General features: G+C 45.6%; 1 long non-coding RNA gene across 4 annotated transcripts; it reads left to right on the top strand.

The window, feature by feature from the left end:
- The first annotated feature begins 78,188 nt into the window (after nucleotides 1-78,188).
- LOC140601850 (uncharacterized) lies at nucleotides 78,189-142,413 on the top strand. Of its 4 annotated transcripts, none has more exons than XR_012004974.1 (4): nucleotides 78,189-78,351; nucleotides 113,016-113,151; nucleotides 114,402-116,080; nucleotides 141,026-142,413. It is a non-coding gene; the product is annotated as an uncharacterized lncRNA (long non-coding RNA). The 4 variants fall into 4 exon arrangements; XR_012004972.1 differs by lacking the exon at nucleotides 78,189-78,351 and adding an exon at nucleotides 96,108-96,250 and having other exon boundaries at nucleotides 114,931-116,080; XR_012004971.1 differs by lacking the exon at nucleotides 78,189-78,351 and adding an exon at nucleotides 96,108-96,250.
- The last annotated feature ends 1,766 nt before the right edge of the window (nucleotides 142,414-144,179 follow it).

Raw genomic sequence — 144,179 nt, 5'->3', positions numbered from 1 at the left:
GTCAAAGCCTTTTTTCTCTGCTCCACTGATTGCTCAGATTCCAATCTGAGATGTATTTTCTGTTAATAAGGATAATTTACTATCCGTAGTACTATGCTTAAAATATTCTGACACAAGTATTTCAGAGGGATGAGGGTTTCTCATCTCTTTCTTCACAGCTCAGTCACTCCTCAGGAAATGCATCTTTAAGGATCTGGAAACAACTTAGAGGCATTAATACCAATGGTCCTATTATTATGCAACGGTTACTTCCCTGAGATTCTTATGCTATTTCAACTGACACTGAAACACTTTGAACTCTCTGGAAGACAAATGTCAAGGAAATAAATGTTATGCATTGCTAATTTTAAATGCACTTGCAATATGGTGTCTATTATAATACAAGTATTCTTATCTGATTTTTGCTATTTATTATCCTTTCCTGCTTTTCAGGTTGAGGAGACATTATACGTGTTCATAAGTGTTTTTCTTTCCTTCTGATATAAAATTACTTTGTTCCCATCAAAGGAACTCTTTAAGAATAAGGCAAAAGTTAATTCAACGATTCTTAAAATGTCTTCACACTTGGAGACTGAATCATTTAAGTCAATTTTCAAAATAAATCTTATTTATTAGGAAAAAAAGATTTATAGGGAAATTGAGAAGATAGTACAGTGCATTCACATGCCCTTGCACTCAATTTCTCCAATTATTGATATATTAATACGGTACAAATAATAGCTAATGAATCAAATTAAAATATTTGCAGTAACCAAAGACCATACATTATTCATATTTCCTTAGTTTTTGCTACTTTACCATCCATAATATCACACTCCATTTTTCCTCCTGTTTTCTTAGGCTCCTCTGCATTGTGACAGTCTTTCAGCCTTTGCTTGTTGTTGTTGAACTGGAACACTTTGAGAAGTAGAGTATTTTGTAAAATTTCCCTCAGTTGGTACATGTCTGTGGTTTATCTCATGACTGAACTGTTTTTGTGGATTATATACAGAGATATACTGCCATTTTCATTATATCATATAAAGGATAGATACTATCAACAGGATTTATCAGTCTTGGCATCGATGTGATCATCTTGCTGAGGTAGTGTTTGTCATCTTTCTTCGTAGTAATGTGATTATTATTATTATTATTATTATGAGTTATTATATTAACATTATCATTTTAAGTTTTTCATAATATATTTTGTAGAAGGAAGTTACTATGTGTATTCCACACATAAGATTGGTAAGCTATGCTCATGAACTTGAGGGTGGAATGTCTGCACAAATGTTTGAAATTCTCCTACAAGGGAGATTTCTCTTCCTTGTGGGTTTGTTTGTTTGTTTTTCAAAGATGTTATTTATTTATTTGAGAGAGAGAGGAGAGAAAAAGCATGAGCAAGAGGGGCAGAGGGAGAGGGAGCAGCAGGTTCCCTGCTGAACAGGGAGCCTGCCTTGGGACCTGGATCATGATCTGAGCCTAAGGCAGAGGCTTAACTGACTGAGCCACGCAGGTGCCACTCTTTCTTTCTTTCTTTTTTTTTTAATAATAAATTTACATTTTATTGGTGCTCAATTTGCCAACATACAGAATAACACCCAGTGCTCATCACGTCAAGTGTCCCCCTCAGTGCCACTCACCCATTCACACCCAAACCGGCCTTCCTCCACTTCCCTCAGCCCTAGTTCTTTTCCCAGAGTTTGGTGTCTTTATGTTCTGTCTTCCTTTTCTGTTATTTCCCACACATTTCTTCTCCCATCCCTTATATTCCCTTTTACTATTATTTATATTCCCCAAGTGAATGAGAACATACAATGTTTGTCCTTCTCCGATTGACTTACGTCACTCAGCATAATACCTTCCACTTCCATCCACGTTGAAGCAAATGGTGGGTATTTGTCATTTCTAATGCCTGAGCAAGGCCCACCTTTTCTCTCTCTTCATCTTCTGAGTCTCCTATGATATGAATGTTATTGTTTTAATAAGTGGCTGAGTTCCCTAAGTCTGCCTCTGTGGTCCATAAATTTCCTTGTTTTTAAGGCTTCCCCTTGGGACTGCACCTCAGTTATAGCATTTTTAACATTGGCCTGACTAATTTTTAGTTCTTTTATTTCTACAGTAAGGGATTCTCTAGTTTTCTTCTGTGCTTTTTCTCCAGCCCAGCTGCTATCTTTATAATCATTGTTTTAAACTGTAGTTAGACATCCTATATGTGTATTGATGGACTTCCTGACTGTGAGTACTACCTCATGTTATTTTATGGAGGTGAATTTATCCATCTCATTACTTTTTCCAGAAAAGAAAGAGGGAAGAAACAGAAAAACCAAGAAAATCAATAACAACTGCCCTCCAAAAAAAACACCTGATTATTTTGGCCTGCTTGTTAAAAGATTCTAAATCCCAAGATATGAATCACAATTAAAGAACCATGAAAGTAAAAATGAGAAATAAATAAGGTATATACATAAAAATTAAAATAAGGCAATTAATAAAATAGCATCAAAGAAAATAAACGAAAATAAAGCAAAAAGTACAAAGGAAGCTAGACCCTATATTCCAGGCTGAGCTGAAGCTCTGCAGCCTCTGTGGTCCAAAAACTTGGTGGCAGCGAGTGGTCTGTGCCAGGACTGGGGATGGGCCCTGGTGTACATCTGCCTGGGAGATTCACCTGTGAGGTCAGAGGCGGGGTGGTCGTCAGCCATTCTGGCCTCCATCGGGCAGTGCTGTGCTGCTCCCTGAGACTTGGCGCAGATGGGCAGGATGCGGGTGGGGACGCTGGATCCTCTGGCTCTGGGGCTAAGCATTCCTCCCCCTGTCTGCAGGCCCTCCACAGAAGAGCCCCCAAGCCCCCGGGTCTCTGCCGCTTCTCTCAGAACCCTGCTTTCACTCTACCCGCGTCCGAGCTTCTTTTGGTTTTGTTTTTTTATCTCAGACTGTTGTGCCCAAGATTGCGAATCTGAGAAACCACCGAGAAGCCAATTACGATGCAAACACACGAGGGATTATTTACAAGCTCAATCTTCTCTCCAAGTATATCGGACACAGCGGAGCAGGGAATTGGACCCCGAGGAGGGGTTTAGCTTAGTTTTAAGGGCTGGTCTCGGGGACCTCCAGAACGGCTGGAGCAATTCCTCAAGTTCTGTTTACATTATGATATGGGGACTTCAAGGGCATTGAGCTCTGTTCACATTCTAATAGGGGCTTCCTGTTCTTGGCCTGGGCTCAGTTTTGATCAATTGTGGGGCTTTCTAGGACATTAAGCTGTAAACAACAAAGGTTCCACACCTGGAAGGGGGATGTCACACTGTCCCTATATGCTGAAGACGCGGTACTAGAAACAGGAAACCCGAGAGCCTCCACCAAAACCTGTTAGAAATAAGGATTGAGTTCAGTAAAGTCACGGGACACAAACTGAACCTACAGAGCAGAGTAGCCTTGCTGTGTCCCGACAATGAGCACTCAGGAAGGAAAGGAAGGACGTGACGCCCTTCTCAGGAGCATCAAGGTGAATAAATAATGAGACTGAACCAAAGGAGCACAAGACATGTGCACTGAGCCATACCAGGCTCTGGGAGGCTGTCCTGGGCTTGTAGGGTGGGAGCCTCATCTTGTGAAAATGTCCACAGTTCCTGAAGCAACCCTCAGTTTCAATGTCATTCCTATCAAATCATGGTGGCAGATCTTAGAAATAAGAAAAAAAAAACCATAACATCCATTCCCCCCAACAAATGACCCCGAACAGCAAATGAGTATTTGAGAAGAACGACAAAGTGGGACGCATCACTTTCTGATTTCAAACGATATCACAGAGACACAGGATAAAGTAGTGTGGTTCTCAAGCCCCCGGCTGGCTCCATCGGTTAAGCATCCGACTCCTGACCTCACCTCTGGTCCTGATCTCAAGGTCGTGAGTTCTCTCTGTGGGCTGGGCCATGGACGAGGCGTGGAGCCTACTTAGATAATCCAGACCCACGTGGGGTGGTCCCGGCATAAGCTGAATGAGCAAAACAGAGAGTCCAGAAGGAAATGGGCTCTGATACAACTGATTTTTTAACTTAATTTAATTTAAACCCAATTAATTAACATATATTGTATTATACTTTCAGAGGAAGATCAGGGATTCACCAGTTGGAGATAACAGCAGTACCCGAGACATCACGTGCCCTCCTTCATGCTGGTCCCCTGTTATCCCCCCACCTCCAGCGACCCTCAGTTTATTTACTATCATTAAGAGTCTGTATGTCCTACATCTGTTTTCATCTTATTTGTTTTTCCTTCCCTTCACAGTAGTTCATCTGCTTTGCTTCTTTAATTTCACCTATGAATGACACCACACGGTCATTCTCTTTCCAGACTGACTTATTTCACTTAACATGATCCCTTTAGTTCTATCCACATCATTGCAAATGGCAAGATTTCCTTCTCTTTGATAGCTAAGTACCATTCCTCTCTTTATGACCATCATCTATTTCCCATCCTCTTTATCCATCATCAGCCCGAGTACACCGAGGCTCCTCCCACAGTGTGACTAATGTGGACACGGCTGCTGTGGACATTAGGGTGCAGGTGTCCCAAGTCTCACTGCATCTGTATCTTCTGAGTGAGCTTCAGGCCTTTCAACTGCTGGTCGCAGGGCGGCTTTATTTGTAACTTCCTCAGGGACCTCCACACTGTTTCCAGGGCTGCTGCACCAGCCCGCGGTCCCGCCCACAGTGGATGAGGGTATGTGACATTTCCAGGACGTGGTAAAAGTCTGGTCCACATTTCATTTCATGTCCTGTGGGCTGCAATTCCTTGTCCTTAAGTATTTCTGGGGAAGCCAGTTGTTGGGCTCCTTTTCTTTTCTTTTTTTTTTTTTAAAGATTTTATTTATTTATTCATAGAGACACAGAGAGAGAATGAGAGCCAGAGACACCGGCAGAGGGAGAAGCAGGCTCCATGCAGAAAGCCTGACGTGGGACTCGATCCAGGGTCTCCAGGATCACACCCTGGGCTGCAGGCGGCGCTAAACCGCTGCGCCACCGGGGCTGCCCTGGGCTCCTTTTCAGTGAGAGGTTTCTAAAGCTAACATGCCCCATTTGGAGCCTGAAAGGAGGCAGGTGGGGTCCATGGAGCACCCGCTGCCTCCTGCAAAGCCTCCTGCAGTGCCTGAGCTTCCAGCAGGGGCTTCCCGAGACCAGGCCCCTCCCATGGGGTGTGCATGTGCAGTAGGCCTCCTCTGCCTGCACTAACAGGAGCCAGCCTCTGCTGGGGAGGCCTGAGGAGGACGTGGGGACGCATCTATGCTGATGAGCTGCAGCCTCCTCAGGACGCGCGGGAGTCTTTTGGGGGAAATTGGGCCGCGTTCATGCTGACAGGAGCCCCGGTCTCCTCAGGACCCGCGGTGAGGCTTTAGGAAGATGTGGGCCCGCATCCACCCTGACAGGAGCCCTGAGCCACCTCAGGACCTGCGTGGAGGCTTCAGGAAATTGTGGGCCCGCATCCACACTGACAGGAGCCCCTGAGCAGCCTCAGGACCTGCGGGAAGGCTTCAGGAAGATATGGGTCCTCATCCACGCTGACAGGAGCCCCTGAGCCGCCTCAGGACCTGGGAGGAGGCTTCAGGAAGATGTGGCACCGTGTCCATTCTGGCAGGAGCTCCTGGGCCTCTCAGGACATAAGTTGAGGCTTCTGGAAGCTGGGGGCGGCATTCATGGTTACAGGAGCCCCGGCCACCTCAGAACCCTTGGTGATGCTTCGGGAGGACTTGGGGCCACAGGGACACAACAGGACGATGACTTCCTCAGGACCCCCGGTGTAGACATTGGGAAATATGTGGATGTGTCCATGTGGACAGAAGACCCCAGCCTTGTCAGAGCCTGTGGTGAGGCCTAAGAAAGATGTGGATGCCGAATCCACACTGACAGGAGTCTCCGGCCTCCTCAGGATGCACTGTGAAGGATTGGAATGATTTGGGGCCACGTCCATGCTGACAGGAGCCCCAAGCCTTCTCAGGTCTTATGGTGAGGCTGAGGAAAATGTGGGGCCACGTCAAGACTGAGAGGACCCCCGTCCTCCTCAGGACCTGCACTTTGGCTTCCGGAAACATGGGGCTGCGTCTAGGCTGACAGGAACCCACAGCCTCCTCAGGAAGTGCAGTGAGTTTTCAGGGGAGGTGGGGCCATGTCCAGGCTGACAGGAGCCCCCGGCCTCCTGAGAACCTGCTGTGAGGCTTCCAGAGGATGTGAGGCATACTCCACAGTGACAGGAGACCTGGCGTACTCAGGACCTGCTGACTATGACTCTAGAACACGTGGGGCCACGTGCGCACTCACAGGAGCCCGGCTTCCTCAGGACTCCCTGGAGGAATCTGGACGTGCCTTTGGGGGCCACGTCCATATCAAAGGGACTCCTCAGAACCATAGAATAATGGAATGGGTAGAATGAATGGTAGGGTTAGTGGAGGGGAGGCATTTGGTGGTTAGGCTTAGGTTAGATGTTAGGGGTTAGTGATTATGTTTATGGTTACGGATTAGAGGTTAGGGTGAGGGATAAGGGTAAGGGTCAGTGGTTAGGAGTTAGGATGGGGGTTTGGGTTAGGGACAGGAGTTAGAGTTAGGGTTAGGGTTTAGACTTTAGGGATTAGGGCAGGAGGTTAGGAGTTGGAGTTTGGATTATGGTTAGAGTTAGTGTTGGGCTTAGGTTTGCAGTTAGGGTTAGGGGTTAGAGTGTGAGTTAGGGTTACAGTTAGGGGTTAGAGTGTGAGTTAGGGCTAGGTTGAGGGTTAGGGCGAGGGTTAGGTTTAGTGTTTGGGTAGGGGTTAGGGTTAGGGTCAGGTCAGGGTCAGGGTACGGTTTTGGAAAAGGGTAAGAGAGGGTTAGGCAGTGGGTTAGGGATTAGTTTTAGGGTACGGGTTAGGGTATGAGATAGGATTATGGGGTATGAGATAGGATTAGTATTAGAGGGTCAGGGTTAGGGAACAGATTTGGGGTTAGGAATAGGATTTGAGTACATTAAGTTAAAGTTATTGTTAGAGGTTAGGGTTAGGGTTAGATTTAAGGTAAGGGTCAGGGTTAAGGGTTTAGAATAGGTTTAAGAGTTAGGGTGAGGGTTGGCAGGAACGTTCAGTGAAGGTGTTTTGGTCGTGGGGTTTGTGTTTGGTTTTTGATTAGTGATAGTTCTTGTTTAAGGGTTAGGTTAACATAAGGCTTAAGTGTAGGGTAAGGGTTATGTCTGTGTATGGTTAGAGTTTGTGTCTTGGCATGTGCCTGCACTGGGACTCCTAGCATCTTGGGCAGTTTAGTTTGATGCACTCTATTTAGGTTTTGGGTTCAAAGATAGCCTGACTCCACCAAGTCAGTGGCCTCCCCAGAGAATCAAAATCCAGGCTTCTGCTGGGGTCAGAATAGACATGGCAGGCTTCTCCTGAGCTGAGCTAAGGAGGGGATTTGTGCCTCTAAATACTCTATTTGGATTTTCAGTTGCCTTTCTGATTTTATCTCTTCTGCGCACATGTTTCCTCTATACTACCAATTATTATTTTAAAGTTTTACTTGAATTCCTCTTTGTAAACACAGTATGATATAGTTTCAGGTTTACCACATAGTGATTCAACCCTTGAATACAACGCCTGGTACTGGTCAGAGTTGACCTCCACTATCCCCATCCCCTGATTCCCCATCCCCTCCACCTTCCTCTGGTATTTATTAGTTTATTCTCTGTGTTAAGAGTGTGTTCTTGGTTTGCATCTCTCATCCCCGCCTTCACCCCTTTGCCAGTTTGTTTGGTTTCTTAAAATTCACATGTGAATGCAATTGTATGGTATTTTGTATCTGTCTTTCTCTGACTGAGTTCATTTAGCATAAGTCCCTTTCACTTCTCCCACGTCATTGTAAATGGCTTCATTTCATCCCTTTGATGACCGAGTGATGTCGCAGTGTGTATATTTACCACATTGTCTCTGCCCGTTCATCTGTCGATGGACATCTGGGCTATATACACAGTTTCGCTGTTGTTGATAAAGCTGCTACCAACACTGGGCTGCGTGTTCCTCTTCGAATCTACTAAACTACTTTTGTATCCTCGGGGTAAATACCTAGCTATGCAATTTTGGAATCGTAGGGTAGCTCTATTTTTAACTTTTAATTTTTTTTATGATAGTCACAGAGAGAGAGGTAGAGACACAGGCAGAGGGAGAAGCAGGCTACATGCACGGGGATCCCGACGTGGGATTCGATCCCGGGTCTCCAGGATCACGCCCTGGGCCAAAGGCAGGAGCGAAACCACTGCGCCACCCAGGGATCCCCTATTTTTAACTTTGAGGACCCTCCAGACTGTTTTGCACAGTGGCTGCACCTTTATTTATGTATTCATGAGAGACACCTAGAGGCAGATTTATATCAGAGGGAAAATGAGGCTCCATGCGGGGAGCCTGATGTGGGAAGTGATCCCCCATGACCCCGAGATCATGACTTGAGCCAAAGCAGATGCTCAACCACTGAGGCACACAGGTGCCTTGCTGATTCAATTTCTTTGCTAGTTATGGGTCTGTTCATATTTTCTATTTCTTCCTATTTCAGTTTTGCTCATTTGCACATTTCTAGGGATTTGTCCATTTATTCCAGGTCTCCCAGTTTGTTAGCGTATAATCTTTCATAGATTTCCCTTATAATTGTCTTATTTTCCTGGTGTTGATTGTGATCTCTCTTCTCTCATTTGTGATTTTATTTATTTAGGTTTTCTCTTTTCTCGTTGATAAGGCTGGCTAGGGCTTGATCCATTTTATTAATTATTATGAAGAACAAGCTCTTAGTTTCATTATTCCATTCTACTCTTTGTTTTTTCTGCATTCTTTATTTCTGCTCTCATCTTTATTTTTTCCCTTCTTCTGTAGGCTATAGGCTTTGTTTGCTATTCCTTTTCCAGCTCCTTTAGGTGTAGGGTTAGGTTGTGTATTGGAGACTTCTTCTTTCTTGACGTAGGCCTGTATTGCTATGTACTTCCCTCTTAGGATTGCCTTTGCTACATCCCAGAGGTTTGGAGAAACATGTTTTCATTTTCATTTGTTTTAAATTTCCTCGTTTATTTCCTGGTTGCTCCATTCATTCTCTAGTAGGATGTTCATAATCTCCACGTATTTTTGGTCTGTCCAATTTTTTTTCTTTTTTTTTAAAGATTTTATTTATTTTTTCATGATAGTCACAGAGAGAGAGAGAGAGGCAGAGACACAGGCAGAGGGAGAAGCAGGCTCCATGCACTGGGAGCCCGATGTGGGATTCGATCCTGGGTCTCCAGGATCGCGCCCTGGGCCAAAGGCAGGCGCCAAATCGCTGCGCCACCCAGGGATCCCATCCAATTTTTTTTCTTACTGTCGGCTTCGAGTTTCATAGCGTCGTGGTCCAAAAATGTACAGGGTGTGATATCAACCTTCTTGTACCTGTTGTACCTGTTGAGGGCTGATTTGTGGCACATGATATGATCTGTTCTGGAGAATGTCCCATGTGCACTTGAAAGGAATGTGTATTCTGCTTTAGGTTGAAATGTTCAGACTATATCTGTTGAGTCCCTGTGGTCCAGTGTGTCAAGGCTATTGTTCCCCTGTTGATTTTCTGCATAGACGATTGGTCCATTGCCATAAGTGGGTGATAAAATCCCCTGTCATTATATTATTATCAGTGAGTTCCTGTACGTTTGTTGTTAATTGGTTTCTATATTTAGGTACCCTCATGTTGGCAGCCTAAATATTTAGTTATTTGAACTTTTTTTAAAATAAATTTATTTTTTATCGGTGTTCAATTTACCAACAAACAGAATAACACCCAGTGCTCATCCCAGCACGTGCCCCCTCAGTGCCCGTCACCCATTCACCCGCACCCCCTGCCCTCTTCCCCTTCCAGCTCCCTCGTTCCTTTCTCAGAGTTAGGGGTCTTTATATTCTGTCTCCCTTTCTGATATTTCCCACACATTTCTTCTCCATTCCCTTATATTCCCTTTCACTATTATTTATATTAACCAATTGAATGAGAACACACGTTTGTCTTTCTCCGATTGACTTACTTCACTCAGCATGATACCCTCCAGTTCCATCCACGTTGAAGCAAGTGGTAGGTATTTGTCATTTCTAACGACTGAGTAATATTCCATTGTATACATAAACCACATCTTCTTTATCCATTCATCTTTCAATGGACACCATGGCTCCATCTGCAGTTTTGCTATTGTGGACATTCCTGCTAAAATCATCGGGGTGCAGGTGTCCCAGCATTTCATTGCATCTGAATCTTTGTGGTAAATCCCCAACAGTGCAATTGCTGGGTCGTAGGGCAAGTCTATTTTTAACTCTTTGAGGAGCCTCCACACAGTTTTCCGAGGGGCTGTACCAGTTCATATTCCCACCAACAGTGTAAGAGTGTTCCATTTTCTCCGTATCCTCTCCAACATTTGTGGTTTCCTGCCTTGTTAATTTTCCCCATCCTCACCGGTGTGAGGTGATATCTCATTGTATTTTTGATTTTTTATATCCCTGAGGCACGTGATGCAGAGCATTTTCTCATGTGCATGTTGGCCATGTCTATGTCTTCATCTGTGAGATTTCTGTTCATGTATTTTGCCCATTTCATGATTGGATTGTTTGTTTCTTTGGTGTTGAGTTTAAGAAGTTCTTTATAGATCTTGTAAACTAGCCCTTTATCTGATACGTCTTTTGCAAATATCTTCTCCCATTCTGTAGGTTGTCTTTTAGTTTTGTTGACTGTATTCTTTGCTATGCAAAAGTTTCTTATCTTGATGAAGTGACAATAGTTCATTTTTGCTTTTGTTTCTTTGCCTTCGTGGATGAATCTTGCAAGAATTTACTGTGGCCGAGTTCAAAAAGGGTGTTGCCTGTGTTCTACTCTAGGATTTTGATGGACTCTTGTCTCACATTTAGATCTTTCATCCATTTTGAGTTTCTCTTTATTTATGGTGAAAGAGAGTGGTCTAGTTTCATTCTTCTGAAGGTGGATGTCCCATTTTCCTACCACCAACTATTGAAGAGACTGTCTTTCTTCCAATGGATAGTCTTTCCCCCTTTATCGAATATTAGTTGAACATAAAGTTCTAGGTCTCTATTCTGTTCCATTGATCTATGTGTCTGTTTTTGTGCCAGTACCACACTGTCTTGATGACCACAGCTTTGTAGTACAGCCCGAAATCTGGCATTGTGATGCCTCTAGATATCGTTTTCTTTTTAAAATTCCCCTGGCTATTTGGGATCTTTCCTGATTTCACACAAATCTAAAAAAAATAATTTGTTCTAACTCTCTGAAGAAAGTCCATGGTATTTTGATAGGGATTGCATTAAACGTGTACATTGTCCTTGGTAACATTGACATTTTCATAATATTAATTCTGCCAATCCACGAGCACGGAATATTTTTCCTTCTCTTTGTGTCTTCCTCAATTTCTTTCAGAAGTGTTCTATAGTTTTTAGGGTATATCCTTTACCTCCTTGGTTAGGTTTATTCCTAGGTATCTTAAACTTTTTGGTGCCATTGTAAATGAAATTGACTCCTTAATTTCTCTTTCCTCAGTCTCATTGTCAGTGTATAGATATGTCATTGATTTCTGGGCATTGAGTTTCTTTCTTGAAACGCTACCAAATTGCTGTATAAGTTCTAGCAATCTTGGGGTGGAGGCTTTTGGGTTTTCTAGGTAGAGTATCATGTCATCAGCAAAGAGGGAATGTTTGACTACTGCTTTGCCAATTTGAATGCCTTTAATGTCTTTTTGCTGTCTGACTGCTAAGGCTGGGACTTCCAGACTATGTTGAATAGCAGTGGTCAGTGGACATCCCTGTCTTGTTCCTGATCTTAGGGGAAAGGCCTCCAGTGCTGCCCCACTGAGAATGATACTTGCTGTGGGCTTTTCCTAGATTGCTTTTAAGATGACGAGAAATATTCCGTCTCTCCCTATGCTCTGAAGTGTTTTGATCAGGAATGGATGCTCTATTTTGTCAAATGCTTTCTCTGCATCTAATGAGAGGGTCATATGGTTCTTGGTTTGTCTCTTGCTGATATGATGAATCACATTGATTGTTTGACGAGTGTTGAACCAACCTGTGTTCCGAGGATAAATCCTACTTGGTCATGGTGAATAATTTTCTTAATGTACTTTTGGATCCTATTGTCTAGTATCTTGTTGAGAATTTTTGCATCCATGTTCATCAGGGCTACTGGTCTGTAATTCTCCTTTTTGGTGGGGTCTTTGTCTGGTTTTGGAATTAAGGTGATGCTGGCCTCATAGAACGAATTTGGAAGTACTCCATCTCTTTCTATCTTTCCAAACAGCTTTAGTAGGATAGGTATGGTTTCTTCTTTAAACGTTTGATAAAATTCCCCTGGGAAGCCATCTGGCCCTGGACTTTTGTGTCTTGGGAGGTTTTGGATGACTGCTTCAATTTCCCACTGGTTATTGGCCTGTTAAGGTTGTGTATTTCTTCCTGTCCCAGTTTCGGTAGTTTCTGGCTTTCCAGGAATGCATCCATTTCTTCTAGATTGCCTAATTTATTGGTGTATGGCTGTTCATAATATGTTTTTAAAATCGTTTGTATTTCCTTGGTGTTGGTAGTGACCTATCCTTTCTCATTCATGATTTTATTAATTTGAATATTCTCTCTCTTCTTTTTAATAAGGTTGGCTAATGGTTTATCTATCTTATTAATTCATTCAAAGAACCAACTCCTGGTTCTGTTGATCTCTTCCAGAGTTCTTCTGGTCTCGATTTCCTTGAGTTCTGCTCAAATTTTAATTAACTCTATTCTTCTGTTGGGTGTAGGATCTATCTGCTTTTTTTTCCTCTAGCCTCTTTATGTGTAACGTTAGCTTTTGTATTTGAGTAGTTTCCCGTTTTTGAATAGATGCTTGTATTGTGATGTATTTCCCCTTTAGGACTGCTTTTGCTGCATCCCAAAGTTTTTGAATGGTTGTATGTTCATTCTCATTAGTTTCCATGAATCTTTTAATACTTACTTAATTTCCTGGTTGACCCTTTCGTCTTTTAGCAGGATGATCCTTCACTTCCACGTGTTTGAGCTCCTTCCAAACTTCTTGTTGTGATTTAGTTCTAATTCCAAGGCATTATGGTCTGAGAATATGCAGGGGACGATCCCAGTCGTTTGGTATTGGTTCAGACCCTATTTGTGACCCAGTATGTGGTCTATTCTGGAGAAAGTTCCATGTGCACTTGAGAAGAATGTGCATTCAGTTGAGTTTGGATGTAAAGTTCTGTAGATATCTGTGAAATCCATCTGGTCCAGTGTATCATTTAAAGCTCTCGTTTCTTTGGAGATGTTGTGCTTAGAAGACCTATCGAGGGTAGAAAGAGCTAGATTGAAGTCACCAAGTATAAGATAATTATTATCTAAGTATTTCTTCACTTTGGTTATTAATTGGTTTAAATATTTGGCAGTTCCCGCATTCAGGGCATATATTGAGGATTGTTAAGTCCTCTTGTTGGATAGATCCCTTAAGTACAATTCAGTGTCCCTCTTCATCTCTGACTACAGTCTTTCGGGTAAATTTTAGTTTTTCTGATATAAGGATGGCTACCCCTGCTTTCTTTTGAGGACCATTTGAATGGTAAATGGTTCTCCAACATTTAATTTTCAGATTGTAGGTGTCCTTCTGTCTAAAATGAGTCTCTTGTAGACAGCAAATCGATGGGTCCTGTTTTTTATCCAGTCTGAAACCCTGCCCCTTTTGATGTGGTCATTAAGCCCGTTCACGTTCAGAGTTACTATGGACAGATATGAGTTTAGTGTCATCATGATGTCTATTCATTCCTTGTTTTTGTGGATTGTTCCACTGAACTTCTTAAAGGGGAATTTTAAGAGTCCCCCTTAAAATTTCTTGCAGAGTTGGTTTGGAGGTCACATATTCTTTCAGTTCCTGCCTGTCTTGGAAGCTCTTTATCTCTCCTTCCATTTTGAATGAGAGCCTTGCTGGATAAAGTATTCTTGGTTGCATGTTCTTCTCATTGAGGACCCTGAATATATCCTGCCAGCCATTTCTGGGCTGCCAGGTCGCTGTGGAGACGTCTTCTGTTACCCTAATTCTCCTCCCAATAAAGGTCAGGGATTTCTTGTCTCTTGCTGCTTTAAGGATCTTCTCTTTATCTTTGGAATTTGCAAGCTTTACTATTAAATGTCAGGTGTTGGACGGTTTTTATTGAGTTTAGCGGGGAATCTCTCTATTTCCTGGATCTGAATGCCTGTTTCCCTTCCTATATTTTGAAAGTTTTCAGGTATGATTTGTTCAAATACCTATTCTGGCCCTCTGTCCATTTTGGTGCCCTCGGGAACCCTAATTACATGTAGGTTTTTCTTCCTCAGGCTGTCGTTTATTTCCCTTAATCTGTCTTCCTGGTCTTTTAGTTGTCTGTCTCTTTTTACCTCAGTTTCTCTCTTTGCCATCAACTTGTCTTCTACGTCACTCACTTGTTCTTCCACCTCGTTAACCCTCATCCTTAGGACTGCTAGTTTGAATTGCATCTCATTCAATTGATTTTTAATTTCGGCCTGATTGGATCTAAATTCTGCAGTCATGAAGTCTTTTGAGTACTTTATGCTTTTTTTCTGCAGCCACCAGTAGCTGTATAATCGTGCTTCTGAATTGGCTTTCTGACATTGGATTTTAAATCAGATTTTGTAACTCTGTGGGAGAGAGGACTGTTTCTGATTCTTTCTTCTGAGGTGAGGTTTTCCTTCTAGTCATTTGCTCAGTGCAGTGGCCAAAATCAAATTGTATTGGGAAAAGGAGAAAAAGAGAGGAGAGAAAGAAGGAAAGAAAAGAGAAAAAGAAAAAAGAATAAAGGAAGAAAGAAAAAAAGGGAATAAAAAGAGAAAGAAATAGAAAGAAAGGGGGGAAAATGGGTGGGGGAAGCAATCAGAAATAAAAAAAACATGGGGGAGTATCTTCTGATTTTGTATACTTAAAGTCCCTTGACTTCCTCTGGAACTTGTCCGTCTAGCTGGTCTTCTAGGGGAGGGGCCTGTTGTACTGATTTTCAGGTGTTAGCCCTTGGGGGAGCTGCTCTGTCCCCTGCCTGGTGCAGGGCTCAGTGAGGGTAGTATACCCTGTGAGGCACTAGGAGGAACAACCCCAGTGTCAGCGGCCAGCTCTGGAAACCTGTATTCAGTACCCACAGTAACTCCAGAGCAGTCCATCTCCAGGGCCTGGAGGCTCTGGGGTGGGGCCGCTGATCTGCTCAGCTCTGGGCAGGGACATCCTTGTTGTCCTGGGCCCCCTGGGCCTCTGCCTATCCTGGGGGAGGCCAAATCCTGGGCTGTGTCCTGGCGCCCTGTGCTCTGGAGCCTGCGCTGTTGGATTCGCACTCCTGGCTGTGCAGCCTTCTCTCCCCACAGCTGCCACCCAGCCCCTCTGAGCTGCTCCTGGTCGCGCAGCCCCCTCAGGGAGCCGCCGCCTGAGCACCTCCCAGTTGCTCCCAGAGCCGAGCAGCCCCCTCTGCACGGAGCCCCTTCCTCTGCCAGAGGCACCGCTGCCAAGCTGCTCCTGGGGCATGCAACCCCCTCCACGCAGAGCCCTGCCTGAGACCCTCTGAGCTGCTCCCAAGTCAGTGCATGTGCCCTGCAGCCCTTAGGGAGCTTGGTGCACTCTCCTGGGACTGCAGGTGTCTGTTAGTGTACCAGGGAGCCCGTGGGTATTGCCGCCCTCCTGGGGTCCTGCTCTGAATCCCTGCAACCGCCATTCCACCCAGGAAGTTTGGTGCAGAACTTGCTTCTCTGGGACAGAGCTCACCTGACCGGGGGGCACTTGGCCTGGCCTTAGCCTGGCTCCTCGTGGGGCCCTTCCCCCTTGGATGCCTTTTGTTTCTTTATTTCTTTTTCCCCGTCTTCCTACCTTGATAGAAGCCTGAACTTTTCTCACTGTAGCATTCGATCTGTTCTCTGTTTAAATCTCAGGCTGAATTCCTAGATTTTCAGGATGATGTGACGGTTTTCTAGGTAATTTGGTGGGGACAGGTGACTTGGGACCCTACTCTTCCGCCATCTTGCCCCTCCTCCTGTATGTTGCCTTTTAGCTTTGGTAATTTCATTCACTTTGCAGAAACTTTTCAATTTGATGAAGTCCCAATAGGATTTTTGCTTTTGTTTCCCTCACCTCAGAGGCATATCTACAAAGAAGATCCAATAGCCAATGTCAAAGACGTTGCTGCCTATCTTTTCTTCTTTTTATACTTTCAGGTCTCACATTTAGGTCTTTCATTCATTTTGAATTTATTTTTGATATATATGGTGTAAGAAAGTGGTCCAGTTTCATTCTGCATTTGGCTGCCTGGTTTTCCCAACACCATTTGTTCTTATCCTGGGGTCAGGGTTAGGGTTTGTTGAAGAGACTGTCTTTGTGCCATTGGATATTCCTTCCTGCTTTTTTGTCCATTATGGGTCATAGATACATGTTTGTATCTTGTTTTGGCTTTCTATTCTGTTCTATTGATCTAAGTGTCTCCTGCTGGGAGAACCCTGATTGCTGATTCAATTTCTTTGCTGGTTAACTGTCTGTTCAAATTTCTTATTTCTTCATTTTTCATTTTTGCTAGGTTATATATTTCTAGGAATTGATCTATTTCTTCCAGGTTCTAGGTTGCTGGCATATAATTTTTCATCATATTCTCTTATAATTGTTTGTATTTCTCTAGTGCTGGTTGTTATTTCTCTTTTCTCATTTGTGATTTTATTTGGGTCCTTTCTCTTTTTATCTTTTTTCTTTTTTAAAGATCTTATTTATGTATTCATGAGAGACACAGAGAGGCAGAGGTATAGGCATAGGGAAAATGAGGCTCCATGCGGGGATCCTTATGTGGGACTTGATTCCCCAGGACCCCGGGATCATGACCTGAGCCAAAGCACATGTTCAACCTCTGAGGCACCCAGGTGCCTTTCTGATTCAATTCCTTTGCTAGTTATGGGTCTGTTCACATTTTCTATTTTTTCCTGTATCAGTTTTTCTTGTTTGCACATTTCTAGGGATTTGTCCATTTCTTCCAGGTCTCCCAGTTTGTTAGCATATAGTCTTTCATAGTATGCCCTTATAATTTTCTTATTTTTCTGGTGTTGATTGTGAACACTTTTCTCTCATTTGTGATTTTATTTATTTAGGTCTTTTCTCTTTTCTCATTCATAAGGCTGGCTAGGGCTTGATCCATTCTATTAATTATTTTGAAGAACCAGCTCTTAGTTTCGTTATTCCATTGTACTGTTTTTTTTTTAAATTTCTGTATTGTTTATTTCTGCTCTCATCTTTATTTTTCCCTTTCTTCTGTAGGCTTTAGGCTTTGTTTCCAATTCCTTTTCCAGCTCATTAAGGTGTAAGGTTAGGTTGTGTATTAGACAATTCTTGTGTCCTGAGATAGGCCTATATTGCTATGTACTTCCCTCTTTGGGCTGCCTTTGCTACATCCCAGAGGTTTGGAGAAACATGTTTTCATTTTCATTTGTTTTAAATTTCCTCGTTTATTTCCTGGTTGCTCCATTCATTCTCTAGTAGGATGTTCATAATCTCCATGTATTATTGGTCTGTCCAATTTTTTTTCTTACTGTCGACCACGAGTTTCATAGCGTCCTGGTCCAAAAATGTACAAGGGGTGATATCAACCTTCTTGTACCTGTTGTACCTCTTGACGGCTGATTTGTGGCCCATGATATGACCTGTTCTGGAGAATGTCCCATGTGCACTTGAAAGGAATGTGTATTTTGCTTTAGGAAGAAATGTTCAGACTATATCTGTTGAGTCCCTGTGGTCCAGTGTGTCAAGGCTATTGTTCCCCTGTTGATTTTCTGCATAGACGATCGGTCCATTGCCATAAGTCGGTAGGTGTTAAAATCCCCTGTCAGTGTATTATTATCAGTGAGTTCCTGTACGTTTGTTGGTAATTGGTTTCCATATTTAGGTACTCCCATGTTGGCAGCATAAATGTTTAGTTGTTTGATCCTGATAGAGAGTCTTTTTAACTATGAAATAATGCCCTTCTTCATCACTTCTTACAGTATTTGTTCTTTCTTTTTTGAGATTAAATATTTTATTTATTTATGCATGAGAGATACACAGAGAAGCAGAGACAGAAACTTAGGCTGAGGGAGAGAGGCTCCCCAAAGGGATGCCGATGTGGGACTCAATCCTGGGATCATAGGAACACACCTTGAACCAAAGGCAGATGCTCAACCACTGAGCCTCCAGGGGAACCCCAGGGTTTGGTTTCAAATCTAGTTTGTCTAATATAAGTATTGGTCCTCCAGCTTTCTTTTCATAACCATTAGCGTGATAGATGATTTTCCATCCCCTGACTTTCAATCTGCTGTTGTCTATAGGTCTAAGGTGATCATCTCGTAGGCAGCATACCGACAGACCTTGTTTTTTTAATAACAATTTTATTTTTGAGAGCATGAGAGAGAGAGAGAGAGAGGCAGAAAATTAGGCCAAGAGTGAAGCAGGCTACCCACCAGCAGCCCAATATGGGACTCGATCCCAGACTCTGGGATCACACCCTGAGTCAAAGGCAGAGGCTCAACCCCTGAGCCACCCAGGCATCCCGGATCCTGTTTTTTAAGGCACTCTGATACCCTATATCTTTTGATTGGAGCATTTAGTATCAGCATTCAGAGTGCTTATTCAAAGATATGAACTTTGTGCCTTTGTGTTACCGGTACAGTTGGTGTTTCTGGTGACGTTCTCTGGTCCTTTCTAGTCTTTGTTGCTTTTGGTCTCTTTTTTCCCCCACTAGAATACTCCCTCTTAAAATTCCTTACTGGAATTTTTTAGCGGTCATGAACTCCTTTATACTTTGCCTTTCTGGGAAAATCTTTCTCTCTATCCTGAATGACAGCCTTGCTGAAGAAAGAATTCATACAAATTGGACTCCTATAAAAAGAAATTTAAAAACATAAATTTTGTTATTATGATTGAGGAAATCGGCATTTAGGAGGAAAAGCAGAAGATGAAAGAGAGGAGGAAAGATTTCACCATCCATAGCCTTCACAGGGACCTGGTGTCCTTTCCTAGGAGCCCCCCCGCCTCCGTAGGATGCTTCCTGCCCCTCTGTGCTCCTTTTAGGAACACAGCAGGCACATCTCCATGCCTCCAGCACCTCTGCAGTCATGGTTTATAGCGTCTTTCAGGTATCCTATTGGGAACCACGGTGTCATGTATTTAACCATCCAGCTGCTGTTTGACAGCATTGGGGGGATTCTGACTTTTGTTGGTTGTAGGATGTGTGTGTGTCTATCACATGAAGCTATCACGTGCAGCTATCAAAACCTCTGGCTGGGTAACCCAAACGCTGAAATGGTTGGTACAACATCATTTCTGGTGCTGATGCTGGGTGGCTAGCTGGGCTCTCCTGGCTGACCCAGGGCTCGCTCCTGTAGTGAATTTCAGCTGGAGGGTCAGCTGAGTTGGAAGGTCTGGCTCGGCCACATTCCCATGTCAGGCAGTGGGTCTTGCCGAGCGCCAGCTGTTTCTCTTCTCCCCGATGTCTCTCCAGAAGGGTGTCAGACCTCGGGGCCGCCCTGGGGGGAGCTCCTGAGGAGCCGGGTGGCCATGGCAGGGAGCCCTGAGGCTGCCAGTGTGTGGAAGTCGGGGTGGTAATGGGGCTGGGGTTCCTCAGTCCTCTGTGCTACCTGGCTTTCAGGCTGAGCCCCATGCTCACCCAGCCCCTACTCACTAGGGCGAGGAGTGTGTCCTCCACACGCTGGTGTGATAGATCCAGCACCTCAAGGTGTGCACGCTGAGTCCACCTGGTGAGCGTTGCCCAGGTGTGCGAGCTGCAAGTTGGGACACAGGAAATTTAACAAAAATCCCCTACCCCTGGACAAGCAGAGCAGGACTGATTCCATTTTGTGCTACACCTGCCACCTCCCCTATGACGCCCACATGACCAGCTTATGGCTTAAGGCGCTGCCCCACCCAAGTCAAGCTGCTGGGCAGACCCTAATCGGAAATCAGCTCATAACAATGTAACCCTACTTTGTGTCCCCCAAAACTGCGCACCGATTCTGACCAAAGTAATAGGCCAGCTCAAGTGGATACTATAGGGTAAGGTGTAATTCAATCAGCCACCTGCGTGTAGACCGACATGACTGTGCAAATTTCTGCATATCCCACGGTCCACTGACCCTATAAATCTGCTATGCCTCTTAGTCTCAGGGTCCAAGTCCCTGCTCCGCTGTGTCCGGTGTACTTGTACCCAAGCTCCAGCTTGTAGAGAAATCCTCGGGAGTTTCCACCGGTGTCAGCTCTTTGGTGGTTTCTCAGATTCGCAGTCTTGGGCACAACACAAGGGCCTGCTGTCCTGACATCCCTTCCAGGGCCACGCTGAGCACCCCACAGGCCCTCTGTGCCCCAGGCACACTGGCATGGAGATGCGGGGAGGGTAGTACGTGCCCCAGAACCGGGCAAGCCCCGGCCTTCTGGACAGAGGGAGCACAGACCTCCCAGGTCGCTTTGCACAGACCCTGGTGACCTGAGGTTCCCTGGCTGTCACTCTGTCCTAGCCCATTCTGGCTCATGGGGCACAGGCTGAGTCCCAGTATAGTCTGTGGGTTCCTGACCCTGGCGTCTGGCCGCCCCTGGAAGGCACGTGGGGACGTCAGCTGTGTGTGCCTTGCTGTGCCCCCTGCAGGGGCTGTTTGGGGCCTGGGTGATGCCCCCTCCTCCTCTCTGTGGGTCTCTCCACGCCCCGTGCACAGAGTTCTGGGAGACACAGAAAAGGGCTGGCTGTGCATTTTCACACCACAACACTTTATTGACTTTCTACAGTAAATGGGCTCAGAGCCGTAGGTGCGTGCCTTCACCTGGGGAGGGAGACCTTTCTGTCCTTTACAGGAGGACAAGAATCACATGGGTTGGGGGTCGAGTGCTGGAGTCTCCCACCTGGGAGCATGTGTGGACTCCGGGTGAGGGCGTGTGTCCTGAGATTTCAGCCTGAGAGACTGTTCTGAGGACAGCAGAGCTGAACTGGACCTGTAGCTCATGGGCTCCTGTGCTGGGTTCCCGCAGGGCAGCTGGAGCCCGGCCTCGGGCCCCCTGGGGCCCCAGTATCTGGAGGAGCTTGCCTCCTGGTGTGGGTGCGGGTGGTGCCCACCGGCTTACCCTTGCTCTCCCCACCCTGGGGTGTACCGGGATCATCAGGGCTGCCCTAGGTCAGCGACCTGGATCTGTGGGTCACGCCCAGGGCCCAGGAGGCCATATCCAGCTGTGAGAGGGCTCGCTCAGCGTGGGGCCAGAATCCAGGGCTGCCCAGGGCCATGGGGGGCTGGAACCCATTAGTCTTTGTGTTGGGCCTGGGGGGGGGCCCAAATCAACCCAGGCCCACAGATCCTGGTGCCAGGGCAGCCCAGGTCCCACTGGGTTAGGGGCTGTTGTCCTGTGCAGGGTGTTTCGCCCTCCAGGAGGGAGAGTGGGCAGAGGCAGGGCACAGTGGGTCCTTTGCACCACCCACCTGCACCCACTCTGTTGGGGACTCCATGCCTTCCCTCCTCCCTGCAACCCCTGTGTGCTCTATTGGACACCCGGTCTTCTGATGGGAGCAGGGTATCCAGAGAACCCCAGGGAGGCTAAGCATGTCCCACAGGGGCACCTGCACCGGGCTTGCTGGGATTCTGGTGCTGATGCTGGGTGGCTAGCTGGGCTCTCCTGGCTGACCCGGGGTTCGCTCCTGTAGTGAATTTTAGCTTGAGGTTCAGCTGAGTTGGAAGGTCTGGCTCGGCCACATTCCCACATCTGGCAGTGGGTCTTGCCGAGCGCCGGCTGCTTCTCTTCTCCCTGATGCCTCTCCAGAAGGGTGTCAGACCTTGTGGCCGCCCTGGGGGGAGCTCCTGAGGAGCGGGGTGGCCATGGCAGGGAGCCCTGAGGCTGCCTGTGTGTGGAGGTCGGGGTGGGGACGGGGATGGGGTTCCTCAGTCCCCTGTGCTGAGGCCCCATCTGTGGGGGCCGATGGTGTGGGACCAGGGGCATGATGGTGGTGGAATGTGGGGGATGGTGTATGGGGATGGTGTTGGGGTGTAGTGTGGGTTAGGATTGTGTGGGGCTGTGTGGCTGTGAGGGGGTTGGTGTTATGTGGAATGCCATTGGGGATGATGATGTAGGGGGATGATGTGAGGGTGGGGAATGAGCAGGATGGCGTGGGGGGGCCTGCGGACACAGGGCATCCCCTTCCTCTAAGATGCACAAGGAGACGTATACACTTAAAGGAGACCCCAATCTGGGGTTTCCTGTGACACCTGCCCCTGTGGCACCGTGTGGTCAGTGCAGGGCCCTGGCTGGACCAGGGGCATTATCTGGGGGTCATCATACTATGTATGTTTTCAAATTGTCTCAAATGAAATGCATAGAATTTAGAAATATATAAAGCACCGAGAGTGGGTGTCACTCTGACCCGTCCGACCCTCATGGGATTGATGTGTGTCCTGCTCCAGCCGCGGCCATGCCGCCTGGCCCCCAGGTCTGGTTCCTGCCCCCCATGTCCCCCACCCCATCCCCTGCTTCTCAGGGTGCCATCCCTCCCCCTTTGGGGTTCAGCTCCCATGGCAACCACTGGAGGCCCTATCCAATTGGCCTCCTCATCCCAGAGGCCCCGGGGTTGGGGGCATGTGGGTCATCCCCATCACCCTACCATGGAGCGGTGTGTTGTTGGCTGCTGTTGCTCCCCCCGGCTTCAGAAGCCCCGTTTTCCCTACCCAGAAGCCCCCAGGCCTCCCCTGGGGCCCCTAAGGCCCCTGGCCCAGCAGCCTCACCTGACCCCCTAGCAGGCCCAAAACATAGTGTGGCTGCCGAACGTCCTGTTGACGTCCAGGTCTACCTGCGTGATGTCCCTGGAGGAGACCAGGGCCTCCTCCTTCATTTCCTGTGGGAAAACTGGGAAGCAGGAGCCCGAGTCAGGGATACAGACCCCGACCTGTCACGAGCTGCCATGCTGGGCAGGGAGACCTGGGGCCACCATGGGAGTGTGTCCGGCCGAAAACTCTTTCCTTCCTCTGGGAGGCCAGGCATGGCGAAAGTGACCGTGACACCTGTGTCCACAGAAGAGCTCCCAAGCCCCCGGGTCTCCGCCGCTTCTCTCAGAACCCTGCGTTCACTCTACCTGCGTCCAAGCTTCTTTTGGTTTTGGTTTTTTATCTCAGACTGTTGTGCCCAAGATTGCGAATCTGAGAAACCACTAAGGAGCCGACACCGATGCAAACACACGATGGTTGATTCCCACACTCGAGCTTGCGTCCAAGTACACCCGACACAGGGAGCATGGACTTGACCCCGAAGTGGGTTTTAGCTTAGTTTTAAGGGCTGGTCTCGGGGACCTCCACAGGGCTGGGGCAATTCCTCAAGTTCTGTTTACATTTTGATATGGGGCCTTCAAGGGCATTGAGCTCTGTTCTCATTCTAATATGGGGCTTCTGGGACCTTAAGCTGTAAGGTGTTTTTTTCTTTTTTTCCTGTAACTGAAGTAATGTAAATTTTAGCTCTTATTCACAGGGGCATGGGATGGCAGTACTTGTGCTAACAGTGAACTTAAAGTGGAGCCGCCTCAATTTTATCAGCCTCCACACAGACAAGTTACTGAAGTTTAAAACTCCAAATTTTAGGGGCTGCTCTGGTGGAGACCTGTTCTCTTCCTGCCCGGGAGGGTGTCCTCGCACTCCTGGCCTTTGCTGGCCTGTCACAGGAACTGGGCCCTGTGACTGCACAGGGGTTTGCAGCTTATGGCCACACAGGGCAGACAGCTGGCCCGAGCCCCGCTGCTCTCAGCCGGGTTCCTGCTCCTGTGCCTGGGAACAGTTGACGCCACCATCCTTGGGACCCCTGGGATCCTGAGCCCACCCTGTCGCTCCAGGGACTGCCCCCCAATTCTCCACCTGAACACCTTAAGGCTGGTGTGTACCCCACTCTAGGAGACTTCTGAAAGTTCACATTTTGTGCTCTGCTGCATATAATATTGTGCGTAGAACCATCAGCTGGCTCCCTGCCCTTGTGGGATCCGGGGCTATGTCTCCCCAAGATAAACTGATTGATTTTTTTTAAGATTTTATTTTTCTGTAATCTCTACAGCCAACATTGGGCTTGAACATGCTACCCCAAGAACAAGAGTCCCATGTTCTTACAAACCACACTAAGCCAGTTAGTCTCCCTTTGATTGATTGATACATGTTAATTGAAGCAGGGGTGTTGCATGTGTCAGGGCAGAAACTGAGCCCACGCTTTGAGGTATGGTGGAGTCATTTGGACCTTGATCAATGTTAAAGAAACCATAGCTTCCCTGGGAGCCCAAGGAGCAGGGACCACATACGTGAAAATTTGATAATTTCCTTTTCTGTAGTAGTTATCTTACTGACTATTTATTTAAAGTGCTATTCAATGGTAAATGTCAATCTAGGATTGGGATACAGTGAGAACGTTCTAGGATTCAGAGGTTACTAAAGCTCCCCGTCAAGGACTCAATGTTCCAGTTCAATGCAGAGATAGGCAAGGAAGCAAGGAGTTATGAAACATGGCACTGGGGTGCCTGGCTGGCCTGGTTGGGGTATCTTGAACTCAGGGTTATGAGTTTGAACACCGTGTTGGGTATAGACAGGACATAAAATTAAAATATTAACAAATAATAAATGGATGAACAAATAAAGCATGATATCAAAGGTAAGTGCTTGCTTATGTCTCACCTGCGACCTATTCTTGATCACCCCACTTGCACTACTTGGCCCAGATAATGTCCTCCACAAGGGCAGTCCCGCCCAAGTGGAAGTGGGCATCTTTCATTGTAAGACCTGTGGTTCCCCTCGTTATGCAGGGAGAGAAGAGCCATGAAGGCACGAGTTCTGGGGATCAGCATATACCTAGAAAATGATCGTTTCTGAACCCGGTAGCCAGAGCTCAGCCTCCTTTTAGGACCAGATATCATAAAGAACCCTCTTTGGTCATTGGTTTGGATGCAGGGTGGAGGGTAAACTAGAATTAGGAAGAACAAAGGAGGAGGAAATCCAGAAGCTGAAAGGAGGAAAGATTTCTCAATCCGTAGCCTTCACAGGGACCTGGTGTCCTTTCCTAAGAGGGGCCCCCCCATTGAAGTATGCTTCCTGCCCCTCTGCTCTCCTTGTTGGAACCCAGCAGGCACATCTCCGTGCCTCCAGCACCTCTGCAGTTGTGATTTATAGCGTCTTCCATGTATCCTACTGGGGACCATAGCGTCATGTATCTAACCATTCGACTGCTGTTTGACAACATTGGGGGATTCCGACTTTTGTTGGTTTCGATGTGTGTGTGTGTGTCTATCACATGCAGCTATCACGTGCAGCTATCGGATCCTCTGGCTGGGTCTCCCAAACACCGAAATGGTTGGCAGAACATCATTTCTGGTGCTGGTGCTGGGCAGCTAGCTGGACTCTCCTGGCCGACCCAGGGCTGGCTCGTGCAGTGACTTTCCGCTGGAAGCTCAGCTGAGCTGGAAGGTCTGGCTCAGCCACATTCCCATGTCCGGCAGTGGGTCCCGCTGAGCGCCAGCTGCTTCTCTTCTCCCCGATGCCTCTCCAGCAGGGAGCCAGACCTCGGGGCCGCCCTGGGGGGATCTCCAGAGGCGCCAGGTGCCCATTACAGGGAGCCATGGGGCAGCCTGTGTGTGGGAGTAGGGGTGGTGATGGGGCTGGTGTTCCTCGGTCCCCTGTGCTGCCTGGCCTTCATGCAGAGCCCTATGCTCACCCAGCCCCTACTCACTAGGGCGAAGAGGGTGCCCTGTACACAATGGTGTGAGAGATCCAGCACCACAAGGTGTGCACACTGAGTCCACCTGGTGAGGGTGGCCCAGGTGCATGAGCTGCAAGTGTGGGACCCAGGAAATTTAACAAAAATCCCCTACACCTGGACAAGCAGAGCAGGACTGATTCCATTTTGTGCTACAACTGCCACCTCCCCTATGACCCCCACATAACCTGCTTATGTCTTAAGGTGCTGCCTCAACACAGTCAAGCCGCTGGGCACACCCTAATCGGAAATCGGCTCATAACAATGTAACCCTGCTTTGTGCCCGCCAAAACTGCACGCCGATTCTGACCAAAGTAATAGGCCAGGTCAAGTGGAACTATAGGGTAAGGTGTAATTCAATCGGCCACCTGTGTGTGGACCAACACGACTGTGCAACTTTCTGTGTATCCCATGGGCCACTGGCCCCTTTAAAGCTGCTACGCCTCTTAGTCTCAGGATCCAAATCCCTGCTCCGCTGTGTTGGGTGCACTTGGACTCAAGCTCCAGCTTGTAAAGAAATCCTCGGGAGTTGGGATCCCTGGGTGGCGCAGCGGTTTGGCGCCTGCCTTTGGCCCAGGGCGCGATCCTGGAGACCCGGGATCGAATCCCACATCGGGCTCCCGGTGCATGGAGCCTGCTTCTCCCTCTGCCTGTGTCTCTGCCTCTCTCTCTCTCACTGTGTGCCTATCATAAATAAATTTAAAAAAAAGTTATTAAAAAAAAAAAAGAAATCCTCGGGAGTTTGCATCGGTGACAGCTCATCGGTGGTTTCTTGGATTTGCAATCTTGGGCACAACACAAGGGCCTGCTGTCCTAACATCCCTTCTAGGGTCACGCTGTCAGCCCCACAGGCCCGCTGTTCCCCAGGCACACAGGCACAGAGATGCGGGGAGGGGAGGAAGTACCCCAGAAACCAGCCAGCCCCGGCCCCCTTGACAGAGGGAGCAGAGACCTCCCAGGTCACTTTACAGAGACCCTGCTGACATGAGGCTCCGTGGCTGTCACTCTGTCCCAGGACCTCCTGGCCTTTGGGGCACAGGCTGAGTCCCAGTATAGTTTGTGGGGTCCTGACCCTGGCATCTGGCCGCCCCTGGAAGGCACGTGGGGATGTCAGCTGTGTGTGCCTTACGGTGCCCCTGCAGGGGCTGTTTGGGGACTGGGTGGTGCCCCCTCTTCCACGCGGTGTCTCTGTGGGTCTCTCCATGCCCTGTGCACAGAGTTCTGGGAGACACAGAAATGGTCTGGCTGTGCATTTTCACACCACAACACTTTATTGACATTCTACAGCAAACGGGCTCAGAGTGGAGGGTGTGCGCCTTCCCCTGTGGAGGGAATGTCTGTCCTTTAGGGGAGGGCAAGAATCACATGGGTGGGGTGCGAGTCCTGGAGTCTCCCACCAGGGAGCACGTGTGGACCTCGGGTGGGGGTGTGTGTCCTAAGGTTTCAGCCTGAGAGATGGCTCTGAGGACAGCAGAGCTGACCTTGACCTGCAGCTCATGGGTTCCTAGTTGGGTCCCCACAGGGCAGCTGGACCCCAGCCACAGGCCCCCTGGGGCCCCAGCACCTGGAGGAGCCAGCCTCCTGGTGTGGGTGCGGGTGGGGCCCACCGGCCCACCTCTGCTCTCCCCAACCTTGGGTGTCTCGGGATCCCCAGGGCTGCCCTAGGTCAGCGACCTGGATCCGTGGGGCATGCCCAGGGCCCAGGAGGCCACATCCAGCTATGAGAGGGCTCGCTCAGAATGGGGCCAGAATCCAGCACTGGACAGGGCCATGGGGGGCTGGATCCCATTAGTCTTTCTGTTGGGACTGGGGCGGGGGCTCAAATCACCCCCGCCCTCACAGAGCCCGGGGCCAGGCCAGCCCAGATCCCCCTGGGTTAGGGGCTGGCATCCTGTGCAGTGTAAGCCGCCCTCCAGGAGGGACAGTGGCGGAGACAGGGCACAGTGCGTCCTCTGCACCACTCACCTGCACACACCCTGTCGGGGGCTCCCTGTCTTCCCTCCTCCCTGCAACCCCTGGGTACTCTATGGGACACCCGAGCTTCTGATGGGAGCAGGGTATCCAGAGAACCCCGGGGAGGCTGAGCATGTCCCACAGGGGGCACCTGTACCGGGTCCTTGCTGGGGGCCGAAAGTGTGGGGGTTGAAGGTGTAGGGGCAGGGGTATGATGGTGGTGGATGGTGTAGGGCAGATGGTGTTGGGGTATAATGTGGGTGGGGATTGTGTGGGGCTGTGTGGGTTTGAGGGGGATGGTGTAGGTGGGATGCCATTGGGGATGATGATGTAGGGGGATGGAGTGGGAGTGGGGAATGAGGGAGATATCGTGGAGGGTCTGCGGACACAGGGCATCTCCTCCACGAAGATGCACAAGGAGACATCTACACTTAAAGGCGACTCCAGTCTGGGGTTTGCTGTGACCCCTGCCCCTGGGGCCGGGTGTGGACAGTGCAGGGCCCTGGCTGGACCGGGGGCATTATCTGGAGTTCATCATACTATGTGTGTTTTCAAATTTCTAATTGTCTCAAATCAAATGCATAGAATTTAGAAATATAGAAATCACCGAGAGTGGGTGTCACTCTGACCCGTCCGACCCTCATGGGATCGAAGTGTGTCCTGCTCCAGCTGTGGTCATGCCGCCTGGCCCCCAGGTCCAGTTCATGCCCCTCACGTACCCGACCCCATCCCCTACTTCTCAGGGGGCAGCCCCTCTCCCCTTTGAGGTTCAGCTCTCATGGCAAGCCCTGGAGGCCCCATCCCAGTTGCCTCCTCATCCCCGAGGCCCCGGGGGTGGGGGCATAGAGGTCATCCCCAACACCCTACCATGGAGCGGTGTGTTGTTGGCTGCTGTTTTGCCCCCTGCCTCAGAAGCCCCGTTTTTCCTACCCAGAATCCCCCGGTCCTCCACTGGGTCGTGATCCCCCTTGGCCCCTCAACCTCACCCTACCCCTTAGTAGTCCCAAAATATGATGTGACTGCTGAGCGTCCTGTTGACGTCCAGGTCCACCTGCGTGATGTCCCTGGAGGAGACCAGGGCCTCCTCCTTCATTTCCTGCAGGAAAACTGGGGAGAAGGAACTGGCATCAGGGACACAGACCCTGACCTGTCACCAGGTGCTCTCCTGGGCAGGGAGCCCTGGGGCCACCATGGGAGTGTGTCCTGCCAAAACCTCCTTCCTTCCCCTGGGAGGCTGGGGACGGCGGGAGTGCCCACCGTGCCTGTGGAACTTTGTGAGGGCCTGTGCCCAGCTGTTGTGGGCGGGGAGGTGACTGAGGGTCAGCATGGGTGGGAGGGGACAGGAGGTCAGTCCAGGTGGGGAGGGGTCAGGGGGGGTGTTGTGCCCAAGATGGCGAATCCAAGAAACCACTAAGGAGCCGACACTGATGCAAACACACGAGGGTTGTTTTACAAACTCGAGCATGGGTTCAAGTATATGCCACACAGTGGAACAGGGACTTGGACCCCCAGGAGGGTTTTAGCTTAGTTTTAAGGGCTGGTCTCAGGGACCTCCAGAAGGGCTGGAGCAATTCCTCAAGTTCTGTTTACATTTTGATGTGGGGGCTTCAAGGGCATTGAGCTCTCTTCTCATTCTAATTGGGGTTTCCAGCCCTTTGCTTAGGCTCAGTTTTTATTCTATTGTGGGGCTTTCTAAGACAAGCTGTAAACTTTGTTTTTTTACAGTAACTGAAATAATGCAAATTTCAGCTCTTCTTCACAGGGGCCTGGGATTGCTGGATGTGTGCTAATACTGAACTTAAAGTAGAATGGCTGTAATGTTCTCGGCCTCCATGCATCCCATCCCGTCCTATCTAGCTCATGCCCCCCTCCCTGGAGCTCCTAAGAGAGAAATTGCAAATGACCTCAGCGTGGCTACCTGTGTGGTGGGACAGGCCCAGGGATTTGAGATCAGGAAGAACTGGGGCACGGGCATCCTGGCTGTGCAGCAGGATTCGATGCTGCAGACTCTTATTCCCTAAGGCTATCTTGACAACTGACTTTGTACATAGAAAACCTCTCCTTTGTCTTTAAAAGTGCAGGAGCGAGTTAAAGCATTTTTTATCTGCCCATCTGATTGCTCAGATTCCACTCTGAGACATATTTCCTGTTAATAAGGATAATTTACTATCCATAATACTATGGTTAAAATATTCAGACACAAGTAATTCAAAGGGATGAGTGTTTCTCATCTCTTTCTTCACAGCTCAGTCACTCATCAGGAAATGCATCTTTATGGATGTGGAAATAATTGAGAGACATTAGTACCAATGGTCCTATTATTATGTGAAGGATTCTTCCCTGAGATTCTTCCCCTGTTTCTACTGACACTGAAACACTGTGAACTCTTTGGAAGTCAAATGTCAAGGAAATAAATGTTATACATTGCTAATTTTAAATGCACTTGCAATATGGTATCTATTATAATAGAAGTATTTTTATCTGATTTTTGCTATTTATTATCCTTTACTGCTCAGGTTGAGGAGGCATTATACGTGTTCATAAGTGTTTTTCTTTCCTTCTGATATAAAATTCTTACTTTGTTCCCATCGAAGGAACTTTTTAAGAATAAGGCAAAAGATAATTCACCGATTCTTAAAATCTCTTCACATTGGAGCCTGATTCATTTAAGTCAATTTTCAAATTAAATCTTATTTCTTAGAAGGAAAACAAAGATTTATAGGGAAATTGAGAAGATAGTACAGAGAATTCTCATGTACTTGCACGCAATTTCTCCAATTATTGATATCTTATATCAGTATGGTACAAATATTAGCTAATGAATCAATATTAAAATTTTCACAATAACCAAAGAGCATACTTTATTCAGATTTCCTTAGTTTTTGCTAAATCACCATCCCTCATACCACACTCCATTTGTCCTCATGTTTTCTTAGGCTCCTCTGGATTGTGACAGTCTTTCAGCCTTTCCTTGTTGAACTGGAACACTTTGACAAGTAGAGTATTTTGTAAAATTTCCCTCAATTGGGACATGTCTGTTGTTTTTCTCATGATTGAGCTGTTTTTGTGGATTATATACAGAGATATACTGCCATTTTTATTATATCATATAAAGGTTAGATACTATCAACAAGAGTTATCAGTCTTGGTATCGATCTGATCATCTTGCTGAGGTAGTGTTTGTTGGTTTCTCCGTAGTAAAGTGATCCTTTTATTATTATTATTATTATTATTATTATTATTATATTATTATTATTATTATTATTATATTATTATTATTATTTTAAGTTTTTCATAATATATTTTGTAGAAGGAAGTTACTATGTGTATTCCACACATAAGATTGGGAAGCTATGCTCAGGAACTTGAGGGTGGAATGTCTGCACAAATTGTTGGAAAATCTTCTACATGGGAGATTTCTCTTCCCTCTGGGTTTGTTTGTGTCTTTTTCAAAGATGCTATTTATTTATTTGAGAGAGAGAGGAGTGCTAGAGGGGCAGAGGGCGAGGGAGAAGCAGGTTCCCTGCTGAACAGGGAGCCTTCCTTGGGACCTGGATCATGATCTGACCCTAAGGCAGAAGCTTAACTAACTGAGCCACACAGCTGCTACTCTTTCTTTCTTTCCTTCTTTCTTTCTTTCTTTCTTTCTTTCTTTCTTTCTTTCTTTCTTTCATTCATTCTTTTCTTTCTTTCTTTCTTTCTTTCTTTTACTTAATAATAAATTTACTTTTTATTGGTGTTCTATTTGCCAACATACAGAATAACAACCAGTGCCCATCGCGTCATTCACCCCCACCCCAGCCCTCCTCCCCTTAAATCACCCCTAGTTCATTTCCCAGAGTTAGGAGTCTTTACGTTCTGTCTCCCTTTCTGATATTTCCCACACATTTCTTCTCCCTTCCCTTATATTCCCTTTCACTATTATCTATATTCCCCAAGTGAATGAGAACATACAATATTTGTCTTTCTCTGATTGACTTACTTCACTCAGCATAACACCTTCCAGTTCCATCCACGTTGAAGGAAATGGTGGTTATTTGTCATTTCTAATGGCTGAGCAAGCCCACCTTTCCTCTGTCTTCATCTTGGGAGTCTCCCATGATATAAATGTTATTGTTTTAATAAGTGGCTGAGTTCCGAAATCTGCCTTTGTGGTCCATAACCTTCCTTGTTTTTAATGCTTCTACTTGGTACTGCATCTCAGTTATAGCATTTTTAAATCATTTTTTTTAATTTTTATTTATTTATGATAGTCACAGAGAGAGAGAGAGAGATAGAGAGAGAGAGGCAGAGACATAGGCAGAGGGAGAAGCAGGCTCCATGCACCGGGAGCCCGACGTGGGATTCGATCCCGGGTCTCCAGGATCGTCCCCTGGGCCAAAGGCAGGCACCAAACCACTGCGCCACCCAGGGATCCCCAGTTATAGCATTTTTAACATTGGCCTGACTAGATTTTACTTCTTTTATTTCTATAGTAAGGGATTCTCTAGTTTTCTTCTGTGCTCTTTTTCCAGCGCAGATGCTATCTTTATAATCATTGTTTTAAACTGTAGTTAGACATCATATATTTGTATTGATGGACTTCCTGGCTGTGAGTACTACCTCATATTATTTTTTTTTAATTTTTATTTATTTATGATAGTCACAGAGAGAGAGAGAGAGAGAGGCAGAGACACAGGCAGAGGGAGAAGCAGGCTCCATGCACTGTGAGTCCGACGTGGGATTCGATCCCGGGTCTCCAGGATCACGCCCTGGGCCAAAGGCAGGCGCTAAACCACTGCGCCACCCAGGGATCCCTCATATTATTTTATGGAGGTGAATTTCTCCATCTCATTATTTTTTTCCAGAAAAGAAAGAAGAAAAAGAAAAACCAAGAAAAACAATAACAACTGCCCTCCCCAAAAAAACTACCAGATTATTTTTGCCTGATTGTTAAAAGATTCTAAATCCCAAAATAAGAAACACAAAGTACCATGAAACTAAAACTAAGAAATATAAAAGGTACATACATAAAAATTAAAATAAGGCAATTTATAAAATAGAATCAAAGAAAATACATGAAAATAAAGCACAAAGTACAAAGGAAGCTAGACCCTACTTTCCAAGCAGAGCTGAAGCTCTGCAGCCTCTGTGGTCCAACACCTTGGTGGCAGCAAAGGGACTGTGCGGGATCTGGGGATTGGCCATGGCTCTGATTGTCAGGTGCACATCTGCCTGTGAGATGCATCTGCGGGGTCTGAGGCAGGGTGGGCGTCAGCGCGTCTGGCCTCCAGCGGGTGGCGCTGTGCTCCTCCCAGAGACCCGGTCCAGATGGGCGGGATGCGGGTGGGGTCTCTGGGTCCTCTGGCTCTGGGGCTGAGCATCCTGCCCCCCAGTCTGCAGAGGCCTCCACAGCAGAGCCCCCAAGCCCCCGGGTCTCTGCCGCTTCTCTCAAAATCCTGCGTTCACTCTACTTGCCTCGGAGCTTCTTTTGGTTTTCTTTTTTTATCTCAGACTGTTGTGCCCAAGATTGCGAATCCGAGAAACCTCCGAGAAGCCAACACTGATGCAAACACATGAGGGTTTATTTACCACCTCGAGCTTGTGTCCAAGTATACCCGACAGAGCGGAGCAGGGACTTGGACCCCGAGGTGGGTTTTAGCTTAGTTTTAAGGGCTGGTCTCGGGGAACTCCAGAAGGGCTGGAGTAATTCCTCAAGTTCTGTTTACATTTTGATATGGGGCCTTCAAGGGCATTGAGCTCTGTTCTCATTCTAATAGGGGCTTCCTGCCCTTGGCCTGGGCTCAGTTTTGATTCAATAATGGTGCTTTCAAGGTCATTAAGCTGTAAAAATCAAAGGTTCCACACCTGGAAGGGGGACTTCACACTGTCCCTATATGCTGAAGGTGCGGAACTAGAAATAGGAAACCCGAGAGCCTCCACCAAAACCAGTTAGAACTAAGGATTGAGTTCAGTAAAGTCACGGGACACAAACTGACCCTACAGAGCAGAGTAGCCTTGCTGTGTCCCGACAATGAACACTCAGGAAGGAAAGGAAGGATGTGAAGGCCTTCTCAGGAGCGTCAAGAAGAATAAATAATGAGACTGAACCAAAGGAGCACAAGACTTGTGCACTGAACCATACCAGGCTCTGGGAGGCCGTCCTGGGCTCGTGGGGTGGGAGCCTCATCTTGTGAAAATGTCCGCAGTTCCTGAAGCCACCCTCAGTTTCAATGTCATTTCTATCAAAATCATGGTGGCAGAACTTAGAAATAGGAAAAAAAACCCATGACATCCATCCTCCTCAACAAATAACCCCGGACAGCAAATCAGTATTGGAGAAACAGGACAGAGTGAGACGCAGCACTTTCCTATTTCCCCTGTTATGCCCCCACCCCTCCAGCGACCCTCAGTTTGTTTCCTATAGTTAAGAGTCTGTATTTCCTGCATCTGTTTTGATCTTGTCTCTCCTTCCCTTCACAGTAGTTCATCTGCTTTGCTTCTTTAATTCCACCTATGAATGACACCACACGGTCATTCTCTTTCCCGAGTGACTTACTTCACTTAACATGATCCCTTTAGTTCTATCCACATCATTGCAAATGGCAAGATTTCCTTCTCTTTGATAGCTGAGTACCATTCCTCTCTGTATGACCATCATCTATCTCCCATCCTCTTTATCCATCATCTGGCAGAGGGCACCGAGGCTCCTCCCACAGTGTGGCTACTGTGGACCCGGCTGCTGTGGACATTGGGGTGCAGGTGTCCCAAGACTCACTGCATCTGTATCTTCGGAGTGAGCTCCAGGCCGTTCACCTGCTGGTCGCAGGGTGGCTCTATTTGTAACTTCCTGAGGAGCCTCCACACTGTTTCCAGGGCGGCTGTACCAACCCACGGTCCCGCCCACAGTGGAAGAGGGTTGAGTGAGATTTGCAGGACATGGTAAAATTCTGGTCCACATTTCATTTCGTGTCCTGTGGGCTCCAATTCCTTGTCCTTAAGTATTTCTGGGGAAGTCGGGTGTTGGGCTCCTTTTCAGTGAGATGTTTCTGAAGCTAACAGGCCCCAGCTGGAGCCTGAAAGGAGGCATGTGGGGCCCATGGAGCACCTGCGGCCTCCTGCACAGCCTCCTGCAGTGCCCGAGTGTCCCGCAGGGGGCGCCCGAGCCCAGGCCCCTCCCATGGGGCAGGTGTGTGCAGTAGGCCTCCTCTGCCTGCACTAACAGGAGCCAGCCTGTGCTGGGGAGGCCTGAGGGGGATGTGGGGACGCATCTACGCTGATGAGCTGAAGCATTCACAGGACCCGCGGGGAGTCTTCAGGGGGAAATTGGGTCGCGTTCATGCTGACAGGAACCCCGGTCTCCTCAGGACCCGCGGTGAGGCTTTAGGAAGATGTGGGCCCGCATCCACCCTGACAGGAGCCCTGGGCTGCCTCAGGACCCGCGGGGAGTCTTCAGGAAGATGTGGGTCCACATCCACACTGACAGGAGTCCTGAGCCACCTCAGGACCCGCAGGGAGGCTTCAGGAAGATGTGGGTCCATATCCACACTGACAGTAGCCCCTGAGCCGCTTCAGGACCTGCAGGGAGGCTTCAGGAAGATGTGGTGCCACGTCCACTCTTCCAGGAGCTCCCGGGCCCCTCAGGACATAAGTTGAGGCTTCTGGAAGCTGGGGGCCGCATTCATGGTTACAGGAGCCCCGGCCTCCTCAGAACCCTCGGTGATGCTTCGGGAGGACTTGGGGCCACATGGACAGAACAGGACGCTGACTTCCTCATGACCCCCAGTGTAGACTTGGGGAAAAATGTGGATGCATCCATGCGGACAGAAGACCCCAGCCTTGTCAGGGCCTGTGGTGAGGCCTAAGAAAAATGTGGGTGCCGCATCCACACTGACATGTCTCCGGCCTCCTCAGAACCCACTGTGAAGGTTTGGGAAGATTATGGGCCACATCCATGCTGACAGGAGCCCCCAGCCTCCTCAGGTCTTATTGTGAGGTTTGAGGAAAATGAGGGGTCATGTCAACCCTGACAGGAACCCCGTCCTCCTCAGGACCAGCACTTTGGCTTCAGGACATATGGGGCTGCATCTCTGCTGACAGGAGCCCACAGCCCTCTCAGGACCCACGGTGAGTTTTCTGGGGGCCATGGGGCCATGTCCAGGCTGAAAGGAGCCCCCAGCTTCCTGAGGACCTGCTGTGAGGCTTTAGAGGATGTGAGACATAGTCCACAGTGACAGGAGACCTGGCGTCCTCAGGACCCGCTGACTATGACTCAGGAACACGTTGGGCCATGTCCACACTCACAGGAGCCCGGCTTGCTTGGACCCCCTGGAGGACTCTGGAGGAGCCGTTGGGGGCCATGTCTACATCAGAAGGGACTCCTCAGAACCACATGTTAAGTGAAAGGGTAGAATGAATGGTAAGGTTAGGGGAGGAGAGGCAATTGGTGGTTAGCCTTAGGTTATATGTTAGATGTTAGTGATTATGCTTATGGTTACGGATTAGAGGTTAGGTGAGGCATAAGGGTAATGGTCAGTAGTTAAGAGTTAGGATGGGGTTAGGGTAAGGGACAGGATTTAATGTTAGGGTTAGGGTTTAGGCTCTAGGGATTAGGGCAGGAGGTTAGGAGTTGAGGTTAGGGTTATGGTTAGAGTTAGGGTTGGGCTTAGGTTTGCAGTTAGGGTTAGGGGTTAGGGTGTGAGTTAGGGTTTAGGGTGAGGGGTTAGGGTTATAGTTAGGGCTAGGTTTAGAATTAGGGCGAGGGTTAGGGTTAGGATAGGGGTTAGGACTAGGGTTAGGGTTATTGTTTGGTTAGGGGTTAGGGTTAGGGACAGGTCAGGGTCAGGGTATGGTTTTGGAAGAGGGTAAGAGATACATTTAGGGAGTGGGTTACGGGTTAGTTTTAGGGTACGGGTTAGGGTACAGTTTGGGGTATGAGATAGGATTAGTATTAGAGGGTAAGGGTTAGGGTACAGGTTAAGGTCAGGAATAGGATTTGAGTACATTAAGTTAAGTTTAGGTTTAGAGGTTAGGGTTAGGGTTAGATTTCAGGTAGCGGTCAGGGTTAAGGGTTTAGAATAAGTTTAGGACTTAGGGTGAGGTTTGGCAGGAAGGTTCAGTGAATGTGTTTCGGTCTTGCGGTTTGTGTTTGGTTTTCGATTAGTGATAGGTCTTGTTAAGGTTTAGGCTAACATTAGGCTTAAGTGTAGTGTTAGGGTTATATCTGTGTATGGTTAGAGTTTGGGTCTTGGCATGTGCCTGCACTGGGACTCCTAATATCTTGGGCAGTTTAGTTTTATGCACTCTATTTAGGTTTTGGTTTCAAAGATAGCCTGACTCCACCAAGTCAGTGGCCTCCCCAGAGAATCAAAATCCAGGCTTCTGCTGGGGTCAGAATATACATGGCAGGCTTCTCCCAAGCTGAGCTAAGGAGGGGATTTGTGACTCTAAAGACTCTTTATTTGGATTTTAAGTTGCCTTTCTGATTTTATCTCTTGTGCGCACATGTTTCATCAATACTACCAATTATTATTTTAAAGTTTTACTTGAATTCCTGTTTGTAAACACAGTATGATATAGTTTCTGGTTTACCACATAGTAATTCAACCCTTGGATACAACGCCTGGTACTGGTCACAGGTGTCATCCACTATCCCCATCCCCTGATTCCCCATCCCCTCACCTTCCTCTGGTATTTATTAGTTTATTCTCTGGGGTTAATAGTGTGTTTTTTTATTTGCTTCTCTCATCCCCCCTCTGACCCTTTGCCAGTTTGTTTGGTTTCTTAAAATTCACATGTGAATGCAATTGTGTGGTATTTGGTATATGTCTTCCTCTGACTGAGTTCATTGAGCATAAGTCCTTTCCACTTCTCCCACGTCATTGTAAATGGCTTCACTTCATCCCTTCTGATGAACGAGTGATGTCGCAGTGGGTATATTTACCACATCGTCTCTGCCCATTCATCTGTCAATGGACATCTGGGCTGTATCCACAGTTTGGCTCTTGGTGATAATGCTGCTACAAACACTGGGCTGTGTGTCCCTCTTCGAATCTACTAAACAACTTCTGTATCCTTGGGGTAAATACCTAGCTGTGCAATTTTGGAATCGTAGTGTAGCTCTATTTTTAACTTCTTTTTTTTTTAATTTTTTTGTGATAGTCACAGAGAGAGAGGCAGAGACACAGGCAGAGGGAGAAGCAGGCTCCATGCACTGTGAGTCCGACGTGGGATTCGATCCCGGGTCTCCAGGATCGCGACATGGGCCAAAGGCAGGTGCCAAACTGATGAGCCACCCCGGGATCCCCTATTTTCAACTTCTCGAGGACCCTCTGCAGTGTTTTCCACAGTGGCTGCACCTGTTCGCCTGCCCACCAGGAGTGTAAGGGGCCTCCCTCTTCTCCATAGCCTCAATGACACCTGTTGTTTCTTCTGTTCTTAATTTTAGCCATTCTGATGGCTGTCAGGTGACATCTCATTGTGGTTTTGGTTTGCATTTCCCTGCTGATGGGTGACGCTGAGTGTCTTTCTGTGTGTCTCATGGCCATGTGGATGTCTTCTCAGAGACAAAGTCCATTCATGTCTTCTGCCCATCTGCAGTTGGATAATTTGTGTTTAGGATGCTGAGATTTATATTTCTTTTATGTATTTTGGATACTAAATCTTTATTGGATGTGTTGTTTATAAATATCTCCTCTCATTTTGTATGTTGCCTTTTAGGTTTCGTTGTTTCCTTCACTTTGCAGAAGCTTTTCAATTTGATGAAGTCCCAATAGTATTTTTGCTTTTGTTTCCCTCACCTCAGAGGCATATCTAGAAAGAAGATCCAGTGGCAAATGTCAAAGACGTTGCTGCCTATCTTTTCTTCTTTGTATGGTTTCAGGTCTCACATTTAGGTCTTTCATCCATTTTGAATTCATTTTTTATATAGATGGTGTAAGAAAGTGGTCCAGTTTCATTCTTCTGCATGTGGCTGCCTGGTTTTCCCAACACCATTTGTTCTTATCCTGGGGTCAGGGTTAGGGTTTCTTGAAGAGACTGTCTTTGTGCTTTGGATATTCCTTCCTGCCTCATTGTCGATTAATGGATCATAGAGTTACAGGTTTGTATCTTGTTTCAGCTTTCCATTCTGTTCTATTGATCTAAGCGTCTCCTGTTGGGAGATCCTTGATTGCTGATTCAATTTCTTTGCTGGTTATCTGTGTGTTCAAATTTCTTATTTCTTACATTTTCATTTTTGCCATGTTATATATTTCTAGGAATTGATCTATTTCTTCCAGGTTCGAGGTTGCTGGCATATAATTTTTCATAATGTTCTCTTATAATCGTTTGTATTTCTCTAGTGTTGTTATATCCCTTTTCTCATTTGTGATTTTATTTGGGTCCTTTCTCATCTTTTTATATTTTTGCATTTTTTAAAGATTTATTTATGGATTCATGAGAGAGACAGAGAGGCAGACGTATAGGCAGAGGGAAAATGAGGCTCCATGTGGGGAGCCTGATGTGGGACTTGATTCCCCAGGACCCCGGGATCATGACCTGAGCCAAAGCACATGCTCAACCATGAGGCACCCAGGTGCCCTGCGGATTAAATTCCTTTGCTAGTTATGGGTCTGTTCACATTTTCTGTTTCTTCCTATTTCAGTTTTGCTCATTTGCACATTTCTGGGGATTTGTCCATTTCTTCCAGGTCTCCCAGTATGTTAGCGTATAATCTTTCATGGTATTCCCTTATAATTGCCTTATTTTTCTGGTGTTGATTGTGATCTCTCTTCTCTCATTTGTGATTTTATTTATTTAGGTCTTTTTTCTCGTTGATAAGGCTGGCTAAGGCTTGATCCATTTTCTTAATTATTTTGATGAACCATCTCTTTGTTTCGTTATTCCATTCTACTGCTTTGTTGTTTCTGTATTATTTATTTCTCCTCTCATCTTTATTTTCCCCCTCTTCTATAGGCTTTAGGCTTTGTTTGCTATTCCTTTTCCAGCTACTTAAGGTGTAGGGTTAGGCTGTGTATTGGAGACTTCTTCTTTCTTGAGGTAGGCCTGTATTGCTATGTACTTCCCTCTAAGGACTGCCTTTGCTACATCCCAGAGGTTTGAAGAAACATGTTTTCATTTTCATTTGTTTTAAATTTCCTCTTTAATTTCCTGGTTGCTCCATTCATTCTCTAGTAGGATGTTCATAATCTCCACGTATTTTTGATCTGTCCAAATTTTTTCTTACTGTCAACTTCGAGTTTCATAGTGTCGTGGTCCAAAAATGTACAGGGTGTGATATCAACTTTCTTGTACCTGTTGTACCTGTTGAGGGCTGAATTGTGGGCCATGATATGATCTGTTCTGGAGAATGTCACATGTACACCTGAAAGGAATGTGTATTTTGCTTTAGGTTGAAATGTTCAGACTATATCTCTTGAGTCCCTGTGGTCCCGTGTGTCAAGGCTATTTTTCCCTTGTTGATTTTCTTTATAGACGTTCGGTCCATTGTCATAAGTGGGTGTTAAAATCCCCTGTCATTGTATTATTATCAATGACTTTCTGTACGTTTGTTGTTAATTGGTTTCTATATTTAGGTACTCCCATGTTGGCAGCATAAATTTTTAGTTGTTTGAACTTTTTTTTAAAATAAATTTATTTTTTATGGTGTTCAATTTACCAACAAACAGAATAACACCCAGTGCTCATCCCGGCAAGGGCCCCCCTCAGTGCCATTCACCCATTCACCCGCAACCCCCACTCTCCTCCCCTTAAAGCATCCCTAGTTCCTTTCTCAGAGTTAGGAGTATTTATGTTCTGTCTCCCTTTCTGATATTTCCCACACGTTTCTTCTCCATTCCCTTATATTCCCTTTCACTATTATTTATATTCTCCAAATGAATGAGAACATACACTGTTTGTCCTTCTCCGATTGACTTACTTTACTCAGCATAATGCCCTCCAGTTTCATCCACTTTGAAGCAAATGGTGGGTATTTGTCGTTTCTAATGCCTAAATAATATTCCACTTTATACATAAACCTCATCTTCTTTACACATTCATCTTTCAATGGACACCAAGGCTCCTTCCACAGTTTAGCTATTGTGGACATTCTGCTATAAACATCGGGGTGCCGGAGTCCCGTCGTTTCCTTGCATCTGAGTCTTTGGGGTAAATCCCTAAAGGTGCAATTGCTGGGTCGTCGGGCAAGTCAATTTTTATCTCTTTGAGGAACCTCCACTCAGTTTTCCAGAGTGGCTGCACCAGATCACATTCCCACCAACAGTGTAAGAGTCTTCCCTTTTCTCCACATCCTCTCCAACATTTGTGGTTTCCTGCTTTGTTAATTTTCCCCATGCTCACTGGTGTGAGGTGGTATCTCATTGTGGTTTTGATTTGTATTTCCCTGATGGCAAGTGATGCAGAGCATGTTTTCGTGTGCATGTTGGCCATGTGAATGTCTTCCTCTGTGAGATTTCTCTTCATGTCTTTTGCCCATTTCATGACTGGGTTGTTTGTTTCCTTGGGTTTGAGTTTAAAACGTTCTTTATAGATCTTGGAAACTAGCCCTTTATCTGATACGACTTTTGCATATATCTTCTCCATTCTTTAGGTTGTCTTTTACTTCTGTTGACTGTATCCTTTGCTGTGCAAAAGCTTCTTATCTTGATGAAGTCCCAATAGTTCATTTTTACTTTTGTTTCTTTTGCCTTCGTGGATGTATCTTGCAAGAAGTTACTGTGGCTGAGTTCAAAAAGGGTGTTGCCTGTGTTCTCCTCTAGGATTTTGATGGACTCTTGTCTCACATTTAGATGTTTCATCCATTTTGAGTTTATCTTTGTGTATGGTGAAAGAGAGTGGTCTAGTTTCATTCTTCTGACTGTTGATGTCCATTTTCCCTGCACCATATATTGTACAGACTGTCTTTCTTCCAATGGATAGTCTTTCCTCCTTTATCGAATATCAGTTGACCATGAAGTTCAGGGTCCACTTCTGCTTCTCTATTCTGTTCCATTGATCTATGAGTCTGTTTTTGTGCCAGTACCACACTGTTTTGATGACCACAGCTTTGTGGTACAACCTGAAATCTGGCATTGTGTTCCCCCCAGATATGGTTTTCTTTTTTAAAATTCCCCTGGCTATTCGGGGTCTTTCCTGATTCCACACAAATATTAAAATAGTTTGTTCTAACTCTCTGAAGAAAGTCCATGGTATTTTGATAGGGATTGCATTAAACATGTACATTGCCCTGGGTAACATTGACTTTTTCACAGTATTAATTCTGCCAATCCATGAGCATGGTATATTTTTCCATCTCTTTGTGTCTTCCTCAGTTTCTTTCAGAAGCATTCTATAGTGTTTATGATTGAAATCCTTTACCTCCTTGGTTAGGTTTTTTCCTAGCTATCTTATGCTTTTGGGTACAATTGTAAATGAGATTGCCTCCTCAATTTCTCTTTCTTCAGTCTCATTGTTAGTGTATAGAAATGCCATTGATTTCTGGGCATTGATTTTGTATCCTGCCATGCTACGAAATTGCTGTATGAGATGTAGCAATCTTGTGGGGGGAGGGTTTTGGGTTTTCTAGGTAGAGTATCATGTCATCGGTGAAGAGGGAGAGTTTGACTCCTTCTTTGCCAATTTGAGTGCCTTTAATGTCTTTTTGTTGTCTGATTGCTGAGGCTAGGACTTTCAGTACTATGTTGAATAGCAGTGGTGAGAGTGGACATCCCTGTCTTGTTCCTGATCTTAGGGGAAATGCTCCCAGTGCTGCCCCACTGAGAATAATATTTGCTGTGGGCTTTTCGTAGATGGCTTTTAAGATTTCGAGGAATGTTCCCTCTATCCCTACGCTCTGAAGTGTTTTGATCAGGAATGGATGCTCTATTTTGTCAAATTCTTTCTCTGCATCTAATGAGAGGATCATATGGTTCTTGGTTTTTCTCTTGCTGATATGATGCATCACATCGATTGTTTTACGAGTGTTGAACCAGCCTTGTGTCTCGGGGATAAATCCTACTTTGTCATGGTGAATAATTTTCTTAATGTATTGTTGGATCCTATTGGATAGTATCTTGTTGAGAATTTTTGCATCCATGTTCATCAGGGATATTGGTCTGTATTCTCCTTTTTGGTGGGGTCTTTGTCTGGTTTTGGAATTAAGGTGATTCTGGCCTCATAGAACGAATTTGGAAGTACTCCATCTCTTTCTATCTTTCCAAACAGCTTTAGTAGGTTAGGTATGGTTTCTTCTTTAAACGTTTGATAGAATTCCCCTGGGAAGCCATCTGGCCCTGGACTTTTGTGTCTTGGGAGGTTTTGGATGACTGCTTCAATTTCCTCCCTGGTTATTGGTCTGTTCAGGTTTTCTATTTCTTCCTGTTCCAGTTTTGGTAGTTTCTGGCTTTCCAGGAAAGCCTTCATTTTTTCTAGATTGCCTAATTTATTGGCGTATAGCTGTTCATAATATGTTTTTAAAATCGTTTGTATTTCCTTGGTGTTGGTAGTGATCTCTCCTTTCTCATTCATGATTTTATTAATTTGAGTCTTCACTCTCTTCTTTTTAATAAGGCTGGCTAATGGTTTAGGTATCTTATTAATTCTTTCAAAGAACCAACTCCTGGTTCTGTCTAACTGTTCCACATTTCTTCAGGTCTCGATTTCCTTGAGTTCTGCTAGAATTTTAATTAACTCTCTTCTTTTGCTGGGTGTAGGATCTATCTGCTTTTTTTTTTCTCTAGCCTCTTTATGTGTAAGGTTAGCTTTTGCATTTGAGTTCTTTCCAGTTTTTGAATGGATGCTTGTATTGTGATGTATTTCCCTCTTAGGAATGCTTTTGCTGCATTCCAAAGATTTTGAACAGTTGTATCTTCATGCTCATTAGTTTCCATGAATCTTTTTAATCCTTCCTTAATTTCCTATGATCCTTTCATCTTTAGCAGGATGGTCCTTCACCTCCACGTGTTTGTGGTCCTTCCAAACTTCTTGTTATGATTTAGTTTTAATTTCAAGGCATTATGGTCTGAGAATATGCAGGAGACGATCCCAATCTTTTGGTATAAGTTCAGACTCGATTTGTGACCAAGTATGTGGTCTATTCTGGAGAAAGTTCCATGTGCACTTGAAATTGAAAAGAATGTGTATTCAGTTGAGTTTGGATGTAAAGTTCTGTAGATTTCTGTGAAATCCATCGGGTCCAGTGTATCATTTAAAGCTCTCATTTCTATGGAGATGTTGTGCTTAGAAGACCTATCGAGTATAGAAAAGGCTAGACTGAAGTCACCAAGTATAAGTGCATTATTATCTAAGTATTTCTTCACTTTGGTTATTAATTGATTTAAATATTTGGGAGCTCCCACATTCGGGGCATATATGTAGAGGATTTTTATGTCCTCTTGTTTGATAGATCCTTTAAGTATGATGTAGTGTCAGTCTTCATCTCTCACTACAGTCTTCGGGGTAAATTTTAGTTTATCTGATATAAGGATGGCTACCCCTGCTTTCTTTTGAGGACCATTTGAATGGTAAATGGTTCTCCAACCTTTTATTTTCAGGCTGTAGGTGTCCTTCTGTCTAAAATGAGTCTTTTGTAGACAGCAAATAGATTGGTCCTGCTTTTTTATCCAGTCTGAAACCCTGCGCCTTTTGATGTGGTCATTAAGCCTGTTCACATTCAGAGTTACTAATCGCAGATATGAGTTTAGTGTCATCATGATGTCTATTCAGTCCTTGTTTTTCTGGATTGTTCCACTGAACTTCTTCTTAAAGGGGAATTTTAAGAGTCCCCCTTAAAATTCCCTGCAGAGCAGGTTTGGAGGTCACATATTCTTTCAGTTCCTGCCTGTCTTGGAAGCTCTTTATCTCTCCTTCCATTTTGAATGAGAGCCTTGCTGGGCAAAGTATTCTTGGTTGCATGTTCTTCTCATTGAGGACCTGAATATATCCTGCCAGCCCTTTCTGGACTGCCAGTTCTCTATGGAGTGGTCCGCTGTTACCCTAATGCTCCTCCCCATAAAGGTCAGGGATTTCTTGTCTCTTGCTGCTTTAAGGATCTTCTCTTTATCTTTGGAATTTGCAAGATTTACTATTAAATGTCGAGGTGTTGGATGGTTTTTATTAATTTTAGGGGGGGGGGATCTCTCTATTTCCTGGATCTGAATGCCTGTTCCCTTCCCAGATTAGGAATGTTTTCAGCTAGGATTTGTTCAAATACATATTCTGGCCCCCTGTCCCTTTCGGTGCCCTCAGGAACACCAATTACAAGTAGGTTTTTCTTCCTCAGGCTGTCGTTTATTTCCCTTAATCTGTCTTCCTGGTCTTTTAATTGTCTGTCTCTTTTTTCCTCAGTTTCCCTCTTTGCCATCAACTTGTCTTCTATGTCACTCACTCGTTCTTCCACCTCATTAACCCTCATCGTTAGGACTTCTAGTTTGGATTGCATCTCATTCAATTTATTTTCAATTTCGTCCTGATTGGATTTAAATTCTGAAGTCATGAAGTCTTTTGAGTCCTTTATGCTTTTTTCTAGAGCCACCAGTAGCTGTATAAGTGCTTCTGAATTGGCCTTCTGACATTGAATTGTAATCCAGATTTTGTAACTCTTAGGAGAGAGGACTGTTTCTTTCTTTTGAGGTGAGGTTTTCCTTCTATTCATTTTGCTCAGTGTAGAGTGGCCAAAAAAAAATGTATTCGGAAAAGGAGAAAAAGAGAGAGAAAGAAGGAAAGAAAAGAGAATAAGAGAAAAGGAAGAAAAAAAGAAAAAAGAGAAGAAAAAGAGAAAGAAAAAGAAAGAAAGGAATAAAGGGTGGGGGATGCAAACAAATCAAAAAGAAAGAAGAAATGAAAAAAGAAAAGAAAAGAAAAGAAGAGAAGAGATAAGAAAAGAAAAAAGAAAAGAAAAGAAAAAACCATGGGGGAGTATCTTCTGATTCTGTATACTTTAAGTCCATTGACTTCCCCTGGAACTTGACCGTCTAGCTCGTCTTCTGGCGGAGGGGCCTGTTGTGCTGATTTTCAGGTGTTAGCTCTTGGGGGAGCTGCTCTGCCCTCTGCCTGATGCAGGGCTCAGTGGGGGTTGTTTAACCCGTGAGGCCCCAGGAGGAACCATCCCAGTGACACCGGCAGCTCTGGAGCCCTGGATTCAGCTCCCACAGTAACTATGGAGCTCTCCCTCTGCAGGGCCTGGAGGTGCCAAGGCGGGGACGCTGATCTGCTCAGTTATGGGCAGAAGCGTCCTAGCTGTTGTGGGTCTTCCCGGGCTCTGCCTGTCCCAGGGGGAGGCCAGATCCTCGGCTGTGTCCTGGCGCCCTGTGCTCCAGTGCCTGCGCTGTTGGATTCCCCCTCCCAGCCACACAGCCGCCTCTGCGGTGCCGCCGCCCGAGCCCCTCTGAGCTGGTCCCAGATCCCCTTAGCCCTCTCCGCAGGGATCCTCTTCCTCTGCCAGAGCCCCCTCCGAGCTGCTCCTGGCCTCGCAGCCCCCTCCATGCGGAGCCGCCGCCCGAGCCCCTCTGAGCTGCTCCAGGTTCAGCCGTGGGCCCTGCAGTCTTTTAGGGAGCTCAGCCGCGGGGTATGGTGCAGTCTCCTGGGTGCACAGGTGTCTGTTAGTGTTCCAGGGAGTCCGAGGGCATCCCCACTATCCTGGCGTCCTGCTCCAACTCCCTGCGGGTGCCTTTCCACCCAGGAAGATTGGTGAAGCTCCTGCTTCTCCGGGACAGAGGTTTCCTGTCCTGGGGACACTCGCCCCGGCCTTAGCCCGGCACCTCGTGGGGCCCCTCCCCCTTGGATGCCTTTTGTTTCTTTATTTCTTTTTCCCCCTCTTTCTACCTTGATAGAAGTGTGAACTCTTCTCACTGTAGCATTCCAGCTGGTCTACTTTAAATCTCAGGCCTAATTCATAGATTTTCAGGATGATGAAGATTATCTAGGTAATTTGGTGGGGACAGGTGATTTGGGGACCCTACTCTTCCGCCATCTTGCCCCTCCCTCCACTTTCCTATTTCAAACAATGTCACAGAGACACAGGATAAAGCAGTGTGGTTCTCGGGTCCCGGCTGGCTCCATTGGTTAAGCATCCGACTCCTGACTTCACCCTTGGTCTTGATCTCGGGGTCATGAATTCTAGCCCTGTGCTGAACTGTGGACGAGGCATGGAGCCTACTTAAACAAACCAAAGTCACAGGGGTGTGGTTCTGGCATTAGATGAAGGAGCAGAATAGAGAGCCTGGAAGAAAATGCACTCCGATACCGTCAACTGATTTTTTAAACTTAATTTAATTTAAACCCAATTAATTAACAGTATAGTGTATTATACTTTCAGAGGTAGAATTTAGGGATTCAACAGTTGGAGATAACACCAGGGCTCATGACATCACGTGCCCTCCTTCATGCCCCTCTACCAGTTACCCTGTCCCTCCACTCCCCTCCCCTCCAGCGACCCTCAGTTTGTTTCCTGTGATTGAGTCTTTTTTCCCTCCATCTCTGTTTTCATCTTATTTGTTTTTCCTTCCCTTCACAGATGCCCATCTGCTTTGCTTCTTTAATTTCACCTATGAATGCAACCATACGGTAATTTTCTTTCCTGACTGACTTATTTCACTTAACATGATCCCTCTAGTTCTATCCACGTCATTGCAAATGGCAATATTTTCTTCTCTTTGATAGCTGAGTACCATTCCTATCATCTAACTATCTATCATCTATGACCATCATCTATCTTCCATCCTCTTTATCCCTCATCTGCCTGAGGGCACCGAGGTTCCTCCCACAGTGTGGCTACTATGGACCCGGCTGCTGTGGACATTGGGGTGCAGGTGTCCCCGAGTCTCATGCATCTGTATCTTCGGGGTGAGCTAAGGCTGTGCACCTGCTGGTCCCAGGGCGTTTGTAACTTCCTGAGGAGCCTCCCCACTGTTTCCAGGGTGGCTGCACCAGCCTGCGGTCCCGCCCAGAGGAAGAGGGTTGAGTGAGTTTTGCAGGGCGTTGTTAAAGTCTGATAAACATTTATTTTTGTGTCCTGTGGGCTCTAATCATTGTCCTTAAGTCTTTCTGGGGAAGCCAGGTATTGGGCTGTTTCAGTGAGTCTTTTCCAAAGCTCATAGGCCTCAGCTGGAGCCTGGAAGGAGGCAGGTGTGGCCCCGTGTACAGGGGCGCTGCCTCCTGCATGGCCTCCTGCAGTGCCTGAGTGTCCCGCAGGAGGCGCCCCAGACCAGGCCTGGCCCAAAGGGCCGCGAAGGCTCAGTAGGCCTCGCCCACCTGCACTAACAGGAGCCCACATGTGCTGGGGAGGCCTGAGGAGGACATGGGGACGCATCCACACTGATGAGCCCCGGTCTCCTCAGGACCTGCGGTGAGGCTTCAGGAAGATGTGGGCCCGCATCAACCCTGACAGGAATACCTGGGTCGCTTCAGGACCTGCAGGGAGGCTTCAGGAAGCTGTGGTGCTGCGTCCACTCTGGCAGGAGCTCCCAGGTCGCTCAGGACATAAGTTGAGGCTTCTGGGAGGTGGGGGCCTGAATCCACGGTGTCAGGAGTCCTGGCCCCCTCAGAACCCGCAGTGACGGTATGGGAGGACATGGGGCCACGCCCACACAACAGGACGCTGACGTCCTCAGAACCCCCGGTGTAGACTTCGGGAAATATGGGGATGCTTCCATGCAGACAGAGACCCCAGGCTTGTCAGGGCCTGTGGTGAGGTGTAAGAAAGATGTGGGTGCCAAATCCACACTGACAGGAGTCTCCGGCCTCCTCAGTACCTGCCCTTTGGCTTCAGGATATATGGGGCTGTGTCAATGTTCACAGGAGCCCACAGCCCCCTCAGGACCCGCGGTGAGTTTTCTGGGGGCCATGGGGCCATGTCCAGGCTTAGAGGAGCCCTCGGCCTCCTGAGGACCTGCTGTGAGACTTCCAGAGGATGTGAGGCATAGTCCACAGTGCCAGGAGACCCGGCGTCCTCAGGACCCGCTGACTATGACTCAGGAACACGTGGGACCATGTCGACACTCACAGGATCCTGGCTTCCGCAGGACCCCCTGGAGGACTCTGGAGGCGCCATTGTGGGCCACGTCCACATCAGAAAGGACTACTCAGAACCACAGGGTAAGTGAATGTGTAGAATGAATGGTAGGGTCAGGGGAGGTGAGGCAGTTGGTGGTTAAGTTAGGTTAGATGTTAGGGTTTAGTGATTATGCTTATGGTTACGGATTAGAGGATAGCGTGAGGGATAAGGGTAAATGTGACTGGTTAGGAGTTGGATGGGGGTTAGGGATTAGGGAAAGGGGTTAGGGTTAGTGTTAGGGACAGGATTTAGAGTTAGGGTTAGGGTTTAGGCTTAGGGATTAGGGCAGGATGTTAGGATTTGGGGTTAGGATTATGGTTAGTGTTAGGGTTGTGATTAGGTTTGCGGTTAGGGGTTAGGGAGTGAGTTAGGGTTAGTTGTTAGGGTTAGGGGTTAGGGTTAAAGTTAGTGCTAAGTTTAGAGTTAGGGTGAGTGGTAAGGTTAGGTTAGGGGTTAGGATTAGGGTTAGTGTTTGGTTAGGGGTAATGGTCAGGTCAGGGTCAGGGTAGGGTCAGTGTACGGTTTTGGAAAAGGATAAGGGATAGGGTTAGGCAGTGGGTTAGGGGTTAGTTTTAGGGTACGGGTTAGGGTACAGTTTGGGGTATGAGATAGGATTAGTATTAGAGGGTTAGGGTTAGGGTACAGGATAAGGTTAAGAATAGGATTTGAATACATTAAGGTTAGGGTTAGAGTTTAGGGTTAGGGTTAGTTTTAAGGTAGGGGTCAGGGTTAAGGAAACCTAAGAATAGGTTTAGGAGTTAGGGTGAGGCTTGGCAGGTAGGTTCAGTGAATGTGTTCGGTCTTGGGGTTTGTGTTTGGTTTTTGATTAGTGATAGGTCTTGTTTAAGGTTTAGGTTAACATTAGGCTTAAATGTAGGGTTAGGGATATGTCTGTGTATGGTTAGAGTTTGGGTCTTGGCCTGTGCCTGCACTGGGACTCCTAGTATCTTGGGCAGTTTAGTTTTATGCACTCTATTTAGGTTTTGGGTTCAAAGATAGCTTGGTTCCAACAGCCAGTGGCCTCCCCAGAGAATGAAACTCCAGGCTTCTGCTGGGGTCAGAAAAGACATGGCAGGCTTCTCCCGAGCTGAGCTAAGGAGGGAATTTGTGGCTCTAAATACTCTTTATTTGGATTTTCAGTTGCCTTTCTGATTTTATCTCTTGTGCACACATGTTTCATCAATACTAACAATTATTATTTTAAACTTTTATTGAATTCCTGTTTGTAAACACAGTATGATATAGCTTCTGGTTTACCACATAGTGATTCAACCCCTGGATGCAACGCCTGGTACTGGTCACAGGTGCCCTCCACTATCCCCATCCCCTGATTCCCCATCCCCCCCACCTTCCTCTGGTATCTATTAGTTTATTCTCTGTGGTTAAGAGTGAGTTTCTTGGTTTGCTTCTCTCATCCCACCACATCGATCCCCTTGCCAGTTTGTTTGGTTTCTTAAAATTCACATGTGAATGCAATTGTGTGGTATTTGGTATCTGTCTTTCTCTGACTGACTGAGTTCCTTGAGCATAAGTCCTTTACAATTCTCCCACGTCATTGTAAATGGCTTCATTTCATCCCTTGTGATGACCAAGTGATGTCGCAGTGTGTATATTTACCACATCGTCTCTGCCCATTCATGTGTCGATGCACATCTTGGCTGTAACCACAGTTTGGCTATTGTTGATAACGCCGCTACAAACACTAGGCTACGTGTCCCTCTTTGAATCTAAGAGACTACTTTTATATCCTCGAGATAAATACCTAGCTGTGCAAATTTGGAATCATAGGGTACTTCTACTTTTAACTTCTTGAGGACACAACACACTGTTTTCCACAGTAGCTGCACCTGTTCACATGACCACGAGGAGTGTAAGGGGGCTCCCCCTTCTCCATAGCCTCACCAACACCTGTTGTTTCTTGTGTTAATTTTAGCCATTCTGTCGGCTGTCAGGTGACATCTCATTGTGGTTTTGGTTTGCATTTCGCTGATGATGCGTGACGCTGAGTGTCTGTCCGTGTGTCTGGTGGCCATCTGGATGTCTTGACAGAGACAAAGTCCATTCATGTCTTCTGCCCATCTGCAGTTGGATAATTTGTGTTTAGGATGCTGAGATGTATATTTGCTTTACGTATTTTGCATACTAACTCTTTATTGGATGTGTTGTTTACAAATATCTCCTCTCATTTTGTATTTTGCATTTTAGCATTGCTTGTTTCCTTCACTTTGCAGAAGCTTTTCAATTTGATGAACTCCCAATAGGATTTTTGCTTTTGTTTCGCTCGCCTCAGATGCATATCTGGAAAGAAGATCCAATGGCCAATGTCAAAGACGTTGCTGCCTATCTTTTCTTCTTTGTATGGTTTCAGGTCTCACATTTAGGTCTTTCATCTATTTTGAATTTATTTTTTATATATATGGTGTAAGAAAGTGGTCCAGTTTCATTCTTCTGCATGTGGCTGCCTGGTTTTCCCAACACCATTTGTTCTTATCCTGGGGTCAGGTTTAGGGTTTGTTGAAGAGACTGTCTCTGTGCCATTGGATATTCCTTCCTGCCTTGTTGTCGATTAATGGACCATAGAGTTACAGGTTTGTATCTTGTTTTGGCTTTCCATTCTATTTTATTGATATAAGTGTCTCCTGTTGGGAGATTCTTGATTGCTGATTCAATTTCTCTGCTGGTTATCTGTGTGTTCAAGTTCCTTATTTCTTCCTTTTTCATTTTTGTTATGTTATATATTTTTAGGAATTGATCTATCTCTTCCAGGTTCGGGGTTGCTGGCATATAATTTTTCATAATGTTCTCTTTTAAACGTTTGTATTTCTAGTGTTGGTTGTTATTTCTCTTTCCTCATTTGTGATTTTATTTGGGTCCTTTCTCATCTTTATATCTTTTCCTTTTTTAAAGATTTTATTTATGTATTCAATTCATGCAAGACGCAGAGAGGCAGAGGTATAGGCAGAGGGAAAATGAGGCTCCATGTGGGGAGCCTGATGTGGGACTTGATGCCCCAGGATCCTGGGATCGTGACCTGAGCCAAAGCAGATGCTCAACCACTGCGGCACCCAGGTGCCTTGCTGATTCAATTCCTTTGCTAGTTATGGGTCTGTTCACATTTCTATTTCTTCCTATTTCAGTTTTTATTGTTTGCACATTTCTAGGGATCTTTCCAATTCTTCCTGGTCTCCCAGTTTGTTAGCGTATAATCTTTCATGGTATTCCCTTAAAATTGTCTTATTTTTTTGGTGTTGATTGCGATCTCTCTTCTCTCATTTGTGACTTTATTTATATAGGTCTTTTCTCTTTTCTCGTTGATAAGGCTGGCTAGGGCTTTGTCTATTTTATTAATTATTTTGAAGAACCAGCTCTTAGTTTCGTTATTCCATTCTACTGATTTGTGTTTCTGCATTGTTTATTTCTGCTCTCATCTTTATTTTTTTCCCTTCTTCTGTAGGCTTCAGGCTATGTTTGCTATTCTTTTTCCAGCTCCTTTAGGTATAGGGTTAGGTTGTGTATTGGAGACTTCTTGTTTCTTGAGGTAGGCCTGTATTGCTATGTACTTCCCTCTTAGGACTGCCTTTGCTACATCCCAGAGGTTTTGAGAGACATGTTTTCATTTACATTTGTTTTAAATTTCCTATTTAATTTCTTGGTTGCTCCATTCATTCTCTAGTAGGATGTTCATAATCTCCACGTATTTTTGGTCTGTCCAATTTTCTTTTCTTAATGTCGAATTCAAGTTTCATAACATCATGGTCCAAAAATGTACAGGGTGTGATATCAACCTTCTTGTACCTGTTGTACCTGTTGAGGGCTGATTTGTGGGCCATGATATGATCTGTTCTGTAGAATGTCCCATGTGCATTTGAAAGGAATGTGTAGGGATCCCTGGGTAGTGCAGCAGTTTAGCGCCTGCCTTTGGCCCATGTCGCGATCCTGGAGACCCGGGATCAAATCCCACATTGGCCTCCTGGTGAATGGAGCCTGCTTCTCCCTCTGCCAATGTCTCTGCCCCTCTCTCACTCTCTCTCTATCACTATCATAAATAATAAAAAATGAAAGGAATGTGTATTCTGCTTTAGGTTGAAATGTTCAGACTATATCTGTTGAGTCCCTGTGGTCCAGTGTGTCAAGGCTATTGTTCCTCTGTTGATTTTCTGTATAGACGATTGGTCCATTGCCATAAGTGGATGTTAAAATCCCCTGTCACTGTATTATTATCAGTGAGTTCCTGTACGTTTGTTGTTAATTGGTTTCTATATTTAGGTACTCCCATGTTGGCAGCATAAATATTTAGTTGTTTGATCTTGATAGAAAGTCTTTTTAATTATGAAATAATGCCCTTCTCTTCTTATACTATTTATTCTTTCTTTTTTGAAATTTAAATATTTTATTTATGTATTCATGAGAGATACACATTGAAGCAGAGGCAAAACATAGGCAGAGGGAAAAGCAGACTCCGCAAAGGGAGGCCGATGAGGGACTCGATCCTGGGATCCCAGGATAACCCTGAGCCGAAGGCAGATGCTCAACCACTGAGCCACCAGGTGTCCCCCAGGGTTTGGTTTCAAATCTCATTTGTCTGATATAAGTATGGGTCCTCCAGCTTTCTTTTGATATCCATTAGCGTGATAGATGATTTTCCATCCCCTGACTTTCAATCTCCTGGTGTCTATAAATGTGAGCATCTTGTAGGCAGCATACAGATGGATCTTGTTTTTTTAATAATGATTTTATTTATGAGAGAGAGAGAGAGAGAGAGAGAGAGAGGCAGAAAATTAGGCAGAGAGAGAAGCAGACTCCCCACCAGGAACAGAATATGGGACTCGATCCCAGACTCCAGGATCACAACCTGAGTCAAAGGCAGAGGCTCAACCCCTGAGCTACCCAGGCATCCTGGATCCTGTTTTTTAAGCCCCTATGATACCCTCTATCTTTTGATTGGAGCATTTAGTCTATCAGCACTCAGAGTGATTATTCAAAGATATGAACTTTGTGCCTTTGTGTTTCCAGAAGAGTTGGTGTTTCTGGTGATGTTCTCTGGTTCTTTCTAGTCTTTGTTTCTTTTGGTCTCTTTTTTCCCCCCTAGCAGAGTCCCTCTTAAAATTCCTTTCTGGACTGGTTAAGTGGTCATGAACTCCTTTATATGTTGCCTGTCTAGGAAAATCTTTCTCTCTCCTTCTCTCCTGAATGACACCCTTGCTGAAGAAAGAATTCATACAAATTGGACTCCAATAAAAATAAATTTAAAAACATAAATTCTTTCTAATATGATTGAGGAAAATGGCATGTAGGAGGAAAACCAGAAGCAGAAAGAGAAGAGGAGAGATTTCACCCTCTGTAGCCTTCACAGGGACCTGGTGTCCTTTCCTAGGAGATCCCCCCTGTCCGTAGGATGCTTCCTTCCCATCTGTGCTCCTTGTTGGAACCCAGCAGGCACATCTCCGTGCCTCCAGCACGTCTGCAGTCATGGTTTATAACGTCTTCCATGTATCCTATTGGGGATCACAGCGTCTTGTATGTAACCATCCGGCTGCTGTTTGACAACATTGGGGGGATTACGACTTGTTGGTTTTGGGGTGTGTGTGTCTCTATCACATGCAGCTATCACGTGCAGCTATTGGATCCTATGCCTGGGTAACCCAAAACCCCGAAATGGTTGGCAAAACCTCATTTCTAGTGCTGGCGCTAGGTGGCTAGCTGGGCTCTCCTGTCCACCCTGGTGCTTGCTCATGCAGTGACTTTCCGCTGGAGGGTCAGCTGAGCAGGAAGATCTGGCTCGGCCACATTCCCATGTCTGGCAGTGGGTCCTGCCAAGCACTGGCTGCTTCTCTTCTCCCCAATGCCTCTCCAACAGGGAGCCAGACATTCGGGCCACCCTTGGGGGGAGCTCCTGAGGAGCCGGCTGCCCATGGCGGGGAGCCATGGGGCTCCTGTATGTAGGAGTCAGGGTGGGGATGGGGCTGGGGTTGTCGGTCCCCTGTCCTGACTGGCCTTCAAGCCGAGCCCCATGCACACCCACCCCCTACTCACTCGGGCAAGGAGGGTGCCCTCCACACGTTGGTGTGAGAGATCCAGTACCACAGGGTGTGCACGCTGAGTCCACCTGGTGAGGGTGGCCCAGGTGCATGAGCTGCAAGTGTGGGACCCTGGAAATTTAATAAAAATCCCCTACTCCTGGACAAACAGAGCAGGACTCATTCCATTTTGTGCTACACCCGCCACCTCCCCTATGACCCCCAAATGACCTATTTATGGCTTAAGGCGCTGCCCCACCCTAGACAGGCTGCTGGGCACACCCTAATTGGAAATCAGCTCATAACAATGTAACCCTGCTTTGTGCCCACCAAAATCATGCACCAATTCTGACCAAAGTAATAGACCAGCTCAAGTGGATACTATAGGGTAAGGTGTAATTCAATCGGCCACCTACATGTGGACTGACATGACTGTGCAACTTTCTGCGTATCCCATGGTCCACTGGCCCCTATAAAGCTGCCTCGTCCCTTAGTCTCGGGGTCCAAGTCCCTGCTCCAATGTGTCTGGTGCACTTGGACCAAGCTCCAGCTTGTAAAGAGACCCTCGGGAGTTTCATCGGTGTCGGCTCCTTGGTGGTTTCTCGGATTCGAAATCTTGGGCACAACACAAGGGCCTGCTGTCCTGATATCACTTCCATGGCCACGCTGACCGCCCCGCAAGCCCTCTGTGCCCAAGGCACCCAGGCACAGGGATGCGGGGAGGGGAGGAAGTGCCCTGGAACCCGGCCAGGCCCGGCCCCCTGGACAGAGGGAGGTGACCTCTGAGGTCACTTTGCACAGACCCTGGTGACCTGAGGCTCCCTGGCTGTCACTCTGTCCTGCCCATTCTGGCCGACAAGGCACAGGCTGAGTCCCAGTAAAGTCTGTGAGGCCTGACCCTGGCGTCCGGCCACCACTGGATGGCACGTTGGGACGTCAGCTGTGTGTGCCTAGCGGCGCCCCTGCATGGGCTGGTTGGGGCCTCGGTGGTGCCCCCTAATCCTCTCTGGGGGTCTCTCCACGCCCTATACACAGAGTTCTGGAGACACAGAAACGGGATGGCTGTGCATTTTCCCACCACAACACTTTATTGAATTTGTACAGCAAATGGGCTCAGAGCAGAGGGTGCGTGCCTTCCCCTGGGGAAGTAGACCTTTTTGTCTTTAGGGGAGAGCAAGAATCACACGGGGTGGGGGGGCGATTGCTGGAGTCCCCCACCTGGGAGCATGTGTGGACTCTGGTTGGGGGCGTGTGTCCTGAGGTTTCAGCCTGAGTGACGGTTCTGAGGACAGCAGAGCTGACCTGGAACTGCAGCTCATGGTCTCCTGTGCTGGGTCCCTGTAGGACAGCTGGACCCCGGCCTCGGGATCCCTGGGACCCCAACACCTGTAGGAGCCTGCCTCCTGGTGTGGGTGTGGGTGGGGCCCACCAGCCTAACCCTGCTCTCCCCACCCTGGGGTGTCCCAGGATCCCCCAGTCTGCCCTAGGTCAGTGACCTGGATCTGTGGGGCATGTCCAGTGCCCTGGAGGCCACATTCAACTGTGAGAAGGCTCGCTCAGCCCGGGGCCAGAATCCAGGGCTGGCCAGGGCCATGGGGGGCTGGATCCCATTAGTCTTTGTGTTGGGCCTGGTTGGGGCTCAAATCAACCCAGCTCCCCAGAGCCTGGTGCCCAGTCAGCCCAGGTCCCTCTAGGTTAGGGGCTGGTGTCCTGGGCAGGGTGTGCCACACTCCAGGAGGGACAGTGGGCGGAGGCAGGGCACAGTGGGTCCTCTGCACCACTCACCTGAGCACACCCTGTCAGGGGATCCCTGTCTTCCCTCCTCCCTGCAACCCCTGGGTACTCTATGGGACACCCGGCTTCTGATGGGAGCAGGGTATCCAGAGAACCCCGGGGAGGCTGAGCATGTCCCACAGGGGGCAGCTGCACCGGGTCCTTGCTCAGGGCTGATGGTGTGACGGTGGATGGTGTGAGGCATGGGTATGACGGTGGTGGAGTTGGGGGCTGGTGTAGGGGGGATAGTGTTGAGGTATAGTGTGGGTGGGGATTGTGTGGGGCTTTGTGTGTGTGAGGGGGATGGTGTAGGGGCGATGCCATGGGGGATGATGATGTAGGGGGATGATGTGTTTCTGGGAAATGGGGGGATGGGGTGGGGGGCTGGCAGACACACGGCAAACCCTTTCTCTAAGATGCATTGGGAGACGTCTACCAATTAAGGCGACCCCAGTCTGGGGTTTGCTGTGACACCTGCCCCTGGGGCCCCGTGTGGTCAGTGCAGGACCCTGGCTGGACTGGGAGCAATATCTCGGGTCATCATACTATGTATGTTTACAAATTGCAAATTGTCTCAAATGAAATGCATAGAATTTAGAAATATATAAAGCACCGAGGGGAGGTGTCACCCTGACCCGTCCGACCCTCATCGGATCGATGTGTGTCCTCCTCCAGTCACAGCCATACACCCAGCCCCCAGGTCCCCTTACTGTCCCCCACGGCCCGCAACCCCGCCCCCTGCTTTTTAGAGGGCCGTCCCTCACACCTTTGGGGTTCAGCTCACATGGCAACCCCTGGAGGCCCCATCCTAGTGGCCTCCTCATCCCTGAGCCCCCAGGGGAGTGGGCACGGGGTTCATCCCCAGCACCTTACCGTGCAGCTGTGTGTTGCTGGCTGCTGTTCTTTTCCCGGCCTCGGAAGCCTTGTGTTCCCGACCCAGAAGCCCCTGGTCCTCTCCCGGAGCCCGATCCACCCTGGCCCCTCAGCCTCACCCTACCCTATAGTAGTACCAAAACATGATGTGACTGCTGAATGTCCTGTTGACGTCCAGGTCTACCTGCGTGTTGTCCTAGGAGGAAACCAGGGCCTCCTCCTTCATTTCCTGTGGGAAAACCGGGGAGGAGGAGCAGGCATTAGGGATACAGACCCTGACCTCTCACGAGCTGATGTGCCGGGCAGGGAGCCCTAGAGCAACCGTGGGAGTGTGTCCTGCAGAATCCTCCTTCCTTCCTCTGGGAGGCTGGGGATGGTGGGAGTGCCCACCGTGCCCGTGGAACTGTGTGAGGGCCTGTCCCCAGCTGTTGTAGGCGGGGAGGTGGCTGAGGGTCAGCCTGGGTGGGACGGCAGAGGGGTTCAGCCCAGGTGGGAGGGGACATGGGGTGTTGTGCCCAAGATTGCGAATCTGAGAAACCACTACGGAGTTGACACCAATGCAAACACATGAGGGTTGATTTCCAAACTCGAGCTTGCATTCAAGTACACCCGAACCCAACACAGCAGAGCAGGGACCTGGACCCCGAGTGGGGTTTTAGCTTAGTTTTAAGGGCTTGTCTCACGGACCTCCAGAAGGGCTGGAAGAGTTCCTCAAATTCTGTTTACATTTTGATATGGGGCCTTCATTGGCATTGAGCTCTGTTCTCATTCTAATAGGCACTTCCAGCCCTTGGCGTGGGCTCAGTTCTTATTCTATTGTTGGGCTTTCTAGGGCAATAAGCTATAAACTTCTGTTTTTTTCCTGTATCTGAAGTAATGTAAATTTCAGCTCTTCTTCACAGGGTCCTGGGATGGCTTGATGTGTTCGAATGCTGAACTTAAAGTGGAAAGGCCTTCATTTTCTCGGCCTCCTTGCATCCATTCCCATCCTATCTAGCTCCTTCACCCTTCCCCGGAGCTCCTAAGAGAGCAATTGCAAATGACCTCAGCCTGGCAGCGTGTGTTGGGGGACAGGCCCAGGGATTTGGAATCAGGAAGACCTGGCTCCTGGGCATCCCAGCTGTGCAGCGGGATTCGATGCTGCAGACTCTTAATCCCTGAGGCTATCTTGACAACTGACTTTGTACATAGAAAAGCTGTCCTTTCTCTTTATATGATGAAGAGCGAGTCAAAGTGTTTTTTCTCTGCACTTCTGATTGCTCAGATTCCACTCTGAGACGTATTTCCTTTTAATAAGGATAATTTACTATTCGTAGTACTATGGTTAAAATATTCTGACACAAGTAAATCAGAGGGATGAGGGAATGTCTTCTCTTTCTTCACAGCTCAGTCACTCATCAGGAAATGCATCTTTATGGATTTGGAAAGAACTGAGAGACATTATTACCAATGGTCCTATTATTATGTGAAGGATTCTTCCCTGAGATTCTTCCCCTGTTTCAACTGACACTGAAACACTGTGAACTCTTTGGAAGACAAATGTCAAGGAAATAAATGTTATGCATTGCTAATTTTAAATGCACTAGCAATATGGTGTCTATTATACTAGAATTATTTTTATCTGATTTTTGCTATTTATTATGCGTTCCTCCTTTTCAGGTTGAGGAGGCATTATACGTGTTCATAAATGTTTTTCTTTCCTTCTGATATAAAATTCTTTGTTCCCATCGAAGGAACTTTTTAAGAATAAGGCAAAAGTTAATTCAATGATTCTTAAAATGTCTTCACACTTGGAGCCTGATTCATTTTAGTCAATTTTCAAAATAAATCTTATTTATTAGGAAAAAAAACAAAGATTTATAGGGAAATTGAGAAACTAGTACAGAGAATTCTCATGCACTTGCACTCAATTTCTCCAATTATTGATATCTTATATCAGTACGGTACAAATATTAGCTAATGAATCAATATTAAAATATTCGCAATAACCAAAGACCATACTTCATTCAGATTTCCTTAGTTTTTGCTAAGTCACCACCCCCCATATGACATTCCATTTGTCCTCCTGTTTTCTTAGGCTCCTCTGGATTGTGACAGTCTTTCAGCCTTTCCTTGTTTTTGTTGAACTGGAACACTTTGAGAAGTAGAGTATTTTGTAAAATTTCCCTCAGTTGGGACATGTCTGTTGTTTATCTCATGATTGAACTGTTTTTGTGGCTTATATACAGAGATATACTGCCATTTTCATTATATCATATAAAGGATAGATACTATCAACATGATTTATCAGTCTTGGCATCGTTCTGGTCATCTTGCTGAAGTAGGGTTTGTCAGCTTTCTCCGTAGTAAACTGATTCTTTTATTATTATTATTATTATTATTATTATTATTATTATTATATTATCATTATTATTTTAAGTTTTTCATAATATATTTTGTAGAAGGAAGTTACTATGTGTATTGCACACATAAGAGTGGGTATCTATGCTCATGAACTTCACGGTGGAATGTCTGCACAAATTGTTTGAAATTCTTCTACATGGGAGATTTCTCTTCCCTCTAGGTTTGTTTGATTGTTTTTTTATCAAAGATGTTATTTATTTATATGAGAAAGAGAGGAGAGAAAAAGCATGAGGGAGCGGGACAGAGGGAGAGGGAGAAGCAGGTTCCCAGCTGAACAGGGAGCCTGCCTTGGGACCTGGATCGTGATACCAGCCTAAGACAGAAGCTTAAATGACTGAGCAACCCAGGTGCCACACTTTGTTTCTTTCTTTTTTTTTAACAATAAATTTACTTTTTCTTAGTGTTCTATTTGCCAGCATACAGAATAACACCCATTGTTCATCCCGTCAAGTGCCCCCCTCAGTGCCCATCACCCATTCACCCCAACCCACCGGCCACTTCCCCTTCAATCACCCCTAGTTCTTTTCCCAGAGTTAGGAGTTTATGTTCTGTCTCCCTTTCTGATATTTCCCACTCATTTCTTCTCCCTTCCCTTATATTCCCTTTACTATTATCTATATTAACCAAATGAATGAGAACATACAATGTTTGTCCTTCTCTGATTGACTTACGTCACTCAGTATAATACCTTCCAGTTCCATCCACGTTGAAGCAAATGGTGGGTATTTGTCGTTTCTAATGGCTGAGCAAGGCCCACCTTTTCTCTCTCTTCATCTTCTGAGTCTCCTATGATATGAATGTTATTGTTTTAATAAGTGGCTGAGTTCCCTATGTCTGCCTCTATGCTCCATAACGTTTCTTGTTTTTAAGGCTTCCACTTGGGACTGCATCAGAGTTATAGCATTTTTAACGTTGGCCTGACTAGATTTTAGTTGTTTTATTTCTACAGGAAGGGATTCTCTAGTTTTCTTCTGTGCTCTATTTCCAGCCCAGCTGCTATCTTTATAATCATTGTTCTGAACTGTAGTTAGACATCATATATGTGTATTGATGAACTTGCTGGCTGTGAGTACTACCTCTGTTATTTTATGGAGTTGAACTACTCCATCTCATTATTTTTTCCAGAAAAGAAAGAAGGAAGAAAAAGAAAAACCAAGAAAAACAATAACAACTGTCCTCCCCCCCCCCAAAAAAAATCAGATTATTTTGGCCTGCTCATTAAAAGATTCTAAATCCCAAAATATGAAACACAATTAAAGTACCATGAAAGTAAAAATAAGAAATATATAAGGTACATACATAAAAGTTAAAATAAGGCAATTAATAAAATAGAATCAAAGAAAATAAATGAAAAAAGAGCACAAACTACAAAGGAATCTAGACTCTACTTTCGAGGCAGAGCTGAAGCTCTGCAGCCTCTCTGTTTTGACAACTTGGTGGCAGGGAATCATATGTGTGGGGTCTGGGGATGGGCCTTGGCGCTGATTGTCAGGTGCACATCTGCCTGGGAGTTGCACTTGTGGGGGTCAGAGGCTGGGTGGTCGTCAGCGCGTCTGGCCTCCAGCGGGTGGCGCTGTGCTGCTCCCTGAGACCCGGCCCTGATGGGCGGGATGTGGGTGGGGTCTCTGGGTCCTCTGGCTCTGGGGCTGAGCATCCTGTCCCCCAGTCTGCTGGGGCCTCCACAGAAGAGCTCCCAAGCCCCCGGGTCTCCGCCGCTTCTCTCAGAACCCTGCGTTCACTCTACCTGCGTCCGAGCTTCTTTTGGTTTTGTTTTTTATCTCAGACTGTTGTGCCCAAGATTGCGAATCTGAGAAACCACCGAGAAGATGACACTGATGCAAACACACGAGGGTTTATTTACAAGCTCGAGCTTGTGTCCATGTATGCCCGACACAGTGGAGCAGGGACTTGGACCCACAGGTGGGTTTTAGCTTTAGAGTTAGGGTTAGGGTACAGGTTAAGGTTAGGCATATGATTTGAGTACATTAAGTTAAGGTTATGGTTAGAGGTTAGGGTTAGATTTAAGGTAAGGGTCAGGGTTAATGGTTTAGAATAGGTTTAGGAGTTAGGGTGAGGGTTGGCAGGAAGGTTCAGTGAATGTGTTTCGGTCTTGGGGTTTGTGTTTGGTTTTTGATTAGTGATATTTCTTGTTTAAGGGTTAGGTTAACATTAGGCTTAAGTGTAGGGTTAGGGTTATGTCTGTGTATGGTTAGAGTTTGGTCTTGGCATGTGCCTGCACTGGGACTCCTAGCATCTTTGGCAGTTTAGTTTTATGCACTCTATTTAGGTTTTGGTTTCGAAGATAGCCTGACTCCACCAAGTCAGTAGCCTCCCCAGAGAATCAAAATCCAGGCTTTTCTGGGGTGAGAATAGGCATGGCAGGATTCTCCTGAGCTCAGCTAAGGAGGGGATTTGTGGCTATAAAGACTCTTTGTTTGGATTTTCAGTTGCCTTTCTGATTTTATCTCTTGTGAGCACATGTTTCCTCTATACTACCAATTATTATTTTAAAGTTTTACTTGAATTCCTGTTTGTAAACACAGTATGATATAGTTTCTGGTTTACCACATAGTGATTCAACCCTTGAATACAACGCCTGCTACTGGTCAGAGTTGACCTCCACTATCCCCATCCCCTGATTCCCCATCCCCTCCACCTTCCTCTGGTATTTATTAGTTTATTCTCTGTGTTAAGAGTGTGTTCTTGGTTTGCATCTCTCATCCCCCCCTTCGCCCCTTTGCCAGTTTCTTTGGTTTCTTAAAATTCACATGTGAATGCAATTGTATGGTATTTGGTCTGTCTTTCTCTGACTGAGTTCATTTAGCATAAGTCCCTTCCAATTCTCCCACGTCATTGTAAATGGCTTCATTTCATCCCTTCTGATGACCCAGTGATGTTGCAGGGTGTATATTTACCACATCGTCTCTGCCCATTCTTCTGTCGATGGACATCCGGGCTCTATACACGGTTTCGCTGTTCTTGATAATGCTGCTACCAACACTGGGCTGTGTGTTCCTCTTTGAATCTACTAAACTACTTTTGTATCCTCGGGGTAAAGACCTCGCTTTGCAATTTTGGAATCGTAGGGTAGCTCTATTTTTAACTTCTTTTTTAAAAATTTTTTTATGATAGTCACAGAGAGGCAGAGACACAGGCAGAGGGAGAAGCAGGCTCCATGCACTGGGATCCCGACGTGGCATTAGATCCCGGGTCTCAAGGATCATGCCCTGGGCAAAGGCAGGTGCCAAACCACTGCGCCACCCAGGGATCCTCTATTTTTAACTTCTCGAGTACCCTCCAAACTGTTTTCCACAGTGGCTGCACGTTTATTCATGTATTCATGAGAGACACAGAGAGGCAGAGGTATAGGCAGAGGGAAAATGAGGCTCCATGCAGGAAGCCTGATGTGGGACTTGATCCCCCAGGACCCCGGGATCATGACCTGAGCTAAAGCAGATGCTCAACCAGTGAGACACCCAGGTGTCTTGCTGATTCAATTTCTTTGCTACTCATGGGTCTGTTCATATTTTCTATTTCTTCCTATTTCAGATTTGCTCGTTTGCACATTTCTAGGGATTTGTCCATTTATTCCAGGTCTCCCAGTTTGTTAGTGTATAATTTCATAGTAATCCCTTATCATTGTCTTATTTTTCTGGTGTTGATTGTGATCTCTCTTCTCTCATTTGTGATTTTATTTATTTATGTCATTTCTCTTTTCTCATTGATAAGGCTGGCTAGGGCTTGATCCATTTTATTAATTATTTTGAAGAAACAGCTCTTAGTTTCCTTATTCCATTCTACTGTTTTGTTGTTTCTGTATTGTTTATTTCTGCTCTCATCTTTATTTTTTCCCTTCTTCTGTAGGCTTTAGGCTTTGTTTCCTATTCCTTTTACAGCTCCTTTAGGTGTAGGGTTAGGTTGTGTATTGGAGACTTCTTGTTTCTTGAGGTAGGCCTATATTGCTATATACTTCCCATGGTACTGCCTTTGCTACATCCCAGAGGTTTGGAGAAAAATGTTTTCATTTTCATTTCTTTTAAATTTCCTCTTTAATTTCCTGGTTGCTCCATTCATTCTCTAGTAGGATGTTGATAATCTCCACTTATTTTTGGTCTGTCCAATTTTTTTTCTTACTGTCAACTTCGAGTTTCATAGCGTAGTGTTCTGAAAATGTACAGCGTGTGATATCAATTTTCTTGTACCTGTTGTACCTGTTGAGGGCTGATTTGTGGGCCATGATATGATCTGTTCTGGAGAATGTCCCATGTGCACTTGAAAGGAATGTGTATTCTGCTTTCGGATGAAATGTTCAGACTATATCTGTTGAGTCCCTGTGGTCCAGTGTGTCAAGGCTATTTTTCCCCTATTTATTTCTGCATAGACGATCGGTCCATTGCCATAAGTGGGTGTTAAAATCCCCTGTCATTGTATTATTTTCAGTGAGTTCCTCTATGTTTGTTGTTAATTGGTTTGTATATTTAGGTACTCCCATGTTGGCAGCATAAATATTTAGTTGTTTGATCTTGATAGAGAGGTTTTTAAATTAGGAAATAATACCCTTCTTCATCTCTTCTTATAGTATTTCTTCTTTCTTGTTTGAAATTTAAATATTTTATTTATGTATTCATGAGAGATACACAGAGGAGCAGAGGAAGAAACATAGCAGAGTGAGAGGCAGGCTCCCCAAAGGGAGGCCGATGTGGGACACGATCCTGGGATCCCAGGATCACACCCTGAGCCGAAGGCAGATGCTCAACCACTGAGCCACCAGATGTCTCCCAGGATTTGGTTTCAAATCTCGTTTGTCTGATATAAGTATGGGTCCTCCACCTTTCTTTTGATATCCATTAGTGTGATAGATGATTATCCATCCCCTGACTTTCAATCTGTTTCTGTCTATAGGTTTAAGGTGAGCATCTTGTAGGCAGCGTACAGATGCATGTTGTTTTTTTAATAATAATTTTATTTATCAGAGAGAGAGAGAGACAGAAAATTATGCAGAGAGAGAAGCAGGCTCCCCACCAGGAGCCCAGTATGGGACTTGATCCCAGACTCCAGGATCACACCCTAAGTCAAAGGCAGAGGCTCAACCCCTGAGCCACCCAGGCGCCCTGGATCCTGTTTTTTAAGCTACTGTGATCCCCTATATCTTTTGATTGGAGCATTTAGGCTATCAGCATTCAGAGTGACTATTCAAAGATATGAACTTTGTGCCTTTGTGTTAACGGAAGAGTTGGTGTTTCTGGCTACGTTCTCTGGGCCTTTCTAGTCTTTGTTGCTTTTGTTCTCTTTTTTTCCCCCACTAGAAGAGTCCCTCTTAAAATTCCTTACTGGACTGGTTAATTGGTCATGAACTCCTTTATATGTTGCCTGTCTGGGAAAATCTTTATCTCTCCTGAATGATACCCTTGCTGAAGAAAAAATTCATGCAAATTGGACTGCAATAAAAAGAAATTTAAAAACATAAAATAAATTCTTGCTAATATGATTGAGAAAAATGGCATTTAGGAGGAAAACCAGAAGCAGAAAGAGAGACAGATTTCACCCTCCGTAGAGTTCACAGGGACCTGGTGTCCTTTCCTGGGAGGAGCCCCCCTTCCGGAGGATGCTTCCTGCCCCTCTGCCCTCCTTGTTGGAACACAGCAGGTACAGCTCCATGCCTCCAACACCTCTGCAGTCATGGCTTATAGCATTTTCCATCTATCCTATTGGGGACCACAGCGTTGTGTATGTAACCATCGGCTGCTGTTTGACAACATTGGGGGGATTCCAACTTTTCTTGGTTTTGTGGTGTGTGTGTGTCTATCACATGCAGCTATCACATGCAGCTATCGGATCCTCTGGCTGGGTCACCAAAAAACCCCGAAATGGTTGGCAGAACATCATTTCTGGTGCTGGCGCCGGGCGGTTAGCTGGGCTCTCCTGGCAGCGCCAGGGCTCACTCATGCAGTGACTTTCGGCTGGTGGGTCAGCTGAGCTTGAAGTTCCGGCTCAGCCACATTCCCATGTCCAGCAGTGGGTCTGGCCACCCCTGGAAGGCACGGGGAGCCGTCAGCTGTGTGTGCCTGGTGGCGCCCCTGCAGGGGCTAGTTGGCGCCTAGGTAGTGCCCCCTCCTCCTCTCTGGGAGTCTCTCCACTCCCTGTGCACAGAGTTCTGGGAGACACAGAAACGGGATGGCTGGCTGTGCATTTTCGCACCACAACACTTTATTGACTTTCTACAGCAAACGGGCTCAGAGCCGTGGTTGCGTGCCTTCCCCTGGGGAGGGAGACCTTTCTGTCCTTTAAGGGGGGGCATGAATCACCCGGGGTGGGTGGCGGGTGCTGGAGTCCCCCACCTGGGAGCATGTTTGGACTCCGGGTGGGGGCGTGTGTCCTGAGGTTTCAGCCTGAGTGACGGTACTGAGGACAGCAGCCTTGGGCCCTCTGGGGCCCCAGCACCTGGAGGAGCCTGCATCCTGGTGTGGGTCCTGGTGGGGCCCACCGGCTTACCCCTCCTGTCCCCTCACTGCGGTGTCCCGGGATACCCAGGGCTGCCCTAGATCAGCGACCTGGATCTGTCATGCATTCCCAGGGCCCAGTAGGTCACATCCAGCTGTGAGAGGGCTCGCTCAGCCCGGGGCCAGAATCCAGGGCTGGCCAGGGCCATGGGGGCCTGATTCCATTAGTCTTTGTGTTGGAACTGGTAGGGGCTCAAATCAACCCAACACCCACAGAGCGTGGGCCAATCAGCCCAGGTACCTCTGGGTTAGGGGCTGGTGTCCTGTGCAGGGTGTCCCGCCCTCCAGGAGGGACAGTGGGTGGAGGCAGGGCACAGTATGTCCCTCCGAAACCCCGTGTTCCCTACCCAGATGCCCCTGGTCCTCCCCGGGACCCAATACCCCCTGGCCTCTCAGCATCACCCTACCCCGTAGTAGTCTCAAAACATGACGTGACAGCTGAACATCCTGGTGACGTCCAGGTCCCCCAGCGTGATGTCCCTGGAGGAGACCAGGGCCTCCTCCTTCATTTCCTGCGGGAAAACCGGGGAGGAGGAGCTGGCATCAGGGATACAGATCCCGACCTGTCTGTCCTGGGCAGGGAGCCCTGGAGCCACCATGGGAGTGTGTCCTGCCGAAAACTCTGTCCTTTCCCTGGGAGGCTGGGGATGGCGGGAGTGTCCACCGTGCCCGTGGGACCTGTGTAAGGGCCTGTGCCTAGCTGTTGTGAGCGGGGAAGTGACTGGGGGTCAGCCTGAGTGGGAGGGGACAAGGGGTCAGTCCAGGTGGGGAGGGGACATGGGAGTGTTGTGCACAAGATTGCGAATCTGAGAAACCACTAAGGAGCCGACACCAATGCAAACACACGAGGGTTGTATTACAAACTTGAGCATGGGTCCAAGTATACCCCACAGAGTGGAGCAGGGATTTGGAACCCGAGGACGGTTTTAGCTTAGTTTCAAGGGCTGGTCTCGGGGACCTCCAGTAGGGCTGGAACAATTCCTCAAGTTCTGTTTACATTTTGATATGGGGCTTTCAAGAGCATTGCGCTCTCTTCTCATTGTAATAGGGGCTTGGGCTCAGTTTTTATTCTATTGTGGGGCTTTCTAAGACATTAAGCTGTAAACTTTTGTTTTTTTCCTGTAACTGAAATAATGTAAATTTCAGTTCTTCTTCACAGGGGCCTGGGATGTCTGGGCGTGTGCTAATGCTGAATTTAAATTGGAATGGCCATAATGTTCTGGGCCTCCTTGCATCCTGTCCCATCCTATCTAGCTCCTTCTCCCTTCTCAGGAGCTCCTAAGAGAGCAATTGCAAATGACCTCAGCATGGCATCGGGTGTTGAGGGACAGGCCCAGGGATTTGGGATCAGGAAGACCAGGGTCGCGGGCATCCCAGCTGTGCAGCGGGATTCCATGCTGCGGACTTTTATTCCCTAAGGCTATATTGAAATCTGACTTTGAACATAGAAAAGCTGTCCTTTATCTTTAAAAGATGAAGAGTGAGTAAAAGTGTTTTTTCTCTGCCCATCTGATTGCTCAGATTCCAATATGAGATGTATTTCTTGTTAATAAGGATAATTTACTATCCGTGGTACTATGGTTAAAATATTCTGACACAAGTAATTCAGAGGGATGAGGGTTTCTCATCTCTTTCTTCACAGCTCAGTCACTCATCAGGAAATGCATCTTTATATGGGATCCCTGGGTGGTGCAGTGGTTTAGCGCCTGCCTTTGGCCCAGGACGCGATCCTGGAGACCCGGGATCAAATCCCACGTTGGGCTCCCGGTGCTTGGAGCCTGCTTCTCCCTCTGCCTGTATCTCTGCCTCTCTCTCTCTCTCTCTCTCTCTCTCTCTCTCTCTGTGTGACTATCATGAATAAATAAAAATTAAAAAAAAAAAGGAAATGCATCTTTATGGATTTGGAAAGAACTGAGAGACATTATTACCAATGGTCCTATTATTATGTGAAGGATTCTTCCCTGAGATTCTTCCCCTATTTCAACTGACACTGAAACACTGTGAACTCTTTGGAAGACAAATGTCAAGGAAATAAATGTTATGCCTTGCTAATTTTAAATGTACTCGCAATATGGTGTCTATTATAATACAAGTATTTTTTCTGATTTTTGCATTTATTATCCTTTCCTGCTTTTCAGGTTGAGGAGGCATTATACGTGTTCATAAGTGTTTTTCTTTCCTTCTGATTTGAAATTCTTACTTTGTTCCCATCGAAGGAACTCTTTAAGAATAAGGCAAAAGTTAATTCAACTATTGTTAAAATGTCTTCCCCCTTGGAGCCTAATTCATTTAAGTCAATTTTCACAATAAATCTTATTTATTAGAAAGCAAACAAAGATTTACAGGGAAATTGAGAAGAAAGTACAGAGAATTCACATGCACTTGCTCTCAATTTCTCCAATTATTGATATCTTATATCATGACGGTATGAATATTAGCTAATGAATCAATATTAAAATATATGCAGTAACCAAAGACCATACATTATTCACATTTCCTTAGTTTTTGCTAAGTTACCATCCCTCATATCACACTCCATACCACTCATGTTTTCTTAGGCTCTCTGCATTATGTCTTTCAGCCTTTCCTTGTTGTTGAACTGGAACACTTTGAGAAGTAGAGTATTTTGTAAAATTTCCCTCAGTTGGGACATGTCTGTTGTTTATCTCATGATTGAACTGTTTTTGTGGATTATATACAGAGATATACTGCCATTTTTATTATATCATATAAAGGATAGATACTATCAACATGATTTATCAGTCTTGGTATCGATCTGATCATCTTGCTGAGGTAGTGTTTGTCATCTTTCCTCCTGTACCTCCTATTTTCTTTTCCTGTTAAAGTACCATGGAAGTAAAAATTAGAAATATCTAAGGTACATACATAAAAATTAAAATAAGGCAATTAATAAAAAAGAATCAAAGAAAATGAATGAAAATAGGGCACAAAGTACAAAGGAATCTAGACCCTACTTTCCAGTCAGAGCTGAAGCTCTGCAGCCTCTGTGGTCTGACAACTTGGTGGCAGCGAGTGGTCTGTGCAGGGTCTGGGGATGGGATGTGGCGCTGATTGTCAGGTGCACATCTGCCTGGGATATGCACCTGCGGGGGTCAGAGGCAGGGTGGGCGTCAGCGCCTCTGGCCTCCAGTGGGCAGCGCTGTGCTGCTCCCTCAGACCTGGCCCTGATGGGCGGGCCGTGGGTGGGGAATCTGGGTCCTGTGGCTCTGGGGCTGAGTATCCCGCTCCCCAGTCTGCATGGGCCTCCAGAGAAGAGACCCCCAGTACCCGATCTCCGCCGCTTCTCTCAGAACCCTGCATTCACTCTACATGCGTCCGAGGTTCTTTTGGTTTTGTTTTTTTTTCTCAGACTGTTGTGCCCAAGATTGCGAATCTGAGAAACCACCGAGAAGCCGACACTGATGCAAACACACGAGGGTTTATTTACAAGCTCGAGCTTCTATCCAAGTATACCCGACACAGAGGAACAGTGACTTGGACCCCGAGGAGGGTTTTAGCTTAGTTTTAAGGTCTGGTCTCGGGGACCTCCAGAAGGGATGGTGCAATTCCTCAAGTTATGTTTAAATTTTGATATGGGGCCTTCAAGGGCATTGAGCTCTGTTCTCATTCTAATAGGGGCTTCCTGCCCTTGGCCTGGGCTCAGATTTGATTCTTATGTGGGGCTTTCTAGGACATTAAGCTGTAAACTTTTGTTTTTTTCCTGTAACTGAAGCAATGTAAATTGCAGCTCTTCTTCACAGGGGCCTGGGATGTCTGGGCGTGTGCTAATGCTGAATTTAAATTGGAATGGCCTTAATTTTCTCGGCCTCCATGCGTCCTTTCCCATCCTATCTAGCTCCTTCCCCCTTCCCAAGAGCTCCTAAGAGAGCAATTGCAAATGACCTCACGTGGCATCCTGTGTTGGGGGACAGGCCCAGTGATGGGGATCAGGAAGACCTGGAGCGTGGGTGTCCCAGCTGTGCAGCGGGATTCGAAGCTGCAGACTCTTATTCCCTAAGGCCATCTTGACAACTGACTTTGTACATAGAAAACCTCTCCTTTGTCTTTAAAATATGAGGAGCGAATCAAAGCGTTTTTTCTCTGTACATCTGATTGCTCAGATTCCAATCTTAGACGTATTTCCTGTTAATAAGGATAATTTACTACTATCCGTAGTACTATGGTTAAAATATTCTGACACAAGTAGTTCAGAGGGATGAGGGTTTCTCATCTCTTTCTTCACATTTCAGTCACTTATCAGGAAATGCATCTTTATTGATTTGGAAAGAACTGAGAGACATTATTACCAATGGTCCTATTACTATGTAAAGGATTCTTCCCTGAGATTCTTCCCCTGTTTCAACTGACACTGAAACACTGTGAACTCTTTTGAAGACAAATGTCAAGGAAATAAATGTTATGCATTGCTAATTTTAAATGCACTTGCAATATGGTGTCTATTATAATACAAGTATTTTTTCTGATTTTTGCTATTTATTATCCTTTCCTGCTTTTCAGGTTGAGGAGGCATTATACGTGTTCATAAGTGTTTTTCTTTCCTTCTGATCTAAAATTCTTACTTTGTTTCCATCAAAGGAACTCTTTAAGAATAAGGCAAAAGTTAATTCAACTATTCTTAAAATGTCTTCACACTTGGATCCTGATTCATTTAAGTCAATTTTAAAAATAAATCTTATTTATTAGGAAAAAAACAAAGATTTATAGGGAAATTGAGAAGATAGTACAGTGCATTCACAAGCACTTGCTCTCAATTTCTCCAATTATTGATATATTAGTATGGTTCAAATATTAGCTAATGAATCAATATTAAAATAGTCACATTAACCAAAGACCATACTTTATTCAGATTTCCTTAGTTTTTGCTAAGTTACCATCCCTCATATCACATTCCATTTGTCTTCCGGTTTTCTTAGGCTCCTCTGGATTGTGACAGTCTTTCAGCCTTTCCTTGTTGTTCTTGAACTGGAACACTTTGAGAAATAGAGTATTTTGTAAAATTTCCCTCAGTTGGGACATGTTTTTCATTTATCTCATGATTGAACTGTTTTTGTGGATTATATACAGAGATATACTGCCATTTTCATTATATCATATAAAGGATAGATACTATCAACATGATTTATCAGTCTTGGTATCGATCTGATCATCTTGCTGAGGTAATGTTTGTCAGCTTTCTCCGTAGTAAACTGATTCTTTATTATTATTATTAATTATGTTATTATTATTATATTATCAATACTACTTTGACTTTTTCATATTATATTCTGTAGAAGGAAGTTACTATGTGTATTCCGCACATATGAGTGTGAAGGTATGCTCATGAACTTGACGGTGGAATGTCTGCACAAATTGTTTGAAATTCTTCTACATGGGAGATTTCTCTTCATTCTGGGTTTGTTTGTTTCTTTTTCAAAGATTTTTTTTATTTATTTGAGAGAGAGAGGAAATAAAAACCATGATCGAGAGGGGCAGAGGTAGAGGGAGAAGCAGGTTCCCTGCAAAACAGGGAGCGTGCCTTGGGACCTGGATCATGATCTGAGCCTAAGGCAGAAGCTTAACTAACTGATCCACACAGGTGCCACTCTTCTTTCTTTCTTCCTTCCTTCCTTCCTTCCTTCCTTCCTTCCTTCCTTCCTTCCTTCTTTCCTTCCTTCCTTCCTTCCTTCCTTCCTTCCTTCCTTCCTTCCTTTCTTTCTTTCTTTTTCTTTCTTTCTTTCTTTCTTTCTTTCTTTCTTTCTTTCTTTCTTTCTTTCTTTCTTTTAATAATAATTTTATTTTTTTATTGGTGTTCAATTTCCCAACATACAGAATAACACCCAGAGCTCATCCTGTCAAGTGCCCCCCTCAGTGCCCATCACACATTCACACCCACCGCCCGCCCTCCTCCCCTTCCATCACCCCTAGTTCATTTCCCTGAGTTAGGAGTCTTTATGTTCTGTCTCCCTTTCTGATATTTCCCACACATTTCTTCTCCCTTCCCTTATATTCCCTCACTACTATCTATATTCCCCAAATGAATGAGAACATACAATATTTGTCCTTCTCCGATTGACTTACTTCACTCAGCTTAATACCTTCCAGTTCCATTCACGTTGAAGCAAATGGTGGGTATTTGTCGTTTCTAATGTCTCAGCAAGGTGACCTTCTCTCTCTCTTCATCTGAGTCTCCTATGGTATGAATGTTATTGTTTTAATAAGTGGCTGACTTCCCTACGTCTGTCTCTGTGGTCCATAACCTTTCTTGTTTTTAAGGCTTCCTCTTGGGACTGCATCTCATTTATAGCATTTTTAACGATGGCCTGACTAGATTTTAGTTCTTTTATTTCTACAGTAAAGGTTTCTCTAGTTTTCTTCTGTGCTCTTTTTCCAGCCCAGCTGCTATTTTTATAATCATTGTTTTAAACTGTAGTTAGACATCATATATGTGTATTGATGAACTTCCTGGATGTGAGTAGACCTCATTTTATTTTATGCAGGTGAATTTCTCCATCTCATTATATTTTCCAGAAAAGAAAGAAGGAAGAAAAAGAAAAACCAAGAAAAACAATAACAGGTGCCCTCCCAAAACAAAAATAAAAACAAAAACAAAACAAAAAAAAAACAACCGATTATTTTGGCCTGCTTGTTAAAAGATTCTAAATCCCAAAATAGAAACAATTAAAGTGATCCCTGGGTGGCGCAGCGGTTTAGTGCCTGCCTTTGGCCCAGGGCACTATCCTATAGACTCTGGATCGAATCCCACATCGGGCTCCCAGTGCATGGAGCCTACTTCTCCCTCTGCCTGTGTCTCTGCCTCTCTCTCTCTCTCTTTCTCTCTGTTTGTGACTATCATATATAAATTGAAAAAAAAAATTAAAAAGAATAAACACAATTAAAGTACTATGAAAATAAAAATAAAATATATAAAAGGTACATACATAAAAATTAAAATAAGGCAATTAATAAAAAAGAATCAAAGAAAATAAATGAAAAAAGAGCACAAAGTACAAGGAATCTAGACCCTACTTTCCAGGCAGAGCTAAAGCTCTGCAGGCTCTGTGGTCCAATAACTTGGTGGCAGCAAATGCTCTGTGTGGGATCTGGGGATGGGCCGTGGCGCTGATTGTCAGGTGCACATCTGCCTGGGAGATGAACCTGTGGGGGTCAGAGGCGGGTGGGCATCAGCACATCTGGGCTCAGCGGGTGGCTCTGTGCTGCTCCTGAGACCCGGCCCTGATGGGCGGGATGCAGGTGGGGTCTCTGGGTCCTCTGGCTCTGGGGCAGAGCATCCCGCGCCCCAGTCGGCTGGGGCCTCCAGAGAAGAGCTGCCAAGCCCCTGGGTCTCCGCCGCTTCTCTCAAAACCCTGCGTTTACTCTACCTGTGTCCGAGCTTCTTTTGGTTTTGTTTTTTATCTCAGACTGTTGTGCCCAAGATTGCGAATCCGAGAAACCACTGAGAAGCTGACACCAATGCAACACATGAGAGTTTATTTACAAGCTTGAGCTTGTGTCCAAGTATACCTGCCACAGCAGAGCAGGGACTGGGACCCCGAGTTGGGTTTTACCTTAGTTTTAAGGGCTGGTCTCGGGGTACTCCCGAAGGGCTGGAGCAATACCTCAAGTTCTGTTTACATTTTGATATGGGGCCTTCAAAGGCATTGAGATCTGTTCTAATAGGGGCTTCCTGCCCTTGGCCTGGGCTCAGTTTTTATTCTATTGTGGGGCTTGCTGTGTCCTGACAATGAGCACTCAGGAAGGAAATGACGGATGTGACTCCCTTCTCAGGAGCATCACAGAGAATAAATAATGAGACTGAACCAAAGGAGCACAAGACTTGTGCACTTAGCCATACCAGGCTCTGGGAGGCTGTCCTGGGCTCATGGGTTGGGAGCCTCATCTTGTGAAAATGTCCGCAGTTCCTGAAGCCACCGTCAATTTCAATGTCATTCCTGTCAAGTCATGGTGGCAGATCCTATAAATAGGAAAAAAACCCCATAACATCCATCTGCCCCCACAAATGACCCTGGACAGCAAATCAGTATTGGAGAAGCAGGACAGAGCAGGACGCAGCACTTTCCTATTTCAAATGATGTCACAGAGACAGGATAAAGCAGTGTTGTCCTCGGGACCCCGCCTGGCTCTGTCGGTTAAGCCTCCAACTCCTGACCTCACCTCCGGTCCTGATCTCGGGGTTGTGAGTTCCAGCCCTGGGCTGGTCCATGGATGAGGCCTGATGCCTACTTAAACAAACCAGACCCATGAGGGTTGGTCCCAGCATAAGTTGAAGGAGCAGAACAGAGAGTCTAGAAGGAAACGTGCTCTGATACAACTGATTTTTTAACTTAATTTAAACCCAATTAATTAATGTATAGTGTATTATACTTTCAGAGGAAGAATTCAGGGATTCACCAGTTGGAGATAACCGCATTGCTCATGACATCACATGCTCTCCTTCATGCCGGTCCCCTGTTATTCCCTCCACCATCCCCTCCCCTGCAGCGACACTCAGTTCGTTTCTTATCGTTAAGATCGGTATTCCCTGCATCTGTGTTCATCTTATTTGTTTTTCCTTCCCTTCACAGATGTTCATCTGCTTTGCTTCTTTAATTCCACCTATGAATGACACCACATGGTCATTCTCTTTTCCCACTGACCTATTTCACTTAAGATGATCCCTCTAGTTCTACCCACGTCATTGCAAATGGCAAGATTTCCTTCTCTTTGATAGCTGAGTACCATTCCTCTCTCTATGACCACCATCTATCTCCCATCCTCTTTATCCATCATCTGCCACAGGGCACCAAGGCTCCTCCCACAGTGTGGCTACTGTGGACCCGGCTGCTGTGGACATTGGGGTGCAGTTGTCCCATATCTCACTGCATCTGTATCTTCAGAGTGAGCTCCAGGCCGTACACCTGCTGGTCGCAGGGCGACTCTATTTGTAACTTGCTGAGGAGCCTCCACACTGTTTCCAAGGCTGCTGCAGCAGCCCGCGGTCCCGCCCACAGTGGAAGAGGGTTGAGTGAGTTTTACAGGACGTGGTAAAAGTCTGGTCCACATTTCATTTCGCGTCTTTGGGCTCCAATTCCTTCTCCTTAAGTATTTTTGAGGAAACCGGGTGTTGGGCTCCTTTTGAATCAGACGTTTCCGAAGGTAACAGGGCACAGCTGGAGCCTGGAAGGAGGCAGAGGTGGGACCTGGACTGGCATGCTGCCTCCTGCAGCCTCCTGCGGCGTCTGAGCATCCCACAGGGGGTGCCTGAGCCCAGGCACCGCCCAGGGTGTATGCATGTGCAGTAGGCCTCCTCTGCCTGCACTAACAGGAGCCAGCCTTTCCTGGGGAGGCCTGAGGAAGACGTGGAGACACATCCACGCTGATGAGCCACAGCCTCTTCAGAACCTGCGTGGAGCCTTCAGGGGGATATTGGGCAACGTTCACACTGACAGGAGCCCTGGTCTCCTCAGAATACACAGTGAGGCTTCAGGAAATTGTTGGCCCTCACCCACCCTGACAGGAGCCCCTGGGCTGCTGCAGGCCCCGCGGGGAGGCTTTAGTAAGATGTGGGCCCGCATCCACGTTGACAGGAGCCCCTGGGCCGCCTCAGAACATGTGGGGAGGCTTCTGAAAAATGTGGCGCAGCGTCCACTCTGGCAGGAGCTAACGGGCCCCTCAGGACATAAGTTGAGTCTTCTGGAAGCTGGGGGCCGCATCCACAGTGACCGGAGCCCGGCCACCTCAGAACAAGCGGTGACGCTTCGGGAGGATGTGGGGCCACGTCCACACAACTGGACGCTGATGTCCTCAGGACCCCTGGTGTAGACTTCGGGACATATGGGGATGCGTCCATGCGGACAGAAGACCCCAGCCTTGTCAGAGTCTGCGGTGAGGCCTAAGAAAGATGTGGATGCCGAATCCACACTGACAGGAGTCTCCAGCCACCTCAGGACACACTGTGAAGGATTGGGATGATTTGGGGCCCCATCCATGCTGACAGGAGCCCCCAGCCTCCTCGGGTCTTATGGTGAGGCTGAGGAAAATATGGGGCCACGTCAAGACTGAGAGGACCCCCGTCCTCCTCAGGACCTGCACTTTGGCTTCGGGACACATGGGGCTGCGTCTAGGCTGACAGGAACCCACAGCCTCCTCAGGACCCGCGGTGAGTTTTCTGGGGGACGTGGGGCCATGTCCAGGCTGAGAGGAGCCCCCGGCCTCCTGAGAACCTGCTGTGAGGCTTCCAGAGGATGTGAGGCATACTCCACGGTGACAGGAGACCCGGCGTACTCAGGACCTGCTGACTATGACTCTGGAACACATGGGGCCACGTGCGCACTCACAGGAGCCCGGCTTCCTCAGGACCCCCTGGAGGACACTGGAGGCACCGTTGGGGCCACGTCCATGTCAGAAGGGACTCCTCAGAACCATAGGGTAAGTGAATGGGTAGAATGAATGGTAGGGTCAGGGGAGGGGAGGTGGTTGGTGGTTAGGCTTAGGTTAGATGTTAGGGGTTAGTGATTAAGCTTATGGTTATGGATTAGAGGTTAGGGTGAGGGTTAAGGGTAAGGGTCAGTGGTTAGGAGTTAGGAAGGGGGTTTGGGTTAGGGACAGGAGTTAGAGTTAGGTTTAGGGTTTAGACTTTAGAAATTAGGGTAGGAGGTTAGGAATTAGATTTGGGTTATGGTTAGAGTTAGGGTTGGGATAGGTTTGCCTTTAGGGTTAGGGGTTAGGGTGTGAGTTTGGGTTAGTCGTTAGGGTTAGGGGGAAGAGTTAAAGTTAGGGCTAGGTTTAGGGTTAGGGCGAGGGTTAGGTTTAGGATAGGGGTTAGGGCTAGGGTTAGGGTTAGGGTCAGGTCAGGGTCAGGGTATGGTTTTGGAAAAGGGTAAGAGAGGGTTAGGCAGTGGGTTAGGGATTAGTTTTAGGGTACATGTTAGGGTACAGTTTGGGATATGAGATAGGATTAGTATTAGAGGGTTACGGTTAGGGTACAGGTTAAGGTTAGGAATAGGATTTGAGTACATTAAGATAAGGTTAGGGTTAGAGGTTAGGGTTAGGGTTAGATTTAAGGTAAGGATCAGGGTTAAGGGTTTAGAATAGGTTTAGGAGTTAGGGTAAGGGTTGGCAGGAAGGTTCAGTGAATGTGTTTCGGTCTTGGGGTTTGTGTTTGGTTTTTGATTAGTGATAATTCTTGTTTAAGGGTTAGGTTACCATTAGGCTTAAGTGGAGGGTTAGGGTTATGTCTCTGTATGGTTAGAGTTTGTGTCTTGGCATGTGCCTGCACTGGGATTCCTAGCATCTTGGCAGTTTAGTTTTATGCACTCTATTTAGATTTTGGGTTCAAAGATAGCTTGACTCCACTAAGTCAGCAGCCTCCACAGAGAGTAAAAATCCATGCTTCTGCTGGGGTGAGAATAGGCATGGCAGGCTTCTCCTGAGGTGAGCTAAGGAGGGGATTTGTGGCTCTAAAGACTCTGGATTTTCAGTTGCTTTTATGATTTTATCTCTTGTGCACACATGTTTCATCAATACTACCAATTATTATTTTAAACTTTTACTTGAAGTCCTCTTTGTAAACACAGTATGATATAGTATCAGGTTTACCACATAGTGATTCAACCCTTGAATACAATGCCTGGTTCTGGTCAGAGGTGACCTCCACTATGCCCATCCCCTGATTCCCCATCCCCCCCACCTTCCTCTGGTATCTATTAGTTTATTCTCTGTGGTTAAGAGTGTGTTTTTTTGTTTGCTTCTCTCATCCCCCCTCTGCCCCTTTGCCAGTTTGTTTGGTTTCTTAAAATTCACGTGTGAATGCAATTGTATGGTATTTGGTATATGTCTTCCTCTGACTGAGTTTATTTAGCATAAGTCCCTTCCACTTCTCCCACGTCATTGTAAATGGCTTCCTTTCATCCCTTCTGATGACCGAGTGATGTCGCAGTGTGTATATTTACCACATCGTCTCTGCCCATTCTTCTGTCGATGGACATCTGGGCTCTATACAGTTTCGCTGTTGTTGACAATGCTGCTACCAACACTGGGCTGCGTGTTCCTCTTCGAATCTACTCAACTACTTTTGTATCCTCAGGGTAAGTACCTAGCTGTGCAATTTTGGAATCATAGGGTAGCTCTATTTTTAACTTTTTTTAAAAATTTTTTTTATGATAGTCACAGAGAGAGAGGCAGAGACACAGGCAGAGGGAGAAGCAGGCTCCAAGCACCGGGAGCACGACGTGGGATTCGATCCCGGGTCTCCAGGATCACGACCTGGGCCAAAGGCAGGTGCCAAACCGCTGTGCCACCCAAGGATCCCCTATTTTTAACTTCTCGAGGACCCTCCAGACTGTTCCACAGTGGCTGCACCTTTACTTATTTATTCATGAGAGACAGAGAGGGGCAGAGTTATAGGCAGAGGGAAAATGAGGCTCCATACGGGGAGCCTGATGTGGGACGTGATCCCCCAGGACCCTGGGATCATGACTTGAGCCAAAGCAGATGCTCAATCACTGATGGACCCAGGTGCCTTGCTGATTCAATTTCTTTGCTAGTTATGGGTCTGTTCATATTTTCCATTTCTTCCTATTTCAGTTTTGCACATGTGCTCGTTTGCACATTTCTAGGGATTTGTCCTTTTCTTCCAGGTCTCCCAGTTTGTTAGCGTATAATCTTTCATAGTATTCCCTTATAATTGTCTTATTTTTCTGGTGTTAATTGTTATCTCTCTTCTCTCATTTGTGATTTTATTTATTTAGGTTTTCTCTTTTCTCATTGATAAGACTGGCTAGGGCTTGATCCATTTTCTTAATTATTTTGGAGAACCAGCTCTTAGTTTCGTTATTCCATTCTACTGTTTTGTTTTTTCTGCATTGTTTATTTCTGCTCTCATCTTTATTTTTTCCCTTTTTCTGTAGGCTTTAGGCTTTGTTTGCTATTCCTTTTCCAGCCTCTTTGGGTGTAGGGTTAGGTTGCGAATTGGAGACTTCTTGTTGCTTGAGATAGGCCTGTATTGCTATGTACTTCCCTCTTAGGACTGCCTTTGCAACATCCCAGAGGTTTGGAGAAACATGTTTTCATTTTTTTTTTTTTGTTTTAAATTTCCTCTTTAATTTCCTGGTTACTCTATTCGTTCTCTAGTAGGATGTTCATAATCTCCACGTATTTTTGGTCTGTCCAATTTTGTTTCTTACTGTCGACTTCCAGTTTCATAGCGTCATGGTCCAAATATGTAAAGGGTGTGATATCAACCTTCTTGTACCTTTTGTACCTGTTAAGGGCTGATTTGTGGGACATGATATGATCTGTTCTGGAGAATGTCCCATGTGCACTTGAAAGGAATGTGTATTCTGCTTTAGGAAGAAATGTTCAGACTATATCTGTTGAGTCCCTGTGGTCCAGTGTGTCAATGTTATTGTTCCCCTGTTGATTTTCTGCATAGACGATCGGTCCATTGCCATAAGTCGGTGTTAAAATCCCCTGTCATTGTATTATTATCAGTGAGTTCCTGTATGTTTGTTGTTAATTGGTTTCTATATTTAGGTGCTCCCATGTATCAGCATAAATATTTACTTGTTTGAACATTTTTTTAAATGAATTTATTTTTTATTGGTGTTTAATCTACCAACAAACAGAATAACACCCAGTGCTCATCCCGGCAAGGGCGCCCCTCACTGCCCTTCACCCATTCACCTTCACCCACCGCCCTCCTCCCCTTAAAGCATCCCTAGTTCCTTTCTCAGAGTTAGGAGTCTTTTTTTTAAATATTTATTTATTTATGATAGACATAGAGAGAGAGAGAGAGAGGCAGAGACACAGGAGGAAGGAGAAGTAGGCCCCATGCCGGGAGCCCGATGTGGGACTCGATGCTGGGACTCCAGGATCGCGCCCTGGGCCAAAGGCAGGGGCTAAACTGCTAAGCCACCCAGGGATCCCCGAGTTAGGAGTCTTTATGTTCTGTCTCCCTTACTCATATTTCCCACACATTTCTTCTCCATTCCCTTATATTCCCTTTCACTATTATTTATATTAACCAATTGAATGAGAACATATGTTTGTCCTTCTTCAATTGACTTACTTCACTCAGCATAATACCCTCCAGTTCCATCCACGTCGAGGCAAATGGCGGGTATTTGTCGTTTCTAATGGCTCAGTAATATTCCATTGTATACATAAACCATATCTTCTTTATCCATTCATCTTTCGATGGACACCATGGCTCCGTCCACAGTTTCGCTATTGTGGACATTCCTGTTAAACACATCGGGGTGCACATGTCCCGGCATTTCATTGCATCTGAATATTTTGGGTAAATCCCCAAGAGTGCAATTGCTGGGTCGTAAGGCAGGTCTATTTTTAACTCTTTGAGGAACTTCCACACAGTTTTCCAGAGTGGCTGCACCAGTTCATATTCCGACCAACAGTGTATGAGGGTTCCCTTTTCTCCGCATCCTCTCCAAAATTTGTGGTTTCCTGCCTTGTTAATTTTCCCCATGCTCACTGGTGTGAGGTGGTATCTCATTGTAGTTTTGATTTGTATTTCCCTGAGGCAAGTGATGCAGAGCATTTTCTCATGTGCATGTTGGCAATATCTATGTCTTTGTCTGTGAAATTTCTATCCATGTCTTTTGCCCATTTCATGATTGGATTGTTTGTTTATTTGGTGTTGAGTTTAAGAAGTTCTTTATAGATCTTGGAAACTAGCCCTTTATCTGATACGTCTTTTGCAAACATCTTCTCCCACTCTGTAGGTTGTCTTTTAGTTTTGTTGACTGTACCCTTGGCTGTGCAAAAGCTTCTTATCTTGAAGAAGTCACAATAGTTCATTTTTGCTTTTGTTTCTTTTGCCTTCATGGATGTACCTTGCAAGAATTTACTGTGGACGAGTTCAAAAAGGGTGTTGCCTGAGTTCTCTTGGATTTTGATGGATTCTTGTCTCACATTTAGATGTTTCATCCATTTTGAGTTTATCTTTGTGTATTGTGAAAGAGAGTGGTCTAGTTTCATTCTTCTGAGTGTGGATGTCCATTTTCCCAGTACCATATATCGTAGAGACTGTCTTTCTTCCAATGATTAGTCTTTCCTACTTTATTGAATATCAGTTGACCATAAAGTTCAGGGTCCACTTCTGGGTTCTCTATTCTGTTCCATTGATCTATGAGTCTGTTTTTGTGCCAGTACCACACTGTCTTGATGACCACAGCTTTGTAGTACAACCTGAAATCTGGCATTGTGATGCCCCCAGATATGGTTTTCTTTTTTAAAATTCCCCTGGCTATTCGGGGTCTTTCCTGATTCCACACAAATATTAAAATAGTTTGTTCTAACTCCCTGAAGAAATTCCATGGTATTTTTATAGGGATTGCATTAAACGTGTACATTGCCCTGGGTAACATTGACTTTTTCACAATATTAATTCTGCCAATCCATGAGAATGGAATATTTTTCCATCTCTTTGTGTCTTCCTCAATTTCTTTCAGAGGCATTCTATAATGTTTATGGTTGAGATCCTTTACCTCCTTTGTTAGGTTTATTCCTAGGTATCTTATGCTTTTGGGTGCAATTGTAAATGAGATTGCCTCCTCAATTTCTCTTTCTTCAGTCTCATTGTTAGTGTATAGAAATGCCATTGATTTCTGGGCATTAATTTTGTATCCTGCCACGCTACCAAATTGCTGTATGAGTTCTAGCAATCTTGGGGGGAGATTGTTGGGTTTTCTAGTTAGAGTATCATGTCATCGGTGAAGAGGGAGAGTTTGACTTCTTCTTTGCCAATTTGAATGCCTTTATTTATTTTTGTTGTCTTATTGCTGAGGCTCAGACTTCCAGTACTATGTTGAATAGCAGTGGTGAGAGTGGACATCCCTGTCTTGTTCCTGATCTTAGTGGAAATGCTCCCAGTGCTTCCACATTGAGAATGATATTTGCTGTGGGTTTTGCGTAGATGGCCTTTATGATGTCGAGGAATGTTCCCTCTATCCCTACGCTCTGAAGTGTTTTGATCAGCAATGGATGCTCTATTTTGTCAAATGCTTTTTCTGCATCTAATGAGAGGATCATATGGTTCTTGGTTTTTCTTTGCTGATACGATGAATCCCATTGATTGTTTGATGAGTGTTGAACCATCCTTCGGTCCCGGGGATAAATCCTACTTTGTCATGGTGAATAATTTTCTTAATGTACTGTTGGATCCTATTGGCTAGTATCTTGTTGAGAATTTTTACATCCATGTTCATCAGGGATATTGGTCTGTATTCTCCTTTTTGGTGGGGTCTTTGTCTGGTTTTGGAATTAAGGTGATGCTGGCCTCATAGAAAGAATTTGGAAGTACTCCATCTCTTTCTATCTTTCCAAACAGCTTTAGTAGGATAGGTATGGTTTCTTCCTTAAACGTTTGATAGAATTCCCCTGGGAAGCCATCTGGCCCTGGACTTTTGTGTCTTGGGAGGTTTTGGATGACTGCTTCAATTTCCTCCCTGGTTATTGGCCTGTTTAGGTTTTCTATTTCATCCTGTTCCAGTTGGTAGTTTGTGGCTATCTAGGATTGTGCCCATTTCCTCTAGATTGCCTAATTTATTGGCGTATAGCTGTTCATAATATGTTTTTAAAATTGTTTGTATTTCCTTGGTGTTGGTAGTGATCTCTCCTTTCTCATTCATGATTTTATTAATTTGAGTCTTCTCTATCTTCTTTTAAATCTGGTTGGCTAATGGTTTATCTATCTTATTAATTTGTTCAAAGAACCAACTCCTGGTTCTGTTGATCTGTTCCACATTTCTTCTGGTCTCGATTTCCTTGAGTTCTGCTCGAATTTTTTATTTATTTATTTATTTATTTATTTATTTATTTATTTATTTATTATAGTCACAGAGAGAGAGAGAAGCAGAGACATAGGCAGAGGGAGAAGCAGGCTCCATGCACTGGGAGACCGACGTGGGATTCGATCCCGGGTCTCCAGGATCACGTCCCGGGCCAAAGCAGGCGCTAAACTGCTGCACCACCCAGGGATCCCATGCTCGAATTTTAATTAATCTCTTCTTCTGTTGGGTGTAGGATATATCTGCTGTTTTTTTCTAGCTCCTCTATGTGTAAGGTTAGCTTTTTTATTTGAGTTATTTCCAGTTTTTGAATGGATGCTTTTATTGCGATGTATATCCCCCTTAGGACTGCTTTTGCTGCATCCCAAAGATTTTGAACGGTTGTATGTTCATTCTCATTAGTTTCCATGAAAGCTTTTAATTCTTCCTTAATTTCCTGGTTGACCCTTTCATCTTTTAGCAGGATGGTCCTTCACCTCCATGTGTTTGAGGTCCTTCGAAACTTCTTGTTGTGATTTAGTTCTAATTTCAAGGCATTATGGTCTGAGAATATGCAGGGGATGATCCCAATCCCTTGTTATCGGTTCAGGCCCTATTTGTGACCCAGTATGTGGTCTATTCTGGAGAAAGTTCCATGTGCACCTGAGAAGAATGTGTATTCAGTTGAGTTTGGATGTAAAGTTCTGTAGATTTCTGTGAAATCCATCTGGTCCAGTGTATCATTTAAAGCTCTTTTTTTCTTTGGAGATGTTGTGCTTAGAGACCTATCGAGGGTAGAAAGAGCTAGATTGAAGTCACCAAGTATAAGTGTATTATTATCTAAGTATTTCTTCACTATGGTTATTAATTGGTTTAAATATTTGGCAGCTCCCACATTCGGGGCATATGTTGAGGATTGTTAAGTCTTCTTGTGGGATAGATCCCTTAAGTATGATTTAGTGTTCCTCTTCATCTCTCACTACAGTCTTCGGGATGAATTTTAGTATTTCTGATATAAGGATGGCTACCCCTGCTTTCTTTTGAGGACCTTTTGAATGGTAAATAGTTCTCCAACATTTTATTTTCAGGTTGTAGGTGTCCTTCTGTCTAATATGAGTCTCTTGTAGACAGCAAATAGATGGGTCCTGCTTTTTTATCCAGTCTGAAACCCTGCGCCTTTTGATGGGGTCATTAAGCCCATTCACGTTCAGAGTTACTATGGACAGATATGAGTGTAGCGTCTTCATGATATCTATTCAGTCCTTGTTTTTGTGGATTGTTCCACTGAACTTCTTCTTAAAGGGCAATTTTAAGAGTCCCCCTTAAAATTTCTTGCAGAGTTGGTTTGGAGGTCACATATTCTTTCAGTTCCTGCCTGTCTTGGAAGCTCTTTATCTCTCCTTCCATTTTGAATGAGAGCCTTGCTGGATAAAGTATTCTCGGTTGCATGTTATTCTCATTGAGGACCCTGAATATATCCTGCCAGCCCTTTCTGGGCTGCCAGGTTGCTATGGAGAGGTCTGCTGTTACCCTAATTCTCCTCCCCATAAAGGTCAGGATTTTCTTGTCTCTTGCTGTTTAAAGATCTTCTCTTTATCTTTGGAATTTGCAAGCTTCCCTATTATATGTCGAGGTGTTGGATGGTTATTATTGATTTAAGGGGAGGATCTCTCTATTTCCTGCATCTGAATGCCTGTTTCCCTTCCCAGATTAGGAATGTTTTCAGCTATTATTTGTTCAAATACTTATTCTGGCCCTCTGTCCATTTTGGCGCCCTTGGGAAACCCAATTACACGTAGGTTTTTCTTCCTCAGGCTATCGTTTATTTCCCTTAATCTGTCTTCCTGGTCATTTAATTGTCTGTCTCTTTTTTCCTCAGTTTCTCTCTTTGCCATCAACTTGTGTTCTATGTCACTCATTCATTCTTCCACCTCGTTATCCCTCATCGTTAGGACTTCCAGTTTGGATTGCATCTCATTCAATTGATTTTTAATTTCGGCCTGATTGGATCAAAATTCTGCAGTCATGAAGTCTCTTGAGTCCTTTATGCTTTTTTCTAGAGCCACCAGTAGCTGTATAATAGTGCTTCTGAATTTGCTTTCTGACATTGAATTGTAATCCAGATTTTGTAACTCTGTGGGAGAGACGACTGTTTCTGATTCTTTATTTTGAGGTTAGGTTTTCCTTCTAGTCATTTTCCTGAGTGCCGAGTGGCCAAAAACAAATTGAATTGGGAAAAGGAGAAAAAGAGAGGAGAGAAAGAAGGAAAGAAAAGAGAAAAAGGCAAAGAATAAAGGAAGAAAGAAGGAAAAAAGAATAAAAAAAGAAAGAAAAAAAAGAAAATGGGGAAAAAGGGTGGGGGAAGCAATCATAAATAAAAAAACATGGGGGGTATCTTCTGATTCTGTATACTTTAAGTTCCTTGACTTCCCCTGGAACTTGTCCATCTAGCTGGTCTTCCAGGGGAAGGGCCTGTTGTGCGGATTTACAGGTGTTAGCACTTGGGGGAGCTGCTCTGTCCCCTGCCTGGTGCAGGGCTCAGTGCAGTTAGTTTATCCCATGATGCCCCAGGAGGAACAACCCCAGTGGCAACGGCCAGCTCTGGAAACCTGTATTCAGCCCACGCAGTAACTCGGGAGCAGTCCATTTCTAATGGCTGAGTAATATTCCATTGTATACATAAACCACATCTTCTTTATCCATTCAACTTTCGATGGACATCGAGGCTCCTTCCACAGTTTGGCTATTGTGGACATTCCTAATATAAACATCGGGGTGCAGTTGTCCCGGCGTTTCATTGCATCTGAATCTTTGCGGTAATCCCCAACAGTGCAATTTCTGGGTCATTGTGCAGGTCTATTTTTATCTCATTGAGGAACCTCCACAGAGATTTCCAGAGTGGCTGCATCAGTTCACATTCCCACCAACAGTGGTTTCTATATTTAGGTACTCCCATGTTGGCAGCATAAATATTTAGTTGTTTGATCATGATAGAGAGTCTTTTTAATTATGAAATAATGCCCTTCTTCATCTCTTCTTACAGTATTTGTTCTTTCTTTTTTGAAATTTAAAATATTTATTTATTTATTCATGAGAATTGCACAGAGAAGCAGAGGAAGGAACATAGCAGAGTGAGAGGCAGGCTCCCCAAAGGGAGGATGATGTGGGACTCGATCCTGGGATCCCAGAATCACATCCTGAGCTGAAGGCAGATGCTCAACCACTGAGCCACCAGGTGTCCCCCAGGGTGTGTTTTCAAATCTAATTTGTCTGATATAAGTATGGGTCCTCCATCTTTCTTTTGATATCCATTAGCGTCATAGGTGATTTTCCATCCCCTGACTTTCAATCTGTTGGTGTCTATAGGTCTAAGGTGAGCATCTTGTAGGCAGCATACAGATGGATGTTGTTTTTTTTAATAATAATTTTATTTATGATAGTGTGAGAGAGAGCGAGAGTGAGAGAGAGGGGTGGGGCAGAAAATTATGCAAAGAGAGAAACAGGCTCCCCACCAAGAGCCCAATATGGGACTCGATCCAAGACTTCAGGATCACACCCTGAGTCAAAGGCAGAGGCTCAACCCCTGAGCCACCCAGACATACCGGATCCTGTTTTTTAAGCCACTCTGATACCCTATATCTTTTTATTGGAGCATTTAGTCTATCAGCATTCAGAGTGATTATTCAAAGATATGAACTTTGTGCATTTGTGTTACTGGAAGAGTTGGTGTTTCTGGTGACGTTCTCTGGGCCTTTCTCGTCTTTGTTGCTTTTGGTCTCTTTTTTTCCCCCACTAGAAGAGTCCCTCTTAAAATTCCTTACTGGATTGGTTAAGTGGTCATGAACTCCTTTATATGTTGCCTGTCTGGGAAAATCTTTCTCACGCCTCTCCTGTATGACACCCTTGCTGAAGAAAGAATTCATACAAATTGGACTCCAATAAAAAGAAATTTAAAAACATAAAATAAATTCTTGCTAATATGATTGAGGAAAATGGCATTTAGGATGAAAACCAGAAGCAGAAAGAGAGGAGGAGATTTCACCCTCCGTAGCCTTCACAAGGACCTGGTGTCCTTTCCTAGGAGGGCCCCCCCCCACTCCGGAGGATGCTTCCTGCCCCTCTGCCCTCCCTGTTGGAACACAGCAAACACATTCCATGTGTCCAACACCTCTGCAGTCATGGCTTATAGCATTTTTCCAAATATCCTATTGGAGACCACAGTGTAGTGTATGTAACCATCTGGCTCCTGTTTGACAACATTGGGAGGATTCCGACTTTTGTTGGTTTTGAGATGCGTGTGTGTCTATCACATGCAGCTATCCCATGCAGCTATCAGATCCTCTGGCTGAGTCACGCAAAACCCCGAAATGGTTGGCAGAACATCATTTCTGGTGCTGGCCATGGGCGGCTAGCTGGGCTCTCCTGCCCACGCCGGGGCTCACTCATGCAGGAACTTTCAGCTGGAGGGTCAGCTGAGCTGGAAGTTTTGGCTCGGCCACATTCCCATGTCCAGCAGGGGGTCTGGCTGCACTGGAAGGCATGTGGGGACATCAGCTGTGTGTGCCTGGTGGCGCCCCTGCAGGGGCTGGTTGGGGCCTAGGCGGTGCCCCCTCCTCCTCTCTGGGGGTCTCTCCATGCCCCAAGCACATAGTTCTGAGAGACACAGAAATGGGCTGGCTCTGCATTTTCACACCACAACACTTTATTGAGTTTCTACAGCAAAGGGCTCAGAGCCATGAGTTCGTGCCTTCCCCTGGGGAAGGAGACCTTTCTGTCCTTTAAGGGGGGGCAAGAATCACATGGGGTGGGAGGGCGGGTTCTGGAGTCCCCCACCTGGGAGCATGTGTGGACTCCGGGTGGGGGTGAGTGTCCTGAGGTTTCAGCCTGATTGACGGTTCTGAGGACAGCAGAGCTGACCTGGACCTGCAGCTCATGGCCTCCTGCTCTGGGTCCCCGCAGGGCAGCTAGACCCCGGTCTGGGATCTCTGGGGCTGGAGCACCTGGAGGAGCCTGCCTCCTGGTGTGGGTGCGGGTGTGGCCCACCGGCTTACCCCTCCACTCCCCACACTGGTGTGTCCCGGGATCCCCAGGGCTGCCCTAGATCAGCGACCTGGATCTGTGGGGCACGCCCAGGGCCCAGGAGGCCACATCCAGCTGTGAGAGGTCTTGCTCAGCCCGGGACCAGAATCCAGGGCTGGCCAGGGCCATGGGGCCTGATTCCATTTGTCCTTGAGTTGGGACTGGTGGGGACTCAAATCAACCCAACCCCCAAGAGCCTGGGCCCAAGTCAGCCCAGGTCCCTCTGGGTTAGGGGCTGGTGTCCTGTGCAGGTTGTGCCGCCCTCCTGGAGGAAGAGTGGGAGGAGGCAGGGCACAGTGCTTCCTCTGCTCCACCTACCTGCACCCACCCTGTTGGGGGCTCCCTGTCTTTCCTCCTCCCTGAAACCCCTGGACACTCTATGGGACACTGGGCTTCTGATGGTAGCAGGCTGTCCAGAGAACCACGGGGAGGCTGAACATGTCCCACAGGGTGCACCTGCACTGGGTCCTTGCTGGGGGGCGATGGTTTGTGAGTGGATGGTGTGTGGGCAGGGGTATGATGGTGGTGGATTGAGGGGGATGGTGTATGGGGGATAGTGTTGGGGTATAGTGTGGGTGGGGTTTGTGTGGGGGTGTGTGGGTTTGAGGGGGATGGTGTAGGGGGGATGCCATGAGGGATAATGATGTAGGGGGATAGTGTATGGGTAGGGAATGAGGGGGATGGTGTGGAGGGCCTGCGGACACAGGGCATCCCCTTTCTTTAAGATGCACACCAAGACATCTACAGATAAAGGCGACCACAGTCTGGGGTTTATTGTGACACCTGCCCCAGGGGTCCCGGGTGGTCAGTGCAGGGCCCTGGCTGGACCGGGCGCATTATCTGGGGGTCATCATACAATGTATTTTTACAAATTGCAAATTGTCTCAAATTAAATGCATAGAATTTCAAAATATATAAAGCACTGTGGGTGGGTGTCACTCTGACCCTTCCGACCCTCATCGGATCGATGTGTGTCCTCCTCCAGTCACAGCCATGCAACCTGCCCCCAGGTCCCCTTAATGCCCCCCATGGCCCCCACCCAGGCACCTGGTTTTCAGGGTGCCGTCCATCACCCCTTTGGGGATCAGCTCACATGGCAAGCCCTGGAGGCCCCATCCTAGTGACCTCCTCATCCCTGAGACACTGGGTGTGGGGGCACAGAGGTCATCCCCAGCACCCTTTCATGCTGCCGTGTTTTGTTGGCTGCTGTTCTTCTCCCGTCCTCAAAGCCCCATGTTCCCGACTCAGAAGTCACCAGTCCTCCCCCGGGTCCCAATCCCCCCTGGCACCTCAGCCTCATACTACCCGGTAGTAGTCCCAAAACATTATGTGACTGCTGAACGTCATGTTGATGTCCATGTCCACCTGCTTGATGTCCCTGGACGAGACCAGGGCCTCTTACTTCATTTCCTGTGGGAATACCAGAGAGGAGGAGCCAGCATCAGGGACTCAGACCCCGACATGTCACCAGGTGCCACCCTGGGCAGGGAGCCCAGGGGCCACCATGGGAGTGTGTCCTGCTGAATCCTCCTTCCTTCCCCTGGGAGGCGGGAGTGCCCAGCGTGCCCATGGACCTGTGTGAGGGCCTGTGCCCAGCTGTTGTGGGCGGGGAGGTGACTGAGGGTCAGCCTGGGTGGGAGGGGACAGGAGGTCAGTCCAGGTGGGAAGGGGACATGGGGGTGTTGTGCACAAGATGGCGAATCTGAGAAACCACTAAGGAGCCGACACTGATGCAAACAAACGAGGGTTGTTTTACAAACTCGAGCATGGGTCCAAGTATACCCCACAGAGTGGAGCAGGGATTTGGACCCCGAGGACGGTTTTAGCCTAGTTTTAAGGGCTGGTCTCGGGGACCTCCAGAAGGGCTGGAGCAATTCCTCAAGTTCTGTTCATATTTTGATATGGGGCCTTCAAGGGCATTGAGCTCTCTTCTCATTCTAATAGGGGCTTCCAGCCCTTGGCTTCGGCTCAGTTTTTATTCTATTCTGGGGCATTCTAGGACATTAAGCTGTAAATTTTTGTTTTTTTCCTGTAACTGAAGTAATGTAAATTTCAGCTCTTCTTCACAGGGGCCTGGGATTGCTGGCTGTGTGCAAATGCTGAACTTAAAGTGGAATGGCCGTAATGTTCTCGGCCTCCCCACATCCCGTCCCATACTTTCTAGCTCCTGCCGCCCTCCCCAGAGCTCCTAAGAGAGCAATTGCAAATGACCTCAGCGTGGCAGCCTGTGTTGGGGGACAAACCCAGGTATTTGGGATCAGGAATACCTGGAGATCGGGCGTCTCGGCTATGCAGCGTGATTTGATGCTGCAGACTCTTATTCCCTAAGGCTATCTTGACAACTGACTTTGTACATAGAAAAGTTCTCCTTTGCCTTTAAAAGATGAGGAGCAATCAAAGCGTTTTTTCTCTGCACATCTGATTGCTCAGACTCCAATCTGAGACGTATTGACTGTTAATATGGATAATGTACTATCCGTGGTAGTATTGTTAAAATATTTTGACACTAGTAATTCAGAGGGATGAGTCTTTCTCAACTATTTCATCGCAGCTCAGTCACTCATCAGAAAATGCATCTTTATGGATTTGGAAATAACTGAGAGACATTATTACCAATGGTCCTATTATTATGTGAAGGATTCTTCCCTGAGATTCTTCCCCTGTTTCTACTGACACTGAAACACTGTGAACTCTTTGGAAGACAAATGTCAAGGAGATAAATGTTATGCCTTGCTAATTTTAAATGCACTTAAAATATGGTGTCTATTATAATAGAAGTATTTTTAGGTGATTTTTGCTATTCATTATGCTTTCCTGCTTTTCAGGTTGAGGAAGCATTGTACGTGTTCATAAGTGTTTTTCTTTCCTTCTGATATAAAATTTTTACTTTGTTCCTAACGAAGGAACTCTTTAAGAATAAGGCAAAAGTTAACTATTCTTGAAATGTCTTCACATTTAAGCCTGATTTATTTAAGTCAATTTTCAAAATAAATCTTATTTATTAGAAAAAAAACAAAGATTTGTAGGGAAATTGAGAAGATACTAAGAGAATTCTCATGCACTCGCACTCAATATTTCCAATTATGGATATCTTATATTGGTACAGTTCAAATATTAGCTAATGAATCAATATTAAAATATTTGCATTAACCAGGGACAATACTTTATTCAGATTTCCATAGTTTTTGCTGAGTTACCATTCCTCATATCACACTCCATTTGTCCTCCTGTTTCCTTAGGCTCCTCTGGATTGTGACAGTCTTTCAGCCTTTCCTTGTTGTCGTTTAACTGGAACGCTTTGAGAAGTAGAGTAATTTGTAAAATTTTCTCTCAGTTGGGACATGTCTGTTGTTTATCTCATGATTGAACTGTTTTTGTGGATTATATACAGAGATATACTGCCATTTTCATTATATCATATAAAGGATAGATACTATCAACATAATTTATCAGTCTTCGTATCGATCTGATCATTTTGCTGATGTAGTGTTTGTCAGCTTTCTCCGTAGTAAAGTGATTCTTTATTGTTCTTCTTCTTCTTCTTCTTATTGTTATTATTATTATTATTATTACTATTACATTATCATTATTTTTTTAAGTTTCTCATAATATATTTTGTAGAAGGAAGTTACTATGTGTATTGCACACATAAGAGTGGGAAGCTATGCTCATGAACTTGAGGGTGGAATGTCTGCACAAATTGTTTGAAATTCTTCTACATGGGTGATTTCTCTTCATTCGGGTTTGTTTGTGTCTTTTTCAAAGACGTTATTTAATTAATTGAGAGAGGGAGGAGAGAAAAACCATGAGCAAGACGGGCAGAGGGAGAGGGAGAAGTAGGTTCCCTGCTGAACAGGGAGCCTTCCTTGGACCTGGATCATGATCTGAGCCTAAGTCAGAAGCTTAACTGACTGAGCCACCTAGGTGCCACTTTTTCTTCCTTCTTTTTTTTTTCTTAATAATAAATTTATTTTTGTGTGTGTGTTCAATTTGCCCACATACAGAATAACACCCAGTGCTCATCCCGTCAAGTGCCCCCCTCAGTGCCCATCACACATTCACCCCCACCCCAGCCCTCCTCCCCTACCATCACCCCTAGTTTGTTTCCCAGAGTTAGGAGTATTTTTTTTAAATTTTTATTTATTTGTGATAGTCACAGAGAGAGAGAGAGAGAGAATGAGGCAGAGACACAGGGAGAGGGAGAAGCAGGCTCCATGCACCGGGAGCCCAACGTGGGATTTGATCCCGGGTCTCCAGGATCGCGCCCTGGGCCATAGGCAGGCGCCAAACCGCTGCGTCACCCAGGGATCCCGAGTTAGGAGTCTTTATGTTCTGTCTCCCTTTCTGATATTTCCCACACATTCCTTCTCCCTTCCCTTATATTCCCTTTCACTATTATTTATATTCCCCAAGTGAATGAGAACATACAATGTTTGTCCTTCTCCGATTGAGTTACTTCACTCAGCATAATACCGTCCAGTTACATCAACCTTGAAGCAAATGGTGGGTATTTGTCATTTATAATGGCTGAGCAAGGCCCACCTTTTCTCTCTCTTCATCTTCTGAGTCTACTATGATATGAATGTTATTGCTTTAATAAGTGGCTGAGTTCCCAAGTCTGCCTCTGTGGTCCATAACCTTCCTTGTTTTTAAGGCTTCCACTTGGGACTGCATCTCAGTTATAGCATTTTTAATGTTGGCTTGACTAGATTTTAGTTCTTTTATTTCTACAGGAAGGGATTGTCTAGTTTTCTTCTGTGCTCTTTTTCCAGCCCAGCTGCTATCTTTATAATCATTGTTTTAAACTGTATTTAGACATCATATATGTGAATGGATGAACTTCCTGGCTTTGAGTACTACCGCATGTTATTTTATGAAGGTGAATTTCTCCATCTCATTATTTTTTTCCAAAAAAGAATGAAGGAATAAAAAGAAAAACCAAGAAAAACAATAAATTTGCCCTCCTAAAAGAACACCAGATTATTTGGCCTGCTTGTTAAAAGATTCCAAATCCCAAAATAAGACACACAATTAAAGTACCATGAAACTAAAAATAAGAAACATATAAGGTACATACATAAAAATTAAAATAAGGCAATTTATAATATAGAATCAAAGGAAATACATGAAAATAAAGCACAAAGTACAAAGGAAGCTAGACCCTACTTTCCAGGCAGAGCTGAAGCTCTGCAGCCTCTGTGGTCCAACAGCTTGGTGGCAGCGAGTGGTCTGTGTGGGGTCTGGGAATGGGCCATGGCGCTGATTGTCAGGTGCACATCTGCCTGAGATATGCACCTGCGGGGTCAGAGGTAGGGTGGGCTTTAGCGCCTCGGCCTCCAGCGGGTCGCACTGTGCTGATCCCTGAGACTCAGCGCTGATGGGAGGGATGCGGGTGGGGACGCTGGGTCCTCTTGCTCTGGGGCTGAGCATCCTGCCCCCCAGTCTGCAGGCCCACCACAGAAGAGCCACGAAGCCCCTGGGTCTCTGCCGGTTCTCTTAGAACCCTGCTTTCACTCTGCCCTCGTCCAAGTTTCTTTTGGTTTTGTTTTTTTATATCAGACTGTTGTGCCCAAGATTGCGAATATGAGAAACCACCGAGAAGTCAACATGAATGCAAACACACGAGGGTTAATTTACAAGATCGAGCTTGTGTCCAAGTATACCCGACACAGCAGAGCAGGGACTTGGACCCCAAGGTGGGTTTTTGCTTAGTTTTAAGGGCTAGTCTCGGGGACCTACAGAAGGGCTAGAGCAATTCCTCAAGTTCTGTTTACATTTTGATATGGGGCCTTCAAGGGCATTGAGCTCTGTTCTCATTCTAATAGGGCCTTCCTGTCCTTGTCCTGGGCTCAGTTTTGATTCAATTGTGGGGCTTTCTAGGACATTAAACTGTAAACAGCAAAGGTTCCACACCTGGAAGGGGGACGTCACACTCTCCCTATATGCTGAAGATGCGGTACTAGAAGCAGGAAACCCGAGAGCCTCCACCAAAACCTGTTAGAACTAAGGAGTGCGTTCAGTAAAGTCACGGGACACAAACTGACCCTACAGAACAGAGTAGCCTTGCTGTGTCCCGAAAATGAGCACTCAGGAAGGAAATGAAGGATATGACTCCCTTCATCATTCTCAATTAATAATGAGACTGAACCAAAGGAGCACAAGACTTGTGCACTGAGCCATACCAGGCTCTGGGAGGCCGTCCTGGGCTCGTGGGGTGGGAGCCTCATCTTGTGAAAATGTCCGCAATTCCTGAATCCACCCTCAGATTCAATGTCATTCCTATCAAAATCATGGTGGCAGATCCTATAAATAGGAAAAAAAAACCCATAACATCCATCCGCCCCCACAAATGACCCCGGACAGCAAATCAGTATTGGAGAAGCCTGAGAGAGCGGGACGCAGCACTTTCCTATTTCAAATGATGTCACACAGACACAGGATAAAGCAGTGTAGTTCTCGGGCCCCCAGCTGGCTCCGTTGGTTAAGCATCCGACTCCTGACCTCACCTCCGGTCCTGATCTCAGGGGTTATGAGTTCTAGCCCTGGGCTGGGCCATGGACGAGGCATGGCGCCTATTTCAACAAACCAGACCCATGGTGGGTGGTCCCGGTATAAGCTGAATGAGCAAAACTGAGAGTCTAGAAGGAAATGTGCTCTGATACAAATGATTTTTTAACTTAAATTAATTTAAACCCAATTAATTAATGTATAGTGTGTTATACTTTCAGAGGAAGAATTCAGGGATTCACCAGTTGGAGATAACAGCAGTGCACGTGACAACACCTCCCCTGTTATCCCCAAACTCCAGCGGCCCTCAGTTTGTTTCCTTTCATTAAGAGTCTGTATTTCCTGCATCTGTTTTTATCATATTTGTTTTTCTTTCCCTTTACAGTTGTTATCTGCTTTGCTTCTTTAATTCCACCTATGAATGACACCACACGGTCATTCTCTTTCCCGACTGATTTATTTCACTTAACATGATCCCTCTAGTTCTATCCATGTCATTGCAAATGGCAAGATTTCCTTCTCTTTGATAGCTGAGTACCATTCCTCTCTCTATGACCATCATCTATCTCCAATCCTCTTTATCCATCATCTGCCTGAGGGCACCAAGACTCCTCCCACAGTGTGTCTACTGTGGACCCGGCTGCTGTGGACACTGGGTGCAGTTGTCTGACGTCTCACTGCATCTGTATCTTCGGAGTGAGCTCCAGGCCATACACCTGCTGGTCGCAGGGCGGCTCTATTTGTAACATCCTGAGGAGCCTCCACACTGTCCAGGGCGGCTGCACTAGCCCGCAGTCCCACCCACAGTGGAAGAGGGTTGAGTGAGTTTTGCAGGATGTGGTAAAAGTCTGGTCAACATTTCATTTCGTGTCCTGTGGGCTCCAATTCCTTGTCCTTAAGTATTTCTGGGGAAACCGGGTGTTGGGCTCCGTTTCAGTGAGATGTTTCCGAGCTAACAGGCCACAGCTGGAGCCTGGTTGAGGCAGGTGTGGCCTCTGCAGCACCCAACTCCTCCTGCACGGCCTCCTGCAGCACCTGAGTGTCCCGCAGGGGGCACCCGAGCCCAGGCCCCACCCAGGGGTGCGCATGCGCAGTAGTCCTCCTCTGCCTTCACTAACAGGAGCCAGCCTGTGCTGGGGAGGCCTGAGGAGGACATGGGGACGCATCCACGCTGATGAATCCCAGCCTCCTCAGGACCTGCGGGAAGTCTCAGGGGGAAATTGGGCCGCATTTCACACTGACAGGAGCCCTGGTCTCCTTAGGACCAGCCTTGAAGTTCAGGAAGATATGGGCCCGCACCCACACTGCCAGGAGCCCTGGGCCACCTCAGGTCCCGTGGGGAGGCTTCAGGAAATTGTGGGCCCGCATCTACGCTGACAGGAGCCCCTGAGCCGCCCCAAGACCCACGGGGACACTTCAGGAAGATGTGGCACCGCTTCCACTCTGGCAGGAGCTCCAAGCCCCCTCAGGATATAAGTTGAGGCTTCTGGAAGCTAGGTACCCCATTCACGGTGACAGGACCCCCATCCTCCTCAGCACCTGCACTTTGGCTTCGGGAGGTATGGGGATGCGTCTATGCTGACAGGAGCCTACAGCCTCCTCAGGATTCGCGGTGAGTTTTCTGGGGGACGTGGGGCCATGCCCAGGCTGACAGGAGCCCCGGCCTCCTGAGGACCTGCTGTGAGGGTTCCAGAGGATGTGAGGCATAGTCCACAGTGATAGGAGAATCGGCGTCCTCAGGACCTGCTATGACTCAGGAACATGTGGGGCCACGTCCGCACTCACATGAGCCTGGATTATTCAGGACCCCGTGGAGGACTCTGGAGGCGCCATTGGGGGCCACGTCCACATCAGAAGGGACTACTCACAACCATAGGGTAAGTGAATGGGTAGAATAAATGGTAGGGTCAGGGGAGGGGAGGCAGTTGGTGGTTAGGCTTAGGTTAGATGTTAGGAGTTATGATTATGCTTATGGTTACGGATTAGAGGTTAGGTGAGGCATAAGTGTAAGGGTCAGTAGTTAAGAGTTAGGATAGGGGTTAGGGTTAGGGACAGGATTTAGAGTTAGGGTTAGGGTTTAGGCTCTAGGGATTAGGGCAGGAGGTTTGGAGTTGGGGTTAGGGTTATGGTTAGAGTTAGGGTTGGGCTTAGGTTTGCATTTAAGGTTAGGGGTTAGGGTGTGAGTTAGGGTTAGGGTTAAGGGTTAGGGGTTAGAGTTAAAGAAGGGCTAGGTTTAGGGTTAGGGCGAGGGTTAGGGTTAGGGTTAGGATAGGGATTAGGGCTAGGGTTAGGGTTAGTGTTTGGTTAGGGGTTAGGTTTAGGGTCAGGTCATGGTCAGGGTATGGATTTGGAAAAGGGTAAGAGATACGGTTAGGGAGTGGGAAAGGGGTTAGGTTTAGGGTACAGGTTAGGGTACAGTTTGGGTTATGAGATGGATTAGTATTAGAGTGTTAGGGTTAGCGTACTGGTTAAGGTTAGGAATAGGATTTGAGTACATTAAGTTAAGGTTAGGGTTAGAGGGTAGGCTTAGGGTTAGATTTAAGGTAGGGGTCAGGCTTAAGGGTTTAGGATAGGTTTAAGAGTTAGGGTGAGGGTTGGCAGGAACATTCAGTGAATGTGTTTCGGTCTTGGGGTTTGTGTTTGGTTTTTAATTAGTGATAGTTCTTGTTTAAGGGTTAGGTTAACATTAGGATTAAGTGTAGGGTTAGGGTTATGTCTGTGTATGGTTAGAGTTTGGGTCTTGGCCTGTGCCTGCCCTGGGACTCCTAGTATCTTGGGCAGTTTAGTTTTATGCACTCTATTTAGGTTTTGGGTTCAAAGATAGCCTGACTCCACCAAGTCAGTGGCCTCCCCAGAGAATCAAAATCCAGCCTTCTGCTGGGGTCAGAATAGACATGGCAGGCTTCTCCCGAGCTGAGCTAAGGAGGGGATTTGTGCCTCTAAATACTCTATTTGGATTTTCAGTTGCCTTTCTGATTTTATCTCTGTGTGCACATGTTTCATCAATCCTACCAATTATTATTTTAAAGTTTTACTTGAATTCCTGTTTGTAAACACAGTATGATATGGTTTCAGATTTACCACATAGTGATTCAATCCTTGGATGCAACGCCTGGTACTGGTCACAGGTGCCCTCCAGTATCCCCATCCCCTGATTCCCCATTCCACCACCTTCCTTTGGTGTTGATTAGCTTATTCTCTGTGGTTAAGAGTGTGTATCTTGGTTTGCTTCTCTCATCCCCCCTCTGCCCCTTTGCCAGTTTGTTTTTTTAAAATTCACATGTGAATGCCATTGTATGGTATTTGGTATCTGTCTTTCTCTGACTGACTGAGTTCATTTGGCATAAGTCCTTTCCACTTCTCCCACGTCATTTTAAATGGCTTCATTTCATTCCTTCTGATGACCCAGTAATGTCACAGTGTGTATATTTAGCACATTGTCTCCGCCCATTCTTCTGTCGATGGACATCTGGGCTGTATCCACTGATTGGCTTTTGTTGATAACACTGCTAGAAACACTGGGCTGCGTGTCCCTCTTCCAATCTACTAAACTACTTTTGTATCCTCGTGGTAAATACCTAGCTGTGCAATTTTGGAATCGTAGGGTAGCTCTATTTTTAATTTCTTTTTATTTTATTTTTATTTATGATCGTCACAGAGAGAGAGGCAGAGACGCAGGCAGAGGGAGAAGCTGGCTCCATGCACCAGGAGTCCGACGTGCGATTCGAACCTGGGTGTCCAGGATTGTGCATGGGCCAAAGGCAGGTGCCAAACAACTGTGACACCCAGGGATCCCCAACTTTTAACTTGTCGAGGACCCTCCACACTGTTTTTCACAGTGGCTGCACCTGTTCGCATGCACACCAGGAGTGTAACAGGGCTCCCTCTTCTGCATAGCCTCACCAACACCTGTTGTTTCTTGTGCTGTTAATTTTAGCCATTCTGACGGCTGTCAGGTGACATCTCATTGTGGTTTGCATTTCCCTGATGATGGGTGACGCTGAGTGTCTCTCCGTGTGTCTGGTGGCCAACTGGATGTCTTGTCAGAGACAAAGTCCATTCATCTCTTCTGCCCATCTGTAGTTGGATAATTTGTATTTAGGATGCTGAGATTTATATTTGCTTTATGTATTTTGCATACTAACTGTTTATTGGATGTGTTGTTTACAAATATCTCCTCTCATTTTGTATTTTGCATTTTAGCATTGCTTGTTTCCTTCACTTTGCAGAAGCTTTTCAATTTGATGAACTCCCAATAGGATTTTTGCTTTTGTTTCGCTCGCCTCAGATGCATATCTAGAAAGAAGATCCAATGGCCAATGTCAAAGACGTTGCTGCCTATCTTTTCTTCTTTGTATGGTTTCAGGTCTCACATTTAGGTCTTTCATCCATTTTGAATTTATTTTTTATATATATGGTGTAAGAAAGTGGTCCAGTTTCATTCTTCTGCATTTGGCTGCCTGGTTTTCCCAACACCATTTGTTCTTATCCTGGGGTCAGTGTTAGGGTTTGTTGAAGAGACTGTCTTTGTGCCATTGGATATTCCTTCCTGCCTTGTGGTCGACTAATGCATCATAGAGTTACAGGTTTGTATCTTGTTTCGGCTTTCCATTCTGTTCTATTGATCTAAGCATCTCCTGTTGGGAGATTCTTGATTGATGATTCAATTTCTTTGCTGGTTATCTGCCTGTTCAAGTTTTTTATTTCTTCTTTTTCATTTTTGCTATGTTATATATTTCTAGGAATTGATCTATTTCTTCCAGGTTCGAGGTTGCTGGCATATGATTTTTCATAATGTTCTCTTATAATCGTTTGTATTTCTCTAGTGTTGGTTGTTATTTCTCTTTTCCCATTTGTGATTTTTTTGGGTCCTTTCTCAGTTTTTATATTTTTTCTTTTTTAAATATTTTATTTATGTATTCATGTGAGACACAGAAAGGCAGAGGTAAAGGCAGAGGGAAAATGAGGCTCCAGCTGGCCCTGATGTTGGACATGATTCCCCAGGACCCCGGGATCATGATCTGAGCCAAAGCAGATGCTCAACCCCTGATACACCAAGGTACCTTGCTGATTCAATTCCTTTGCAAATTATGGGTCTGCTCACATTTTCTATTTCTTCCCATTTCAGTTTTGCTCATTAGCACATTTCTAGGGATTTGTCCATTTCTTTCAGGTCCCCCAGTTTGTTAGCGTATAATCATTCATAGTATTCCCTTATAATTGTCTAATTTTTCTGGTGTTGATTGTGATCTCTTCTCTCATTTGTGATTTTATTTATTAAGTCTTTTCTCTTTTCTCGTTGATAAGGCTGGCTAGGGCTTGATCCATTTTCTTAATTATTTTGAAGAACCATCTCTTTGTTTCATTATTCCATTCTACTGCTGTGTTGTTTCTGAATTGTTTATTTCTGCTCTCACCTTTTTTTCCCCTTCTTCTGTAGTCTTTAGGCTTTTTTTGCTATTCCTTTTCCAGACTCTTTAGGTGTAGTGTTAGGTAGTGTATTGGAGACTTCTTGTTTCTTGAGGTAGGCCTGTATTGCTATTCTACTTCCCCCTTAGGACTGCCTTTTCTACATCCTAGAAGTTTGGAGAAACATATTTTCATTTTCATTTGTTTTAAATTTCCTCTTTAATTTCCTGGTTGCTCCATTCATTCTCTAGTAGGATGTTCATAATCTTCAAGTATTTTTGGTCTGTCCAAATTTTTTCTAACTGTTGACTTCGAGTTTCATAGCGTCGTGGTCGAAAATGTACAGGGTGTGATATCAACCTTCTTCTACCTGTTGTACCTGTTGAGGGCTGATTTGTGGCCCATGATATGATCTGTTCTGGAGAATGTCCCATGTGCACTTGAAAGGAGTGTGTATTCTACTTTAGGTTGAAATGTTCAGACTATATGTGTTGAGTCCCTAGGTCCAGTGTGTCAAGGCTATTGTTCCCCTGTTGATTTAATGCATAGATGATCGGTCCATTGACGTAAGTGGGTGTTAACATCCCCTGTCATTGTATTATTATCAGTGAGTTCCTGTATGTTTGTTGTTAATTGGTTTGTATATTTAGGTACTCCCATGTTGGCAGCATAAATATTTATTTGTTGGAACTTTTTTTTAAAATAAATTTATTTTTTATTGGTGTTCAATTGACCAACATACAGAATAACACCCAGTGCTCATCCCGTCAAGTGTCCCACTCAGTGGCCGTCAGCCATTCACCCTCTCTTCCCGCCCTCCTCCCCTCCCAGCACCCCTAGTTCATTTCCCAGAGTTAGGAGTCTTTATGTTCTGTCTCCCTTTCTGATATTTCCCACACGTTTCTTCTCCATTCCCTTATATTCCCTTTCACTATTATTTATATTCCCCAAATGAATGAGAACATACACTGTTTGTCCTTCTTCGATTGACTTACTGCACTCAGCATAATACCCTCCAGTTCTATCCACATTGAAGCAAATGGTGGGTATTTGTCTTTTCTAATGCCTGATTAATATTCCATTCTATACATAAACCACATCTTCTTTATCCATTCATGTTTAATGGACACCAGGCTCCTTCCACAGTTTGGCCATTGTGGACATTCCTGCTATAAACTTCGGGGTGCAGGTGACCCGGCATTTCATTGCATCTGAATCTTTGGGTAAATCCTCAACAGTGCAATTGCTTGATTGTAGTAAAGGTGTGTTTTTTTCTTTTTTTTTCTTTTTTTAATTTATTTATGATAGCCACACTGAGAGAGAGAGATGGGGGGGGGTGCAGAGACATAGGCAGAGTGGAAGCAGACTCCATGCACTGGGAGCCCGACGTGGGATTCAATCCCGGGTCTCCAGGATCGCGCCCTGGGCCAAAGACAGGCGGCAAACTGCTGCGCCCACCCAGGGATACCTTAGTTCTAATTTCAAGGCATTATGGTCTGAGAATATGCAGGGGACAATCCCAATCATTTGGTATCGGTTCAGACCCGATTTGTGACCCAGTATGTGGTCGATTCTGGAGAAAGTTCCATGTGCACTTGAGAAGAATGTGTATTCAGTTGAGTTTGGATGTAAAGTTCTGTAGATTTCTGTGAAATCCATCTGGTCCAGTGTATGATTTAAAGGTATCGTTTCTTTGGAGATGTTTTGCTTAGAAGACCTATCGAGGGTAGAAAGAGCTAGATTGAGGGGATCCCTGGGTGGCTCAGCGGTTTAGCGCCTGCCTTCAACCCAGGGTGTGATCCTGGAGTCCCAGGGTCGAGTCCCACATCGGGCTCCTTGCGTGGAGCCTGCTTCTCCCTCTGCCTGTGTCTCTGCCTCTCTCTCTCTCTGTGTCTATCATGAAGAAATAAAATCTTTTAAAAAAAGAGCTAGATTGAAGTAAGCAAGTGTATTATTATCTAAGTATTTCTTCGCTTTGGCTATTAATTGGTTTAAATATTTGGCAGCTCCCACATTCGGGGCATTTATATTGAGGATTGTTAAGTCCTCTTATTGGATAGATCGTTTAAGTATGATTTAGTGTCCCTCTTCATCTTTCACTACAGTCTTCGGGGTAAATTTTAGATTATCTGGTATAAGAATGGCTACCCCAGCTCTCTTTTGAGGACCCTTTGAATGGTAAATTTTTCTCCAACATTTCATTTTCAGGTTGTAGGTGTCCTTCTGTCTAATATGAGTCTCTTGTAGACAGCAAATAGATGGGTCCTGCTTTTTTATCCAGTCTGAAACCCTACGCCTTTTGATGGGGTCATTAAGCCTGTTCACGTTCAGAGTTACTATCGACAGATATGAGTTTAGTGTCATCATGATATCTTTTCAGCTCTTGTTTTGTGGATTGTTCCACTGAACTTCTTCTTAAAGGGGAATTTTAAGAGTCCCCCATAAAATTTCTTGCAGAGCTGGTTTGGAGGTCACATATTCTTTCAGTTCCTGCCTGTCTTGGAAGCTCTTTATCTCTCCTTCCATTTTGAATGAGAGCCTTGCTGGATAAAGTATTCTTGGTTGCATGTTCTTCTCATGGAGGACCCTGAATATATCCCGCCAGCCCTTTCTGGGCTGCCAGGTCACTGTGGAGAGGTCTGCTGTTACCCTAATGCTCCTCCCCATAAAGGTCAGGATTTTCTTGTCTCTTGCTGCTTAAAGATCTTCTCTTTATCTTTGGAATTTGCAAGCTTCACGATTAAATGTCGAGGTGTTGGACAGTTTTTATTGATTTTAGAGGGGATCTCTCTATTTCCTGGATCTGAATGCCTGTTTCCCTTCCCAGATTAGGAAAGTTTTCAGCTATGATTTGTTCAAATACATATTCTGGCCCTCTGTCCATTTTGGCACCCTCGGTAACCCCAATTCCACGTAGGGTTTTCTTCCTCAGACTGTCGTTTATTTCCCTTAATCTGTCTTCCTTGTCGTTTAATTGTCTGTCTCTTTTTTCCTCAGTTTCTCTCTTTGCCATTAACTTGTGTTCTATGTCACTCATTCGTTCTTCCAACTCGTTATCCCTCGTCATTAGGACTTCTAGTTTGGATTGCATCTCATTCAATTGATTTTTAATTTCGGCCTGATTGGATCTAAATTCTGCAGTCCTGAAGTCTCTTGAGTCCTTTATGCTTTTTCCTAGAGCCACCAGTAGCTGTATAATAGTGCTTCTGAATTTGCTTTCTGACATTGAATTGTAATCCAGATTTTGTAAGTCTGTGGGAGAGACGACTGTTTCTGATTCTTTCTTTTGAGGTGAGGTTTTCCTTCGAGTCATTTTGCTGAGTGATGAGTGGCGAAAACAAATTGTATTGGGAAAAGGAGAAAAAGAGAGGAGAGAAGGAAGGAAAGAAAAGAGAAAAACGAAAAAGAATAAAGGAAGAAAGAAGGAAAAAAGAGAATAAAAAGAGAAAGAAAAAGAAAGAAAGGGGGGAAGTGGAGGGCGAAGCAATCATAAATAAAAACAACATGGGGGTTATCTTCTGATTCTGTATACTTTAAGTTCCTTGACTTCCCCTGGAACTTGTCCGTCTAGCCGGTCTTCTGGGGTAGGGGCCTGTTGTGCTGATTTTCAGGAGTTAGCACGTGGGGGAGCTGCTCTGTCCCCTGCCTGGTGCAGGGCTCGGTGGGGGTAGTTTACCCCGTGAGACCCCAGGAGGAACAACCCCAGTGTCAGCGACCAGCTCTGGAATCCTGTATTCAGCCCCTGCAGTAACACAGGAGCAGTCCATCTGCAGGCCCTGGAGGCTCTGGGGCTGGGCCGCTGATCTGCTCAGCTCTGGACAGGAACGTCCTTGGTGTCCTAGGCCCTCTGGGCCTCTGCCTGTCCTGGGGGAGACTGAATCCTGGGCTGTTTCCCGGTGCCCTGTGCTCCGGGGCCTGCACTGTTGGATTCTCGCTCCCGGCTGTACAGCCACCTCACTGTGGAGCCACCGCCCGAGCTCCTCCAAGTTGCTCCCAGAGCTCCACATCCCACTCTGAATGGAGCCTCTTCCGTTGCAGGAGGCGCCGCTGCCAAGCTGCTCCTGGGCCGTGCAAACACCTCTGTGCAGAGCCACCACTTGAGCCCCTCAGAGCTGCTCCCCAATGGATGTGCCCTGCAGCCCTTAGGGAGCTCGCTGCACTCTCCTGGGAGTGCATGTTTCTATTAGTGTCCCAGGGTGCCCTAGGGCATCCCCGCCTTCCTGGGGTCCTGCTCTGACTCCTTGAAGGGGCCATTCTGCCCTGGAAGATTGGTGAAGCTCCTCCTTCTCCCAGGACAGAGCTCTTCTGCCCTGTGAGCACTGGCCCCGGCCATAGCCAGGCTCCTCACAGGGCCCCTCACCCTTGGATGCCTTTTGTTTCTTTATTTCTTTTTCCCGTCTTCCTACCTTTATAGAATCACGAACTTTTCCACTGTAGCATTCAAACTGGTCTCTGTTTAAATCTCAGGTTGAATTCATAGATTTTCAGGATGATTTGATTGTTATCTAGGTAATTTCGTGGGGACAGGTGATTTGGGGACCCTACACTTCTGCCATCTTGCCCCTCCACCTTTGCTACATCCCAGAGGTTTAGAGAAACATGTTTTCATTTTCATTTGTTTTAAATTTCCTTGTTAATTTCCTGGTTGCTCCATTCATTCTCTAGTAGGATGTTCATAATCTCCACGTATTTTTGGTCTGTCCAATTTTTTTTCTAACTGTCGACTTCAAGTTTCATAGCGTCGTTTTCTGAAAATGTACATGATGTGATATCAACCTTCTTGTACCTGTTGTACCTGTTGAGGGCTGATTTGTGGGCCATGATATAATCTGTTCTGGAGAATGTCCCATGTGCACTTGAAAGGAGTGTGTATTCTGCTTTAGGATGAAATGTTCAGACTATATCTGTTGAGTCCCTGTGGTCCAGTTTGTCAAGGCTATTGTTCCCCTGTTGATTTTCTGCGTAGATGATTGGTCCATTGAAATAAGTGGGTGTAAAAATCCCCTTTCATTGTATTATTATCATTGAGTTCCTGTACGTTTGTTGTTAATTGTTTTCTATATTTAGGTACTGCCATGTTGGCAGCATAAATATTTAGTTGTTTGATCTTGATAGAGAGTCTTTTTAATTATGAAATAATGCCCTTCTTCATCTCTTCTTACACTATTTGTTCTTTCTTTTTAGAAATTTAAATATTTTATTTATTTATTCGTGAGAGATACACAGAGGAGCAGAGGAAGAAACATAGCAGAGTGAGAGGCAGACTCCCCTAAGGGAGGCCGATGACAACTTGATCCTGGATCCCAGGATCACACCCTGAGCCGAAGGCAGATGCTCAAACACTGAGCCAACACGTGTCCCCCAGGGTTTGGTTTCAAATCTCGTTTGTCTGATATAAGTATGGGTCCTCCACCTTTCTTTTGATATCCATTAGCGTGATAGATGATTTTCCATCCCCTGACTTTCAATCTGTTGGTGTCTATAGGTTTAAGGTGAGCATCTTGTAGTCAGCGTACAGATGGATGTTGTTTTTTTAATAATAATTTTATTTATCAGAGAGACAGAGAGAGAGAGAGAGGCAGAAAATTATGCAGAGAAAGAAGCAGGCTCCCCACCAGGAGCCCAATATGGGACTCAATCCCAGACTCCAGGATCACACCCTGAGTTAAAGGCAGAGGCTCAACCCCTGAGCCACCCAGGCATCCCGGATCCTGATTCTTAACTACTCCATACCCTATATCTTTTTTTTAAAGATTTATTTATTTATTTATTCATGATAGTCACTTAGAGGGAGACAGAGAGGCAGAGACACAGGCAGAAGGAGAAGCAGGCTCCATGCACCAGGAGCCCGATGTGGGACTCAATCCAGGGTCTCCAGGATCACGCCCTGGGCCAATGGCAGGCGCCAAACCCCTGTGCCACCCAGGGATCCCACCCTATATCTTTTTATTGGAGCATTTAGTCCATCATCATTCAGAGTGACTATTCAAAGATATGAACTTTGTGCCTCTGTGTTACCGGAAGAGTTGGTGTTTCTGGTGACGTTCTCTGGTACTTTCTAGTATTTGTTGCTTTTGGTCTCTTTTTTCCCCCACTAGAAGAGTCCCTCTTAAAATTCCTTACTGGACTGGTTAAGTGGTCATGAACTCCTTTATATGTTGCCTGTCTGGGAAAATCTTTATCTCTCCTGAATGACACCCTTGCTGAAGAAATAATTCATACAAATTGGATGGCAATAAAAAGAAATTTAAAAACATAAAGTAAATTCTGCTAATATAATTGAGGAAAATGTATTTAGGATGAAAACCAGAAGCAGAAAGAGAGGAGGATGGATTTCACCCTCCGTAGCCTTCACAGGGACCTGGTTTCCTTTCCTAGGAGTGGCCCCCCCTCAGGATGATGCTTCCTGCTCCTCTGCCCTCCTTGTTGGAACACAGCAGGCACAGCTCCAGCACCTCTACAGTCGTGGTTTATAGCGTTTTCCATGTATCCTATTGGGGACCACAGCATTGTGTATGTAACCATCTGGCTACTGTCTGACAACATTGGGGGGATTCCGACTTTTGTTGGTTTTGAGGTGTGTGTGTCTCTATCACATGCAGCTCCTGTGCAGCAATCGGATCCTCTGGATGGGTCACCAAAAAACCCCGAAATGGTTGGCACAAAATCATTTCTGGTCCTGTCTCTGGGCAGTTAGCTGGGCTCTCCTGGCAGTGCCGGGGCTCGCTTGTGCAGTGACTTTCAGCTGGAGGGTCAGCTGAGCTTGAAGTTCCAGCTCGGCCACATTCCCATGTCCGGCAGTGGGTCTGGCCACTCCTAGAAGGCACGTGGGGACTTCAGCTGTGTGTGCCTGGTGGCGCCCCTGCACGGGCTTGTTGGGGCCAAGGTGGTGCCCCCTCCTCTCTCTGGGGGTCTCTACACGCTCCGTGCACAGAGTTCTGGGAGACACAGAAACGGGCTGGCTGTGCATTTTCGCACCACAACACTTTATTGACTTTCTACAGCAGCGGGCTCAGAGCCGTGGTTGTGTGTCTTCCCCTGGGGAGGGAGACCTTTCTGTCCTTTAAGGGGAGGGCAAGAATCACACAGGGTGGGGGGGCAGGTGCTGGAGTCCCCCAGCTGGGAGCATGTGTGGACTCCGGGTGGGGGCGTGTGTCCTGAGGTTTCAGCCTGAGTGATGGTACTGAGGACATCAGAGCTGACCTGAACCTGCAACTCATGGGCTCCTGTGCCGGGTCCCTGAAGGGCAGCTGGATCCCGGCCTTGGAGCCTCTTTGGGCCCCAGCACTTGGAGGAGCCTGCCTCCTGGTGTGGGTGTGGGTGGGACCCACCAGCTTGCCCCTCCTCTCCCCACACTGGGGTGTCCCAGGATCCCCAGGGCTTCCCTAGATCAGCGACCTGGATCTGTGGGGCACGCCCAGGGCCCTGCAGGCCACATCCAGCTGTGAGAGGGCTTGCTCAGCCTGGGGCCAGAATCCAGGGCTGGCCAGGGCCATGGGGACCTGATTCCATTAGTCTTTGTGTTGAGACTGGTGGGGGCTCAAGTCAACCCAGCCCCCACAGAGCCTGGGCCCAATCAGCCCAGGTACCTCTGGTTTAGGGCCTGGTGTCCTGTGCAGGGTGTCCTGCCCTCTAGGAGTGACAGTGGGTGGAGGCAGGGCACAGTGGTTCCTCTGATTCACTCACCTGCTCACACACTGTCAGGGGCTCCCTGCCGTCCCTCCTCCCTGCAACCCCTGGGTACTCTATGGGACACCCGGGATTCTGATGGGAGCAGGGTATCCAGAGAACCCCGGGGAGGCTGATCATGTCCCACAGGGGGTAGCTAGATTGGGTCCTTGCTCGGGGCCGATGGTGTGGTGGTGGATGGTGTGGGGGCATGGGTATGATGGTAGTGGAATGTGGGGAATGGTGTAGGGGGGATGTTGGGGTATACTGTGGTTGGGTATTGTGTGAGGCTGTGTGTGTTTGAGGGGGATGGGGTAGGGGCGATGCCATGGGGAATGATGAGGTAGGGGGATGGTGTGGGTCTGGGGAATGGGGGGATGGCGTGGGGGGCCGGCAGACAAAGGGCATCCTCTTTCTCTAAGATGTACACAGAGACGTCTACAAATAAAGGTGACCCCATTCTGGGGTTTGTTGTAACACCTGCCCCTGTGGACCCATGTGGTGAGTGCAAGGCCCTGGCTGTACCAGGGGCATTATCTGGGGGTCATCATAATATGTATGTTTTCAAATTGCAAATTGTCTCAAATTAAATGCACAGAATTTAGAAATATATAAAACACTGAGAGTGGGTGTCACTCTGAACCGTCTGACCCTCATGGGATCAATGTGTGTCCTGCTCCAGCCGCGGACATGCCGCACGGCCCCCAGGTCCGGTTCCTACCCCCCATGTCTGCCACCCCATCCCCTGCTTCTCAGGGGTCCGTCCCTCTCCCCTTTGGTGTTCAGCTCCCATGGGAACCTCTGGAGGCCCCATCCTTGTGGCTTCCTCATCCCTGAGGCCCCGGGGGGGTGGTGTGGTCATCCCCATCACCCTACCATGGAGCCATGTGTTGTTGGCTGCTATTGCTCCCCCTGGCCTCAGAGGCCCCATTTACCTTACCCAAAAGCCTCCGAGGCCCGGAAGCCCCCTGGCCCAGCAGCCTCACCCGTCCGCCTAGCAGTCCTAAAACATGATGTGGTTGCTGAACTTCCTGATGACGTCCAGGTCTACCTGCGTGATGTCCCTGGAGGAGACCAGGGCATCCTGCTTCATTTCCTGTGGGAAAACCGGGGAGGAGGAGCAGGCGTCAGGAACAGAGACCCGACCTGTCACAAGGTGCCGTGCTGGGCAGGGAGCCCTGGGGCCACCATGGTAGTGTGTCCGGCCGAAACCTCTTTCCTTCCTCTGGGAGGCCAGGGAAGGCGGGAGTGCCCACCGTGCCCGTGGGACCTGTGTGACGGCCTGTGCCCAGCTGTTGTAGGCAGGGAGGTGACTGAGTTTCACCCTGGGTGGGAGGGGATAGGGTTTCAGTCAAGGTGGGAGGGGACATGGGGTGTTGTGCGAAGATTGCGAATCCGAGAAACCACTAAGGAGCTGACACCAATGCAAACACACAAGGGTTGATTTCCAAACTCGAGCTTGCGACCAAGTACACCCAACACAGCGGAGCAGGGACTTGGACCCCGAGGTGGGTTTTAACTTAGTTTTAAGGACTTGTCTCGGGGTCCTCCAAAAGGGCTGGAGCAATTCCTCAAGTTCTGTTTACATTTTGATATGGGGCCTTCAAGGGTATTAAGCTCTGCTCTCATTCTAATAGGCACTTCCAACCCTTGGCATGGGCTCGGTTTCATTCTGTTGTGGGGCTTTCAAAGACATTAAGCTGTAAACTTTGTTTTTTTCCTGTAACTGAAATAATGTAAATTTCAGCTCTTCTTCACAGGGGCCTGGGATGGCTGGACTTGTACGAACACTGAACTTAAAGTAGAAAGGCCTTCATTTTCTCGGCCTCTTTGCATTCCATCCCATCCTATCTAGCTCTTTCCCCCTTCCCCGGAGCTCCTAAGAGAGCAAATGACCTCAGCTTGGCAGCGTGTGCTGGGGGACAGGCCCAGGGATTTGGGATCAGGAAGACCTGGCTCGTGGGCGTCCCAGCTGTGCAGCGGGATTCCATGCTGCAGACTCTTATTCCCTAAGGCTATCTAGACAACTGAGTTTGTATATAGAAAAGCTCTCCTTTATCTTTAAAAGATGAAGAGCGAGTCAAAGTGTTTTTACTCTGGCCATCTAATTGCTCAGATTCCAATCTGAGACATATTTCCTGTTAATAAGGATAATTTACTATCCGTAGTACTATGGTTAAAATATTCTGACACAAGTAATTCAGAGGGATGAGGGTTTCTCATCTCTTTCTTCACAGCTCAGTCACTCCTCAGGAAATGCATCTTTATGGATTTGGAAAGAACTGAGAGTCATTATTACCAATGGTCCGATTATTTTGTGAAGGATTCTTCCCTGAGATTCTTCCCCTGTTTCAACTGACACTGAAACACTGTGAACTCTTTTGAAGACAAATGTCAAGGAAATAAATGTTATGCATTGATAATTTTAAATGCACTTGCAATATGGTGTCTATTATACTAGAAGTATTTTTATCTTATTTTTGCTATTTATTATCTGTTCCTGCTTTTCAGGTTGAGGAGGCATTATACGTGTTCATAAGTGTCTTTCTTTCCTTCTGATCTAAAATTCTTACTTTGTTTCCATCAAAGGAACTCTTTAAGAATAAGGCAAAAGTTAATTCAACGATTCTTAAAATGTCTTCACACTTGGAGCCTGATTCATTTAAGTCGATTTTCATAATAAATCTTATTAATTAGGAAAAAAACAAAGATTTATAGAGAAATTGAGAAGATACTACAGTGCATTCACATGCACTTGCTCTCAATTTCTCCAATTATTGATATCTTATATTACTACGGTACAAATATTAGCTAAGGAATCAAATTTAAAATAGTCGCATTAACCAAAGACCATAGTTTATTCAGATTTCCTTAGTTTTTGCCAAGTTACCATCCCTCATATCACATTCCATTTGTCCTCCTGTTTTCTTAGGCTCCTCTAGATTGTGACAGTCTTTCAGCCTTTCCTTGTTGTTGTTGCACTGGAACACTTTGAGAAGTAGAGTATTTTGTAAACTTTCCCTCAGTTGGGACATGTCTGTCATTTATCTCATAATTGAACTGTTTTGTGAATTATATACAGAGATATACTGCCATTTTTATTATATCATATAAGGGATAGATACTAACATGATTTAGCAGTCTTGGTATCGATCTCGTCACCTTGCTGTGGTAGTGTTTGTCAGCTTTCTCCACAGTAAACTGATTCTTTATTATTATTATTAATTATTATTTTTATTATTATTATATTATCAATATTATTTTAACTTTTTCATATTATATTTTGTAGAAGGAAGTTACTATGTGTATTCCACACTTAAGAGTGGGAAGCTATGCTCATGAACTTGACGGTGCAATGTCTGCACAAATTGTTTAAAATTCTTCTACATGGGAGATTTCTCTTCCTTGTGGGTTTGTTTCTTCTGCAAAGATGTTTTTTATTTATTTGAGAGAGAGATGAGAGAAAAAGCATGAGTGAGAGGGGCAGAGGGAGAGGGAAAAGCATGTTCCTTTCTGAACAGGGAGCCTGCCTTGTGACCTGGATCATGATCTGAGTTTAATGCAGAAGCTTAACTAACTGAGCCACACAGGTGCCACTCTTTCTTTCTTTCTTTCTTTCTTTCTTTCTTTCTTTCTTTCTTTCTTTCTATCTTTCTTTTTTTCTTGTTTTTTATAATAATTTTATTCTTGAATTGGTGTTCAATTTGCCAACCTACAGAAAAACACCCAGTGCTCATCCCGTCAAGTGCCCCCCTCAGTGCCCATCACACATTTACCCCCACCGCCCGCCCTCCTCCCCTTCCATCACCCTTAGTTTGTTTCCCAGAGTTAGGAGTCTTTACATTCTGTCTCCCTTTCTGATATTTCCCACACATTTCTTCTCCATTCCCTTATATTCCCTTTCACTATTATCTATATTCCCCAAATGAATGAGAACATACAATGTTTGTCCTTCTCTGATTGACTTACTTCACTCAGCATAATACCTTCCAGTTACATCCACGTTGAAGCAAATGGTGGTTATTTGTCGTTTCTAATGTCTGAGCAAGGCCCACCTTTTCTCTCTCTTCATCTTCTGAGTCTCCTATGGTATGAATGTTACTGTTTTAATAAGTGACTGACTTCCCTACTTCTGTGTCTGTGGTCCAGAACCTTTCTTGTTTTTAAGGCTTCCACTTGGGACTGCATCTCAGTTATAGCATTTGTAACATTGGCCTGACTAGATTTTAGTTGTTTTACTTCTACAGTAAGGAATTCTCTAGTTTTCTTCTGTGCTCTTTTTCTAGCCCAGATGCTATCTTTATAATCATTGTTTTAAACTGTAGTTAGACATCATATATGTGTATTGATGAACTTCCTGGCTGTGAGTAGAACCTCATGTTATTTTATGGAGGTGAATTTCTCCATCTCATTATTTCTTCCAGAAAAGAAAGAAGGAAGAAAAAGAAAAAACAAGAAAAACAATAACAACTTCCCTCCCCCCCACAAAAAAACCAATAGATTATTTTGGCCTGCTTGTTAAAAGATTCTAAATCCCAAAATAGAAACAATTAAGGTGGTCCGTGGGTCGCGCAGTGGTTTATCGCCTGCCTTTGGCCCAGGGCATGATCCTGTAGACTCTGGATCGAATCCCACGTCGGGCTCCCAGTGCATGGAGCCTGCTTCTCCCTCTGCCTGTGTCTCTGCTTCTCTCTCTCTCTCTCTCTCTCTTTTTCTCTCTGTTTGTGACTATCATAAATAAATTGAAAAAAATTTAAAAAAAACACAATGAAGTACCATGAAAGTAAAAATTAGAAATATCTAAGGTACATACATAAAAATTAAAATAAGGCAATTAATAAAAAAAGTCAAAGAAAATGATTGAAAATAGAGCACAAAGTACAAAGGAATCTAGACCCTACTTTCCAGGCAGAGCTGAAGCTCTGCAGCCTCTGTGGTCCGACAACTTAGTGGCAGCGAATGGTCTGTGTGGGTGTGCGGATGGGCCGTGGTGTTGAATGTCAGGTGCACATCTCCCTGGGAGTTGCACCTGCGGGGGCAGAGGCGTGGTGGGCATCAGCGTCTCTGGGCTCCAGCGGGCAGTGCTGTGCTGCTCCCTGAGACCCGGCCCTGATGGGTGGGATGCGGGTGGGGACGCTGGGTCCTCTGGCTCTGGGGCTGAGCATCCCGCCCCCCAGTCTGCTGGGGCCTCCACAGAAGAGCCCCCAAGCCCCCGGGTCTCCGCCTCTTTTCTCAGAACCCTGCATTCACTCGACTTGTGTCCGAGCTTCTTTTGTTTTTGTTTTTGTTTTTTATCTCAGACTGTTGAGCCCAAGATTGCGAATCCGAGAAACCATCAGAAGCCAACACTGATGCAAACACACGAGGGTTTATTTACAAGCTCGAGCTTGTGTCCAAGTATACCCGACACAGTGGAGCAGGGACTTGGACCCCCAGGTGGGTTTTAGCTTAGTTTTAAGAGCTGGTCTCGGGGAATTCCCGAAGGGTGGATCAATTACTAAAGTTCTGTTTACATTTTGATATGGGGCCTTCAAGGGCATTGGGAGCTGTTCTAATAGGGCCTTCCTGCCCTTGGCCTGGGCTCAGTATTTATTCTACTGTTGGGCTTGCTGTGTCCTGACAATGAGCACTCAGGAAGGAAATGACGGACATGACTCCCTTCTCAGGAGCATCACAGAGAATAAATAATGAGACTGAACCAAAGGAGCACAAGACTTGTGCACTGAGCCATTCCAGGCTCTGGGAGGCCGTCCTGGGCTCGTGGGTTGGGAGCCTCATCTTGTGAAAATGTCCGCAGTTCCTGAAGCCACCCTCAATTTCAATGTCATTCCTGTCAAATCATGGTGGCAGATCCTATAAATAGGAAAAAAAAAAACCCTGTGACATCCATCCGCCCCCACAAATGACCCCGGACAGCAAATCAGTATTGGAGAAGCAGGACAGAGCGTGACGCAGCACTTTCCTATTTCAAACGATGTCACAGAGACACAGGATAAAGCAGTGTTGTCCTCGGGATCCCACCTGGCTCTGTAAGTTAAGCATTTGGCTCCTGACCTCACCTCCGGTCCTGATCACAGGGTCGTGAGTTCTAACCTTGGGCTGGTCCATGGATGAGGCCTGACGCCTACTTAAGCAAACCAGACCCACGAGGGTTGGTCCCAGCATAAGCTGAAGGAGCAGAACAGAGTGTCCAGAAGGAAACGTGCTCTGATACAACTGATTTTTTAAAATTAATTTAATCTAAACCAAATTAATTAACATATAGTGTATTATACTTTCAGAGGAAGAATTCAGGGATTCACCAGTTGGATATAACCGCAGTGGTCGTGACATCACGTGCCCTCCTTCATGCTGGTCCCCTGTTATCCCCTTCCCCGTCCCCTCCCCTGCAGCAACACTCAGTTTGTTTCCTATAATTAAGAGTCTGTATTTCCTGCATCTGTGTTCATCTATTTGTTTTTCCTTCCCTTCACAGATGTTCTGCTTTGCTTCTTTAATTCCACCTATGAATGACACCACAGGGTCATTCTGTTTTCCGAATGACCTATTTCACTTAGGATGATCCCTCTAGTTCTATGCATGACATTGCAAATGGCAAGATTTCCTTCTCTTTGATAGCTGAGTACCATTCCTCTTTCTATGACCATCATCTATCTCCCATCCTCTTTATCCCTCATCTGCCACAGGGCACCGAGGCTCCTCCCACAGTGTGGCAATGTGGACCCCGCTGCTGTGGACATTGGGGTGCAGTTGTCCCACGTCTCACTGCATCTGTATCTTCGGAGTGAGCTCCAGGCCGTACACCTGCTGGTCGCAGGGCGGCTCTATTTGCAACTTCCTGAGGAGCCTCCACACTATTTCCAGGGTGCCTGCAGCAGCCCACGGTCCCGCCCACAGTGGAAGAGGGTTGAGTGAGTTTTACAGGACGTGGTAAAAGTCTGGTCCACATTTCATTTCGCGTCCTTTGGGCTCCAATTCTTTCTCCTTAAGTATTTTTGGGGAAGCCGGGTGTTGGGCTCTTTTTCAGGCAGATGTTTCTGAAGATAACAGGCCACAGCTAGAGCCTGGAAGGAGGCAGAGGTTGGCCCAGAGACGGGCACGCTGCCTCCTGCACAGCCTCCTGTAGCGACTGAGCATCCCGCAGTGGGTGCCCGAGCCCAGGCACCGCCCAGGGGGCACGCCTGCACAGTAGGCCTCCTTTGCCTGCACTAACAGGAGCCAGCCTGTGCTGGGGAGGCCTGAGGAAGACGTGGGGACACATCCACGTGGATGAGCCACAGCCTCCTCAGAAACTACGCAGAGTCTTCAGGGGGATATTGGGCAGCGTTCATGATGACAGGAGCCTCAGTCTCTTCAGGACACACGGTGAGGCTTCAGGAAGATGTGAGACAACATCCACCCTGACAAGAGACCCTGGGCCGCTTCCGGCCCTGCGGGGAGGCTTCAGGAAATTGTGGGCCCGCACCCACCCTGACAGGAGCCCCTGGGCTGCCTCAGGACCCGCAGGGAGGCTTCAGTAAGATGTGGGCCTGCATCCACGCTGACAGGAGCCCCTGGGCCACCTGAGGACATGCCTGGAGGCTTCTGGAAGATGTGGCGCTGTGTCCACTCTGGCAGGAGCTAACTGGCTCCTCAGGACATAAGTTGAGGCTTCTGGAAGCTGGGGGCAGCATCTAAAGTGACAGGAGCCCCAGCCATTCAGAACCTGCGGTGTCGCTTTGGGAGGACGTGGGGCCACGTCCACACAACAGACGCTGATGTCCTCAGGACACCCGGTGTAGTCTTCAGGAAATATGGGGATGCGTCCATGCAGAAAGAAGACCCCAGCCTTGTCAGAGCCTGTGGTGAGGCCTAAGGAAGATGTGGATGCTGAATCCACACTGACAGGAGTCTCCAGCCTCCTCAGGACACACTGTGAAGGATCGGGATGATTTGGGGCCACGTCCGTGCTGACAGGAGCTCCCAAGCTCCTCAAGTCTTATGGTGAGGCTGAGGAAAATGTGGGGCCATGTCCTCCTCAGGACCTGCACTTTGGCTTCGGGACACATGAGGCTGCGTCTAGGCTGACAGGAACCCACAGCCTCCTCAGGACCCACTGTGAGTTTTCTGGGGGACGTGGGTCCGTGTCCAGGCTGACAAGAGCCTCCAGCATCCTGAGAACCTGCTGTGAGGCTTCCAGAGTATGTGAGGCATAATCCAGGTTGACAGGAGACCCGGGTCCTCAGGACCCGCTGACTATGACTCAGGAACACGTGGGGCCACGTCCCCACTCACAGGAGCCCGGCTTCCTCAGGACCCCCTGGAGGACTCTGGAGGCGCCGTTGGGGGCCATGTCCATGTCAGAAGGGACTCCTCAGAACCCTGGGTAAGTGAATGGGTAGAATGAATGGTAAGACGGGAGGGGAGGCAGTTGGTGGTTAGTCTTAGGTTAGATGTTAGGGGTTAGTGATTATGCTTATGGTTATGGATTAAAGGTTAGGGTGAGGGATAAGGGTAAGGTTCAGTTGTTAGGAGTTAGGATCGGGGTTTGGATTAGGGACAGGAGTTAGACTTAGGGTTAGGGTTTAGACTTTAGGGATTAGGGCAGGAGGTTACGAGTTGGGGTTTGGGTTATGGTTAGAGTTAGGTTTAGGCTAGGTTTGCAGTTGGGGTTAGGGGTTAGGGTGTGAGTTAGGGTTAGGGGTTAGGTTTAGGGTTTAGAGTTAAAGTTAGGGCTAGGTTTAGGGTTAGGGCGAGGGTTAGTTTTAGGATAGGGGTTAGGGCTAGGGTTAGGGTTAGTGTTTGATTAGGGGTTATGGTTAGGGTTAGGTCAGGGTCAGGGCATGGTTTTGGAAAAGGGTAAGAGAGGGTTAGGCAGTGGGTTAGGGATTTCTTTTAGGATAGGTTTAGGGTACACTTTGGGATATGAGATAGGATTAGTATTAGAGGGTTAGGGTTAGGGTACAGGTTAAGGTTAGGAATAGGATTTGAGTACATTAAGATAAGGTTAGGGTTAGAGGTTAGGGTTAGGGTTAGATTTAAGGTAAGGGTCAGGGTTAAGGGTTTAGAATAGGTTTAGGAGTTAGGGTGAGGGTTGGCAGGGAGGTTCAGTGAATGTGTTTCGGTCTTGGGGTTTGGGTTTGGTTTTTGATTAGTGATAGTTCTTGTTGAAGGGTTATGTTAACATTAGACTTGAGTGGAGGGTTAGGCTTATGTCTGTGTATGGTTAGAGTTTGTGTCTTGGCATGTGCCTGCACTGGGACTCCTAGCATCTTGGGCAGTTTAGTTTTATGCACTCTATTTAGGTTTTGGGTTCAAAGATAGCCTGACTCCACCAAGTCAGTGGTCTCCCCAGAGAATCAAAATCCATGCTTCTGCTGGGGTGAGAATAGGCATGGCAGGATTCTCCTGAGCTGAGCTAAGGAGGGGATTTGTGGCTCTAAAGACTCTTTGTTTGGATTTTCAGTTGCCTTTCTGACTTTATCTCTTGTGTGCACATGTTTCCTCTATACTCCCAATTATTATTTTAAAGATTTATTTGAATTCCTCTTTATAAACACAGTATGATGTAGTTTCAGGTTTACACATAGTGATTCAACCCTTGAATCCAACGCCTGGTTCTGGTCAGAGGTGACCTCCACTATCCCCATCCCCTGATTCCCCATCTCCCCTCCTTCCTCTGGTATTTATTAGTTTATTCACTGTGGTTAAAATGTGTTTCTTGGTTTGCATCTCTCATCCCTCCCTTGGCCCCTTTGCCAGTTTGTTTGGTTTCTTAAAATTCACATGTGAATGCAATTGTATGGTATTTGGTATCTGTCTTTCTCTGACTGACTGAGTTTATTTAGCATAGGTCCCTTCCACTTCTCCCACGTCATTGTAAATGGCTTCCTTTCATCCCTTCTGATGACCGAGTGATGTCGCAGTGTGTATATTTACCACATCGTCTCTGCCCATTCATCTGTCGATGGACATCTGGGATGTATACACAGTTTCGCTGTTGTTGATAATGCTGCTACCAACACTAGGCTGTGTGTTCCTCTTCAAATCTACTAAACTACTTTTGTATCCTCAGGGTAAATACCTAGCTGTGCAATTTTGGTATCGTAGGGTAGCTCTATTTTTAACTTCTTTTTTTTAAGTTTTTTTGTGATAGTCACAGATAGAGAGGCAGAGATACAGGCAGAGGGAGATGCAGGCTACATGTATTGGGTGTCCGATGTTGGATTCGATCCCGGGTCTCCAGGATCACGCCCTGGGCCAAAGGGAGGTGCCAAACGGCTGTGCCACCCAGGGATCCCCTATTTTTAACTTCTCGAGGACCCTCCAGACTGTTTTCCACAGTGGCTTCACCTTTATGTATTCATGAGAGACACAGAGAGACAGAGGTATAGGCAGGGATAAATGAGGCTCCATGCAGGGAGCCTGATGTGGGACGTGCTCCCCCAGGACCCCGGGATCATGACCTGAGCCAAAGCACATGCTCAACCACTGAGGCACCCAGTAGCCTTGCTGATTCAATTTCTTTCCTAGTTATGGTTCTGTTCATATTTTCTATTTCTTCCTATTTCAGTTTTGCTCGTTTACACATTTCTAGGGATTTGTCCATTTCTTCCAGTTCTCCCAGTTTGTTAGCGTATAATCTTGCATAGTATTCCCTTATAATTGTCTTATTTTTCTGGTGTTGATTGAGATCTCTCTTCTCTCATTTGTGATTTTATTTATTTATGTCATTTCTCTTTTCTCGTTGATAAGGCTGGCTAGGGCTTGATCCATTTTATTAATTATTTTGAAGAACCAGCTCTTAGTTTCGCTATTCCATTCTACTGTTTTGTTGTTTCTGTATTGTTTATTTCTGCTCTCATCTTTATTTTTTCCCTTCTTCTGTAGGCTTTGTTTGCTATTCCTTTACCAGCTCCTTCAGGTGTAGGGTTAGGTTGTGTATTGGAGACTTCTTGTTTCTTGAGGTAGGCCTGTATTGCTATGTACTTCCCTCTTAGGACTGCCTTTGCTACATCCCAGAGGTTTGGAGAAACATGTTTTCAATTTCATTTGTTTTAAATTTCCTCTTTAAATTCCTGGTTGCTCCATTCATTCTCTAGTAGGATGTTCATAATCTCCACGTATTTTTGGTCTGTCCAAATTTGTTCTTACTGTCGACTTTGAGTTTCATAGCCTCATTGTCCAAAAATGTATATGATGTGATACCAACCTTCTTGTACCTGTTGTACCTGTTGAGGGCTGATTTGTGGGCCATGATATGATCTGTTCTGGAGAATGTCCCATGTGCACTTGAAAGGAATGTGTATTCTGCTTTAGGAAGAAATGTTCAGACTATATCTGTTGAGTCCCTGTGGTCCAGTGTGTCAAGGCTGTTGTTCCCCTGTTGATTTTCTGCATAGACGATCGGTCCATGATATAAGTGGGTGTTAAAATCCCCTATCATTGTATTATTATCAGTGTGTTCCTGTACGTTTGTTGTTAATTGGTTTGTATATTTAGGTACTCCCATGTTGGCAGCATAAATATTTAGTTGTTTGGTCTTTTTTTTAAATAAATTTTTTTATTTTTATTTATTTTTATTTACTTATGATAGGCACACAGTGAGAGAGAGAGAGAGAGAGGCAGAGGCACAGACAGAGGGAGAGGGAGAAGCGGGCTCCATGCACTGAGAGCCCGATGTGGGACTCGATCCCGGGTCTCCAGGATCGTGCCCTGGGCCAAAGGCAGGCACCAAACCGCTGCGCCACCCAGGGATCCCAAATTTATTTTTTATTGGTGTTCAATTGACCAACATACAGAATAACACCCAGTGCTCATCCCGTCAAGTGTCCCCCTCAGTGTCCGTCACCCATTCACCCCCACCCCCCGCCCTCCTCCCTTTCCAGCACCCCTAGTTCATTTCCCAGAGGTAGGAGTCTTTATGATCTGTCTCCCTTTCTGATATTTCCCACACGTTTCTTCTCCATTCCCTTATATTCCCTTTCACTATTATTTATATTCCCCAAATTAATGAGAACATACAGTTTGTCCTTCTCCGATTGACTTACTGCACTCAGCATACTACCCTCCAGTTCCATCCACTTTGAAGCAAATGGTGGGTATTTGTCGTTTCTAATGGCTGAGTAATATTCCATTGTATACATAAACCACATCTTCTTTATCCATTCATCTTTCGATGGACACCATGGCTCCATCCGCAGTTTGGCTATTGTGGACATTCTGCTATAAACATCGGGGTGCAGGTGTCCCCGCGTTTCATTGCATCTGAATATTTGGGATAAATCCCCAACACTGCAATTTTTGGGTCATAGGGCAGGTCTATTTTTAACTCTTTGAGGAACCTCCACACAGTTTTCCAGAGTGGTTGCACCAGTTCACATTCCCACCAACAGTGTAAGAGGGTTCCCTTTTCTCCGCATCCTCTCCAACATTTGCGGTTTCCTGCCTTGTTAATTTTCTCCATTCTCACTGGTGTGAGGTGCTATCTCATTGTGGTTTTGATTTGTATTTCCCTAATGGCAAGTGATGCAGAGCATTTTTTCATGTGCATTTTGGCCATGTCAATGTCTTCCTCTGTGAGATTTCTCTTCATGTCTTTTGCCCATTTCATGATTGGATTGTTTGTCTCTTTGGTGTTGATTTTAAGAAGTTCTTTATTGATCTTGGAAACTAGCCCTTATCTGATACGTCTTTTGCATATATCTTCTCCCATGCTGAAGGTTGTTTTTAGTTTTGGTGACTGTATCGTTTGCTGTGCAAAAGTTTCTTATCTTGATGAAGTCACAATAGTTCATTTTTGCTTTTGTTTCTTTTGCCTTCATGGATGTACCTTGCATAAACTTGCTGTGGCCAAGTTCAAACCGGGTGTTGCCTGTGTTCTCCTCTAGGATTTTGATGGACTCTTGTCTCACATTTAGATCTTTCATCCATTTTGAGTTTATCTTTGTTTATGGTGAAAGAGAGTGGTCTAGTTTCATTCTTCTGAAGGTGGAAGTCCAATTTTCCAAGCACCATCTATTGAAGAGACTTTCTTCCAACGGATAGTCTTTCCTCCTTTATCGAATATTAGTTAACCATAAAGTTCAAGGTCCACTTCTGGGTTCTCTATTCTGTTCCATTGATCTATGTGTGTTTTTGTGCCAGTACCACACTGTCTTGATGACCACAGCTTTGTAGTACATCCTGAAATCTGGCATTGTGATGCCCCCAGATATGGTTTTCTTTTTTAAAAACCCACTGACTGGGCAGCCCCAGTGGCGCAACAGTTTAGTGCTGCCTGCAGCCCAGGGCATGATCCTGGAGACCTGGGATCGAGTCCCACATCAGGCTCCTGCATGGAGCCTGCTTCTCCCTCCTCCTGTGTCTCTGCCTCTCTCTCTCTATGTCTATCATAAATAAATAAATCTTAAAAAAATAAAATAAAATCCCACTGAATATTCGGGGTCCTTTCTGATTCCACAGAAATCTTAAAATAATTTGTTCTAACTCTCTGAAGAAAGTCCATGGTATTTTGATAGAGATTGCATTAAACGTGTAAATTGCCTGGGTAACATTGATATTTTCACAATATTAATTCTGCCAATCCATGAGCATGGAATATTTTTCCATCTCTTTGTGTCTTCCTCAATTTCTTTCAGAAGTTTTCTATAGTTTTTAGGGTATAGATCATTTACCTCCTTGGTTAGGTATATTCCTAGGTATCTTATGGTTTGGGTGCAATTGTAAATGAGATTGACTCCTTAATTTCTCTTTCTTCAGTCTCATTGTTAGTGTATAGAAATGCCATTGATTTCTGGGCAGTGATTTTTGTATCCTGCAACGCTACCAAATTGCTATGAGTTATAGCAATCTTGCGGGGGAGGGCTTCGGGTTTTCTAGGTAGAGTATCATGTCATCGGCGAAGAGGGAGAGTTTGACTTCTTTGCCAATTTGAATGCCTTTAATGTCCTTTTGTTGTCTGATTGCTGAGGCTACGACTTCCAATACTACGTTGAATAGCAGTGGTGAGAGTGGACATCCCTGTCTTGTTCCTGATCTTAGGGGAAAGGCTCCCAGTGCTGCCCCATTGAGAATGATATTTGTAGTGGGCTTTTCCTAGATGGCTTTTAAGATGTCGAGGATTGTTCCCTCTACCCTACGCTCTGAAGTGTTTTGATCAGGAATGAATGCTCTATTTTGTCACATGCTTTCTCTGCATCTAATGAGATGATCATATGGTTCTTGGTTTTTCTCTTTCTGATATGATGAATCACATTGATTGTTTTACGAGTGTTGAGCCAGTCTTGTGTCCCGGGGATAAATCCTACTAGGTCATGGTGAATAATTTTCTTAATTTATTGTTGGATCCTATTGGCTAGGATCTTGTCGAGAATTTTTGCATCCATGTTCATCAGGGCTATTGGTCTGTAATTCTCCTTTTTGGTGGGGTCTTTGTCTGGTTTTGGGATTAAGGTGATGCTGGCTTCATAGAACGAATTTGGAAGGACTCCATCTCTTTCTATCTTTCCAAACAGCTTTAGTAGGATAGGTATGGTTTCTTCTTTAAACATTTGATAGAATACCCCTGGGAAGCCATCTGGCCCTGGACTTTTGTGTCTTGGGAGGTTTTTGATGACTGCTTCAATTTCCTTCCTGGGTATTGGCCTGTTTAGGTTTTCTATTTCTTCCTGTTCCAGTTTTTGTTGTTTGGGGCTTTCCAGGAATGCGTCCATTTCTTCTAGATTGCCTAATTTATTGGCGTATGGCTGTTCATAATATGTTTTTAAAATCGATTGTATTTCCTTGGTGGTGGTAGTTATCTCTCCTTTCTCATTCATGATTTTATTAATTTGAGTCTTCTCTCTATTCTTTTTAATAAGACTGGCTAATGGTTTATGTATGTTATTAATTCTTTCAAAGTACCAACTCCTGGTTTTGTTGATCTGTTCCACATTTCTTCTGGTCTCGATTTCCTTGAGGTCTGCTCAAATTTTCATTAACTCTCTTATTCTGTTGGGTGTAGGATCTAGCTGCTGTTTTTTTCTCTAGCTCCTTTATGAGTAAGGTGAGATTTTGTATTTGAGTTCTTTCCAGTTTTTGAATGGATGCTTGTTTTGTGATGTATTTCCTCCTTAGGACTGCTTTTGCTGCATGCCAAAGATTTTGAACGTTTGTGTCTTCATTCTCATTAGTTTCCATGAATCTTTTTAATTCTTCCTCAATTTCCTGGTTGACCCTTTCATCTTTAAGCAGGATGGTCCTTAACCTCCAGTGTGTGAAGTCCTTCCAAACTTCTTGTTGTGATTTAGTTCTAATTTTAAGGCATTATGGTCTGAGAATATGCAGGGGACGATCTGAATCTTTTGGTATCGGTTCAGATGCGATTTGTGACCCAGGATGTGGTCTATTCTGGAGAAAGTTCCATGTGCACTTGAGAAGAATGTTTATTCAATTCAGTTTGGATGTAAAGTTCTGTAGATATCTGTGAAATCTATTTGCTCCAGTGTATCATTTAAAGATCTCGTTTCTTTGGAGATGTTGTGCTTAGAAGACGTATTGAGGGTAGAAAGACCTAGATTGAAGTCACCAAGTATAAGATAATAATTATCTAAATATTTCTTCACTTTCATTATTATTTGGTTTAAATATTTGGCAGTCTCACATCGGGGCGTATATATTGAGGATTGGTAGGTCCTCTTGTTGGATAGATCCTTAAGTATGATTTAGTGTCCATCTTGATCTCTCACTACAGTCTTCGGGGTAAATTTTAGTTTACCTGATATAAGGATGGCTAACCCTGCTCTCTTTTGAGGACCATTTGAATGGTAAATGGTTCTCCAACACATTATTTTCAGATTGTAGGTGTCCTTCTGTCTAATATGAGTCTCTTGTAGACAGCAAATAGTTGGGTCCTACTTTTTTATCCAGTCTGAAACCCTGCGCCTTTGAAGGGGTCATTAAGCCCATTCACGTTTCGAGTTACTATCGACAGATATGAGTTTAGTGTCATCATGATATCTTTTCAGCTCTTGTTTTTGTGGATTGTTCCACTGAGCTTCTTAAAGGGGAATTTTAAGAGTCCCCCTTAAAATTTCTTGCAGAGCTGGTTTGGAGGTCACATATTCTTTCAGTTCCTGCCCTTTTGGAAGCTCTTTATCTCTCCTTCCATTTTGAATGAGAGCCTTGCTGGATAAAGTATTATTGGTTGCATGTTCTTCTCATGGAGGACCCTGAATATATCCTGCCAGCCCTTTCTGCCCTGCCAGGTCGCTTTGGAGACATCTCCTGATACCCTAATGCTCCTCCCCATAAAGTTCAGGATTTTCTTGTCTCTTGCTGCTTTAAGGATCTTCTCTTTATCCTTGGATTTTGCAAGCTTCACTATTAAATGTCGAGGTGTTGGATGGTTTTTATTGATTTTAGGGGCGGGATCTCTCTATTTCCTGGATCTGAATGCCTGTTTCCCTTCCAAGATTAGGAAAGTTTTCAGGTATGATTTGTTCAAATACACATTCCGGCCCGCTGTCCCTTTCAGCGCCCTCAGGAAACTCATTTACACATAGGTTTTTCTTCCTCAGGCTGTCGTTTATTTCCCTTAATCTATCTTCATGGTCTTTTAATTGTCTGTCTCTTTTTTCCTCAGTTTCTCTCTTTGCCATCAACTTGTCTTCTATGTCACTCACTCGTTCTTCCACCTCCTTATCCCTCGTCATTAGGACTTCTAGTTTGGATTGCATCTCATTCAATTGATTTTTAATTTCGGCCTGATTGGATCAAAATTCTGCAGTCCTGAAGTCTCTTGAGTCCTTTATGCTTTTTTCTAGAGCCACCAGTAGCTGTATAATAGTGCTTCTGAATTGGTTTTCTGACATTGAATTGTAATCCTGATTTGTAACTCTGTGGGAGAGAGGACTGTTTCTTTCTTTTGAGGTGAGCATTTCCTTCTAGTCATTTTGCTCGGTGCACAGTGGCCAAAAACAAGTTGTTGGGCTTAAGAAAAAAAGAGAGGAGAGAAAGAAGGAAAGAGAAGAGAAAAAGAAAAAAGTAAAAAGGAAGAAAAAAAGCTAAAAAGAATAAAAGGAGAAATTATAGAAAGAAAAGGGGAGAAAAAGGGTGGGGGAAGCAATCAGAAATAAAAAAAAACGTGGGGGAGTATCTTCTGATTCTGTATACTTTAAGTCCCTTGACTTCCCCTGGAAGTTGTACGTCTAGCTGGTCTTCTGGGGGAGGGGCCTGTTGTGCTGATTTTCAGGTGTTAGCCCTTGGGGGAGCTCCTCTCCCCCTGCCTGGTGAAGCGCTCAGTGGAGGTTGTTTACCCCGTGAAGCCCAAGGAGGAACGACCCCAGTGGCAGTGGCCAGGTCTGAAAACCGGTATTCAGCCCTGCAGTAACTCCGGAGAAATCCATCTGCAGGGCCTGGAGGCTCTGGGGTGGGGCTGCTGGTCTGCTGAGCTCTTGGCAGGAGCGTCCTTGCTGTCCTGGGCCCTCCGGGCCTCTGCCTGTACCGGGGGAGGCCGAATCCTGGGCTGTGTCTCGGCGCCCTGTGCTCTGGGGCCAGCGCTGTTGGATTCTCGCTCCCCGCCGTGCAGCCACCTCTCCACAGAGCCGCCGCCCTAACCCCTCTGAGCTGCTCCAGGAGCCGCGCAGCCCCCTCCACACAGAGCCTCTTCCTTTGCCCTAGGTGCTGCCACCTAGCTCCTTCCAGGGACCCACAGCCCCCTCTGCACAGAGCCGCCACCCGAGCCCCTCAGAGCTGCTCCTGGGTCAATGCATGTGCCCTGCAGCCCTTAGGGAGCTCGGTGCACTCTCCTGGGAGTGCAGGTGTCTGTTAGTGTTCCAGGGACCCCAAGGGTTCCCCACCCTCCTGGTGTCCTGCTCTGAATTGTTGCGAGCGCCATTCCACCCTGGAAGATTGGTGCAGCTCCTGATTCTCTGGGACAGAGCTCTCCTGACCGGGGGACACTTGCCCTGGCCTTAGCTTCGGCTCCTCGGTGGCCTCTCCCCCTTAGATGCCTTTTGTTTATTTCTTTTTCCCATCTTCCTACCTTCATAGAAGCACAAACTTTTCTCACTGTAGCATTCCAGCTGGTATATGTTTAAATCTCAGGTCAAATTCCTAGATTTTCAGGATGATTTGAAGGTTATCTAGGTAATTTGGTGGGGACAGGTGACTTGGGGACACTTCTCTTCCGCCATCTTGCCCCTCCTCCTGTATGTTACCTTTTAGCTTTGGTTGTTTCTTTCACTTTGCAGAAGCTTTTCAATTTGATGAAGTCCCAATAGTATTTTTGCTTTTGTTTCCCTCACCTCAGAGGCATATCTAGAAAGATGATCCAATGGCCAATGTCAACGACGTTGCTGCCTATCTTTTCTTCTTTGTATGGTTTCAGGTCTCACATTTAGGTCTTTCATCCATTTTGAATTCATTTTTTATATAGATGGTGTAAGAAAGTGGTCCAGTTTCCTTCTTGGGCATGTGGCTGCCTGGTTTTCCCAACACCATTTGTTCTTATCCTGGGGTCAGGTTTATGGTTTCTTGAAGAGACTGTCTTTGTGCCATTGGATATTCCTTCCTGCCTTGTTGTCCATTAATGGATCATAGAGTTACATGTTTTTATCTTTTTTTGGCTTTCCATTCTGTTCTATCGATCTAAGCATCTCCTGTTGGGAGATCCCTTATTGCTGATTCAGTTTCTCTGCTGGTTATCTGTCTGTTCAAGTTTCTTGTTTCTTCCTTTTTCATTTTTGCTATGTTATATATTTCTAGGAATTGATCTATTTCTTCCAGGTTCTCAGTTGTTGGCATATAATTTTTCATCATATTCTCTTATTATCATTTCTATTTCTCTAGTGTTGGTTGTTATTTCTCTTTTCTCATTTGTGATTTTATTTGGGTCCTTTCTCATCTTTTTGTCTTTTTGTCTTTTTTAAAGATTTTATTTATATATTCATGAGAGACACAGAGAGGCAGAGGTATAGGCAGAGGGAAAATGAGGCTCCATGCGGGGAGCCTGATGTGTGACTTGATTCCCCAGGACCCCGGGATCAGGACCTGAGCCAAAGCACATGCTGAACCACTGAGGCACCCAGGTGCCTTGCTGATTCAATTCCTTTGCTAGTTATGGGTCTGTTTATATTTTCTATTTCTTCCTATTTCAGTTTTGCTCATTTGCACATTTCTAGGGATTTGTCCATTTCTTCCAGTTCTCCCAGTTTGTTAGCGTATAATCTTGCATAGTATTCGCTTATAATTGTCTTATTTTTCTGGTGTTGATTGTGATCTCTCTTCTCTCACTTGTGATTTTATTTATTTAGGTTTTCTCTTTTCTCGTTGATAAGGCTGGGTAGGGCTTGATCCATTTTATTAATTATTTTGAAGAACCAGCTCTTAGTTTCGCTATTCCATTCTACTGTTTTGTTGTTTCTGTTTTGTTTATTTCTGCTCTCATCTTTATTTTTTCCCTTCTTCTGTAGGCTTTAGGCTTTGTTTGCTATTCCTTTACCAGCTCCTTTAGGTGTAGGGTTAGGTTGTGTATTGGAGACTTCTTGTTTCTTGAGGTAGGCCTGTATTGCTATGTACTTCCCTCTTAGGACTGCCTTTGCTACATCCCAGAGGTTTGGAGAAACATGTTTTCATTTTCATTTGTTTTAAATTTCCTCTTTAATTTCCTGGTTGCTCCATTCATTCTCTAGTAGGATGTTCATAATCTCCACGTATTTTTGGTCTGTCCAAATTTGTTCTTACTGTCGACTTTGAGTTTCATAGCCTCATTGTCCAAAAATGTATATGATGTGATACCAACCTTCTTGTACCTGTTGTACCTGTTGAGGGCTGATTTGTGGGCCATGATATGATCTGTTCTGGAGAATGTCCCATGTGCACTTGAAAGGAATGTGTATTCTGCTTTAGGATGAAGTGTTGAGACTATATCTTTGAGTCCCTCTGGTCCAGTCTGTCAAGGCTGTTGTTCCCCTGTTGATTTTCTGCATAGACGATCGGTCCATTGCCATATATGGGTGTTAAAATCCCCTGTCATTGTATTATTATCAGTGAGTTCCTTTACGTTTGTTGTTAATTGGTTTCTATATTTCGGTACTCCTATGTTGGCAGCATAAATATTTAGTTGTTTGGACTTTTTTTTTTTAATTATTTTTTATTGGTGTTCAATTTACCAACAAGCAGAGTAACACCCATGCTCATCTAGGCAAGTGCCCCCCTCAGTGCCCATCACCCATTCACCCGCACCCCCTGCCCACCTCCCCTTCCAGCATCCCTTGTTTCTTTCTAAGAGTTAGGAGTTTTTATGTTCTGTCTCCCTTTCTGATATTTCCCACACATTTCTTCTCCATTCCCTTATATTCCCTTTCACTATTATTTATATTAACCAATTGAATGAGAACATATGTTTGTCCTTCTCTGATTGACTTACATCTCTCAGCGTAATACCTTCCAGTTCCATCCACGTTGAAGCAAATGGTGGGTATTTGTCGTTTCTAATGGCTCAGTAATATTCCATTGTATACATAAACCACATGTTCCTTATCCATTCATCTTTCAAAGGACTCCAAGCCTCCTTCCACATTTTGGCTATTGTGGACATTGCTGCTATAAACATCAGGGTGCAGGTGTCCCCGCGTTTCAGTGCATCTGAATCTTTGAGGTAAATCCCCAACAGTGCAATTGCTGGGTCGTAGGGCAGGTCTATTTTTAACTCTTTGAGGAACCTCCACACAGTTTTCCAGAGTGGTTGCACCAGTTCCCATTCCAACCAAAAGTGTAAGAGTCTTCCCTTTTCTGCGCATCCTCTCCAAAATTTGTTTTTTCTTGCCTTGTTAATTATCCCCATTCAGTGGTGTGAGGTGGTTCTCATTGTGGTTTCGATATGTATTTCCCTAATGGCAAGTGATGCAGAGCACTTTTTCATGTTCATGTTGGCCATGGCAATGTCTTCCTCTGTGAGATTTCTCATGTCTTTTGCCCATTTCATGATTGGATTCTTTGTCTCTTTGTTGTTGATTTTAAGAAGTTCTTTATCGATCTTTGAAACTAGCCCTTTATCTGATACGTCATTTGCAAATATCTTCTCCATTCTTTAGGTTGTCTTTTAGTTTTGTTGACTGTATCCTTTGCTATGCAAAAGCTTCTTATCTTGATGAAATCACAATAGTTCATTTTTGCTTTTGTTTCTTTTGCCTTTGTGGATGTATCTCCAAGAAGTTACTGTGGCCAAGTTCAAAAAACATGTTGCCTGTGTTCTCCTCTAGGATTTTGATGGACTCTTGTCTCACATTTAGATCTTTCATCCATTTTGCGATTATCTTTGTGTATGCTGAAAGAGAGTGGTCTAGTTTCATTCTTCTGCATGTGTATATCCATTTTTCCTGCACCATTTATTGAAGAGACTGTCTTTCTTCCAATCGATAGTCTTTCCACCTTTATTGAATATTAGTTGACCATAAAGTTCAGGGTACACTTCTGGGTTCTCTCTTCTGTTCCATTGATCCATTTGTCTGTTTTTGTGCCAGTACCACACTGTCTTGAACCACAGCTTTGTCGTACACCCTGAAATCTGGCATTGTGAAGCCCCAGATATGGCTGTCTTTTTTAAAATTCGCCTCGCTATTCAGGGTCTTTTCTGATTCCACACAAGTCTTTTTTTTATTATGATAGTCACACAGAGAGAGAGAGAGAGAGAGGCAGAGACACAGTGAGAGGGAGAAGCAGGCTCCATGCACTGGGAGCCTGACATGGGATTCTATCCCGGGTCTCCATGATCGTGCCCTGGGCTAAAAGCAAGTGCCAAATGGCTGTGCCACCCAGGGATCCTGATTACACACAAATATTAAAATAATTAGTTCTAACTCTCTGAAGAAAGTCCATGGTATTTTGATAGGGTTTGCATTAAAGGTGAACATTGCCTTGGTAAAATTGACATTTTCACAATGTTAATTCTGCCAATCCATGAGTATGGAATATTTTTCCATCTCTTTGTGTCTTCCTCAATTTCTTTCAGAAGTGTTCTATAGTTTTTAGGGTATAGATCCTTTAACTCCATCGTTAGGTTTATTCCCAGGTATCTTATGCTTTTGGGTGCAATTTTAAATGAGATTGACTCCTTAATTTCTCTTTCTTCAGTCTCATTGTTAGTGTATAGAAATGCCATTGATTTCCAGGCATTGATTTTGTATCCTTGAATGCTACTAAATTGCTGTATGAGTTCTAGCAACCTTGGGGTGGAGGCTTTTGGGTTTTCTATGTAGAGTATCATGTCATCGGTGAAGAGGGAGAGTTTAACTTCTTCTTTGCCAATTTGAATGCCTTTATTTCTTTTTGTTGTCTGATTGCTGAGGCAGGACTTCCAGTACTATGTTGAATAGCAGTGGTGAGAGTGGACATCCCTGTCTTGTTCCTGATCTTAGGGGAAAGGCTCCCAGTGCTGCCCCATTGAGAATGATATTTGTAGTGGGCTTTTCATAGATGGCTTTTAAGATGTTGAGGAATGTTCCCTCTATCCCTATGCTCTGAAGTGTTTTGACCAGGAATGGATGCTCTATTTTGTCAAATGCTTTCTCTGTATCTAATGAGATGATCACATTGTTCTTGGTTTTTCTCTTGCTGATGTGATGAATCACATTGATTGTTTTACGAGTGTTGAACCAGCCTTGTGTCCCGGGGATAAATCCTACTAGGTCATGGTGAATAATTTTCTTAATTTATTGTTGGATCCTATTGGCTAGTATCTTGTTGAGAATTTTTGCATCCATGTTCATCAGGCTATTGATCTATAATTCTTTTTGGTGGGGTCTTTGTCTGGTTTTAGAATTAAGGTGATGCTGGCTTCATAGAACGAATTTGGAAGGACTCCATCTCTTTCTATCTTTCCAAACAGCTTTAGTAGGATAGGTATGGTTTCTTCTTTAGACGTTTGATAGAATTCCCCTGGGAAGCCATCTGGCCCTGGACTTTTGTGTCTTGAGAGGTTTTGGATGACTGCTTCAATTTCCTCCTTGGTTATTGGCCTGTTCAGGTTTTCTATTTCTTCCTGTTCCAGTTTTGGTAATTTGTGGCTTTCCAGGAATGCGTCCATTTCTTCTAGATTGCCTAATTTATTGGCGTATGGCTGTTCATAATGTTTTTAAAATAGTTTGTATCTCCTTGGTGTTGGTAGTGACCTCTCCTTTCTCATTCATGATTTTATTAATTTGAGTCTTCTCTCTCTTCTTTTTAATAAGGTTGGCTAATGGTTTATCTATCTTCTTAATTCATTCAAAGAACAAACTACTCGTTCCGTTGATCTGTTCCACAGTTCTTCTGGTCTCGATTTCCTTGAGTTCTGCTCGAATTTTAATTAACTCTCTTCTTCTGTTGGGTGTAGGATCTATCTGCTTTTTCTTCCTCTAGCCCCTTTATGTGTAAGGTTAGCTTTTGTATTTGAGTAGTTTCCTGTTTCTGAATGGATTCTTGTATTGTGATGTATTTCCCCCTTAGGACCGCTTTTGCTGCATCCCAAAGATTTTGAACGGTTGTATGTTCATTCTCATTAGTTTCCATGTATCTTTTTAATTCTTCCTTCATTTCCTGGTTGACCCTTTCGTCTTTTAACAGGATGATCCTTCACCTCCACATGTTTGAGGTCCTTCCAAACTTCTTGTTGTGATTTAGTTCTAATTTCAAGGCATTATGGTCTGAGAATATGCAGGGGACGATCCCAATCCCTTGGTATTGGTTCAGACCCTATTTGTGACCCAGTATGTGGTCTATTCTGGAGAAAGTTCCATGTGCACTTGAGAAGAATGTGTATTCAGTTGAGTCTGGATGTAAAGTTCTGTAGATTTCTATGAAATCCATCTGCTCCAGTGTATCATTTAAAGCTCTTCTTTCTTTGGAAATGTTGTCCTTAGAGACCTATCGAGGGTAGAAAGAGCTAGATTGAAGTCACCAAGTATAAGTGTATTATTATCTACGTATTTCTTCACTTTGGTTATTAATTGGTTTAAATATTTGGCAGCTGCTACATTCTGGGCATATATTGAGGATTGTAAAGTCCTCTTGTTGGATAGATCCCTTAAGTATTATTTAGTGTTCCTCTTCATCTCTCACTACAGTCCTCGGGGTAAATTTTAGTTTATCTGATATAAGAATGGCTACCCCTGCTCTCTTTTGAGGACCCTTTGAATGGTAAATTTTTCTCCAACATTTCATTTTCAGATTGTAGGTGTCCTTCTGTCTAATATGAGTCTCTTGTAGACAGCAAATAGATGGGTCCTGCTTTTTTATCCAGTCTGAAACCCTGCGCCTTTTGATGGGGTCATTAAGCCTGTTCACGTTCAGTGTTACTATCGACAGATATGAGTTTAGTGTCATCATGATATCTTTTCAGCTCTTGTTTTGTGGATTGTTCCACTGAACTTCTTAAAGGGGAATTTTAAGAGTCCCCCTTAAAATTTCTTGCAGAGCTGGTTTGGAGGTCAAATATTCTTTCAGTTCCTGCCCTTCTTGGAAGCTTTTTATCTCTCCTTCCATTTTGAATGAGAGCCTTGCTGGATAAAGTATTCTTGGTTGCATGTTCATCTCATGGAGGACCCTGAATAATCCTGCCAGCCCTTTCTGGACTGCCAGGTCACTGTGGAGAGGTCTGCTGTTACCCTAATGCTCCTCCCCATAAAGGTCAGGATTTTCTTGTCTCTTGCTGCTTTAAGGATCTTCTCTTTATCTTTGGAATTTGCAAGCTTCACTATTAAATGTCGAGGTGTTGGACAGTTTTTATTGATTTTAGGGGGGATCTCTCTATTTCCTGGATCTGAATGCCTGTTTGCCTTCCCAGATTAGGAATGTTTTCAGCTAGGATTTGTTCAAATACATATTCTGGCCCTCTGTCCATTTTGGCACCCTCGGGAACCCCAATTACACGTAGGTTTTTCTTCCTCAGGCTGTCGTTTAATTCCCTTAATCTGTCTTCCTTGTCTTTTAATTGTCTGTCTCTTTTTTCCTGTTTCCTTCTTTGCCATCAACTTGTCTTCTATGTCACTCACTCGTTCTTCCACCTCGTTATCCCTCGTCCTTTAGACTTCCAGTTTGGATTGCATATCATTCAATTGATTTTTAATTTCGGCCTGATTGGATCTAAATTCTGCAGTCATGAAGTCTCTTGAGTCCTTTATGCTTTTTTCTAGAGCCACCAGTAGCTGGATTATAGTGCTTCTGAATTTGCTTTCTGACATTGAATTGTAATCCAGATTTTGTAACTCTGTGGGAGAGACGACTGTTTCTGATTCTTTCTTTTGAGGTGAGGTTTTCCTTCTAGTCATTTTGCTGAGTGCAGAGTGGCCAAAAACAAATTGAATTGGGAAAAGGACAAAAAGAGAGGAGAGAAAGAAGGAAAGAAAAGAGAAAAAGGAAAAAGAATAAATGAAGAAAGAAGGAAAAAAGAGAAAGAAAAGAAAGAAAGTGGAGAAAGAGGGTGGGGGAAGCAATCAGAAATAAAAAAAAAACATGGGGGAGTATCTTCTGATTCTGTATACTTTAAGTCCCTTGACCTCCCTTGGACTTGTCCGTCTAGCTGGTCTTCTGGGGGAGGGTCCTGTTGTGCTGATTTTCAGGTGTTAGCACGTGGGGGAGCTGCTCTGTCCCCTGCCTGGTGCAGGGCTCAGTGCAGTTAGTTTACCCCGTGAGGCCCCAGGAGGAACAACCCCAGTGGCAGCGGTCAGCTCTGGAAACCTCTATTCAGCCCCCGCAGTAACTCAGGAGCAGTCCATCTGCAGGGCCTGGAGGCTCTTGGGCAGGGCCGCTGATCTGCTCAGCTCTGAGCAGGAGCGTCCTTGCTATCCTGGGCCCTCCGTGCCTCTGCCTGTCCCAGCAGAGGCCAAATCCTGGGTTGTGTCCTGGCGCCCTGTGCTCCGGGGCCTGCGCTGTTGGATTCTCGCTCCTGGCCATACAGCTGCCTCACTGCAGAGCCACCGCCCGAGTCCCTCCGAGTTCCTCCTGGAGCTGCGCAGCCCCCTCCACACGGCGCCTCTTCCTTTGCAGGTGGCGCCACCGCCAAGGTGCTCCCGGGGCCGCTCAAACTCCTACACGCAGAGCCACCACCGGAGCCCCTCAGTGCTACTCCCTGGTCAATGCATGTGCCCTGCAGCCCTTAGGGAGCTCGGTGCACTCTCCTGGGAGTGCAGGTCTCTGTTAGTGTCCCAGGGAGCCCTATAGCATCCCCGCCCTCCTGGGGTTCTTCTCTGACTCCTTGAAGGTGCCATTCCGCCCTGGAAGATTGGTGCAGCTCCTCCTTCTCCCAGGACAGAGCTCTTCTGTCCTGTGGACACTCACCCCGGCCTTAGCCGGGCTCCTCTCAGGGCCCTTCATACTTGGATGCCTTTAGTTTCTTTATTTCTTTTTTCCGTCTTCCTACCTTGATAGAATCACGAACTTTTCTCACTGTAGCATTCGATCTGGGCTCTGTTTAAATCTCAGGCCAAATTCGTAGATTTTCAGGATGATTTGAAGGTTATCTAGGTAATTTGGTGGGGACAGGTGATTTGGAGACTCTACACTTCCGCCATTTTTGCCCCTCCTCCTGTATGTTGCCTTTTAGCTTTGTTTGTTTCCTTCACTTTGCAGAAGCTTTTCAATTTGATGAAGTCCCAATAGTATTTTTGCTTTGTTTCCCTCACCTCACAGGCATATCTAGAAAGAAGATCCAATGGCCAATGTCAAAGACGTTGCTGCCTATCTTTTCTTCTTTGTATGGTTTCAGGTCTCACATTTAGGTCTTTCATCCATTTTGAATTTATTTTTTATATATATGGTGTAAGAAAGTGGTCCAGTTTCATTCTTCTGCATGTGGCTGCCTGGTTTTCCCAACACTATTTGTTCTTTTCCTGGGGTCAGGGTTAGGGTTTCTTGAAGAGACTGTCTTTGTGCCTTTGGATATTCCTTCCTGCCTCGTTGTCGATTAATGGATCATAGAGTTACAGGTTTGTATCTTGTTTCGGCTTTCCATTCTGTTCTATTGATCTAAGTGTCTCCTGTTGGGAGGTTCTTGATTGCTAATTCAATTTCTCTGCTGGTTATATGTCGGTTCAAGTTTCTTATTTCTTCCTTTTTCATTTTTGCTATGTTATATATTTCCAGGAATTGATCTATTTCTTCCAGATTCTAGGTTGCTGGCATATAATTTTTCTTAATGTTCTCTTATAATCGTTTGTTTTCCTGTAGTGTTGGTTGATATTTCTCTTTTCTCATTTGTGATTTTATTTGGGTCCTTTCTCATCTTTTTATCTTTTTTCTTTTTTAAAGATTTTATTTATCTATTCATGAGAAACACAGAGAGGCAGAGGTATATGTAGAGGGAAAATGAGGCTCCATGCAGGGAGCCTGATGTGTGATGTGATCCCCTAGGACCCTGGGAACATGACCTGAGCCAAAGAAGATGCTCAACCACTGAGGCACCTAGGTGACTAGGTGCAATTCCTAGCTAGCAATTCCTTTGCTAGTTATGGGTCTGTTCACATTTCCTATTTCTTCCTATTTCAGTTTTGCTCATTTGCACATTTCAAGGGATTTGTCCATTTCTTCCAGGTCTCCCAATTTGTTTGCATATAATTTCATAGTATTCCCTTATAATTGTCTAATTTTTCTGCTGTTGATTGAGATCTCTCTTATCTCATTTGTGATTTTATTTATTTAGGTCTTTTTTCTCATTGATAAGGCTGGCTATGGTTTGATCCATTTTATTAATTATTTTGAATAACCAGCTCTTAGATTCGTTATTCCATTCTACTGTTTTGTTGTTTCTGTATTGTTTATTTCTGCTCTCATCTTTATTTTTTCCCTTCTTCTGTAGGCTTTAGGCTTTGTTTGCTATTCCTTTACCAGCTCCTTTAGGTATAGGGTTAGGTTGTGTTTTGGAGACTTCTTGTTTCTTGAGGTAGGCCTGTATTGCTTTGTACTTCCCAGTTAGGACTGCCTTTGCTAAATCCCAGAGTTTTGGAGAAACATGTTTACATTTTCATTTGTTTTAAATTTCCTCTTTAATTTCCTGGTTGATCCATTCATTCTCTAGTAGGATGTTCATAATCTCCACGTATTTTTGGTCTGTCCAATTTTTTTTCTTACTTTTGGCTTCAAGTCTTATACCGTCGTGGTCCGAAAATATACAGAGTGTGATATCAACCTTCTTGTACCTGTTGAGGGCTGATTTGTGGGCCATGATATGATCTGTTCTGGAGAATGTCCCATGTGCACTTGAAAGGAATGTGTATTCTGCTTTAGGAAAAAATATTCAGACTATATGTGTTGAGTCCCTGTGGTCCAGTGTGTCAAGGCTATTGTTCACCTGTTGATTTTCTGCATAGACGATCGGTCCATTACAATAAGTGGGTGTTAAAATCCCCTGTCATTGTATTATTATCAGTGAGTTCCTGTACGTTTGTTGTTAATTGGTTTTTATTATTTAGGTACTCCCATGTTGGCAGCATAAATATTTAGTTGTTGGATCTTTGTTTTAAATAAATTTTTTTTATTGGTGTTGAATTGACCAACATACCGAATAACACCCAGTGCTCATCCCATCAAGTGTCCCCCTCAGTGCCCATCACCCATTCACCCCCACTTCCCGCCCTCCTCCCCTTCTAGCACCCCTAGTTCATTTCTCCGAGTAGGAGTCTTTATGTTCTGTCTCCCTTTCTGATATTTCCTACGCAATTCTTCTCCATTCCCTTATATTGCCTTTCACTATTATTTATATTCCCCAAATGAATGAGAACATACACTGTTTGTCCTTTTCCGATTGACTTACTTCACTCAGCATAATACCTTCCAGTTCCATCCATGTTGAATTAAATGGTGGGTATCTGTCTTTTCTAATGGCTGAGTAATATTCCATTGTATACATAAACCACATCTTCTTTATCCATTCAATTTTCAATGGACACCGAGGCTACTTCCACAGCTTGGTTATTGTGGACATTCCTAATATAAACATCGAGGTGCCGGTGTCCCGGCGTTTCATTGCATGTGAATCTTTGCGGTAAATCCCCAACAGTGCAATTTCTGGGTCGTTGTGCCATTCTATTTTTATCTCATTGAGGAACCTCCACAGAGTTTTCCAGAGTGGCTACACCAGTTCACATTCCCACCAACAGTGGTTTCTATATTTAGGTACTCCCATGTTGGCAGCATAAATATTTTGTTGTTTGATCATGATAGAGAGTCTTTTTAATTATGAAATAATGCCCTTCTTCATCTCTTTTACAGTATTTGTTCTTTCTTTTTTGAAATTTAAAATATTTATTTATTTATTCATGAGAATTACACAGAGAAGCAGAGGAAGGAACATAGAGTGAGAGGCAGGCTCCCTAAAGGGAGGCTGATGTGGGACTTGATCCTTGGATCCCAGAATCACACCTGAGCCGAAAGCAGATGCTCAACCACTGAGCCACCAGGTGTCCCCCAGGGTTTGGTTTCAAATCTCATTTGTCTGATATAAGTATGGGTCCTCCAGCTTTCTTTTGATATCCATTAGCATCATAGATTATTTTCTATCCCCTGACTTTCAATCTGTTGGTGTCTATAGGTCTAAGGTGAGCATCTTGTAGTCAGCGTACAGATGGATGTTGTTTTTTTAATAATAATTTTATTTATGATAGTGTGAGAGAGAGCGAGAGAGAGAGAGAGAGAGAGAGAGAGGCAGAAAATTAGGCAGAGAGAGAAACAGGCTCCCCACCAGGAGCCCAATATGGGACTCGTTCCAAGACTCCAGGATCACACCCTTATTCAAAGACAGAGGCTCAACCCCTGAGCAGCCCAGACATCCCGGATCCTGTTTTTTAAGCCCCTCTGATACCATATATCTTTTTATTGGAGCATTTAGTCTATCAGCATTCAGAGTGATTATTCAAAGATATGAACTTTGTGCATTTGTGTTACTGGAAGAGTTGGTGTTTCTGGTGACGTTCTCTGGGCCTTTCTCGTCTTTGTTGCTTTTGGTCTCTTTTTTTCCCCCACTAGAAGAGTCCATCTTAAAATTCCGTACTGGACTGGTTAATTGGTCATGAACTCCTTTATATGTTGCCTGTCTGGGAAAATCTTTCTCCCTCCTTCTCTCCTGTATGACACCCTTGCTGAAGAAAGAATTCATACAAATTGGACTCCAATAAAAAGAAATTTAAAAACATAAAATAAATTTTTGCTATTATGATTGAGGAAAATGGCATTTAGGTTGAAAAAGCAGAAGCTGAAAGAGAGGAGGAAAGATTTCACCCTCCGTAGCCTTCATAGGGACCTGGTTTCCTTTCCTAGGAGGGCCCCCCGCCTCCGGAGGATGCTTCCTGCCCCTCTGTCCTCCTTTCTGGAACACAGCAAAGACATCTCCGTACCTCCAACACCTCTGCAGTCATGACTTATAGCGTTTTCCAAATATCCTATTGGGGACAACATTGTAGTGTATGTAACCATCTGGCTGCTGTTTGACAACATTGGGGGGATTCCGACTTTTGTGGTTTTGAGCTGCGTGTGTGTCTATCACATGCAGCTATCCCATGCAGCCATCAGATCCTCTGGCTGGGTCACCCAAAACCCCGAAATTGTTGGCAGAACATCATTTCTGGTGCTGGCGCTGGGCAGCTAGCTGGGCTCTGTTGCCATGATGGGGCTCACTCATGCAGGAACTTTCAGCTGGAAGGTCAGCAGAGCTGGAAGTTCCGGCTCAGCCACATTCCCATGTACAGCAGTGGGTACGGCCTCCCCTAGAAGGCATGTGGGGAGGTCAGCTGTGTGTGCCTGGAGGTGCCCTTGCAGGGGCTGGTTAGCGCCTAGGTGGTGCTCCCTCCTCCTTTCTGGGGGTCTCTCCATGCCCCGTGCACATAGTTCTGGGAGACACAGAAATGGGTTGGCTCTGAATTTTCACACCACAACACTTTATTGGCTTTCTACAGCAAAGGCTCAGAGCCATGAGCTCGTGCCTTCCCCTGGGGAAGGAGACCTTTCTGTCCTTTAAGGGGGGGCAAGAATCACACGGGGTGGGGGGGCGGGTGCTGGAGTCCCCCACCTGGGAGAATGTGTGGACTCCGGGTGGGGGCAAGTGTCCTGAGGTTTCACCCTGATTGACGGTTCTGAGGACAGCAGAGCTGACCTGGATCTGTTGCTCATGGCCTCCTGCTCTGGGTCCCTGCAGGGCATCAGGACCCCGGCTTCAGGCTCTCTGGGGCTGGAGCACCTGGAGGAGTCTGCCTCCTGGTGTGGGTGTGGGTGGGCCCCACCTGCTTACCCTTCCTCTCCCCACACTGGTGGGTCCTGGGATCCCCAGGGCTGCCCTAGATCAGCGACCTGGATCTGTGGGGCACGCCCAGGGCCCAGGATGCCACATCCAGCTCTGAGAGGGCTCACTCAGCCCAGGGCCAGAATCCAGGGCTGGCCAGGGCCATGGGGGCCTGATTCCATTAGTCTTTGAGTTGGGACTGGTGTGGGCTCAAATCAACCCAGCCCCCAAAGAGCCTAGGCCCAAGTCAGCCCAGGTCCCTCTGGGTTAGGGGCTGGTGTCCTGTGCAGGTTGTGCCGCCCTCCAGGAGGAAGAGTAGGAGGAGGCAGGGCACAGTGCTTCCTCTGCTCCATGCACCTGCACCCACCCTGTCGGGGGCTCCCTGTCTTTCCTCCTCCCTGCAACCCCTGGATACACTATGGGACACCGGGCTTCTGATGGTAGCAGGCTGTCCAGAGAACCATGGGGAGGCTGACCATGTCCCACAGGGGGCAGCTGCACCGGGTCCTTGCTGAGGGGCGATGGTGTGTGAGTGGATGGTGTGTGGGCAGGGGTATGATGGTGGTGGATTGAGGGGGATGGTGTATGGGGGATGGTGTTGGGGTATAGTGTGGGTGGGGTTTGTGTGGAGGTGTGTGGGTTTGAGGGGGATGGTGTAGGGGGGATGCCATGAGGGATAATGATGTAGGGGGATAGTGTGTGGGTGGGGAATGAAGGGGATGGCGTGGGGGGCCTGCAGACACAGGGCATCCCCTTTCTCTAAGATGCACACCAAGACATCTACAGATAAAGGCGACCACAGTCTGGGGTTTATTGTGACACCTGCCTCAGGGGCCCCGTGTGGTCAGTTCAGGGCCCTGGCTGGACTGGGCGCATTATCTGGGGGTCATCATACTATGTATGTTTACAAATTGCAAGTTGTCTCAAATTAAATGCATAGAATTTAGAAATATATAAAGCACCGAGGGTGGGTGTCACTCTGACCCTTCAGACCCTCATCGGATCAATGTGTGTCCTTCTCCAGTCACAGCGATGCAACCTGCCCCCAGGTCCCCTTAATGCCCCCATGGCCCCCACCCAGGCACCTGGTTTTCAGGGTGCCGTCCGTCACCCCTTTGGGGATCAGCTCACATCGCAACCCCTGGAGGCCCCATCCTAGTGGCCTCCTCATCCCTGAGACACCAGGGGTAGAGACACGGAGGTCATCCCCAGCACCCTACCATGCCGCTGTGTTTTGTTGGCTGCTGTTCTTCCCCCGGCCTCAGAAGCCCCATGTTCCCTTCCCAGAAGCCACCAGTCCTCCCCCGGGTCCCATTCCCCTGGAACCTCAGCCTCACCCTACCCCGTAGTAGTCCCAAAACATGATGTGACTGCTGAACGTCATGTTGATGTCCAGGTCCACCTGCTTGATGTCCCTGGAGGAGACCAGGGCCTCTTATTTCATTTCCTGTGTGAATACCATGGAGGAGGAGCCAGCGTCAGGGACTCAGACCCTGACATGTCACCAGGTGCCATCCTGGGCAGGGAGCCCAGGGGCCACCATGGGATTGTGTCCTGCGGAATCCTCCTTCCTTCCCCTGGGAAGTTGGGGACGGCGGGAGTGCCCAGCATGCCCATGGACCTGTGTGAGGGCCTGTGCCCAGCTGTTGTGGGCGGGGAGGTGACTGAGGTTCAGCCTGGGTGGGAGGGGACAGGAGGTCAGTCCAGGTGGGAAGGGGACATGGGGGTGTTGTGCACAAGATGGCGAATCTGAGAAACCACTAAGGAGCCGACACTGATGCAAACAAATAAGAGTTGTTTTACAAACTCGAGCATGGGTCCAAGTGTACCCCACAGAGTAGAGCAGGGAGTTGGACACCGAGGACGGTTTTAACTTAGTTTTAAGGGCCTGGTCTTGGGGACCTCCAGAAGGGCTGGAGCAATTCCTCAAGTTCTGTTCACTTTTTGATATGGGGCCTTCAAGGGCATTGAGCACTCTTCTCATTCTAATAGGGGCTTCCAGCCCTTGGATTCGGCTCAGTTTTTATTCTATTCTGGGGCATTCTGGACATTAAGCTGTAAATTTTTGTTTTTTTCCTGTATCTGAAGTAATGTAAATTTCAGCTCTTCTTCACAGGGGCCTGGGATTGCTGGCTGTGTGCAAATGCTGAACTTAAAGTGGAATGGCCGTAATGTTCTCGGCCTCCCCACGTCCCGTCCCATACTCTCTAGCTCCTGCCGCCCTCCCCAGAGCTCCTAAGAGAGCAATTGCAAATGACCTCAACGTGGCAGCCTGTGTTGGGGGACAAGCCCCGGGATTTGCGATCAGGAAGACCTGGAGATCGGCGTATCGGCTATGCAGCGTGATTTGATGCTGCAGACTCTTATTCCCTAAGGCTATCTTGACAACTGACTTTGTACATAGAAAAGTTCTCCTTTGCCTTTAAAAGATGAGGAGCAAGTCAAAGCATTTTTTCTCTGCCCATCTGATTGCTCAGATTCCAATCTGAGACGTATTGACTTTTAATATGGATAATGTACTATCCGTAGTAGTATTGTTAATATATTCTGACACTAGTAATTCAGAGGGATGAGGCTTTCTCAACTATTTCTTCACAGCTCAGTCACTCATCAGAAAATGCATCTTTATGGATTTGGAAATAACTGAGAGACATTATTACCAATGGTCCTATTATTATGTGAAGGATTCTTCCCTGAAATTCTTCCCCTGTTTCAACTGACACTGAAACACTGTGAACTCTTTGGAAGACAAATGTCAAGGAGATAAATGTTATGCCTTGCTAATTTTAAATGCACTTGCAAATTGGTGTCTATTATAATAGAAGTTTTTTAATCTGATTTTTGCTATTTATTATCCTTTCCTGCTTTTCAGGTTGAGAATGCATTGTACGTGTTCATAAGTGTTTTTCTTTCCTTCTGATATAAAATTTTTACTTTGTTCCCAATGAAGGAACTCTCTAAGAATAAGGCAAAAGTTACTTCAACTATTCTTGAAATGTCTTCACACTTGGAGCCTGATTTATTTAACTCAATTTTCAAAATAAATCTTGTTTATTGGAATAAAAACAAAGATTTATAGGGAAATTGAGAAGATAGTAAGAGAATTCTCATTCACTTGCACTCAATTTTTCCAATTATTGATATATTAGTATGGTTCAAATATTAGCTAATGAATCAATATTAAAATATTTGCATTAACCAAGGACAATGCTTTATTCAGATTTCCTTAGTTTTTGCTAAGTTACCATTCCTCATATCACACTCCATTTGTCCTCATGTTTTCTTAGGCTCCTCTGGATTGTGACAGTCTTTCAGTCTTTCCTTGTTGTCTTTGAACTGGAATGCTTTGAGAAGTAGAGTATTTTGTAAAATTTCCCTCAGTGGGACATGTCTGTTATCTCATGATTGAACTGTTTTTGTGGATTATATACAGAGATATACTGATTTTTTATTATTATCATATAAAGGATAGATACTATCAACATAATTTATCAGTCTTGGTATCCATCTGATCATCTTGCTGATGTAGTGTTTGTCAGCTTTCTCCGTAGTAAAGTGATTCTTTATTATTGTTATTATTATTATTAATATTATATTATCATTATTTTTAAGGTTTTTCATAATATATTTTATAGAAGGAAGTTACTATGTGTATTGCACACATAAGAGTGGGAAGGTATGCTCATGAACTTGAGGGTGGAATGTCTGCACAAATTGTTTGAAATTCTTCTACATGGGAGATTTCTCTTCATTCTGGGTTTGTTTGTGTCTTTTTCAAAGACGCTATTTAATTAATTGAGAGAGAGAGGAGAGAAAAACCATGAGTGAGAGGGGCAGAGGAAGAAGGAGAAGCAGGTTCCCTGCTGAATAGGGAGTCTTCCTTGGGACCTGGATCATGATCTGAGCCTAAGTCAGAAGCTTAACTGACTGAGCCACCCAGGTGCCACTTTTTCTTCCTTCTTTTTTTTTTTCTTAATAATAAATTTATTTTTTTGTGTGTGTTCAATTTGCCCACATACAGAATAACACCCAGTGCTCATCCCATCAAGTGCCCCCCTCAGTGCCCATCACACATTCACCCCCACCCCAGCCCTCCTCCCCTACCATCACCCCTAGTTCGTTTCCCAGAGTTAGGAGTCTTTATGTTCTGTCTCCCTTTCTGATATTTCCCACACATTCCTTCTCCCTTCCCTTATATTCCCTCTCACTATTATTTATATTCCCCAAGTGAATGAGAACATACAATGTTTGTCCTTCTCCGATTGAGTTACTTCACTCAGCATAATGCCTTCCAGTTACATCCACGTTGAAGCAAATGGTGGGTATTTGCCATTTATAATGGCTGATCAAGGCCCACCTTTTCTCTCTCTTCATCTTCTGAGTCTCCTATGATATGAATGTTATTGCTTTAATAAGTGGCTGAGTTCCCTATGTCTGCCTCTGTGGTCCATAACCTTCCTTGTTTTTAAGGCTTCCACTTGGGACTGCATCTCAGTTATAGCATTTTTAATGTTGGCTTGACTAGATTTTAGTTCTTTTATTTCTACAGGAAGGGATTCTCCAGTTTCTTCTGTGCTCTTTTTCCAGCCCAGCTGCTGTCTTTATAATCATTGTTTTAAACTGTATTTAGACATCATATATGTGAATGGATGAACTTCCTGGCTGTGAGTACTACCTCATGTTATTTTAAGAAGGTGAATTTCTCCATCTCATTATTTTTTCCAAAAAAAAAAAAAAAGAAGGAAGAACAAGAAAAACAATAAATTTGCCCTCCTAAAAGAACACCAGATTATTTTGGCCTGCTTGTTAAAAGATTCTAAAATCCCAAAATAAGAAACACAATTAAAGTACCATGAAACTAAACATAAGAAATATATAAGGTACATACATAAAATTTAAAATAAGGCAATTTATAAACTAGAATCAAAGAAAATACATGAAAATAAAGCACAAAGTACAAAGGAAGCTAGACCCTACTTTCCAGGCAGAGCTGAAGCTCTGCAGCCTCTGCGGTCCAACAACTTGGTGGCAGCAAGTGGTCTGTGCATGGTCTGGGAATGGCCCATGGCGCTGATTGTCAGGTGCATCTGCCTGGGAGATGCACCTGTGGGGTCAGAGGTGGGGTGGGCTTCAGCACCTCGGCCTCCAGCGGGTGGCACTGTGCTGCTCCCTGAGACTCCGTGCTAATGGGAGGGATGCGGGTGGGGACGCTGGTCCTCTAGCTCTGGGGCTGAGCATCCCGCCCCCCAGTCTGCAG

Source organism: Canis lupus, chromosome 12, assembly GCF_048164855.1.
Source record: "Canis lupus baileyi chromosome 12, mCanLup2.hap1, whole genome shotgun sequence".
Taxonomy (NCBI): Eukaryota; Metazoa; Chordata; class Mammalia; order Carnivora; family Canidae; genus Canis; species Canis lupus.
Note: the sequence above shows the minus strand (reverse complement) of the source record. Positions and strands in the feature narration are given on the sequence as shown.